Source organism: Tauraco erythrolophus, chromosome 7 (genome assembly GCF_009769465.1).
Source record: "Tauraco erythrolophus isolate bTauEry1 chromosome 7, bTauEry1.pri, whole genome shotgun sequence".
NCBI lineage: Eukaryota > Metazoa > Chordata > Aves > Musophagiformes > Musophagidae > Tauraco > Tauraco erythrolophus.
The window spans coordinates 64,207,028-64,328,923 of record NC_141471.1 but is presented as its reverse complement, the minus strand read 5'-3'; the positions used below and the strand labels follow the sequence as shown (position 1 = coordinate 64,328,923).

Genomic DNA, 121,896 nt, shown 5'->3' with positions numbered 1-121,896 from the left:
TTTTCCCTCGCACCGAAGCTGGGATTGATAGGTATACTTATTTTGTAAAGCTTTGTCTCAGTGCAATCGAAGCAACCAGGAAAAGCAACAATAATTATGTAGATTTTGGCTGTTATTCTCCCAGCTGAGCTTTTCATCTGCACAATTACAGGTGCAGAGAAAAATCACAAAATAGTTTCCGTGGAAGGAGGGGCAGCAGAGGCTTTTGGAGACGAGCAGCACTGTAGAAGCTGCAACACACCCTCGGTTTATTCCAGAGGTAAGAGTTCATGTATCAGGGTCGGCAAGGCGAGGTGAGCGCTTCTTACTTCATCCCTTACCTGTAACGTCACCACTATTAGCCCTGTGTGGCCACGCACTGTCAAGACTTCAGTTTGACCCCCTTTGAGGGGAGCGGGAAGCATGGCCATGGCACCCTTGGATGGGAGGGGGAAGCATAGCTACAGCCCCCTTGGATGGGAGCGGGAAGCATGGCCACAGCCCCCTTGGATGGGAGCAGGAAGCACGGCCACGGCCCCCTTGGATGGGAGCGGGAAGCATGGCCACAGCCCCCGTTGCTGGGAGCGGGAACCATGGCCACAGCCCCCGTTGCTGGGAGTGGGAAGCATGGCCATGGCCCCTGTTGATGGGAGCAGGAAGCATGGCCACGGCCCCCGTTGATGGGAGAAGGAAGCACGGCCACAGCCCCCGTTGCTGGGAGCGGGAAGCATGGCCACGGCCCCTTGGATAGGAGCGGGAAGCATGGCCACGGCCCCCTTGGATGGCGAGCGCGGATCTCCCCGATCCGAGGGCGGAGCGGAGCCGCGCAGCTGCCGGGATCCGCTCGGCGATGGCAGCGCCGATTCCCCCCCACCCCGCCCCGCGCCGCCGCCTTTCCCGCCCCGCGAACTACAGCTCCCGCCATGCCCCGCGCCTCCCGCCACGCGGGCGGGCGGCGGCGGCTCCCGCGCGGGCGCGCTGGCGCGCGGCGGCTCCGCCTCCTCCGCCGTTCCCCGCGGCGCGAGCCGGGTGCGCGGCGCCTTTAAGGCCGACCGGACGCGCGGCGGCGGCGCGTGCGCAGAGCGGCCGTGACCTCGCTGCCCGTCGTCGCTGCCGGTGCCTTTCGCCCCCTCCCCCCCTTCCCCCCCCCCCCCTTCCCCTCCCCCCCACCGGCGGCACCGCTCCGGTCCCGCGTCCGGGCGGCGGCGCGGGCGTTGCCATAGCGACCCGTCCCCCCCCTCCGCCGATGGAGGCACCGGCGGAGAGGGGCGGCGGCGGCGGGCGCGGCGCTGAGGGCCCGCCGGGGGCGATCACGGAGATCCGGGCGCCGGGCCCGCGGGCGCTGCGGCTGCTGGAGTGGAAGGTGTCGGTGGGGGCGGCGGTGCAGATCGGCTCGGTGCTGGCGCTGTGCGCCCCGGCGCCGCCCGCCCCGCGCCCCGCCGTCCCGCCGCCGCCGCTGCCCCCCCCGGCAGCCGGCAGCCGCCCGCAGCGGGCCGGCGCCGAGCGCAAGCTGAAGGCGGAGCGGCCCGGCGTGGTGCGGGAGCTGTGTGCGCGGCCCGGACAGGTCATCGCGCCCGGGTGAGTGCGGGGCCGGCGGCGGGCGGGCGGGCGGGCGGGCAGCGCTGCCCCGGGACGCGCGGGGCGCGGCGCGGCCACCGTTCCCCATCCCAGGTCGGGACGGACCTCGGGGATCATCTTCCAACCCCCCTGCCACGGGCGGGGACACCCTCCCCTGGAAACCGCGCTCACTTACTCGGAAATACTTTTTTTAATTTTTTTTAATTTTTTTTTTTGGTTTAGTAGTTCGCTGTTGGGTTGGCGCAAAACTCGGGCAGCGAAGGGATCGCTTCCCGCTCGCTAGGAGCGATTTTAACGGGAATCAGCGCTGCGGCGGGACACCTGGATGTTACCGCGTACCATACGCGTAATATTGGCAGCTTTTAATACTTTTTGGTGCTTTAATGCATAAAGCTTCACAAACGCAAACGAGAGGGCGCAATTCGAACTTTCAGAAGAGCAACGAAAACAAGAGGGTTTTTCCTGGTTTAACTTAGTTTAAATGGCTTTGGCGTGGGAAGACTGGATGTCCGTCAGCTTTTAGGTTCTTAAATGGCTCATAGTTACATGAGGCCTCTCAAATTTCTGGGTGAAATTGGGCGAGCAGCTTGCTACCCTGTACTTCAAGCAGACTTTTTTTTTTTCTCAACAGGAAACCATTGGAGCACTCCACTTCCTCTCTTTTATGACAGCAAGTTGTTGTCTTTTATTGCAGTTCTCTTGATTTTATTTTTTTTTGGGTGGGTGCAGCCAGGCCTAAACTTTCTTGATTGGAAATCACCAGGATATGCAAAACATCTGTGGGTGAAGGTGTTCTCTGAGGCTCAGGGAAAAAAAAAACCTATCCAATTCTTTTCTTATTGGTCAGTAAAAAACAGAAGCCATACAAGCTGTGTTTTTCTTGCTACAGAAAGCATTATTCTTTCTGAAATAAGACTGTGGCTTTCCTTTCGTGCCATGTCAGTGTTCTGCTGTTGCATCTGGTGCAACATGGACCATCTTTTAATATCTGATTTACATCAAAGGTGCTGGGCCAGACTAAAAACATCTTAAAAATACAGACTAAAATTTTAAAACACTGTCTACATGAAGAAATTCATCTTGATAGTGCCGAGTGGAAAGGGAGATAACTTTATCATGTCTTTTCATTATGTTAGTTATGCACTTGGGGGGAAAAACAATACAAAAAACCAAGACTTAAATGGTAAATGTAAGCGACTTAAAACGTGCTGGGTCTGATGTAGCAGTATTTTAGGTTTAGCTTTGCTCAAAGTAAACTTTAGAACTCGAATGCAGCAGTTTTTATACATCACTTTTACTGGGTTTGTTTAGTCTTGATTATAATTAGCAAGTCTTTGCTTTGAGACAATTAGATACTCTTCTTTATTACTGTTGTTCTTGGCTTCTAAAACATTATTATCTTGTACCACTAAAAGCTGGTTCTTGATATTGGTCATTGCTAGACGTCGCGCTCCTGGAATTCTGACTTTTCAGTGTGCGTTCTCTGTTGCGTGCCCTGATGGTATTTACTGGGTGAACGTGAAAGAAAAGCTCAAGAGAAGAGGTGGAAGCAGCATGAAGTAAGGGTGGTAGAGCTGGTCAGGAGGTGGAGGCATTTCTTCAGCCACTTAAAAGTTTCTTGTTTTTTTTTTTTGGTGAGCATTTAATCTCTTGCCTTTCGCTTCCCATTCTGTGGAATGGAAATAATAATATTTCCCTACCTATCAGCAATACTTAAATATATATTAAGATTATGCAGTGTTAAAGTACAGGTGTGATTAAGGTAGGTAACATCGCTGAAATTTATTTGTCATCTCCAGAAGATGCGCTTTTTTCAAACTGTCCAGGGTTTGGTGGTAGGTGGCATTTGCTGCCTTCAAAAAAAGGGGGTTTGGTCAGTTTAGCCCTGAAATCTCTATAAACCAAAGATGTGCAAATATTTGTCAGGCACTTAAACACTGTAGAAATACTGTTTCTATTCCAAATATTTTTTGTTTTCCTTAGAATGTAAGAACATAAGTTGATTAAACCTTTTTATTTGAGGATAAACAATGTGACGGGCCAAGTTTTTTCTACGTCAATTTGGTCATTGTTATTTCTGAAAATAATCACAGCTTTTAGCACAAGTCTCTCTGCCTTAAGAAGATGCATTTCTAACTTGTTTGGTTATTTTTCTTTTCTATCAGGCATGAGGTGAAATCTTTTGGTATGTGAAAGTAATTTTCTGTGTATATAGCACTTAATTTTCTTGTGGTTTGATTCACCACTTTTTGGCATTGATGGTGGTGTAAACAGTCTACAGAGGAGAGGATGGTATGGGGTGGGGGTGGCAGCCCCAGGCGGGCAGGAGGTGGCTTTTGCTCGAGCTAGGAGAGGTAAGCTTGCATCAAACGTCAGCCTAGGACTTGGGAGAGGAAGGAGTTTGACCTGTTAGGACTGTAAATAGCAGGGATGACAGCAAGCAGTTAATGAAAATCCTTTGGTGGTAATGAAGCATAATTTCGATGAGTAGCAGGAGCAACAAGTAAAACGTCAAAAATTGCTGCGCTGCTCTCCGTGTTATTAATGCCAGTTACCCATCGAGGTTAATGATTCTGAAGCTGTTACAGGTATGTCAGGATTCTGGGTTGGGTCAGTGTTTTGTTTTATGGGACTGTTGACGTAAGCGTTTCCGATTCATAGAATGGCATAGGCTGGAAGGGACCTCAGAGATCATCTAATCCAGCCTCCCTGTCATGGGCAGGGACGCCTCTCAACTAGACCAGGCTACTCAAGGCTCCATCCAACCTGGCCTTGAACACCCCCAGGGAGGGGGCCATCCACAACTTCTCTGGGCAATTTATTCCAAAGTCTCACCACCCTCGTACTGAAGAATTTCTTCCTAAGATCTAATCTAAATCTGTTCTCCTTCAACTTAAACCCATTTCCCCTTGTCCTGTCAGTGGACACTCTTGTAGAAAGTCCCCTCCCAGCCTTCCTGTAGGTTCCCTTCAGGAATTGGAAGGCAGCTCTTAGGTCCCCCCGAAGTCTTCTCTTTTCAAGGGTGAACAATCCCAGCTCCCGCAACCTGTCCTCGTAGCAGAGGTGCTCCAGCCCCTGGATCATCTTTGTGGCCCTCCTCTGAACATGCTCCAACAGATCTATGTCTCTCTTATGGTGGGGACACCAGAACTGGACGCGGTATTCGAGGTGGGGTCTCACAAGAGCAGTCCCCTCTCAAGCCCTACTGATGGGATGGACTGTTGAAGGTCTAGTGTTTGGTTCACGTTAGTAGAGTCTTCCAAAATATTTATTACCTATATGTTTAAACTGAGTGTCTTTGTGTCTAGGTAAAACTTGCCTTCTTCTACAGAACATAAAGCAGATGAGTTTTAATAAAAATCTTGTTTAAGCCTATCTGGATTCCAGTGATGCAGAACATGTGTTTTCTTTTTTTGGAGAAGACAGCAGGAAAGAGGTGGGAATTTGTTCTCTAAAACCGTAGATTTTCATATGCTGTTAGTTGGCATTTTTTTATGTCAAAAACTTGATATATATATATATTTTAAAATGTTTGTCTTCCTTTAGCTATCTAATGTCACAAAGCCCCAGGGCTTAGTGTACCACCCACAATGAGGAGGACACTTAACCCTGGACCCCAGTACCTTTCATCTTGCAGTCTTCAAGGGGAATAAAATGCTGATGAATTCCAGTTTGTTTACACAAAACTACAGGAAAACAACTTGCTGTTTCATGTAGACACAAATGTTTTCATGATATGTCAAGTATTTAATGAACTCATTAGAATCTACAAAAAACCCTCATTGCCAAACACTGAGGATTGGTGAATAACACTTAACAGTCCCAGCTTACTGCATCTCCCACCTGATTCCTTTTTCCCCTTGGATTCATTCCATTATTCTTTTTATAGTAATAATGTAATTATTATGTCAGTAATTCTTTCTGACCTCTTCCCCGTGTATCTTTTCATTTCCTCCTTCCTCCATCCCATCATACACTCTGATAGTAAGGCATCCTGCTTTTTAATGCCTCTGTCTTGTGTTTGGCTGAATTTGATATTGAAAAAGATCCAAGTTCAAAATAAGAGGTTTCCATCCCTTGTTGCCTTCTTTCTTCTCTTCCTAGTTCTCTGGCACCTATCAAGCTGGGAGCTCACGCTCATCTGTTTTCACAAAACTTGTAGGAACTTCCTTATCGAAGAGAATCGAGCTGCTCAGTCGGGTTTGGTTGGAAACAGGTGTCGGGCTCAGCAGTGAGCAGTGGTGTGGTTGTAGCAGCCTTGTGTCTGCGGTTCTTCCTGGGGTGGCTTCCTTAGGTCGTGGTTTCCTGATGGCTTCCAGCTGGTACCGGAGTTGACTGGAAGGGATGCTCACGCTTCAGGGTGCTTCCAGCTAGCTTTGAGTTGGGGGTTGGAGATCACGTGGTGAAACATGGCTTGGGCTCTTTTTCTCGCTTTCCATCCTTCCCACCCAACCTCCTGTGAAACGATCCATACTGCTCAATTCCTTCATTTTGCTCAGTTGCTGCAACAGGAGTGTAGTGTGGGGAAAGGGAGAGTGATTTATCCTTCCAGCAGTAGTCTGTCCTTAGGTCAGATCAAAGCAACTGTGTAAATGCCAGTAGAGTCACGAGGGTGATAAAGGAAGAAATTTTTCACTCTGAAGGTGGTGAGGCGCTGGAACAGGTTGCCCAGAGAAGCTGTGGCTGCCCCATCCCTGGAAGTGTTCAAGGCCAGGTTGGATGGGGCTTTGGGCAACCTGGTGTAGTGGAGGGTGTCCCTGCCCATGGCAGGGGGGTTGGAACGAGATGATCTTCGAGGTCCCTTCCAACCCTAACCATTCTGTGATTCTATAAATGACATATTGACACTGGGAAATAACACTATTGAGGCTGTGTATGTCCCATATGGCATTTCGTATGATAGTCTTTAGTAGCACGTTACTTTTCTCCTTAAAGGTTTCTCCCAAACCAGAGGATTTTCTTCTGAGTTTTTACTCCCAGTTGCTTGTCTTGCTGGAGCTCAAAGACTTTGCCGTCGTACGGGAGCATATGCAGAATCCGATGGGCCAGCAGACAGCGAGGTAGCTCATGGGACCGCTGTCTGCATCCCGTTGTAGAACTACAAGCTGGTGTTAGCTCTTCAAAAAGAGTGTGTTTGTAGATGTCTGTGCTGGAAATCGATTTGGCTTTTACCCACATCATAGTGGATTATTATTTATTTGCTGTCTAGTATTTCGTCTCTGAAACTGCTGCGTGCTTTTCCTTAATTGTACAGCACACAGTCTTCTGAAGAGAAAATGTATGGACAAAAAGTCTGACTGGAGGACTGGAATGATCCTTTTAATTTTTGGGCTGCACTAGCCCTTTGAACTGGAAGGGATTGGAAAAGTTTGAGGAAGGAAGAGAGAGACAAGACTTCCGCTTTGAATTGTCTTAAAAGTTTCTATCTTAACCCAAGAGGTTTTTTCCTTTGAGAAATCCTAACAGTACAACTTGTGTGCCTGCCTGCACCTTTCTGATTTGATATGGCACGTTTGGGGTTAACTTAAGGGCTCACCCTAGCAGAGATCCCAGCCTTCTGGATTTTCAAAGTTGGTCTCACCCAGCGGAAGACTCCCCTTAGATAATTTGATAAGCCAACATTTGAACTTGCTAAATAAAAATGAATGAGGTGATGATATTGCAAATTCTTAAACATTACCAAAAGCATATAAAAAAATATTTCCAGTTGAGAGTTTCTAGCCTGAAGATTGAGTAGAGAGCTACCAGCCTTTCGTTGTGGGATCTCTTTGAGAATAATAGACAATACGTTGCAAATTGTCACTTATAAAATATTCTTACGAATATCAGTTTTGTGTAGTGAAAAAATGCCAGTTAAAGAAATAATAATACATAGCACCATTTGTGAGAGCACACTGTATCTTTTCTGATGTTTTCTGAAACACTGATCCTACTGAAAAAAGAAAGAAAGAAAAAACAAAACACGAAAAAAAACCCAACCACAAAACCCACACTCAATATAAAAAAATTGGTTTTGAAACAAAGAGCAAAGGTTTTGTGCTCTTTCCAGTGCAATGGGAAGGGAATTTTTTTTTAGTAATCTGATGGGACTGAAATTGCTTAGATTTAGGGTGACCAGGCTGATGCTGGATGATTTGCACAAGATATCGTTCAGCAGAACCATCTCGATCTAGAACAAATTTTTTACTTTGTGTGTTACTGTATAAAAGGTGGCAGTATACCATGTAGATTACTCCTTACAAACACATCGATTTTTAGAGTATGTCCTTTTTTAAGGAAAGGAGGAGATATTGCCAGGCCACTATTTCACTAATAATTAAAAAAAAAAAAAAAATGCCTTTCTCCAAGTGTTTTGAGAAAAAATGTGGAATAAGGCCATGATTTAGACATTTAGAATAGAATTTCTTACATTTTCCCATGTAAGTGTTTTCATTGGGTTTAACAGCATGTCCCAGAGGATAACGTGGACAAAGTAAAAGTTTGCCATAGGATGCAAAAAGGGAGAGGAGGGGAGGAAGATGTGAGGATTCTGCATCCTGCACGAAGCCTCTTCCCATTTTATTTGTCATTTGGATGTAACAGTGCCTTTACCTGAAGGAGAGGTGGGGAATTTGAGAAGGTGCACACCTGGAAAAGAACAAAGAGGGGTCAGAGGTGGGATCAGTCCAAGACTGTTGTCACCTGGGTTTGTGGCAGTTCAGCTGCGACTGCCGTTCTTCAGTAACTGATGGGGAAGTTCAAGTGTGGTTGAAGAAAACGGCAGGTTTTGGTCAAATATTGTTCTGTCAGTTAGAAGGATGTACAATTACCACTCTGCCACTTCCAGCTTTCGGGATAAATGCAAATTAGGTTGGCAGTACTCATCATACATATGTATTTATGATTTGGGTGACTTAGATTTTTGATGCTGCTGCCAGGTGGGTGTTACTGAGCCAATGAACTTGACTCGAAGTGCATGTGCAAGAAAGCTACACTTGGAGCTTTAGAAAACGGATCCTGGGATAATCTGAGCTGTGTAAAAACATTTGCTTTGAAAGCTGCAAGTAGATTTTCTTAGGAGCTGCACCATGCCTCATTTTTCCCTTGCCAGCTTTTTTTGTGAATGAAGAGGTTTCTTTTTTTTTTACTTTAGACCCATATCACTTACTGCTTTTGCCTTGTGATTCTTACACAAGCATGTGCTGATGGCAGTGGCTTCGTGAAATGCTAAAACGGGGGAAAATCGTAAAAAACGAAACACCTTCTTTAGCGTATCGACGAAAACCCTGGGTATTCATATTAAAACCACAGGTACGGTTCGTTAAAAGTACAGGTACAGTTCACTGTTTTTAAATTTGGGCATGTTCTTAAAGCTACTGTGTCTTAAGTATTTCAGAACATATTTTCCTACCCTGCATAGTTCTTTCTTTTCCAAGATGTGTTATCTGGTAGAAGGAAACTGGCTGCAATATGTGTTGTTTCCAGCTGTAACCAGCAGTAATTAGGCTGTGATGCTCACATGTAGAATTTGCACAAACCTCTTTGAGATGCTGTCAGCGGTTTGAAGTCCTCCAGGGCTTTTCCAGTAACGTTTCTATAGCTGGTGTAAAGTTGGGATGTTAGGTGCAGCCAAGGAGTCAAAGGACACGTGTTTGCTTTGATTCTGCTGTTACTGCCTCAAGTGATGGTCATCTCTTCAGTCAGGAAAACGTAACCTGTGTGTGAACACCAAAGTGATTTTCCAGTCTTCCTGGCCCTGTGCTGTTAGATGCAGTTCCTCAACTCTCAACTGGAATTGTGCTGCGGGTGTTTGGGAAGTGCTGCGTGACCCCTGGCGCTGCAGTTGGAGAGAGGTGGCTGTAGGGTAGAAAGCTGGAGAGGGACTTTTTGCAAGGGTGTGTACTGATAGGACATGGGGCAATGGCTTTAAACTGGAAGATTGGAGATTTCCATTAGATCTAAGAAAGAAATGTTTTACACTGAGGGTGGTGAGGCACTGGCACAGGTTGCCCAGAGAAGCTGTGGCTGCCCCATCCCTGGAAGTGTTCACGGCCAGGTTGGATGAGGCTTTGGGCAACCTGGTGTAGTGGAGGGTGTCCCTGCCCATGGCAGGGGGGTTGGAACTAGATGATCTTTGAGGTCCCTTCCAATCCAAACCATTCTATGTTTCTATAACAAATGCAGATGCATAAACCAGTAATGTCAATGCTTGACAACTCGGGGGGGAGGGAGGAGATGGGGGTCAAACTGCAGAACCGTTTGCTGCTTCGGTGTATTACTGAGATGTTGACAGCCTGTTGTCTTCTGGTATTGTTAGCAGTAACACTGAAAGAAACAAGTTAGACATGAGATCTTAACTCCATACTTTTGAATTATTCTCCATGAACTTCATTGATTTGAAGATGCTTTATGTAGAAGTGTGGAGAACTGTATTTTTACTTTTACCATTTCTAAAAAAAGTAGTTTAGAATTCTCCCAAATAATAAGATTTTAGTTTAAAATGTTCTAAATAAAATAAAAAAACATTCTAAATCATCTTTGACTCTCAACTTTTCTATTCTAAAATGTTTCGGAGTTCACACACGTTTTAGCTCATAATTGTGAATAGTTTGTGCTTAACCAAAAAAAAAAAAAACCTCAATGCCCATGACTTCTCCATTAGCTTTGGAGTGTTGAGATGATGCTTCGAATTGTGAACTAAGCTTTCTATGAGCTACCACTTGTGGCAGTTATTATATATTTGTTGTAATTACAGATGTGTCTTTACCCTGCTGTCCGCCTCGTGCTGGATAGAGTGTGGGTTTTGGGAGGTTGACTTGGTTGGGTGAGGCTTTTGAGTTTCACACGTATTTGAAATACAGCCTTTCCTTGCTTGGCCTTGAGTGTAAGTCAAGGCTTCTGAAGAGAAGTGATGAGACAAGTTTCTTGCAACATCTGGAAGGTGCTGTAGCCCTTGGGTTGCCTGTAGCTGCAAGGGCCATGTGTGCTCATCATTCTTGGTATTTTTAATCAGTTATCCAAGGACTCTGCTTCTTCACAGGTATTGATGAAGGATAAATAAATCCAATGATTAAATATCTAAGGATTTACTTACTCCTCCATGGTGATTTCACGGTGGTTAAGACTTTGAAGAATCCTTGCTATGAAACTGGAGTCCTATGTAAGAGGCTGTGGCTTTGTGTACATAGCTGGTATTAATCACTGGTCTGAGACATACTCGTTTGGTAGTTTACCCCTTGTCAATTTGTTGGTAACACCTTCTTGAGCATGCTGCGTAGCTGGGGGAGGTTTGGGAGTCTCGTTTTGCTGTATTAGTACTGCTTTACATCATCTAATGCTAATTGCCAGGGCACGTGGCATCAGATTGAGGACAGCAGCTCTAAGTGAGCACAGTCACAACTGAGCTTATGTGACTCTTGTGGTATTTGATGGATGTCTTTATTCCAGATTGATCTGAGGAAGCCCAGCAATCGCTTGGCTTTTGATAGATCCCAGTGAGATACAAGGGAGTGCAGGGCAGTAGCTTCGTCCTGCGAATTCGGTCTATTTTCCCGTTCCCATGTTTGGAAAATTGTGCTGTATTTTCTGTGCCTTGGTTCCGTGAAGCAGGCTTGAAGATAGTGAAGAAAACTTCACGTCTCCGTGGCATGGAGATGTTCAGTTTAGTCTTGAACAGGTAGATCCTCCTCCCAAGGCACTGGAGCAGCCGTTTGTGGAAGTGGCAAAGCAGGGTGTGGGCTTTCAGAGGAAGCACGAGGGTGGGGGAAAAAAAAAGAAAATAAGGCATTGTCTGGTGTTGGCAGCAAGCCGTGAGAGCAGCTGCCTCTGGAAGTGGGACCGAGCCGTAACGGAATGCCGTGGCTTACGCACGCTCAAGGTGGACTCGTTCTGGATAACTAAGATAACCTGCCTGGTACCATAAGGTGCTGCTCTTTGTAGTTTTCTTCAGTAAGGCTGTGTTATGGCCATCGTACTGGTGTGCTGCAGCTGGCCCACCTCCCTGGCTACACTAAGTGTTCTCCATGATAAGCTCGCTCAAGGAGTTCTTGCTCGTGTCCTCCTGCAGCTTCCGCGCTTGCTGCCATCGTTCTTTGCTGCTGGAAATGTTAGAGCATTCTGGAAGCCCAGTTTTAAAAAATAATAAAACCTTTAGGGAGTTGCTTTTTGTTTGTAGTGGGCTTGCTTCTGTGCTCCAGTGAACTGGTTGCTACAACTGAGGAGCAGGAGATTGTAGCATAGATGTGAGATGTTTGTATGCCGGCGTTCCCGCCGTGATTAACCTGCCGGGAACCACAGCCATGGTTGTGCTGGATGCACAGTTGGTACATTTGCAATCAGCACTAACGACCAGACTGCAGAATTAGCAAAGGCATTGACTTCCTCTCTTAATAAAAGCAAAATGCTCATATTGGATTTCATGAAAGCTTTCTTTTGTTTTTTTCCCTTTCCCATGCTGCTGATTGAAAGCAGATATTGTTAAAATACTCATTTTAGAAACAGGCAAAATCTGTGAGTGGGAGTGCTGGGAGAACAGCGATGGGTTTATGGTCATCTGCATCCTGAGGCCATTAGTAAATGTCTATCCCTATCCATGATCTTTGCAACACAAATAACATTTTGCTCTAATGGCACGCTTAGTGTCCGTGTTTCTTATTTACAAGCACATCTGGAAAGAACGTGAAGAAGATCATTGAGTGTGTTTCCTTATTTACTCGTTCGAGTTTCACTTAAATCCCAGGGTACTTTCCTACTTAAAAGAAGCCGTGGCAGTTTGCTGTCGTACTGCGGTGCTGTGGCTCTCAGAGTGAGTGTTGGAGTCATCTCTCTACAGCCACCCCCCAAAACCCACGTGCCTTTCACAGCCCAATGACTCTTCCCCAGTTCCTGGCTCACTTGCACAGTTGTGACAGTTAGTAAAACTGGGAAAGGCTTTTGCATCTTTTCGTAGCAGTTTTCCTTGGACTGTTATTGTTGAAGTAGCTGATGAGCTCTGCTTATCACCAAGTGGGTCATGGAGAAGTTTGAGGAGAAGAGGAAGATGCTGTTAACGCTGCGAGCGGTGGAGTGTATTGTGATTCTTTGGATTTGGAGGGGGGATTTGTTTTTCTCTCCAGAAATGGAGCAGGCAGTGGCTCTGCTCTTTAAGCAGATTTCCCTCACGACCCAGAGACGAGAACGTGCAGAAACCTGAACCCCTCTTTGGTATATGCAGCCAGTTAAAAATAGACATGTGCGCTTTGATTCAGCTTGCTCTTGTCTGATAATTGTCTTGCATCTTGGCTGTTACATTTTAAAAGTCCCATTAAAGGAGTGTTTCCTGTTCTGAAATTCAAAGAAGTCATTTTACTTGAGTTCTATGCTTGTTCTTCCACAGGATATTCCTTTTTAGTAATTAAAGCATATGTGCTAAATTTAAATGAGTAGAATATTTAAGTATGCTTAAGCCTTAGTAGAGTTCAAGTGTTCTTTCTGCAGCATTATGTGTGTTCCTTGTTTTTTCTCCCTGGGAGAACTCTGCTTAAGGTTCTGGCAGTTGTACTTTCAAGTTGACCAGCTCGGTTGTACGGTGCTCAGAAGTTTGCCAGTGCTCTGGAGTTCTTCCTCTGCCTTTTGAGTTAAACACCATCTCAGAGGACAGTGTGGCAGTGCTTGGCATCACGTGCTTTTTATCTCCAGCAAGCATCGTAAAATTAGGTGTTCTGGTGACATTTAAATGCGCAGGGGCAGAACCGAGTGATGTTGTTTGATGTGTGACGAGGTGGAGAGGTGCTGTTCAGGAACAATATTGATGGATAACTTGGAACTCTACTTTTCTTGTAAGAATCTCTCCTTTTGTTCAAATCAAGAGGACAAGATGATGTGTACCTGTAGCGGAGGGTTTCCCTGCCCATGGCAGGGGGGTTGGAACTAGATGATCTTTGAGGTCTCTTCCAACTCTAACCATTCATAGAATCATGGAATGGTTTGGGTTGGAAGGGACCTCAAAGATCATCTAGTTCCAACCCCCCTGCCACGGGCAGGGAAACCCTCCGCTACACCAGGTTGCCCAAAGCCTCATCCAACCTGGCCTTGAACACTTGCTCTTGCATGTCTGAATTTGAATCTTACCTCGGTCTCCTGGAGCGTGACCTTACCTGGGATGCAAAGTTATGCCTGAAGATATTTTGGCTTCTAAGCTGGCATCAAAAGACTTTTCTTCCAAACTATTGAAAATCAATTACACTGGGATAAAACCTCAGTCATTGTCAACTGTTACACACATCTGTAGTGCGTATCTTGGGGTTGGTTTTGGCCGTTCAGGTGGTGGTGTCATTTCAGGTTCATCCACTGAACACAGTTTAACGATGAACAATTCTGACGTGGTCCTTAGTGTGAGTTGGTGGCCTAAAAGGAAGGAACTTGGCAATGAATCAAGGTAAAAGACAGTCAGCGGTGGGAGCGGGGAGAAGAAAAGGCAGGTGAAGTAATGCAAACATGGGAGCATGAGAGGAGAACTAAATAATCAAACCCTGAATTGCCAGTAGTGAAGGGCCACAAAAATAGCTTGTCTCTTTTCTGCAGTTGTTGTACAAACCCAGAGTGACAGTTTTTTATTTGTGTTCTGTGAAATACATACGGTGTTTAAAAAAAGGTGATCCAAGATGCTTACACAGGAAGAGGAGGTGTAACTTCCAAGCAGACGATGACTGCCAGTGAGACAGGAATAGGTCTGCACTTTTGTGACTGGGAGTACTGGTAGTGTGATGGGTTGTGAAGACTTTTCTTTAAATAAATCTGACCTGGATCTAGTTTTTAACTCTTTAAGAGGAAAAAATCCGCAGCATGAGCATCAACTGCAGATGTGTTAGTAGTCATCAGTCTTCTGGTCATTGAGAAGTGATCTGGAGTGGTCTTCTAGCAGCCTTCCAGTACTTAAAGGGCTCCTAAAAGAAAGCTGGAGAGGGGCTTTGGACATGGATGTGTAGTGACAGGACAAGGGGCAATGGATTTAAACTGGAAGAGGGGAGATTTTCATTAGATCTAAGGAAGAAATTTTTCACTCAGAGGGTGGTGAGGCACTGGCGCAGGTTGCCCAGAGAAGCTGTGGCTGCCCCATCCCTGGAAGTGTTCAAGGCCAGGTTGGATGAGGCTTTGAGCAACCTGGTGTAGTGGAGGGTGTCCCTGCCCATGGCAGGGGGGTTGGAACGAGATGATCTTTGAGGTCCCTTCCAACCCAAACCATTCTATGAGTCTATGTAGTGAGTGACGCACTGGAAGTAAGCAGTTGCAGGTGTCACTTGGAAAGTGGATTTCCTTCTGGAATTTCCAAATGCTTAATAGTCAAATATATGACTGAGGGATTTGAGAAGTTTTTCTCCTGGTGCTGCCCGCTTATTGCAACGCAAATTTGAAGCCGAAGAGAAGGCGCTACAACCAACTTCTGAAAGAGCTTGGATTTTGGGGTTTTTCCAGTTGCTTGGCATTTTATTTTTCTAAGATATTAAAGATGCTGCAGCTCACGGTCACAGACTTGACGAAACTTGGTAGTAGCTGAACTATATCTATTTACTAGAGTTTTTTTTTTTTAAAAAAAAGCTTAGTCTGAAAGATCAGTTCCTTCAACTGTATTGAAGAAAATGGGACAAGTCTCTTGTAATGACTGTTCAAGTAATTGAGAGGAAATAAATGACAGTATTTTCAAGACCCTGAATTTTGAGAACTGAATTTGAACAAAGGAGTACTTTAGCTGGATCATTCAACTGGAAAGCCGACTTTGCCTTCTAAGCAGTTTGGAATAGGAAATGTCACACTTCTCTGCGTTTCAAGATCTAATTTCTGGTTTGTTTTAAAATCTGGCAATCCAAGGCTTAAAGATGAAAAATTAAAATGTTTTTGTGAGAAGACTGAAGCAATATATGTTTCTGCCATGACACAAGAAAATAATAAATGAAGATGAAATCAGCATGGAACCGAAGTTTACATATTTGATTTTCATGATAATGTAGCTCAGTAGCACATGAATGGGGAGTTGTATTTATTTCAACGTGAACTGGTTCTGGATAAATGATGCTTGTTTTGTTGAACACCGAACTTCTTTGCTAGACTGAGGTTAGAAACTCACATTAATATATGTTTTGGTGACTTTTGAAGGTGTGAAATTGAGTAATTTGAATGCTTAGTTGGTGTCTCTTTCCTCATGTTGGGGCAAAAGTATATATCTTAGGGGGCTGGCACTCAAATGGTAACCAGAAATTATTCTTTGAACTCTTTTAGTCTGCAGTCATTAATCTCAGTGTCTGAAATCGACCTGCAATTAATAAACTGGCTCCATCTTTTTCAGGGGTGTCTTGGTGAGACTGGAAGGATGCAGCCATCCTGTTGTTATGAAAGGCTTGTGTGCAGAATGTGGCCAGGACCTGACACAGTAAGTATTCTCAACTCTTTTTTCCAGCTTCTCCTGGCTTGTCATTAGGGATCCAAGCTCTTCCTTCTCCCATTTACTTCCTTACTTCTCCGTTCTGAGCATTGGTAGTTGTGAATCATGCCTATAAGGGTAACTGTGAGGTTGTAGATACTAGTAGGGATGGAGAACAGTATTCATACTGCCTTAACTGAGTAGGTCTACTCAGAGTGCTCCTATAAGGACAGTTAAAAGGGAGTTTTCTCTGAAAGTTACATTTCAGCTTAAAACACTCTTTCCAATGTGCTATTTTAAAAAAAAAAAAAAAACCAAAACAAACCACTATCGAAATTAGCTCATGAAATTGTTGCTTAATGTTGAATGGTCTAATATTAATTCTCGATCACATTAATAATCATGTAATCATTTAATGAAGTGTATTTTGTTACTGCAAAATTGCTGCTTGTAGGCAGGAATCGATGTTCCCTGTGGATAAAACCAACACGTGAAGGGGAAATGAGCAAGATCCATGCCGCTGTTGGAAAGTGTCTTAATTTACTTCTGCTGTTTACACAAAGCACTTGTTTTGTCACTCTGAAATTTTTAAATATGTGCCCTCTTTCTTCTGATATGTCACGTAGCCACAGATACATTGTTTAGAACCAGATTTCCTTTTAGCCATTACAGGGGTTCATAACTAGGAACGTGGGTTATGAGTAGGACCATGTGGGTACTTGAGTTACAGGTCCCATTACAAATTTATGACTTACTAACTGTCCACGCTCTCTTTCTGCGGAGGTAAGCGTGGGGTGACTTACTACTTACTCAGGTTGCCCAGAGAAGCTGTGGCTGCTTCATCCCTGGAGGTGTTCAAGGCCAGGCTGGATGAGGCTTTGGGCAACCTGGTGTAGTAGAGGGTGTCCCTGCCCATGGCAGGGGGGCTGGAACTGGATGGTCTTTGAGGTCCCTTCCAACTCAAACCTTTCTATGATTCTACTACTTAGGTAGAAAAAAAAAAGAGCGTGCATACAGTCGTACCTTCTCATCACAGTGTATCCTACTTTGCTTTTTATGTGCTCATAACTGAGGCTGAGACTTATAAGGTGTGTCAACAGTGACTTAATACACCCGAGTGTTATCTGTGCAGGTGTAAATAGCTGTGAGGTAGTGCCAGTCTCATTCCTGTGACCTTGCTTCAGCTGCACTGTGTCTGAATGGGAGCTAGCTTGTCCCCAGTGCTTTCATTTAAGGCTTCAGAACTGTTATCAATTTTTTTTTTGTTAAATATTCTGCAATGGAGCTAGAGGAATTTAAGCCTTAGGCCAAAAAGAAAGCAAATTCTAAAGATGCTTGTACTTCTCTTTTGCTCTTGCTCGTTGCTGATACAGTTGGTAGAGAATGTTTCTTATGCATATCAAATTAATTCAACAACTGTTTTCCAAAATGGACTGTACAGTAGCCTGGATTTTAGAAATGAGTGTTGCACCTGTTTCATTTGAAAGGAAATACTTTGGTTTCATTTGAGTTCATACTCATTATTATTTTGTGAGCGTTATCCCATCAACCAGCACAGGTGGACTGAATTTTGAAAATGTTATGCAATATGTAGCCCAGTTAGTGGTTGGATTTAACGTTTCATGAAAAGTTGACTGTTAAGATCTTGTAAACAAGTATTATTTGGCAAAAAAACAAACCTAACAAAAAGTTGGGATAATAGTGAGTAGGGCTTGGCCTGCCCTGAATGAATACTTAATTTAGATGCTACTGTATTCAAACCTCAAATATTGCTATGCTGCTATTATTTCAGTAAAAATCTAGATATATTCAGGGTACGCAGTGAATTCAGTTTTCTCAATTAATGCTCCTTTACTTCAGATAACGTGTTCATTTTGTACAAAGTGGCTTATACATCTGGAAGAACGTGCTAAGCCTGTTGAGCCTACATCAGAAGGCAGTTTGAAAGCATCAATTCTTGCTTGAAGAAGAGAGAGTAAAGCCAGTTCACTCCCAGTTTGTTGGGTGTTAGTGGTGCGTCCTTTCTGTTAGGCAATCCTTATGCTCGTTCAACAAATAGTCTGAAAACAGCTTCTCTTTTTTGAGGGCTCATTTAAAACACCATTTTTGGTACAGAAAAAGCATACCTGTGGTTGTGTTCTGCCTCAGCACAGCTGGGTAACAGGTTTTTTTCCTCAGGCACTTGCTTGTCATGAAGTGAAAACTGGGAGAAGTTTAATTCTGGCTGTAGATCTGACACCAAATTTTGTCCTTGGTAGGACAGGTACTCGGGGGAATTAAAGGATGTGCATGTGTCACATAAGACAAAACTTGTACAGTAGTGTTTTTAGTGTTGGTGAACCATAAATAACGTTTTTAAAGTTAGATATCAGAATTCCCAACAAATTGATCTGGAAGCTAGTGATACTAGTGCTATGTGGGGTTCCTTGGGTCAGTTCTCAAGGAATTTCATGCTTGTGTGTGTGTGCACACGCACTTTTTCTCTCTTTATATATATATAAAATATATATATTCTATTTATTTTATATATTACTTATTTATTATACTGTTATATATTATTTATTAATTATTATATATAATATAGAATATATTATATATTTATTACATATTATTATATATTATTTTATATAATACATAAATATATTTATATATAATACATTTATATATATTTATATATAATATATTTATATATAATATATTTATATATAATATATTTATATATAATATATTTATATATAATATATTTATATATAATATTTTTATATATAATATTTTTATATATAATATATTATATATAATATATTATATATTTTATTTTATATATTTTATTTTATATATTTTATTTTATATATTTTATTTTATATATTTTATTTTATATATTTTATTTTATATATTTTATTTTATATAATATATTTTTATATAATATATTTTTATATAATATATTTTTATATAATATATTTTTATATAATATATAAATATATAATATATAAATATATAATATATAAATATATAATATATAAATATATAATATATAGATATATAATATATAGATATATAATATATAAATATATAATATATAAATATATAATGTATTATAAAATAAATAAATAAAAGATGGTATGTATTCTGTCTGAATAATGAATACTTATCTGTATATACATAAATCTATACATCATACAGACATGTGTATGAGTAAGACCTATATATGTGTATAAGATAAACATAAATAAAATACAGACACACACGTGTATAGTACCCCGTTCTGTTTGTGCTGAAGGGAAAAGCATGTATGGAGATTTTTTTTTTTTTTGGATGCTTTTCCTGAAGCAGCAGTCACATGTAAATCACTCTGCTATGCGTGGAGTAATTTGCCTATCTTCTGCTGAAATTTATTTCATAGTCTGGCTTGGGGAGAAGTAGATAATTGCATGCTGAGTGATTGCAAACAAAGGAAAGAACTAGTTTTAAATTGGAATGGTTTGGTTGTTACGCTTAGTTTGTAACTGTTTTCTAGTACCAGTCAATACACAGATGTCTGTTTTGTCTTAGTGTTGTTTTTCATGAAATAATTATATGGAAGCATGACTAATTGCAGTGACTTTTTGCTGTTTATGGTGAGCTGCTTTGGTCTCTGTATCCATTTCGTTCAGTAATTTGCATTAACAAGACTTTGAAGGAGTGCATTAGTCAAAATAGCTCTTTTTAATCATAGTTTTTTTGCTGGTGACTAGTTTGATGCTACAGCCTTTAGTGCATTCAACTTTTCACTAAATTATTGCTCTCTCTTTTGATGCTCGTTTTCCCTGTGCGATTAGGATACGAAGCAAGAACGGAAAGCAGAATGTGCCATTATCCACAGCAACTGTATCCATGGTTCACAGTGTCCCAGAACTGAAAGTTAGCTCTGAGGTAAGCACCATCATGCTTGCTTTGTTCATACCTTTCACTGCTGAGAAGCTTAATTATAGGAGCTTCTTCAATGTTCTATGTACTTAATACAGAAAGTTTGGCTTTCCTTTGAAGAGGAATTTGGTGTTGAACATCAGTAGCCCAGGGGTTTTGTGCATTTACCCTAATGCAGATTGATTGTTACCAGGTTTTATCGTTGTGTTTTTAGAGCTGTGCACTTGAAAAGATGGCACTTCTCTGACAGAAGGGGGAAAACTTACTGCTCTAATATTTTTGTCTCCAAGAACGAGCAGTTTGTGGAAAGTTCAGTTTCATAGAATCATAGAATGGTTAGGGCTGGAAGGGACCTTCAAAGGTCATCTAGTCCAACCCCCCTGCGACAAACAGGGATATCTCCAACTAGATCAGGTTGCTCAGGGCCTCATCCAACCTGGCCTTGAACGTCTCCAGGGATGGAGCATCCACCACCTCTCTGGGCAACCTGTTCCAGCGTTCTACAACTCTCATGGTAAAAAATTTTTTCCTAATATCCAACCTGAATCTACCTCCCTCTATTTTAAAACCATTACCCCTTGTCCTATCACAACAGGCCCTCCTGAACAGCCTCTCCCCATCTTTCTTGTAGGCCCCCTTGAGGTACTGGAAGACCGCTATAAGGTCACCCCGGAGCCTCCTCTTCTCCAGGCTGAACAGCCCCAACTCTTTCAGTCTGTCCTCATAGGAAAGGTGCTCCAGCCCTCTTATCATCCTCGTGGCCCTCCTCTGGACCCTCTCCAACTGGTCCATGTCCTTCTTATGTTGGGGACTCCAGAACTGGACGCAATTCTACTAGCTGAAATGTGTTCGGAGCGTGCAATGTCTTTTAAACTTAGCTTCGCCCTTCACCTTGAAATTTGCCCCACTAGATACAGTAAAAGCCAGTTTGTTTGCAGCTTACCTGTAAGTTAAATGTATTTCATTATTTTTCAAATATTCCATTTAGCTAAGTTGTCAAAATACCCTTGGTCATTCCTTAGTTTCTTTAGAGGAAGCAGCATGTTTATTTTGAAGATAAACATTCCATTTATCTTCTTTACCAACTTGATCTTTTTGACCTTTTTATGTTGCTGCTTGATCTCTTTTTTTTTTATTTTTGGTAACTTTTCATGTTTCTTCTCATTGGTGTTCTTTGGAGACAGAAGCAGCTAGAAGTGTCCCCATCATAGAGGAGCATTTCAAAGGGCAGTTTGCACTTGACTCCTGCTTCTTCATAATGCTCCACTTAGTGTTGCTTTTAAATTTACCTGTCTGGTGGGTAACACTGCAGCTTGCTGTCAGAAATGGTTAAAGTGAACACGGAGCTTAACGTGGTGCTTTGAAAGTCTGTGAACATGCACGAGAGGAGTAAACTTTAACTCAGGGTTACTGCAGTATAAGGTCTTTGATATAGTGCCCACCTAGAACTCCATAATAAAAGTATTTCTGTCTGAAGACATATGTTCTTTAAGCTCAGGTTGACAGTTATAATCATTTCTGTCATTAGCAGCTTCAGTGGAATACTCAGCCCAGTGGGGGCAGTGGTATCGTACCTAATTAATACAAAATTGCTCAACGTAGCAGCCCGTTCTCAGACCGACTGATGAACTTGTCCTGTGTGTTCCCCAAAGCTACTGCAATCTCTTTCAAGACTCTTGCACTTAAATTAATTTGGTGGTAACTTACTAAGTTTGGAAGTTGTCGTGTTGAGTTTATCAATTTTAAGAGTTACTGGTGTTACAAAGATCTGAGAGTAGACTTGGGGAATATTTTCTTTCTGTAGAAGAACTGCTGACATTGCTAAAGTTATGTTGAAGCATCATTTCTTATGCAGTTAGTTCGTAGCAGAACTTCTGCTCAAGCTTCCAGTACGCAAAAGGCAATAAGCCTAACTTATTTATTTTAAGCTAAGCTCAGTTGGGAATATTTTGTTACAGCAAGCGGAGCAGCTAGGAAGAGAAGATCAACAGCGACTACATCGAAATCGAAAACTGGTGCTCATGGTAGATTTGGACCAGACATTGATCCATACTACAGAACAGCACTGCCAACAGATGTCTAATAAGGTATTTGGTGTTAACTTTCAAGCCAAAGTAACAACAAGAATATTTATAGCTATTGAAATGACGGTTCTTTCAAGGAAATATTCTGTGGTGAGGTAGAACTGTAGTTGAAGAATAACAGAAAATGAGAAGCAAGTCTTTTGGAATATATTCCTTTTTTCTCTACATTTAAACTGACAGTTTTCTTTCTTCCATTTATGCTTTCCTGCACTTTTCCATTCCAGTCACTTCAAGTGTTTCAAGTAGCTATTTTTAATCTTTGCTTTTCTTCCTCTACAATTCAGAAGCTGACTACTCAGTGATGAGAATTTTTTCCCCTCCAAGTCTGAGACAGATATAGTGAATTATTATTTGAAGTCCCTTTTTGGATAATCCTGTGTGTTATTCATGGAATGGCAGATGTAGTATATCGTGAGAGTTTTTTTTCCTTCAGTTTCATTTTTTTGGGGGAAGAGTTTGGGTGTTGCTGTTCAATTTCTTCTTGAAACATTTGTTGTTGACCTGATAGGCACGATTGGCTTGTAATGTTTCCAGTTTGGAAGCTTTAAAACAAGAAGCACGTTGGAATGTGTCTACAGTTTCTTATACAGGAGGATGCAAATTCAAGCTCCAGCATCACGCAAGCTTCAGTGGCTTAGTTCCTTTTTCTTTCCTCTTGTAGTTCTCTCATGTCCAGGAGGTTCAGCATGTGTTCACACCTGCTAGCAAAAAACAAGCTGTAAATGCAGTTTGCAATTCAGAGGAAAGGAAACAGAGAATATTTAGCTTAAAGATTAAAAAAACCTTGTGTATTTGAAAGGCTGTGTCTTCATCTGTATAAATACATGGTTTGAAGACAAACATTCTTGAAAAGATCTTGAGATTTTTAACAGGGATCTTTATCTGCGAACTTCCTTCCTGGTTTGCTATCTGATGGCATGTTTCCACAGACATTATATATTTTCCTCCAACAAAGTCTTTCTCTGACCTCGATATAGATTCATAGATTCATAGATTTCTAGGTTGGAAAAGACCTTAGAGATCGAGTCCAACCATCCCTAATCCCCATTAAACCATATCCTCAAGTAGATCATCCACCCTATTCTTAAACACATCCAGGGATGGGGACTCAACCACCTCCCTGGGCAGCCTATTCCAGTGGCTGAGTAGTACCAGTTGGAGTGAGATCCTGAACTTTCTGAGAAAACTCTCAGGTTGCTTTTTTCAGAGTGGTTTGCCGTAAGCAAAGGTTTGAGTGAAAGTCACCTTGATCATAAACTTTCCAACAGTGCAAAGCTTCCTGCAGTTGAAAAATGTAGTGTTGGACCTCCTGGCACAGAGCAAAATGGGCTTGGGATTTTATTCATCCACATGATCTTTGTGGTCAAAATTTGCTTTAGCCTAGTCAGACTGAATAAAAGTAGTGGAAGTGATGGAAGAGGGCACTTCTGGAATGCTGGCGGTTTTGGTTTGTGTTTTGATAATGTGAAACATGCTTTTTCTTTTAGGGAATATTTCATTTCCAGTTAGGTCGAGGTGAGCCTATGTTGCATACTCGATTGCGTCCTCATTGTAAGGAATTCCTGGAAAAAATTGCCAAGCTGTATGAATTGCATGTTTTTACTTTTGGCAGCAGACTGTATGCACATACAATAGCAGGTGAGTAGCATGTTACATTTAACAATATTTACGTAATCAACCTTCCTACTCATATAACTAGTTTTTCCTTCTGTGGTTGTTTTTGTGCAGTAACACTTCTGTAAATAGTACTGTAAGCAGAATTCTTGGCTCATTTACAAGGCAGTGCCTGTATGGCCTGTAATTTTAAAAATAATCCCTTTTTTTCCCCTCCATCAGACGTGCGTTTTTGCTTTGCTGATGGTGAGAGAATCAGCTTGTGGCCTGACAACTAGTGTCTTCCTATTGAATTAAGTAAGAAATGATGCTGATGGGCTCTAAAAATGATCTGTGCCATCACTTGTCTTAGAAATCCAAAACAACAGTTCCATAAAAATCAACACCACGAAATTATCTGCTTCTGTGGGGAACCCTCCCTGCTGTTTCCTTTCACCAAAGGAAGTTTGGCTGCTATAAATCCATTTGCAGCAGTTCTGTTTGTGTCCTGGAGCTGAGATGTGCTTATTTGAGGAACAGCACAAATCTTGCAGTATTTTCACATATTCTTCTCAAGAACTTAGGAATATTTTCTCCTAGTAACTGAAAACTTGCATTTAAATTATAGCAATCATAGTCTACGGCATGGGTCACTGGCTGAAATGTTTTGTTTTTTTTCAACAAGCATAAAAGTTACACAAGCATATGGGTCACATTCCTGTTAGGAGTGTGACCATGTGTTTAAACTGCAAAATTGGCTTTCACTTTATCTTGAGTCTACCCTGACAGAATGGCATTTTCACATCAGACTTTCCTTTATTAAGTCTCTCAGGTAATATAAATAACAATGTTTTAGGTTATGACTCTCTGTGTCAAGCTGTCCTTGCTGCTGTTCCATGTCTCCTAGCTTTTTTTTTTAAGTTGTCTTCAACACCTGCTTTTTTTGTGGGGTGTTGCCACAAGTGCCTTGAGCAATGCTATCCCAATGATCCCACTTCTTGGCGAGAATGGAATATTCCAAAATAGTTAGAGAGCTAACTGTCCTCATTAGCTCTAGAGCAGTTTAGAGAAGAGTGTGTAATTAGAGAATTCTTCATATGTGTTAAATAAGCCACAGAAGATGCTTGTAATGACAAATATAAGAGACTTCTCCAATCTGAAATCTGCTTGTGGCCTAGAGGGTACCACATAAGGTCAGAAGACGTATAGTATATATGCTTCAGAGCCAAGGAGAGGAATAGTAATAGAGAGGAGTAGTTAACTCATGATGTGTAAGTGCTTTCCCAATGACTGATCTTCCCTCAGTGTGTGATTTGGTCTTCTGTTTGCTGATTTTTATCTCTGAGCTAAAATTTGGATTACCCTGCAGTCCCCGTGCTGGCACAGACTGTTAACAATGTGACGAGCCCGTTTGGACACCATACTCGAGCTGCTCCATCTGCTCCGTAGAGGAATTAGAATCACAGAATCATAGAACGGTTTGGGTTGGAAGGGACCTCAAAGATCATCCAGTTCCAACCCCCCTGCCATGGGCAGGGACACCCTCCACTACACCAGGTTGCCCAAAGCCCCATCCAGCCTGGCCTTGAACACTTCCAGGGATGGGGCATCTACAGCTTCTCTGGGCAACCTGAGATATATAGCCACCAAATGAGCAAAGTAGGGAATTGCTGCTTCCTGACATCCCCTGGCTTCTGGATGTTGGCGTGAAGCTGTCTCACCTCATCGAAAGCATTCAAACTACAAGTGGATTACTTGCACAGTGATGGTGATAGTTTCAGTTGAAATATGTTGGTGTGGAGAAACAGTTGGTAGAGCCTTTGGTCCACGTGCTCACCTGGGTAACCAAGATGCAGTGAGAGGATCATATAGCTAGTACGTATAGAGAACACTTGATGGCAGTGTTGGTTAAACCATTTCTCACAGAGAGCTGTCAGGTTAATATTTTACCAGTATCCTCGTGTTACGTAAAGGAAGGACTTGGAGTAAAATGCCCGGAATCTTTTTCGTAAGAAAAAGATTGTTTCCTTAGGTCCTCCATCTACATCCTGTATTTCTTGGTGAAATCTGAACTCTGAGCTGCTTCTTTCATGCCCTGGAAGGCACTGTCCTCATTTTGCAAACAGATGACATCTTGTTAGTCCTTTTCTCTCGTCCCAGCTGATTCTTACCAGCTGTTAAGTGGGATGAACTGATATTTGTAACCACCATTTATGTCTGCTGAAGTCATTTATCCTAAACCCTTTCTTAGTTTGACGTGTTTACAAAGTGGTATCTTGTAGTATGTTTATGAAGATGAGTTTTGGATTTTATAATCTAGTATTTCTCTTCTACATAATTATTTTGACCAAATGTTGCTTAACTTTTTTCCTGCTCTGCATAAGAGAAGTTGGGTATATTTAATGCTGAAGTCAGTTGAAATGTTGGTTGTAAAAGTCAATGCCAGTGCAAATTTTGAGTTCGGAGGCCGTTAACTCTTAAGATTTATAGTGGAATTTAGAAAGTGGAACTAAGTTGAGAGCATTGATAGGTGTGGTTTGTCACAGCAAATGTATTATAGGATGTCCTTCAATAAATGATTGATGGAATACGTGCATATATGTAATCACCAATGTCTGAAAGTCTCCAATGCTATTGAAAGATTGGGTCACCAGCTCTTTCCAGGTTGTAAAGTAGGACCTGAAGTAGAACTGAAGGTGACCTCATTCTTCAGAAATTCAATTTTAGATTTATTTTTAAAAGAACTTCTTCAAGTTCGTGTTGGATCCTACTGTTAAATCACTTCTACTAGGAATTGCTGTTTAACTCAATATGCCTCGAAGGTTTGAGACTTCCCCAATATGAGTTAGTTACTTTAGAACGTTGCATCTTGTGATGGTTTTTTAACTTAACTTCACAAGTCTTATTTACAAGTTTCCTTTTCTAAGAGAGAGTCTATATAAGATCAGATAACACAGTTTGATAACACTGTAGGTGCAAAGACCCAGTCTGAGATACTGGAAAACAAACAAGTGGGGGGAATAGTCTCTGCTAGCTAAGTCTATGGAATAGGACCTCGTGATGTGGCAGTCAAAGGGTAGTGCTAGTGTCTTCAGTTTGTTCAAGAAACTACTTAGAGGAATACTTGGCACACTATGTAATTTATGAGAATGAACGGAAGGTCAGTTTGGATTTGAAAGAGCAAGTCTTTATATCCAGTCATTATGACTTCTACATTTTTTTTAAACGTGCTTACAAAATGAGAAAATCATTAACCTTTATCCTTCTGCTGGAATGATTTCTGCAAACTGATACTTCTCCAATTAAAAAAAAAAAAAATCTGTTAAACAAAAAGTCATTGTGAACACTAAGACAGCAAAGTGTGACCATAGTAATTTTTCAGGATATGATGGTGGGAAATGGATAGGAATAAATAAATGAAGCAAAGTTAAGAGTACATCTCAAGAACACTTCCACTGTTTCTATATACTCGATGAGTTTATACATAGACCTTTTCGTTGCTCTGAAGTCTTAGAAACTTGCAAGAAATTGCCCCCACAGAAAAGTGACATTGTCTAAAAAGGTGCTTTTTTGGTGGTCTGCCTTGACTTTTCTTAAAGAAAAGGCCACCAGTACTTTGGAAGGTATCACCCATTTAAAACCTGCAGCTTCATTATTAAAGGTTAATATCCAAACAGCATACTATCATAAAATTCTAGATTTTTCAATATGTAGGTTGCGAAAAGATTTTTATTTTGGAGGTGGTAGAGTGTTTCATAATGAGTTTTCCATTTTTTTGTTACTGAAAGCATTATAACAATGGTTTTTTTATTTTTTTTTAGTAAAGAAGTTAAATCTTAGCCTTTAGTAGTTTTATCTTGGAGGGCATATCTGCATCTACTTCTTTTTAAAGTCAAGTTTTCGTTTCTTCAAATTTATGTTCTATTTGCAATCATAAACGGAACAAAAGTTAGTGTTTTAAGTAACAGAATGTCATCTGGCCACTTGGTGTCTGGTTTGCTCTTGCAGGGAGCAGAATCACTGAATAGGTTTTTCCTATAAATCTTTTTCCAAGATTTAAAGATGATACTAACATCCTGCTGAAGAAAAATTACGTATGACAAATGAAATATTACCTGCCGTTTCCCCGAAACGTGAAAACATCAGGATTGTGTCTGTTACGTTGATTCAATTGGCTGGGCAACATCTGAAAGAAACCAGTTTAAGATATGTAAAGAGCTTTTTTAGCTGTTTTCTGTATTTCTATTCAAGTAGCTTAGCTTTGAAAGACCCGACTCCCTTAAGATGGGCTCTTACCTTTGCAGGTATGTCTCTGTATCCTCAGTGTATTTGTAGTGGATTATCAAGGGAAAAAAATACTAAAATTGAGAAGTCTTTACCAAAGCGTTGTCGAAAAGCTCCAGAGCACTAGAATCATAGAATCATAGAATGGTTAGGGCTGGAAGGGACCTTCAAAGGTCATCTAGTCTAACCCCCCTGCAAGGAACAGGGATATCTCCAACTAGATCAGGTTGCTCAGGGCCTCGTCCAACCTGGCCTTGAACGTCTCCAGGGATGGAGCATCCACCACCTCTCTGGGCAACCTGTTCCAGTGTTCTACCACTCTCATGGTAAAAAATTTTTTTCCTAATATCCAACCTGAACCTACCTCCCTTTATTTTAAAACCGTTACCCCTTGTCCTATCACAACTGGCCCTCCTGAACAGCCTCTCCCCGTCTTTCTTGTAGGCCCCCTTGAGGTACTGGAAGACCGCTATAAGGTCACCCCGGAGCCTCCTCTTCTCCAGGCTGAACAGCCCCAACTCTTTCAGCCTGTACTGAAAGATGGCTGTACACTACCTCATCTCTAATCCCTGGCAGCCAGAGTTTGTGTTTGAGCTTTCTTCGTTCAACTTCCCTTTTCTTACAGTTTTAGGAAGCCAACGCTGCAACGGAGCGCCTCGTGGTTTTGCCTTTCCATCAGTGCACTCCTGTTCCATTTAGCGTAGAGAGTCCCTGTGTGTTCAGATAATTAGCAGAAGCTAATTTGGTTGGGGAGAGCAGCAACTTGTGTGACAGCTTATGTAGTTTGTCAGAGTCTCTGTGTGTGCAGCAATGAACCTTTGTAGCTAATTCTCTCAATTCGTTATGCCTAGGTACTGCAAGGGTCTCACTGCAGGGGATGATTCTACGAGTTTGCAGCAATTCTTAAGCATAGTCGGGTGAGTTAAGGTTGAACCTCTGTCCTTAACTCGGAATTTTCTTGCTTTTATGGGTTTTAAGTTATTCCAATGACACATCAGTATTAAATACAGGATCAGCTTTTCAGAAGGGCTGACTGATATTTTTTTATTTTTTTTTTTTTTTTTTTTTTTTAATTTATACCCTCCGTTTTCAGAACCCAACTTAACGCACTCCTAGGAGCTGGGCTTCTAAAAGGAGTTGAACGTGCCTTCTGTGCAAATCTCAAAGCTCCTTGAAAGAAAATGAAAGTTGGTCCTTAGAGTCTGCAGTCATTTTCAAGTCTCTTTCTGGCTATAAGATGGCCACCATTTAAAATAAAATAAAGTAGAACTTTAAAAAAATTATTCCTAGATAAATAGCGACTGACTTGTATTACGCACAAGAATAATGAGAAGTTGACGCTAACTTCAACGCAAATTTAGTAAAATAAAAAATTCAGATTAGCCTGTAAAACGCCAGTTTCTTACCAAACGATTACGTGGCTGTGATCTGTTCATGAAGATGAACTTCATTATTGGAGACCAGGTTCAGAAGCATGTGCATGCCTGTTTGTACACCCAAGTCACCGTTGCCCAAAATAATGGCATTTTGTCTCGCTTTCAGATCAGCTAGCACAGCTTCTCCTGTTTTCATTTTGTGTTGTCCTTTTTTTTTTTTTTTTTTTAAAGAGTGCACTCAGAATAAGTTACTGCAACTGGGCCTATATATTTCTAGGAATCCCAGGATACATTCATTGTATGTAAATGTGTTAAAGTATTTGTTAGAGGTACAACTTAAAACCTACAAATGCAAGAGCTCCGGCTGAAACCATCCCTGGACTTGCCCATTGTGCTTGAGTATTGCAGCACATTGCCGACTCTTGTGAGACTCCTCTGCAGTCCCTAGGCATCAGGAGCTAAGGAGAACATTTAGCTTTAAAGAACCACCTGTAGAGAGAGAAATGTAAGTTGCCAAAATCATCCGTATCTATCAATCACCTGCTGTTATCTCTTTCAGCCGCGTGTAGTCGGCTGTCGTAAATTTAGTTCTTTGGATTTCAGTTTTGTTGCTCCGTTGAAGGAAAACGAGATGGGATTTGAAAAATTCATCCCGCTGCGGTAGTTGCTCGGTCCACTGTGCTTACCCTTTGCCCAGTATAGTATCTCTTATCTTAAAATGGTCTGCTAGTTAAACTGCTGTTGGACAGATGAAAACAGCTTAATTCTCTAGAACATAAACAATGGACAAACGTCTCGAACATTAACTTTTTGATTTCTCCTTTCAAAAGGATTTTTGGACCCTGAAAAGAAGCTTTTTTCCCATCGGATATTGTCACGGGACGAATGTATCGATCCGTTTTCTAAAACTGGGAATCTTAGGTATGTACACGGATCTTACGCATTAAAGAAAACAGGACAACAAAGAGACAGAATATGCTAAATATAACAAAAATTACTCCCTCTGTACTTCACGTGTTTATAGTCCTTACTATTCCTCAATATCAACACTGTCCCAGTAAAGCTGAGATGTTGGGTGTTACAGCTTTTCATCTCTTTAATGGGTTCTGTGGTGCTAGCACAGTAAGAGTGGGAAGTAATGGCAAGTCTTTACTTACACTTTGATTCTTGCAATCGTAATATTTCAACTTTATGGTTTGTCATCTTGCATAAAGACTTGTATGTTGTGGGGTTTTTCATTAAACCAAAAGTCTCAGTTTGAGGCTAGTTCATATTTGAATGTCTATTCTTCTGGCTTTCAAACGTGCTGTACTTCTAGCAGCTTCTGTTTCGCAGTGGTTCTTGAAATTAGGTCATCCAGAGCCTTGACTTCATATCCTAGGCTAAATTCAGACTCTGATCTTTTTCAGAGTATAAAGTCAAGATTTTTCTAAAAAGACAGATATGTTTAGTATTCCATAAAACTAGATTAAAAATGGTTGCCCCCTCCCTATCTAACCATGAGAATCGAGAAGCTTTTTTCTTCTCTTGCTCTGTTTTCATTTGCATATGCATATCTTAAGTGCTCTACCTCCTCCTTCTAGGTGATGTGTTAATACTCTTTGCTTCCTTTCATAGAATCACAGAATGGTTTGGGTTGGAAGGGACATCAAAGATCATCTAGTTCCAACCCCCCTGCCACGGGCAGGGACACCCTCCACTACACCAGGTTGCCCAAAGCCTCATCCAACCTGGCCTTGAACACTGCCAGGGATGGGGCAGCCACAGCTTATCTGGGCAACCTGCTCCAGTGCCCCACCACCCTCTGAGTGAAAAATTTCTTTCTTATATCCAGTCTAAATCTCCCCTCTTTCAGTTTAAATCCATTGCCCTTTGTCCTGTCACTACACGCCCTTGTCCAAAGTCCCTCTCCAGCTTTCCTGTAGCCCCTTTAGGTACTGGAAGGCTGCTATAAGATCACCCCGGAGCCTTCTCTTCTCCAGGCTGAACAGCCCAACTCTCTCAGCCTGAGAGAGTTTCTCTTTCCCTTGGACCGAATAAGTCTACGCTTTAAAAACTGGTTTTATGTCTTTTTCCTAGTTACATATCGTGTATTGTCCGTGTGAGAGTTGACTTTGGGCTGTTTGTTGCCGTAAACTGTGAAAACTAGACTGAAATGTTGTAATGTTTTGTTCCTGCAAAGGCTTGTTGGTTCCTGCTTCTAGCCTTTGGGATAGAAATCTTAAAATAGCTGTTTCCTTTTCTAATTAACTTTAGTTCAAATATTGTATTTTGAATTCTGCAATTTTAATGTTGCTGATTTTGGGTTTTGTAAGCTCATATATAAGCATGTCCTGCAGACATGCTTGTAATAAACCAGAACATCAACAGAAACTACTTTCGTTGGTAGTATTAATTTCTTAAACAGAATTCATTTTATCAACTGTTTTGTCTCTTAGAGATCTCTTCCCATGTGGGGATTCCATGGTTTGCATCATTGATGATAGAGAGGATGTTTGGAAGTTCGCACCCAATTTGATAACTGTGAAGAAATATGTGTACTTCCAGGGGATAGGAGATATTAATGCACCTCCTGGATCAAGAGACATTCAGATGAAGAAGAAAGGTAATTACAGAGGTTTTTAAAACGCTTTTACAACTTTTTCCACTTTTTGGATGCGATTGATGTAATTAAGTCACTGTGGTGGTCTTACTGGTATTGCTGTTGTGCTCAGATGAGCAATCCCAGTCTGTTGCATTTGTGCTGCAGGAGCACTGTCAACTACAAGTAGCTTGGTAAAACTGGGCTGTTGATAGCTTTCCTTTCGGTGAATGGCCATAGCAAAAGTGGCTACTGGTAGTAGCATTTTGGCTGTTATGGCTGGAGAGCTGATGTGGCAATATACCAAATTGTTCAAGGACATGTAGAAGAGGACAGTTTCACTCTTTTTCCCCCACCACCATGTAAAACAAGGCAGTTTTTTCTTCTCCGTAGGTGGTCAGGGAACCAACTTCCTCTTCTTTTTCCTTTTCGATCCCTTTCCCTGCTCCACTTTGGACCAATAGTTAATGAAGTCTGGTCTCAACATACTGCTGAAAATGAATGTTTTGATCTCTGCTTACCTCCTTGCCTAAACCACGCTAATAAAATTAGTGTGGGATTTTTAGTGTCTACTGAATGTGACATTCTAGCATTTGAAGGAGAAACTTATATTCAGCAGGCTTGGCAGCATAACACAGATAATGGATTTAGAAGGTATACATCACTGTGTTAGTATTAATTTAGGGGCAAAACGTATGTGGAACACAATGGCTAAGAAAGAATTGCAGGTTTTTGCTGGTTTAGCCAAGGGATTTTTTTAAATTTAATATATATGTCATCACTCGTTTTCCCTTGTTGGATTAGAGATGTCCAATATGGAAACAATAATGTACTCAAACTGGAGCAGGCCACCATGACACGGGACCTCTGTGCTTGACTGGTGGTGTTACTTGCAGGGCAGGGACACGCACACGAAAAAGAGATGAAGTAGGGTGACTTCATCCAGTGTTCCTGATGGACTTCCGTGTGCAAATTTCTGGAAGTCTACAGTTCCTTTAATTGTCTCTGTCTTCTGCAGACATCTGAAGATACATCCTAAAACTATTTTTCTGCCTTTGAGTCTATTACCCTTTGCTTGCATTCCAGCAGAGTCTCAAATGAACCTCAAACAGCATCTTTATATTGCTAAAACGTGTATATCTTTTCAACTATTAAAAAGTGGTTATTTTAGTTAGGAAAAATAGGAAATATGTGAAAGCCATGGGAGCTTGTAGAGCAAGTTCTTGTAGTTGTAATCTTCTTCTGGATTGGGACCTTTTGAAGTGAATTCTGCCCTGTTTGTGTTTTTTTTTTTCTACTCTACAGTGGTTTCGTTGCCCTGAGTTGTAATTGGAAAACTCACGCTACAAGTCAAATCCTTTATAATGTTTGTTTAGTTAACTAATAATTACTTCTGACCTATGTGTTTGGTTTTTTTTTTAAAAAAAAGAAGCTACGTACACAGCTTTACAAAGGTAAAGTTTGTTAGGTTTGCCAGTTCTTTCTAGTAATTGTTGACACCTAAAGTATCTTAACAACTTTGAAAAACCTAGTTGTCACATCTAAACATAATGAAGTCTAACTGCATGTTTAAACTGTGTTTAAGGAAAAAGAAAATTAAATTTTCATCAAGCTTTGGGAAAAACAAAAACAGAACACCTTAGAAAATATGTGTGTGTTTTATTTCTTTCTTTCCTGTGTTTTAGTAAACCACTCTACAAAACCAGAGGCACTGGATTCAGCAGTGACATCAGCAAAAGATGTTGAAGAAATAAAGAATGTTACATGTGCAGAAGAGCAAAGCAACGGACTCAAGAAGGCTTCAAAGGACACTTGCACTGCGAATGGAAGTTCTTCTGTAAGCAGTGACATGTCTGACTGGGACATGAACTCTCGCGATAAAGTTAAGACCCAGGACTCCTTAAATGATAGCACTGGTCACAAAGCGGACGGTGAAGTCACTAATGATTTGACAAAGACAAAAGAATCTCCAGTTTTTTCAGAACAAGTTGATAGAACAGTGGTAGAGAAGCAGCAAACCCAAGGCAAGACAACAAATGACTTGGACTTTGAACTGTCTAGTGACAGTGAAAGTGATGGCGGAGTGGAGACCAGAAAGTCATCCACTTCTGTATCAGATAGTGAGAATGAGGAAAAGAGAAGCTGGAAGAAATCCAAACAGCCTCTGCAGGATGAAAATTTGCAGCAAGGGAGTTGCACTGACGCAAGTGAGAAAAAGGATGGTCTGGTGAACCATTCTGGGGACGCGCAATCTCTACCTAATGAAAATATTCATGACAAAACCGATCTTGAAGCACAAGAAGAGAGTGAACAGGAAAGCCTTTGTGATTTAGGAAATGGATGTGCAGACAAGAAAGAAGCTGAAACAGAGTCTCAGAATAGTGAACAGTCTGGAATTACAATGGGTGAGTCCTTAGACCAGAGTATGGAGGAGGAAGAGGAGGAGGATGATACGGATGATGACGACCACTTAATATACCTCGAAGAGATCCTTGTGCGGGTTCACACTGATTATTACACAAAGTATGATAAATACCTGAAAAAAGAGATTGAGGAAATTCCAGACATCAGAAAAATAGTACCAGAACTGAAAAGTAAAGTGTTGGCAGATGTAACCATAATATTTAGCGGACTCTACCCAACCAACTTCCCCATTGAGAAAACACGGGAACACTATCACGCCACAGCACTTGGAGCTAAAATCGTGAAGAATCTGGTACTGAGTGCTGATGATCCTGACAAAGCAACACATCTCATAGCAGCGAGGACAGGTAGGTAACTGGGACTGGAGTTTTCCATCAGCTTTTTTCCTGTTAGGGTCCGTTCATGCCTTGAGCTGTTTGATGTGTAACCTACAGCCTTTAACGTCACTGAGATTAGAATCGAAGTTAAAGGGAAGATTCTTCCAAAAACAACTTAGAAGCCTTTTTTCAAGGCTTTTTTGGTCAACTGTGGTGTTTAATTGTAAAAAGGAGAACCCACTACATAACCTCTGATGTAATGTGTCGTGTCTCACTTCTCGGTTAAGAGTTGGTGATACGGAGGCTTTGACTGTTAAAGATGTTGAGCAGAAACTTTAACATTTTGTGTCAACAGTGGTCTGGCTATAAAGTTATAGCAATATTTTCTTTCTTGGTTTCTCAGATGTCCCCTCTCATGGTTCAGTTTCACTTTGTATGGAATTCAGACACGTTATCCTAAGAGACTGGAATCTGACGATACCCTGTCGCTGCTCTGTGCGTAGCCTGGGTATATTTGTCATGGGAGATGTAGGAATGCTCAGCCTAACTTTTGATATGTATTTCCAAAAACTACCTGTTTTTCCATAGCTATAACGGACAGGAATGAACCATTGGGTGGCTGCCAGAGAGTAGCTAACAGGTCACCTCTAGCTTCTAGTACAATGTTTTTGTGGGTACCCTGACCCTTGGTTCCCTCACTGTTGGCCTTTTGAAGTTGCATGGAATCTAAATCTCTGATAAAATAGATTAGATTAGATCTAAGGAAGAAATTCTTCCCTCTGAGGGTGGTGAGGCACTGGGACAGGTTGCCCAGAGAAGCTGTGGCTGCCCCATCCCTGGAAGTGTTCCAGGCCAGGTTGGATGGGGCTTTGGGCTACCTGGTGTAGTGGAGAGTGTCCCTGCCCATGGCAGGGGGTTTGGAACTGGATGACCTTTGAGGTCCCTTCCAACCCAAACCATTCCATGATTCTGTAATCAAACCCATGCAATCTGACAGGAAAACTGCATGGTTTGGGTAATCTGAAACTTCTAGGTAGTTTTAGGACATCTTTTGATGTCATATGCAAAGAAATACACATCTGCCACCTCTTGGATTAGTTTTTTTTTTTCTTGACTGCTGTTTATATGAGCTTTCAATACATCAGAAGTATCTTTGTTTCATCGACTTGTATTATGAAAGAATGGAGTATATTTTCACTGGCTGACATATAGATGTGTGTGCTTCTCTCGGAGTGCGTGTGACTTAAGAAATATCTTGTCCCATTTCTTACACAGCTGACCAGGGATCATTTCTTCCTGTTGAGGAGGCAAAAACATTCCAGTATTTAGTGACTGAAAGGAGTTGTTGCAGTTCCTTAATTTCTACCCCTTTAAACATGTGTAGTGTTGAAAACCCGTGGGTTAAAACCAGCCAATCTATCAGTATATTGTGATATACTAATCAGGTTTTTTTTTTAATGTATTAGCCTAAATAATAAGGCTGTGTATTTGCTAAGTTAGTGGAAACTTCCCTCGCTTTCCAGTATCTCAGTGTACAGTTTTAGTAACAAAAAGTACAGGTTGCTTTGATGAAAAGGTTGGTAAGACCAACTGTTGGCAGAAAGGGCTGCAGTATTGACCTAGTTGAGTAGTATCGGAATAAAAACCATACTGATGGACCTGCAGCGAAGTAGCAAGTTTGTAGTACTTGTCCTGATGTAGATCTGCATTTGAGTAGTAAAAACAACCTAAAAAACCAGAAGAGGCTGAAATTAGTCTCGAGCTGAGCTAGGATTCCGATTAGTGAATGTGTGATAGTTAAAACAGCGAATGGGAAGTGTTGAAATCGGTGGATGCATCATTTCGGGTCTCTGTAGTTTACTCCAGTTGCTGAACTGGTCTTTTAAAACTGCAGGAATGGCAATACTCTTACCAGCAAAGAATTACACGATTTGTAATGCTTCATTGGAGAAGCTGTCCAGATCACGTCGAGGTTTTTCCAATTTCAGATCCTAAAATGCTTCGCTTCCAAGCTACCGTGTCCACCTTGCACTAGATGGCTTCTGCACCTAGTTGTACGTTGGATGCAACTCCTGTGTGGTGTGGTAAAACCAGTGGGAGAAATGGAAATGAGACCCCTCAAACGTTTGCATTTCACTAGAGGAAAAACATTAATAATAACGTTGATGTCATAATGAGAAGCAGTTGAGACTTTTTTTTTGCTTGTTTTTGGAATATACAGTTTGAGGGGGGTTATATGTTTATGTGGATACATCTACACATCCTCCTGTTCTACTTTTATAAGCAAATTATTCACTACCTGCACATTCCTAGTGAATCATCCACTAATCCGGATCTTCATACGAAAAACTACTTAAACTTTAGCTTTTGATTACATTAATCTGCTTTTACGGTGTCTGAATTAACACATTTAAAATGATTTTTCAGTGCTCTTTTGAAAAATAAATGAATTTCAGGGTGGCTCATGGTTTCTGGACTTTTTGGCAAGACCCAGACTCTCCTTCAAAATAGTCATGTGGTGGTGATGTTGCACTTGGTACTTAAAATACATTCAAATATTGGCTGCTAATTAAGAAACCACAGGAACAACATAATTCCTGAGTTGCTGGGTGAAAAACCTTGTCATCTTTCGTCGTCACTTGGGAGTTATTTCCCTAACAATGGCACTGAAATAAAGGAATTTAGAGTGGAAAAACTATATTCTCCAATAACCTTTTTTTTCTAAGGTTCTCATGAATTGCTGGTGGGTTTGGTTTTGTGACCGGGTTTTGTTTTTATTTTTTCAACTGAAGACTATTTTATTCAGAGGTCAATGAACTGAGACCAGACAATGTCATTCTACTTTTTTTCCCTCTTTATTATTCTTTTTTCCCCCCTCTTTATTATTCTTTTTTCCCCCCTCTTTATTATTCTTTTTTCCCCCCTCTTTATTATTCTTTTTTCCCCCCTCTTTATTATTCTTTTTTCCCCCCTCTTTATTATTCTTTTTTCCCCCCTCTTTATTATTCTTTTTTCCCCCCTCTTTATTATTCTTTTTTCCCCCCTCTTTATTATTCTTTTTTCCCCCCTCTTTATTATTCTTTTTTCCCCCCTCTTATTATTCTTTTTTCCCCCCTCTTTATTATTCTTTTTCCCCCCCTCTTTATTATTCTTTTTCCCCCCCTCTTTATTATTCTTTTTCCCCCCCTCTTTATTATTCTTTTTCCCCCCCTCTTTATTATTCTTTTTCCCCCCCTCTTTATTATTCTTTTCCCCCCTCTTTATTATTCTTTTTCCCCCCTCTTTATTATTCTTTTTCCCCCCTCTTTATTATTCTTTTTCCCCCCTCTTTATTATTCTTTTTTCCCCCCTCTTTATTATTCTTTTCCCCCCCTCTTTATTATTGCCTTTTCCCCCCCTCTTTATTATTGCCTTTTCCCCCCCTCTTTATTATTGCCTTTTCCCCCCCTCTTTATTATTGCCTTTTCCCCCCCTCTTTATTATTGCCTTTTTCCCCCCCTCTTTATTATTGCCTTTTTCCCCCCCTCTTTATTATTGCCTTTTTTCCCCCCCCTCTTTATTATTGCCTTTTTCCCTCCTGCCCTCCCTTTCTTTCTGCTCACCCTGGTTACACACTGATCTTCACATCACCACCTTGAATTTTTGTGTTAATGGCTGAGACCTTTTGGAGCTGTTCTTTCAGAAGCACAAGAATTTCATACGGAATAGGACTGTTTTGGCTTCCACGTTTAAGGCTTTTGTTGCAATCCTGTTGACTTTGCTCCTCAGCGTAGATCCGGAATGAAACGGTGGGATGTGCGTGAAGGCAGGATGTGTGTGTATGTAGAACGGATGAAGATGAAGCACCTGACAGATTTAATGTGAGAGAAAGGGGCAGTTTTATGGTTTTGTCCAGGTTTCCCCAGAAAAACCACTTTTCCAGGTTTTCCCATCTACTACCAGGCACAAGTACCCAAACTTCTGCTGGACTTCTCGCTCTTGTTGGTTTTTTCCCCGAAACTCCTATGCTTATCAACCTGATTTCAGCATCCTCCTTATGACAGCTGCTGTCTTACCCCTTTGTCCTTGTTGTGTTGTCGTTACTTTTATCCTTTTTCACAAAAGGAAGTGTTTCCAAGCCATGTCTTTCACTCTTTTTAATCTTTTCCCGCGGTCGCCCTTTTCCCGTGGTGGCCCTCTTACCCTGCGGGCTGCAGAAATTCACTCTTTATAATACCTATATAATATTACCTATATATAATGCCTATTATATAGATATATATAAAATATATAATATATAATTATATTTATTTGTATATAAATATATATAAATAATATAGTATATATAGGTATATATATTATATATATTATATACCTATTATATACCTTTATAATATCTATAATACCCCCTAGATCTCTTAATCTGATTCTCTTTTGGAATATCTGCCCTTTTTCCTCCAAAACATACCCTGTCTACTAATTAAATACACTTACCTATTTCTAACTGCCAGTATTTCTACGATTCCTACTGAGGTTATATAAATAACACCACCACCTCCCCTGGAAGCTCCTGCTGGCGCCGTAAACTGGCCCATTTCCAGCCACCGTTGGATGAAGGTGCTGTGGGTCACTGATTACTTTTGTAACGGATGATTAATTGGAAATCAGATTTCTTATGTCAGAGGATGAATGATCCGGGTGCACTGACCTCCCTGCTTAAAGAGTTTTTGATTTTTAGCCAGTTAAAATCTCTTGAACAGGAAAGGCGTGCTGGGATTAACGTGGTTGGTGTGCTAAAATTGTTTTCTTTGAGTCTTTAGACAGTGGTTTTATTTAATTTAAGATACAGCATTTCTAAATCATTTGTGATTTGGGAAGAGCTTTGTCTTTAAATACTCATTTTTGTGTCTGTGTTTATCTTGGATTCTTAAATTAACACTATTTTATTGCAAAAATACTAGTGTGGAGAGAAGCTTTACATTTACTGTACAGCTGTTAAGTCCTGACCTGTGGAATTGCTTGTATTTGCTGCTGAAAATAGAAGTATATTTGTGCACAAAACTTCCTTTTATTTCTCGGATTTAAATTTAAAAAAAAAATGTATCTAAAGATGGAGGAAGAGGAAGCCCTAGTCCTTCAAATGATGTGGAGAAGTATGGGTACTTCAAGACTTCCATCTTATATTGAAACAAGTCAGTCATTCTGTTAAATGACATTCATGTAGATAAAACTCCAGGGAGCTATGTTAAAACAGCCAAATTAATTTATTTTTCTTGCTTCCTTGTCAGAAATGTTCTGAAATTTGATTTTTTTTTTTTTTTTTTTTTTTTCTGGAGGCTTCATTCCTCAAGCCAAATGTGTGAAAACAGACAAGAGCTCGTAAATTCTAATGTTAAATAATTTTTTTAAAAATTAAAAGCTTTACTTAGAACGTTGTTTTTTTTTTTTAATAAGGTAAACTAGACTGGAGTATTGTGTTTTTATATAAGCACCTGCAGGAAGGTGCGGAGGGTCTATGTGCAGAATCGATGGGCTTCAACATGGGTAGGGTTTGAAGTGATGCGTTCTCCACCTTCAGTTCTGAGAGCCCTGCTCTGAACCGAGAGGAGAGGGCTCAAATTGAGCTCCTGCCTTTGATTCTTGATGGTCTCCTTTGATTTCACATTTCTAAACAAAAAATGTAGTGCAAGATTTAGTGTATTTAAATGGTTTTTGCACCAAGACAGAATGTGGATGGATGACTGGGTTTGATAAGCGTTTTAAATAACGTGTAAATAAAATGAAATGCTATAAATTATAGGGATATAAGAAGAGACAAGTGATGGCTTTCAGGAATGAGATGGATGAGTTACTTTATCACGTCCCAGCTATACCAGTATTTGTGCAGAGTAAAAATACCATGTGTAAGTGCCAAGCATAGACATATCAGGTCAGAATCCTTGGGGGTTTTCTCTATTGTGCATATATTTAATCATTTATTGACAGATTATACAGTTTTGTGTTGTCTCCAAGTGTTCGGTCCCTCCATATTGACATATCAAAGAGATCAATTTGATCCATGCTGAAACAAGTACTGTGATTGGTAAAATTAATTTTTCCAATCAAATAGAAGAAATACATTCTTGAAACATCTGGACAGTCAGTTGTCCCAACAGTCAGCTGAGGAAGGAACACTTCAAGGTTCCTTTCAGCCTTTATTTTGTTCATTTCCTTTTGTATACTGGTTTTGATGCTTCTTGGCAAAGATTTATAGCAACTTCACTGAGTTTCTCTCTTCTTCTGGCTTCTCCAGAGGGTGGAAGTGGAGATCACCTGTTACTTGCATGCAGCATTGTTGATGGTTTCATGTGGACTTTGTTGTAGCCTGCTGCGTTTAACGTCACATTCGTTGTCCCCTTTGGCATGAGATGATGCGTTTGTCTGCTTTGCCCCTGCCTGGCAGAGGGAGGTTGAGTTTGTGGGTGGCTGTTGGAAGGTGGCACATGGTGTAAGAAAGTTGGTATGATGAGTTAGTGTGAGGCTGTAACGGCGTTGAAGAGTCACTGCTGCTTAGACTCTGACAAATGGATGCCCCATCCCTGGCAGTGTTCAAGGCCAGGTTGGATGGGGCTTTGGGCAACCTGGTGTAGTGGAGGGTGTCCCTGCCCATGGCAGGGGGGCTGGAACTAGATGATCTTTGAGGTCCCTTCCAACCCAAGCCATTCCATGATTCTATGAAATAGGAAGGAAGGAGGTGAAATACAGAACTGCGTTTATTGTTTGTTTAGTTAACGTGGAGATGTAGAAGTTTTCAGTATAGATGGGTTTTAGTGGACTATTTCTACAGTGCCAATGCTTCGGGAAGTTACAGATACCTCCATCCAACTTGAGACTGAGGTCATCGTGTCTTATTTAGAGTCTCACTTTTATCAGTTGTGATCATTTTGTTGGATTGGGGAGGGGAATCTTGTTTTTTTTTCTGTCAGATTGATCACAAAATGTTGTTCTTCTGTGCACTTAAGACTGGGAACAGTGTAATGTTATGTTTGACTTCGCAATAGGCACAGAAAAAGTACGGCAAGCTCAGGACTGCAAGGACCTCCATGTCGTAAACCCCGACTGGCTGTGGAGCTGTCTGGAGCGCTGGGACAAGGTTGAGGAGCAGCTCTTTCCTTTGAAGGATGACTACATCAAAACACACAGGTAAGGGAGAACTTGGAGGAGTAGGGGCCATGAGAACAGGTTATTCATACGATCACGCTAATTTGTTAATGTAGCTATAAAGTCGTTCAGGGACAAATTCAGAAGGGTGTGCAATGCTTACAGGTTTTAGGAAAGAACTCTCCATTTTTGGCCATTTCTGTGCTGCATAAACTGAAGGCTCTTAAGGGATGGGGAGGCAGTTCAGCAGCTGGCAGAATCAGGAGAAACCTGCAGTACCAGTAGTTTCTTCAGCAGTTGTCATTGTTGGCCATCTTCAGCTGGAGCAGTTGACCTTGTCAGTTCATCCGTAAATTAACACGGGGGATGCCACCAAGGCACAGGATTCTTCATCATGCCAAATGAATTAAGACATACACAGTCCCACAACATGAAAAGTTGGCACAGTATGGCTTTTTCTTCTGACAATTAGTAGTGAGGAGGAGGAGCGAAACAGAAAAATACGGCAGAAAAATCTAAGAGGGGTTGGAAGGCATGAAGGTGGTGGATGCTCCATCCCTGGAGACGTTCAAGGCCAGGTTGGACGAGGCCAACCTGATCTAGTTGGAGATATCCCTGTTCCTTGCAGGGGGGTTGGACTAGATGACTTTTGAAGGTCCCTTCCAGCCCTAACGATTCTATGATTCTATGATTCTAAGGTAGAAGCAAAAACTGGAAGCAAGGAAGTAGCAAGAGAACAGGAGATTTTGGCATGGTAAGAAAAAGTGTTGAAGGAGAAAGAGTTAAAAATAATCAGTGCATTAGGATGACAGCAAATAGAAGGGACAGCCCAAAACTTTATGAACACAGAGGACATCAGGGGGCTATTAAGAGCAGTCCCTTTTAGGAGGGTGCTGTGGCTAAAATAATTCATGACAAGATACCGTAGAGCCAGCTTCTGCTTCGTGATTTGTTCTCTCTTTGGATAGACTCACATCCATAGCATCTTGCAAGCTGGATGGAGCACCTTCTCTTCTGCGTTTAGCATGTTGGCTTTTCTGTATGAAGCTGGTAGTGGTGTGACTGATGGAGCAGGCTGGAGATTTACTCTGTGCTCAGAAGATGCTAGCCCTTTGAGGGCAGAACGTGTGTCTGTAAAGTCCTGCTACACCCTGAAGACACCAAAAGTAGAAATGTCTGGAAGTGAGATCACTTACCAAATCAGAGACTTGGTAGAAACCCAGGATCTGTAAAACGTAGAGAAGAGATGTCACCTCCTAATGGCTTGACTAGAACACTTTAGAATCATAGAATCACAGAATGGTTTGGATTGGAAGGGACCTCAAGGTTCATCTAGTTCCAACCCCCCTGCCATTTTTACTTTGTTTGTAAAAAGTGCTATCAGATATTTTTAATTAAACTTTGGAATATTTATATGGGATGTTTAACTTGTCTCAGGCCTGACATTGCCAAATTCTCAGTAGATGTCTGGCCAGTGACTTGTAAGCTTAATTTTTTGATGTCTGGATGAATGTTGGGCTTTCGACCTATCTTAATTTACTCTTCCATTTTATTGAAACACAATGATAATTTTTTAAAAAACTCCTGTGTTTCAAACACAGTATACCATAACTTCAGACTTTCCCTTCCTCCCCCTCACCCCCAACTTCAGTCAGTAAAACATTTGTCCTAATGCAAATTCTTTTACTTCATTAACCTTGTGCAACTTCCTTGGAAAAGATTTTTCTCCTTAATGAAGCTGCTTGAGAGAGTGATTACCGGTCCAAAGCACGTATGAACTAGGTGAGGGATGAACTCTGAGAAAATATTTGCATATAAAATGAGCTTAAGAATAGCAGAAAAGAATAAGTAAACTTGGTTGACTTCAATTCTTGATGCTACAAGATTACTTCAGAAATGTCCATGGAAGTACGTGGTGGTAACTCCAGTTTCGTGGCACTTCTAATACTTGTTATGGAATAGTTGTTTTTTCTATAGCATCAGTTTCCTGATGCATAATGTGCTGGTTTATTTGATTATTTTTTTAAAATGATTCCATTTGCTGCTTTTTTTTTTTGTGGCACTTCATCGTAGTTGGATAGTATGTCATAATGGTTTTGCCTGCAGGCTGATCTCTGAACGTTTCTGCTGACACTTCTAAAGTTGTGTTTTAAAATGCAGCGAGATGCTCATAGGAGGCTTAATACTTTTAACAAATTAGTTTGGATGACTTGAAAATTAATACTATGTGTTTATTTTCTCTCAGAGCCAAGTTGGAGAGCAGATATTAAGATCATGGGCAGGTGTCCCTGCCCGTGGCAGGGGAGTTGGAATGAGATGACCTTTAAGATCCCTTCCAACCCAAACCATTCCATGATTCTATACAATAGCATGCTTTTCTCTTTGCTGCATATATGCAGATTATCATGATTCTTTACTTGTGCAGTTGTTACTGCCTGGAAGCAATTTCGGTGACTTTATATGTTAAGACGTTTTTAAGACACATTTAATAATTTTTTAATAATGTAAATATGACATTTTCTGCGTCTTTGCGTTTTTCTGTTTTAAATTCAGTGAGACTTTAATGGGGGTGGGAGAGAAGTGTTTCTTCAGGCATCTTCCAAAACAATTTTTTCCCCTTGCTTTCTCCTTCAGTAAAAAGGAATGCTCTTTTCTTTTTTTACATTCTGGTTAGATAGCTGATTTAAATTTCTAAAGGACTTTTTTCCTGAACCTCTTCCAACAGAGAGAACAGCCCCGCCGCGTTTCCTGATACCCACAGCACGTTTCAGACAGCTCTGTTTCACCCAACACCCATCCATCCGAAGTCTCAACCTGGTCCTGAAGTACGACTTTATGATCCTAACACTGGAAAGCTAATCAGGAAAGGCACTCAGACCTCTGGCCAGTCAATGTACATCCAGTCTCCAGCTCCTCCCATCACCTTACCAGTCCACGGCGAACACTCATCCTTCAGGTACCTAAAGCATAGCTAAGAGTCACTTCAATGGTATTTTCAAATGCTGCAGTAAATTTAACTCTTGTTATCTTTGCGTTTGATCAAATTGTCATCTTTGCTTCAGTTCTTTTGTTTGCTTTCTAAAAATCCAAGGAGATCAGTGAAAGCAGAGAGTCAGCTGAAGTGAAACCAGGATGCTAGAATTCCAGATGCTTTTTGTGCCTCGGCTAAGTGTGGCTAGAAACCTCGAAACAAATAAATGCAGCGTGTAGTTTATGCACTCTGAAGAATATTAGAATAACTCATCTCTGAAGCGAGGCAGCCGAAGGTTTTTTTCATGAGTCTTAAGAATACTGGGTTGGTTTTTTGTCTATAAAAATATATCTGCTGGCATAAGGCTCTTGTTTATAAAGTTTTCCTCTTCACCTGATTCCTTCAGATAAGCCATCAGCTTTGTTTTAAGGAATATCAGAAGTGGTGGAAGAGGGAGGTGTAGGTAACTGAGTATTATTAAATAAGGCCATGTGACTGAGTGCTAGATACTCATCTTTAGATCACTAAATGAAGACATGAAAGCAGCAGGAGGAGGAGGTGGTCTGCTTTTTTGACTACAAAGGCTAGCATCTAGGCTTTGCCAAAATTTGTGGATTTAGTTAAACTACAAGGACAACACTTGTCCCTTGAGGATGCATAAAACTTAAAATTCATCCCTAAGTATCTAGGTAAAAGATAGAAAACTTTCTGGGCTGCTAACAAGTTTAGCAAGGCTTGTTGACTCCGGTGGTAAAGAAGTATCCAGTTGAAGGGGAAGCTTTTTTCTTTGTGAAAAGTGATCAAAATTCCTTTGTACAATGTGATCAGAGTACAGCAGTTGTTACAAAGCAATTCAGTTTTCCAAGCAACTGCAAAAATACAAAGCACAGTTATAAATGCAGAGTTTTCTACCTTTCTTCTCCCTCCCCTGCCACTTCTGCAGTGCATCACTGGTAAAGGTTTTGTGTATTAGTGTAACTTGTTATGCTTCCACTCTATCTTCCTGTTGCTAAATTATTTCAACGTATGTTTTTTTCAGTTGTCATCTTTTTATAGGCTTTTTCTTATTTCAGCTTCCTTGTTTCTGTCAACACCAGATTTTTTTGAGTCTCTCTTGTTTGTGAAGCCATCTTGTTTTCAGTTCCTTTTTAACAGTGTCTTTAAAGTCAGTATTTTCCTTTACTATGACATGTTAAATGAACAGGAAAAACTTTAAATAAAGGCACAGCATGTATCCAGACAGGAGCTGAAAAGCTTTTGGTTTTATTTGTCAGTTATTGTGGAAAGGAATTTTTCTAGAAATATTGCTGGGAAAGTTATATGTGTGTATAATTGTCGTGACACTTCTAAGATGCTGCAGTGTGATGGTTTATGTTGATATTAATGCATCATTCAATGCTTTAAAAAGAAGAGGTTTTGATGTTTGTTCTACCTTTGTCAACAACTCAACGAAGAGTTATGTCCACACCTAAGCCTGTTTAATGCAGAGGTGCTTCTTCACTTGAACATCTTATGGAAAAGGAGAGAAATATACTTCAGCTGCCCTCTTAGCTGGATTTCTCAGAGCCCCAGATAGGTTTTGAGGGTGGAGCAAGACCCTATCTCCTTTCTACTTTATTTTATTTCACTTAAGTATTTTTTTTTACTATCAGTGCTCAGGGTTGAGATGCTTTAATCGAAGAAAGCGAATCCGATTACTCAGTGCTGCAACTTTACCCCATAACTAAGCAGCTTTAAGAACAGAGATTAGCATAAGAGATGTGCTGGGAAGCAGTCAGTATTTTCGTCATCGTTTCCTGTTGATATGGTTCTAGTGGTAAAATCAGTGGCCTGTAAACCCTGATCTCTTAACTGGGACATGTTTATCCTCCTCAGAGCGGTTCCGCTATCTCCAGTTAAGATGGTGAGGAGTGTCTTGGAAAAGTCTAGGAGGGAAGCAGTGCAGTGATCAAATATTGCTTGAAGTATTCTTAATGGATAGGAAATACAGAGCAGGCAGAGCACGAGGGCTGTTAGGAGGTAACAAAAACCAGGATAGGAACAGCTTTGCTGTGTTTTGACTGAGCAAGAGCTGAGGGAGATGTACTGTGTCGTCATCGTGCTTGATTTTAATGCATACATCACTGATGGCTTTTTAAAAAAAAGCTTCACATCCCATTGAAAAATTGATGTGATACTTGACTTTAGAGAAAATGACCTCAGTGCAACAACTTCTTGGTAGAGGGCAATGTATTTTGTGTCCTGACAGGCATCGTGTGCTCATACGTTCACCTCCTGCAGAAAGGTGGGAGTATTTGTAACTAAGCCGTTGAATTTAAGCAGAGTTAAAGCTGTTAACTCTCACAACTGCTCCTCTTGTTGGGTGGATGTAGTCAAAGCCTCCAGTAATCTTCTTTGATAGGTTCTAAAAACTTCATCTGATTCTGAATTTCAGACAGTGGGCAACAAAACTGCCCTGCTGCGAGAGGAAACCCTTGGGGAGATGGTAGCCACGTGGCATAGCAGCTGTACTCACTCTCTTACTGTGAGAATAGACCTTAGAAGAGGACTTCTTGCAAGGCTGGTTACTGAAAAGGGCTTCAAGTTGTCTGGGTACTGTTTTCAGGTCTCACTTTTTTTATTTTGGCTTCAACATCTTTAGTTTCTTTCTAGGATTCAACTTGAAACCTAATTTAGAATAGGATCCGATTAGCTTAAATATCTACACGCAGTTTGCAGTGGAGCTGTCACCAGTGAACTACAGATGGTTCAGGTAACTGGGTCGCCGTTTCGGGTGGCAGGTGTAGATCTTGCCCTTGTGCTCAGCTCCAAGACGTCAACACGTGGGTTTTGTGGTGGCTGCCACAGCCGGAGCAGAAGGGTGGCAAAGAATTCGCGGCTTTGCCGGAAGGGAAGGGAAAAGGGAAGGGAAGGCGGTGCTGCTTGGTGGCTGGCAGGAGCTCTTGTCTGTCTGAGAAGAGAAAAGATCACTCTAAAAATAACCTGCATGTCAGAGCTTTGACACTTCATGTGCATCTCAACGATTTGTGTTTTCAGATGGAACCAGTATTCTACAAACATTACAGTAAACACCAAAGTTGTAGCAGGTCATGAGATGTGTTGTCCAAATAACTGCAAATGCTAATGGCATCTTGGACTAGAATAAAGGAAAAATAATATTCCAAGTTAAATTCTAGGGAATGCTAATCATACACTAACAGATGAAGCAAGGCTTAAAATATGGATGTGATTTACATGTGAGAAGTTAAAAGCGGCACTCGGGTTTTAAATAATGCTGAGATGCACCAAATCTTTGGTTTGAAAAGATGTGTCAAGCAGATGTTGGTGGCAGATTCATATAAACTAATATCACTTATAAAATTTTTGTCTTAATTTACGTGCTCATTGTTACAGTTTTTCCCATCTAATGTTGCCGGTCTTGTTATGACAGCAAAAATACAAAGTACCAAATCAAAATCGTCAATGGAATTCAATATTTTTGACTTTTTCTTGATGATAGTGCTGGTTTAGCTTTTGCCCTGATGCCATATCAATGAAAGTGTTAAGATGCTTGTTCCTTCCACAGCTGTCAAATCCACCCGGCGCGCCAACCAACCTGCACAAGGTTGAGTATGTTGGTGGTTTTGGAAAAACTACTCATGAGTTTCATCTGATTAGAAATAAATGTCAATTCCTGCATTTGTACATCTTTGAAATTTCGGTCAACGTAACAAGCAGTTGAAAATGTAAAGCCTGGAAAATGTCTTTGATAAAATAAAAGTGTTTCTTACAAACCTTAAAAAAAGTCTTTGTTTTATATTGCTTTTTTGGGATGCTTTGGTGAGAAGTCCCAGTATTTCTTAGCTAATAACAGTTGGAAAATACTCAGGGGAAAAAATCTGGCAAAAGCCTTTAGGAGCTGTTAATACAGTTATTTTACAGTTAATACTTGTGTATAATAATGTAGTCAAGGATGATCTCACGTCTTATTTTTGGAGGATGGTGGGTATTTTATTCTTGTTAACAGTGGTGGAGTCTTCAGGACTAACGTGAGGCTTGGAATGTTGCTGCATATTATTGCTTCAGAGTAAAGAAGTTCATAGCTATGCCTAGTCTTGGAGGCAGTATCTCCAGAATTAAACTGTCAATACAGTTTTTATTTAATAATGATGCAAAATAATTCCCGCCTTTGCCACCCGTCGAGGTGAGGGTGACGTTCTCTCAAACATTCAAATAAAGAATATAAATAAGAATACAGTGATACAGAAACTGCAAAAGGAGGCGGTTTTGCTGTCATGAGTATGATAATGTATTCTTAAAAAAAAAAAAATAAATTAGATGTATTTCTAGTTTGAGAAAAATCTGCTCGACTGCCTGCTGCATATAGTTCTTGGCATGGTCAAGCTCGTCATGGTTTTTGATGCAGTTGTGTAAGATGCTTATACATTTTGTTTTGTCACTCTTTTTTCCTTGGAATGTAAATAGCATCACCACCTTTCTCTTGGCTAGGGCACCTATTAAAAGAAGTGGAAATCATATTTTAAAAGATACTTTTGGAAAATGCAGTGGAATGCTGTATTTATTTCCTCTTCTACCTATGAATATTATTGTCTGAGAGCAGTCTCAGAGCAAAGGAAAACTGTAGTCTTATAAAATAGGAAACATTTAGTAGAGGAAAAAACTTAAAAAAAAAAAAATTGTTAAGCTGCAATGAAAATCTGTAATAGAAAAAAGTTTGGATAGTTCACTTCCACGACATCTAAATGATTGGTTTGGCTTCGAAGTAAATTCCAGTGTATGGAAATAACAAACTGGGAGGGGAACACTTCTGTGTTGCTGAGCACTGCTGAGCTGGTGGGGTCTTCTGCAGCAGCTAGCATGGTTCTGGGTAGCCCAGCATTGGCTGTCTTCCCCGCCATTCCCAATTCAAAACATGAATTCCCATCTGCACATGGGATTGGAGAGGAGAGAGATGTGTATTTTAGGAACTGTGAGCCCTCAGTGAGCTCCAGACAGCTTTGTGTGGCTTTCAGATTTCATACGTTTTAGGATCGAAGTATTGATGTAGAAAAAAATCTGGATACTTAGGTGGTTTTTCTTAAGAAGCTGTCAAGTTCACGAGAGGAGAAGTGATTTTGTAGAATCTTACCTGTGACTGGATTTGCATCATTTAATAATGGCTTTTTTGGATGGGGCTGCTGATGTAAAGCTGTTTCTTGAAAATCCAGGCTTGATGAGAAGCAGCCACCCTGCGCTGAAACTCTCGTTAGCAGAGACCACGCTGTACCCTTTCTTAATCCCCACCACCCTCAGAAACAGCTTGATGGTGTCTCATCTGGCAGTTGCAACTGGAAATAGTGTGTTATTTCAAATACTTTCGTCTTCTGTGTGGTAATCGTTCTCCACAAACATCTTGTGGCTAACGTGAGTAACTTGTGATCCATGAGCTTTGTGACCTGAGATCTTGGAATAGTGTTCTGGTGTAGGTGCTGAGCTCCTGTAACGTGTTCCAGGAGGTTAGTGTGACAGCCCAGTATTAATAGTTAAACTGTATTGTGTAGCAGTTTTAACTTCTCCAAGACTTTAATAGCTAAGTAATATTCACAGAAAAAAGTTACCCAAGAAAGGTGGAAGTCTCCTGCTGTTGTTCTAGATGTGGTCTATCTCTTTATTACTATTATAAAGCATTTTCCATGAATCTATTATTATTTTATCTATTTTTATGAATGTCTTGATGTTCCTTTTTGTATCTGCATGTTCTGATTAAAACCAGTAGCTAATGAGGTAGTAAAATACAAATTAAGAGAAAATGCTACCATATTTGAATACACCAGCCAACATGAAATACAGTGTGTTTTGCATCTCACCCAGGCTTAGGATCTGGGAAATGTCTGAAGATTGAGGCTGGAGAACTGAGCTTTCTACTTGCAGACCTCTTGTCTGTAAGGTTGAGAAACAGAAAAATATACTTTGAGACTCATGAATACGAGCATAACCTAGATGAGGAAAAACATATTAGAATGTAAGAGTGGTTTTGTGAATGATAAACATGTCAAGTGGCGGATGAACTCCACTTGAGCACAAACCTTGAAGTTCTTCAGAGGCAGCGCATCTCCAGCTACTGAAGGTCTTGGCTTCAAGAAAGGGTTGATGGTTACTTACAAGAGCAATGGGAAGGCAGGAGAGCAAGTACCTTGTCAAAGGTAGAGTAAGAACTTAAGCCGTCAGACTGAAAATAAAAGCTGTCATTGGGAGACTTGATCTTTCTTCTGTTGATGAACACAGAACCCTATTAAGCAATGTCGTAGATATTCACCAGGCGTAAGTTGTTTATAGGATTTTATTTCTAGACAAGCTGTAAATCAAGTCAAACTTTCTTATGTGGGACCCCTGAAATTTTTCAGAGTTGTTCAGCCACATCAGCAGCAGATGTTTGAAGAAGAAGACCTACCAGCGAGTGAAAATGAAGAGCAGCCTGGTCCATCAAAGCGGAAACGCCAGCCAAGCATGTCTGAGACGATGCCTCTGTACACCCTGTGTAAAGAAGATTTAGAGAGTATGGATAAAGAGGTGAGCTGAACTAATTCGAGCAGGTTTCTGCCATAATGATTGTTAGTTATGTGTATGTCATGGTTTGATGAACACAGATTGACTGGGATGGGAATCAGGAGCATATCACTTGCCAGCTTCTGGCAGTAAGTCCTGTACAAGGTTGTAGTCATAACAGACCTCAAGAGTTATCTTCAGAATATATAATAAAAGTGTAAGAAACCTCGTACTTCACCAAGCAAAGAAAGTTAATGTATACAGCATAGCATAATTTTGAGATGTGCTCTTGCTAGAGAGGTCCTGGAGGAACTTTGAGCTGGTATTGTAGGGAAAGGTCCAATAACTTTCAACCGCTGTGATGATCTAATCTGAATTAGATTAGATCTGGGAACAGGTTGCCCAGAGAAGCTGTGGCTGCCCCATCCCTGGAAGGGTTCAAGGCCAGGTTGGATGAGGCTTTGGGCAACCTGGTGTAGTGGAGGGTGTCCCTGCCCATGGCGGGGGGGTTGGAACCAGATGATCTTTGAGGTCCCTTCCAACCCAAACCATTCTATGACTCTCTGAATTTCAGATGAGTGAAAGCTTGTAACCTTTACCCGGTAACTCTCGGAGGCTTTTTTGTTGTTCCAAAGTATTTTTCCCATTAGATTGCAGACTTTCACAAGAAATAGTATTTATTCTTGTCTTGATGCCAGTCCCTGAATCCATCTGTCTCTTCCTTCAGTGTTGTCAGTGGTACTTAAAGCAAATTGTTATTATGTGTTGGTTTCGTGTTTTCTGTGTACTAACATTTTTCTAATGATGAGGCTTTTGGAAAACATTAAGGAATTGCTATTGCAATGTGTGCACTGAGCCAAAAGAAAGCATGCATGTTTTCCAGAATTACTGCAGAAATTATTTATTGTTCTGTTTTTAAAGATACTATTTAGAGACCTTGTTAAAAATCTGAATCTTCTGGTACTATTCGTTTTATGATTGATTGCACTCTACACTGCTATGGTTAGACCAAAGAAATTAAAGTTTTTCTACCTGTCCTACAAATATGAACATCTTAATTTGCAGTGATTTGTTTTTAAATTATGCTTTGACTTAAGCTGCATATTATGTTGGAAACTAGACTGCTTGAACTTCGGGACAAATGAGGCCCAAATTTCGGTATGATTTTTTTTTTTCCATAGTTGACTTAGCTTTGGTTCCAGTAGTATGATTTGAGGTTTCAGTTGCTGCCAAAATGTTTCCCTTCCACCAGACTCCGTTAGAAATTTGTGTTGCTTTCTTCACACGCTTCACTTTGTCTTTTTTTGGTGGGGAGTGTAAGTTTTGGGTTTGTTTGGTGGGAAAGGAGGGGTGGGAGTTTCTGGTATTTCTGTTCCCCAAGATGGTTTCATCAAGGATCAAACATTAGCACTGACTTGAGAAGAGGACACAGAGGACATATATTGAGGAGGTTGATGTGGACGTGGTAGTGCCATGGTTGGTTGTTTCCTGGGAGCTGACTATAGAGACAGCCAAGGGAGACTTGCCTTTGTGGACTAGCCTTGGGACTACTGGCATCACCTTGGTAAAGATAATATATTCATGTACCAGGAATGTAGTGTAAGTAATAAAGCAGAATTTTATGGGATTGCGTGGGAGTACGCTTATGAAACGGGGAGGACGTGTGGTAATATAGTTTGTAAAAATACAAAAATTTTAGTGGAGCATACACAGGAGGTTCTGCTGTCAGGAACATCATCAAATAAAGTGAAAGTAAGTTCCATAATCACTCTGGTGACACTGGGACTAGTTCAGCTTCCGCAGAAGGGTGTTTGCCTGCGTCTCGTTCTTCATGAAAACACCATAAAGGGGAAGAACCCTTCTGCAATCATGTCACTAAAAGGTGTGAAATTTCTGCTTTCTGCCACAAAAATGCTTTTGCTTCATTTGTGTCCGTTCCAGTGGCTGTGCCAGGCGCGAGTTCTGCAGCTGGTCGTGGTGGGGCGAGGGGGTCCGTTGCAGGTACAACGGTGATGTCTTACTCCCCAGCTACAAGTGCTCGTGCTGGGACGTGGGGTTAGGAGTAGGTGGTCCAAGAAGAGGGAGAGCAAGTCACAGCGTGACTTTGCTGCGGTGTGAGCCAACCCAAGCCTCAACTGCTCTGCTCCTGCCCCGGAGCACTGCTGGTAAGCATGGGACCATAGGGCAAGCCAGTTCAGGGAGCTGGTTTGGTCAGAAAAGATCACTTTCCAGATTAATCTTCATCGTTGCCAGCTTCCTGAAGTACCTGATGGTGGCCACTGCCTGAGTGGCAGCGTCAGGAGCAGGCAGAAGGTGGGAAGAGCTGGGAACGAGCAGTGAAGGCAGAACTGCACCCACTAGCTTTAAAACTGCATCTTCAGTGCTTCTGCTGAATTCCCTGGCAAGTTCAGATAAGGATTTTGACTAGATCAAAAGGAGTCTCGTGGCTTTAGGCACTGAGGGTTGGGGTTTTTTTCCAATGAAATGAAGTAGGGAATGCAAGCGTTTATATATACTGTTTCTGTGGACGTAGAACAGGCAATAGCTAACTCCTATGTGCTTAACATCAAAAGGAAATCTTGCTTTTTTCCTTGCAAAAATCTCTGAAAAGGCCACACAGCCCCACGCAATACAGAATTTGCATGTAGTTTATAAATGGGAGAGTTTTTGTTACGAGAATCAAGATGGAAGCCAATAAAGAGAGTTATGATTTATTCCCAAATTAAATCGCTTTCCATCCTTAACCTATTTAAACATCTGTTTGTCACTTTTCCTGGTAAAAAAAAGTAGTATCTGTTCCAATATTCCGTGGGGAGCAACTGCCATGGATAGGCATCTCTACTAAAATCTGATCTTACATGGATTTTTATCTTCTCTTATGATTTTTAGCTCTAGTTGTGCTATGGATCCCAACTAAGTCAAAGGAAATGAATAGCATCCCAGCTATTGGGTTGCAATTTAAGGTCACTTAGCCTTTTGTATCTTTTTTTCAGTGCCAAACATTTGGGAGACGAGATCCAATGGTAGCTTCTTTTCCCTCTGACGTGAGGAACTGTTTGAACTTTAGGAAAGTCCAAGAACAAGAGCATTCAGCGTAACAGGGCTGCTGTTCCCAGGGCAGTTGCCAGGGTTGCTGCTGTTTGTCTCTGCTATAGAATAGGGAGGAGAAGCAGAATGAAATGCTGCCAGTTGAATTAGTGTGGGGGGGTTATGGCTGTTTTTAAAGGCCTGGATACATTTTTATTTCTAAAAAACTGGCTATCTGATATCTAACCTCCAAAAGATGACTCCCATAAACATACTGTCTGTATCAGATTGCATCTAGTGTAGAATCATGGAATGGTTTGGGTTGGAAGGGACATCAAAGATCATCCAGTTCCAACCCCCCTGCCATGGGCAGGGACACCCTCCACTACACCAGGTTGCCCAAAGCCCCATCCAACCTGGCCTTGAACACTTCCAGGGATGGGGCAGCCACAGCTTCTCTGGGCAACCTGTGCCAGTGCCTCACCACCCCCAGAGTGAAAAATTTCTTCCTTATATCCAATCTAAATCTCCCCTCTTTCAGTTTAAAGCCACTGCCCCTTGTCCTATCACTACATGCCCTTGTTCAGAGTCCCTCTCCAGCTTTCCTGTAGGCCCCCTTTAAGTACTGGAAGGCTGCTATAAGATCACCCCGAAGCCTTCTCTTCTCCAGGCTGAACAGCTGTATGCTGTGATCTTCATGGTATGTTACTGGTTTCACCAAAGGGCAAGGACTGAAAACCACCTCGAAAGGGGAGATTTCCAAACAGTTAAATGCAGTCAATAATAACGAACTAAAAATAGCTCTTGTCCACAATACCTGCTCCAGGATGACTTTTGCTTGCTGCTTTTGAGAAATCTCACTTACAGGGAAGGTATCTACTTTTCCTTTCATTGACTGAAATTTAAACTGAAGGAGGGGAGATTTCAATTAGATACAAGGAAGAAATTTTTTACATTGAGGGTGGTGAGGCACTGGCACAGGTTGCCCAGAGAAGTTGTGGATGCCCCGTCCCTGGAAGTGTTCCAGGCCAGGTTGGATGAGGCTTTGGGCAACCTGGTGTAGTGGAGGGTGTCCCTGCCCATGGCAGGGGGGCTGGAATGAGATGATCTTTAAGGTCCCTTCCAACCCAAACCATTCTGTGATTCTATGACTGTGTTGGCAAGTGACTGTTGCAGAAGCCTGTCGTGTAGGCAAAGGAAGCTGGGCTCTGTGCAGGTCTTCCCAGCCCCATTACAGCAGGAGTCCACTCGCCCACCCACCTACCAGAGAGGTACAGGATGGTTCAGTACGTGGATTTGGTGGGATTGTGTATTGGCATCATCCTCCCCCTGGGCTGGGTGGAAGCTGCCAGTCTACCAGTCACTACAACACTGTGCAGATGTGCTGTGAGTTTACTGGCAAAAACCAGAAGGTGGAATCCAGGCTTCGAGTGGCTCCGTTCGTTTCCAGAAATATCATTTATTAGCGAAAGCAAGTTGCCCCAAGGAAGGTAGTGGCATACAAATCATGTGAAGGCATACATGTGTCTGTCCATTCCTAACTCATCATGGCCCTCCAGGGTGACGTGCAGTTCCCCTTCGCAGAGGTTACTCATGGATCATCTTGTGAGCATGTTTCTTCAGCACTCCTTGAGAACTGCTCCTGTGAACTTCCAGCACGTTGATTCCTTTCTGCACTCATACAATTACTTATATGCTTAAAGAAGGCCAGCAAATGTGATCTATGATCAGTGTTTAATAAATTCTGTTAGTCTTGCTGATTTTAGAAATTAGTTTTATTTCCTTTAAGCTGTTGTTAATTCCTTTTTATTAAGGATGCTTTTCTTCTGGATTTGTATTTCTAAATGATATTTGGAGAGAACCTTCTGAAACTGGGCTGGTATTATGTACAGTTACCTAGTCAAGTTGCTCTAATCTTAACACCTTCATGTCCTATGTGCTGTTAATAAGCTGTGTTTGGTTTTACATACTAATTGCTTCTGGATAGACCTTGACTTTGCTTTTCTGTAAAATTTATTCTTTCTTCTTTAGTATCTGTTGCAGACCCAAAAGGTGATTTATTTTTTTAGCCCTGTGCATTGCACTAGCTTGGTTTTTAAAATGTTTAATTGAATCAGCATTATATAATGGTAAAGAAATTCCCTTTCGTAATCAGTGTCCCTTTCATTATTAGGTTGACGTTCTTGTGTATAATAAATCACTTGAGCTTGTCAGGGTGTTGGAGAGCAGCATCTGTGTCTTGTCCGGTGTCGTAATCTCTGACATCTAAGGTAAAATATTTTGCTGGTTTCCATCCTTCTCAGTCTGGGACTTGGGAGAGGGGATTGGAGTGAATGTGATACCAGTCAGACCTCCAGCTTGCCCATCCAGCTTCAGTTAGTGGAGCTGCAGTGATGCCCCCCATCCAGCTGGATATGTCCGTAGCAGCTGCGGAGTGACCGCACTGCGAAGGCATGTTCCGTGCATCGGTGCCTTTAAGTGTACACATTTTTCCGGAGTGGGAATTGCCTAATGAACTACTTCTGCATCAAAACGATTCCGTTGGTTTGGTACTTATTCTGCACGTTCTTTACCCTTTGACTGAGTTGGAATTTGTGCCGGTTTTTGGCCGAAATGACAACATTCTGCTCTTACGTAAGGTCGTTGTCGCTCTGCGTTTTGCTTTTCTCCAAGCAGATTTATCCCTTAATTTCTGGTTTGTGTTTTAAGTTAGTGGCTATCCCATGCAGTGAATTAAGAGGCAGTATTTTCCTCCTTCCATGTGGTGAAAGCTGTTATCTCAGTACGCAGTTGGGCTCTTGGTTGGTTTAAAAATACTGATTTAATGCGGAGGATGCGGTCTCCAGCACAAAATAATTCTGCCTGGGGCTGGCTTGGGCACCGCTTTGCGCATGAACAGCTCTCTGAATTTCCACAACTGCATCGCTCAGATGAAATTTCTCGTGTGACACCTGAACGTGTAGCATAGAATCATCTGGTTGGAAGAGACCCTCAAGATCATCGAGTCCAACCATTCGCCCTGCACTGTCAGGGTCCCTAAACCATGTTGCTCAACACCAAATCCACATGGTTTCTAAACACCTCCAGGGATGGGGACTCCACCACCTCCCTGGGCAGCCTGTTCCAATACTTCCCAACCCTCTCTGAAAAGAAATTCTTCCTGATATCCAACCTAAATTTCCCCTGGTGTAACTTGAGGCCATTCCCTCTCATTCCATCATTCCTAACGTGGGAGAAGAGACCGACCCCCATCTCCCTACAACTTTCTTTCAGGTGATTGTAGAGAGCGAGAAGGTCTCCCCTGAACCTCTTCTTCTTCAGACTGACCAGTCCCAGCTCCCTCAGCCGCTCCTCACAGGACAAGTTCTCTAAACTCTTCACTAGTTTTGTTGCCCTTCTCTGAACCCGCTCCAGCACCTCAACGTCCTTCTTGAAGTGAGGGGCCCAAAACTGGACACAGTACTCCAGGTGTGGCCTCACCAGTGCTGAGTACAGGGGACAATCACTTCCCTGCTCCTGCTGGCCACACTGTTTCTGACCCATGCCAGGATTCCGTTGGCTTTCTTGGCTGCTTGGGCACACTGCTGGCTCAGTTCAGTCAGCTGTCGACCAGCACCCCCAGGTCCTTCTCTGCCGTGCAGCTTTCCAGCCACACTTCCCCGAGCCTGGAACGCTGCAGGGGGTTGTTGTGGCCCAAGTGCAGGACCCAGCACTTGGGCTTGTTGAATTTCATACAGTTGGCCTCGGCCCATCCATCCAGTCTGTCCAGGTCCCTCTGTAGAGCCTCCCGACCCTCAGGCAGATCAACACCACCTCCCAATTTAGTGTCATCTGCCAACTTGCTGAGGGTGTTGTAAACCATACAGATGTCAAATTTATTAACAGGCTATTCTTGTAAATTGGAGCCCCTTATGAAGTGAAAAGAGGGATCCTCTGTGCACACTTGCTGCTGTTAGTGAGTGTCATCCAGACACCTTGGCCCTTGGAAGTTGAGATCTGCTTTACAGGTATTAGACTGCTTCCTCTCTAACTAAACTGCTAAAAAAAATTTTGGAGGTAGTTATGGGTGGAAGTACACATGTGGAGAAGTATTACAGGTAAATGTGCTGCTACTCTCAAAAATTTATGAGACAACAAGAGCACGTATGAAAACAATTTGCCAAAACATCTTGTGGCATGAGTAGACCTGAGGGCCCTCGAACTGGCTGGCCCTCTTCCCACCTTCCTGCACACCAAGAAATGTTTCTTTGTTTTGTAATGAACGTAGCCTAAAGCTGTTGTAAACCAAGGAAAGTATTTTTACTGCTTTTTCCTTGATTAAGATTTTGACATTCACCTCTGTCTAATATGATTAAATAACACAGAAGTAATAGAACATTAAAATATGATAATGTTAAAGCACTTATTTCACCCATAACTCATCTGATTAGTAGAGAAAACTGAGTAAAGTTGTCTAGTACTATTTTTTAATAGTTTGGCAATGAGAATCAGCAGTGTAGAATTAAGAGATCAGTACAGTGGGATGGAGAGAGGAAACAAGCACTTCAAGGCAGCTGGGTATCAGTCATTTGTTTCTGCCTTTCTTTGCTTTGCTTTGAAGAATTCATTTTCCACTGGGGGAAAAAAAAAAAAATGGAAACAATTCTTAAAAGTAGCATTGCATTTCTGTTGATTTTTAATTACAGAAGATATGAACATATTAAAAATATAAATTAGTATTGGTCATGTTGAAGTGGTAGGTAAATCATCCTGACCAGAAACGTTGACACCCTGACTGTTACTCAGCTAATTGAAAGAACTCCAAAAGAAATGCAGCGTGGATAAAGGTGGGGAAATCAGAATGGATTATCAGCATGAGGCATATATTTTCCTTTTTTTAGTCTGATATTTATCTGCAGACTGTTAGTTTATGCACTAATTGCATAGAGCTGGTTATCTGCTAGTTCTTGTTTATTACGAGGGCATCATGGTCCAAGCTTGCCCTAGCAGCTTTAAGTGTTTATAAAGAGGGTTTTTTTTATGTAATATCATGTTTTAAAAGGAGATAAATAATTACAAAAATAGGAAAAGGATTTTTATCTGATTTGATGTTGTCTCAAGTAAACGATTAATTTGGGGCAGCTTCTGTTTTTCTGCACAAGTTGCTTAGAAAACATTATTTAAGCACAGTTTCTGGTGTACTTGTACATCTTATTTTCATTTTTGAGTTATTTTTATGTATTTATATGCCAGGAGGGAATATGGGGAACATATTGGAACCTTTTGGCATTCAGATGGCACACTGTATAAATATCTGCGTTTTGTAGATAAAAATGGAAACTACCTATATATGTAAGGATTAGTCTGATGACAAGCTGTTAATTAAAAGGTGATATTATTATATAGAATCTTGTGCAAAATGAACACTTACAATGTTGCATTGTAAGTGATCTTGGGTTTTTAGAGGGTTTTCTCATAAGTTACTGAGGAAAGTAGTTACTCTTTATATGTTCCAATCATTCTCCTAAGCACAGAGTAAAAAATTATTATGCAAATAGGATTAAATCTAAGCTCTATGTGTTCATTTCTGCAGATATGAACAATTTCTTTGGCTTTTAAACTATGCCTGGTTATATAGCAAATGAGTTATTCTAATGTTATTCTAGATCAAATGGAAAATAGGTCTATAAAGCTTCCACCTCTAGCATTTATGTACAAGTTGTGAAAAAAGTGAAGGTTGACTAGTCTATAGGGAAGAATTTTCCATACGTTCTGTTTGGTTTTTCTACCAAAGCTGATAGTACACTATGTATCTACAGCCTTCTCTGCTTGACCTTAGTAAAAAGAAGCTGTAAGCCTTTTTCAGCTGTTTGCTTGCTCACTGAAAAGGGGGCAAAACTTTAAATAGAGTTCAATAACCTCACCTTCACATAGGTGTCTACCTCCATATTCTAAATTAAATGTAGCTAGGCTGTCAAGACTCATTGGCCATGGTTAAGAATGAGTTGTCTGAGCCACATTAAACAATTTGCAAGCTGGTCTCTAACGTGATTCTGAGCACCTGATTGAGCTTCATCCAAAGCCTAATATGCTTTTACATTTACATTTGAGCTGTTGTTCTTGGTGAGTGATATTTAAAAGTGTCTGCTGGAGTCCTGGTCAAAGTCTGAACTGTTTCTTCGTAACTATTTCTTTTGTTTTGTTTTATCAAGATGCCCTGATACTTGTATTTCAACATAAGAATAAATATGACTATGCAATATAGCATAATATATGCTAAATGCTGTGCAGAATCTTTATGAATACTTGCATAATGCTAGTCTGCTATAATTATTTACAGATTTAATTTGTGTTTGGAATTGTGGGGTTATATAAATGCAAGTTCATTTTGGTGACCTAAAGGGCAGGTCGTCTGTAACTGCAGCATTGAATGACACTTTGTACCATTACTCTTTAATCAGCTGTTCTGGATCAGTTACCATAAGGTGACTTATTTTGAAATTGAAATTATGCATCGTTGCAGTTGCTCTCTTCTAAGATGTCTTTGAGATAAAACATCATTCCTTTGCCTTAGTAGTCCTCGTTCTTGCCAGGCACCAGCTTTGGAGAGCACTGAATGCAGCCGCTCAGCTCTGACTGTGGGATAGTCCTGCAGCTGCGAGTGCTCTAGCTCCTGTGTTGGCACCACCAGGAATATTTCTGTTCCATGGGCAGCTCTAACAGAGATTATGAAAGCTGCAGAAGTAGAGCCACCTACTGATAAAGAAAAAAAAAAAAAAAAATCCCTGCTGCAATGCAGTCACAAAAGGGATCTTACCTGGATGGCCATGCTACTAGAAGTTTTTCATGTCTATAGTAGTGACATTAATTTAGATTTTGAGAGAATGTCGTTGTTGCTCTGTATTGTTACGGGGTTTGTATATGAGCGTCTGCTTCCTCTTTGCCAGTTGTCACAGTCAGCTACAGACAATGTTCTCTCTTGCTCCTCGTAGCAAATATGATGACACCACTTTCTGGAATGAACAGAGACAGCTGCCTAGTGCAGATATTTTAGTGCTCCAACATACACAGAGGTATTGAGGACTGGATATAGCTGGCATACTGCCACACAGAGATCATAGCAGAACCTGCATAGTTTTCATCTCCTTGATATTGAGCTTCTTCTAGAAACTGATCCCTCTTCAGCTCCTGGGCTTATCTTTCACTGTGGTTTGGATTGGTTTTGCTTTATTCTCCCTTAACTTACTCCATGCCTAATTCTGGCTATCGAGTGGGCTAGCTATGCAGGGCACTTGCACGCACACAGTGCTCACGTATTTTCACTACTTCACTTAAAAGCTGCATGTTACAGAGTCTGTTTGCAGTCCCATTGCCCAGTTCAGCAGAAACCCTTTCAAACCCGACCTGTCTTCACTGTCATCTGTAAGTTTCTAGTAAAGTCAGTTCAGAAATAGTTTTCCCCAGTGCTGATTATTTATTTGAGGTGGCTTTGTTAGCTTGAGCACATTGATAAATGGCTCTTGGCTCTTGTGATAATGAGACCAAGCTAACCAGGCTTACTGGAGAGGGATGTTCGTTGACCACCAAGCAATGCTTCACGAAGCCAGCTGATGTCTGGCTATGCTAATGCCAAATTTAGGTTAAAATCAGTAAGTAGTGGCAGATTCAAGCTGACTCTACCTATAGCTAGCTGGGATCAGGGTGGGTTTGCTAGCTTCTTCACAGTATGCCGGAATAAATCTATACAAGATTTATTTTGTATAAGATATATATATATAAGATCTATACAAAATCTTATCTTTATTCCCCAACACAAGAAGGACATGGAGCTACTGGAACGAGTCCAGAGAAGGGCCACGAAGATGATCAGAGGGCTGGAGCACCTCTGCTATGGAGACAGGCTGAGAGAGTTGGGGCTGTTCAGCCTGGAGAAGAGAAGGCTCCAGGGTGATCTTATAGCAGCCTTCCAGTACCTAAAGGGGCTACAGGAAAGCTGGAGAGGGACTTTTTACAAGGGCGTGTAGTGACAGGACAAGGGGCAATGGATTTAAACTGAAAGAGGGGAGATTTAGGTTAGATATAAGAAAGAAATTCTTTACATTGAGGGTGGTGAGGCACTGGCAGAGGTTGCCCAGAGAAGCTGTGGCTGCCCCATCCCTGGAAGTGTTCAAGGCCAGGTTGGATGAGGCTTTGGGCAACCTGGTGTAGTGGAGGGTGTCCCTGCCCATGGCAGGGGGGTTTGAAGTAGATGATCTTTGAGGTCCCTTCCAACCCAAACCATTCTATGATTCTGTGATTCTATACTGACCACTGCATGTCTGTGTCTATATAGCAGTGGTTTTGAGCTAGTAAGCTCTCCTGTATCCCAGTTGCTCTACACAGTGGTAGTTTAAGTTCCTTTGCAGCTGTAATAACCTGTAGAAAACATGCACTTACGGGTAAATGAAAGCAGATTTTTGCCTGTCTTTTATTCTCACCACAGTATTTTCAATTTCATTTAGTAGACTGTGACTTCTGAACGGCTTTATATGATGTTGAACAAGAAGTTTGGGAGTCCAACCTTTGAAATGGTCAAAACCCCTCTTTTTTCTCTGAAATATGTATGTGGAATGAATATTTATTCAGTCTCTCTAAATGAAACATATGCTTTCATTTAACCTTGGGATGGTAAAACCTAGCACGTGCTAAGAGAGTTGTTAAAACATCTGGTAACAAGGATTCATTGTGAGAAAGTTGTGAAACAGTCGAGATGCAAAAAATATGGGGTTTGTCTCCATGTTGTGCATACCTGAAACTCTTTGTTACAGCCTTCAGTATATCTTCTTTGCAGGGTGAGGATTGTTTGAGTTCTCTTCTACTGGAGTAAAGTCCATAGTTGTGACTCGTTCTGCAAAGACAATGTTTTCTCATCATGACACTGCTCAGTAAGACTGCGTTTTCCATCGCAGCATTTCAGAAGTTTGGTGTTTGAGCTGAAGCACATTAGAGCCTTAAATGTAATCTAAATGATCTGGAATTCAGGTTGAAGTGATGAGAAATTAGTTAAAATCAAGCTCCCTCCCACTCTTATTTCAATGGAAAAAACAAATGGGCGAACCCTTAAATGGTTCTCAGAAGTTTTCAGGGATAATGTGCTAAATATAATTATTTTACAGGTTGGCTACAGCATTAATGCCTTTGGGGATGACTTGAAAGAGAATATGTAGATAAGTATCCTGGTGCTTTTTTTCAGAAAAAGCTGAGGTTTTTCTGTTTAGAAGTGTGGGCTGCAAAACCAGTATCACTCTTCATATTTTTTAAAAAAATAAAATTATTTTAAACCTTTTTCACCAATTCAGCAGATGTTGCCAGATAAAATAGTGAGGAGAGAGAGAGAGAGAACTGTCCCATTCTCTTTTTAAAACCAGTCAAGCTAGATTGAGGGAGGAGACCTGCCCACAACTGTTCAAAGCTGCCTCTGTGTGTCAAGAAATACGGTATCAACTGGGCCAAACTGGGAGTGAGTTTTAGCAGTAGATTACACTTTATCCTAGTCTTTGTTATCTAGGAATCCCGTTGCTTTTTAGGTTTGGGCAATCAATATGTTATCCTCTACAAAAGACTCATGAAGGTAAACACCATAATGGATGTGTTCAGCGTTTATGGATTTATTTTTTTTTAATTTTTGTTTTGTATTTTGAAGTGCAACTTCAAGAGAGCAGATGCTGTCACTTGAACATATTCTGATAATCAAAAAGTTGTTGTAAAATGAAGCTTAGGTCCAAAGAAGACTTGCTCTGAGGGAATAATTGGAAGCAGTACGAGTAGACTAAATATTTTTTTTTATGCTAAGTGATTTGTACCCAAATTTCTATTACTTTTTTATAACATAAATAATATAAAACCAGATTAGGAGCTCAGAAACTGTCCAATCCCTTGATACTAACATACTGATACTGTACTGCCCTCAGCACTTTGTTAGCATCTCACTACAGATGCCTCCCCTTGGCAGTGCAATGTGTCAGAGAAGATGGCTCGGAGTCTGGGCACTGCGCCCTCTCCAATTGCCATGTGCCATTTTTAATAGTGCATTAAGATTTCTGACTTAATGTGTCAGTGGTATTTTGTGATAGTATTTAAACACCTTTTGCGTTAGCAAATTAGATTAATTTATGTTGCTAAAAATACCTTGATCACTAGGCTGTGCGTGCCTCTTGCTGAACCTCGAGGAATGGGAAGAATGTCATGACTTCTGCTGGCAAAACTGAGCCTCAGGCAGTAGCCAGCTCTTAGGAGAGACTTGCAAAATTGTAAAGTGAAGCTGCTTTTTGCTGCAGCAAAATACACCTTCTTTAAAGTAGAAAGGGTGGCTTTGAGAACAAAAAGTATCACGATACTGCCCTGTTTCAAACCAAGGGTGAGCAGCGCTACCGTAAACTGTTAGTAGCAGGCTGAAATCCCTGAAGTGTCCACCTGTGTTACCTTTTTTTAACAAGCATGGATATTTCTAGTCTTTACCAGGCCTTTTTTTTTGGCTAGGAAAAGATTGTGTTCGTTTGGTGCACCTGAAAGGTAATTTCTATTGATTAAAGATCATCGAAGGTCTGTTTGTGTAGGAATTTTCTCCTTCACCCTAATGAGTTAGTGTGCATTAGTGTTCTGTTTGTATAGCACCAGCAGACTCTCTAGGTTCTCCAGTCTCTGGTTATTTAAATAGTGCTTATTTCCACAAAAATAGTCTAACAGAATTTGGCTAAACCAGACGATTATACTCTGCCCTCGTGAGACCTCACCTGGAGTACTGCGTCCAGTTCTGGAGCCCCCAACATAAGAAGGACATGGACCAGTTGGAGAGGGTCCAGAGGAGGGCCATGAAGATGATAAGAGGGCTGGAGCACCTTTCCTATGAGGAAAGGCTGAGAGAGTTGGGGCTGTTCAGCCTGGAGAAGAGGAGGCTCCGGGGTGACCTTATAGCAGTCTTCCAGTACCTCAAGGGGGCCTACAGGAAAGATGGGGAGAGACTGTTCAGGAGGGCCTGTTGTGATAGGACAAGGGGTAATGGTTTTAAAATAGAGGGAGGTAGATTCAGGTTGGATATTACCATGAGAGTTGTAGAAGACTGGAACAGGTTGCCCAGAGAGGTGGTGGATGCTCCATCCCTGGAGACGTTCAAGGCCAGGTTGGACGAGGCCCTGAGCAACCTGATCTAGTTGGAGATATCCCTGTTCCTTGCAGGGGGGTTGGACTAGATGACCTTTGAAGGTCCCTTCCAGCCCTAACCATTCTATGATTATCTGTGGAATCGCTCACTCCTTGAAGACAAAGGTTTGCCTAAGGTGAAATCAGGACACTGAGTCAAGTGTGGCACTTCTTCAGCTTGGGTTTTTGTTCCCTTGCAGGTGTTTTGGTTTTGTTTTTTAAGATTTGTAAGTATGGAAAGGATTGCCCAGTGACACAAATTTTACTGTCCGTAAGAGAATCTGCTGATAGTGCCAGTAAGCTGCAAATAGTAGGGGATGATTCGGTTTGAATTCCATAAACTAAATCATCTGCGACTATTGCAGCTTACTGGAATCTGTGTTGACCACAAAAGAGCACAGGATAATAATTCTAGCATATCTTTTCAAAGTCATTGATCTGCTTGCTGTTGCAGACTTCCACTCTTCAGGCTGGGGCTACGCATTTAATAGAGATGCTTATCCAAAGTTTGTTCCCAGTGGTTTTTTCCTGCTGTTGTGGTGTGGGCATTGGTGTAGACATCAAATGAAGTGGGACACGGTGTAGCTAAGCAAATAAAAAAAGCCTAAAAAGGTAGTCGGAGGCAATTAAGCTGTTACTCTTGCTGAGATGTTGCTTATCAAGCAATGATAGGACAAGGGGCAATGGCTTTAAACTGAAAGAGGACAGATTTGGATTAGATCTAAGGAAGAAATTTTTCATTCAGAGGGTGGTGAGGCACTGGAACAGGTTGCCCAGAGAAATTGTAGATGCCCCATCCCTGGAAGTGTTCAAGGTCAGGTTGGATGAGACTTTGGGCAACCTGGTGTAGTGGAGGGTGTCCCTGCCCATGGCAGGGGGGTTGGAACTGGATGATCTTTGAGGTCCCTTCCAACCCAAACCATTCTGTGATTCTATGAGATAGTTGTGTTGCATGTTGCCAAACTTAGCAGGAGGATGGTGAAAGTGGTGGCCCTCCTTCCTCCTGCCCTCTGCTCATCTGGCAAGACCAGGATACCCTGTATTTAAATGTACACCTCCCACTTATTTGTTGACGTTGTACTCAAGCATGTTTCTGCTTACCACATAGTAGCGTTGTGCAGGGGGGCGAAAAAAATTTGGGGTAAATCTAACTAAATTCCTCTTCCCTTTTGATGCTCAGTTTTTGTCCTGTAATTTCAATGTTTTCAACCTGACTCTCTGAGAAAAAGCAAATCCAAAGTTTTGGATTTGTGAAAATAAAGCCAAACTCCAGCATACTACTTTCTCCTATATTTTTTTTTTGTTTAAATTTATAGTCTTGATATTTTTATTTCAATTCTTATTAAATTACTATCTCCTCAGAGATCAGAATATTTTATTAATTTTAAGGGTTGATTGTCTGTCCTAACAGGAAAAGCCATGCAGTGTTAAAACAAACACATGGCAACTCGTTAAATGATGATGATGAGTTCAGTAGCTGTCAACAACTGCCGAAGAGTTTAGAGAAAGAAGACCAGGGCACACAGTGACAGGGCAGGAGGCAATAGACACAAATTGCAACATGGTTTGCTCTGACTGTTGTCCTGGTTTCAACTGGGACAGAATTAATTTATTAATGTGTATTATTATAAATTAATTATTTATTAATATATTTTTTTTAGCAGCTAGAATAGCTCTGTCTTTGAGATCTAGTCTGAGATTTGTTACCTGAAGAATGTCAGTAGCGCACTGATGTTCATAGTTGGCACTGAGACCTCCAGGACCTTTCATCTTCCCATGTTTTGCCAGTGTACAGGAGCACAACAGGCTGGGGGGGAGCACGGCCGGGACAGAGGGTCCGCAACTCCCCTTAGGATTTCAACTTAGGATTGAGGGCCAGGTTGGCCAACAGAGTATTCCATATCATGCAAGGCCAGGTTGGATAGGGCTTTGGGCAACCTGGTGTAGTGGAGGGTGTCCCTGCCCATGGCAGGGGGATTGGAACTGGATGATCTTTGAGGTCCCTTCCAACCCAAACCATTCCATGATTCTATGCCCAGTATATGGATGAGGGTTGACCGGGAAGTTTAGAATGTTCTCTTCTGTGGGCCTCTCTTGATCTCTGAGTTCTGTCTCACTCTCATTTTTGGGCCTCTCACTCATCCGAGGTTGTGGTGTTGGGATTTACCTGTTTCGGGATCACTTGCCGAGACAGGATGGGCGTTGGTTGCTGGGTGGTGAGCAATTATCCTATGCATCACTTGTTTGTATATATCATATCTATATATATATATAATGATAATATTATTGTTTTATCATTACTACTTTTGGTTTTATATCATTATTATTGTTCTTATCTCAACCCATAAATCTTCACTTTTCGCCTTTAATTCTCTTCTCCTTTCACCAAGGGGTGGAGAAGGGTGAGGGAGAGGCTGCGAGACATTTAGTTGCCTGCTGGGTTAAACCACCACAACTGTATATAAGGCAAAAAGTTTTTATCTTGAGGGTGTTCAAACTTTGGAACAGATTTCTCAGAGTGGTTGTGGATCTCCATATTTAGAGATACTCAAAACTCTCTTGGATAAAGCCCTGAGTAACTCGATACAACTGGACCAACTTCAAGCAAGGAGCTGGACCCAGTGACCTTCAGAGGTCCCTTCCAACCTAAATTACTCTGTGATGCTAAGTTTTTACAGACTTAACAAATTCTTGGATGTGTTTTTTTTTTTTTTTAAATAGGTAGAGTAAGTGAAATAGAAAAAGCAAAATTAATAATCTGCTTAATGGAAATGCTGAACACTTAAATGGTTTCCATTTCCTTCCAGCTTGCAAGTATTGATCATATTTAGTAGTCAAATCCTATGATTTTCAGTAGGGAAACAAATACTGAAGAACACGTGATTCATGACTGAGTATACAAATGTACACTCTTTTTTTTTTTTTGGACCAGTTTTGGTTTCACCAACTGTTTTGGCAAAATGTGTTTTAATTTAAATGTAGTGATTCAAGACGTGAAGGTCAACCTCTAAATGAATTGCATGTGAAACAAATCTCATAAAAGCTTTTTCCCTAAGGTTTCATAATATTCCTTAAACTGTTTACAGCATTTTTTTTTTTCTAATCTTTCAAAGTGGCTATAATAGCACTGCCAGACTTGATATTCTCATCTGAAGCATGCCTTTATCAAAAACAGGAGAGTGCAAAGACAGTTTTCAGTGTATGGAGATTTAAATAGAGGAAAAAATACTTTTTCTTTTTTGAATGATGAGCAAGACTAGTTTTTGTTACACTTCTGATTTTACTCATTCACCTCCTGCTCAGATGAGCCAGTGGTAATTGTGCTAGAGAACAGTAAAATCTGCATTTGAAGTGCTTGAGACAAAGAGATGTTGAAAAAATAATCAATGTGTTATGTGACTCTCAAAATTGAGTCAGAAAGGAAAGGAAAAAAATGCTCTAATGCCAAAGAAAGAAAATAGATGAAACGTGAAGGGCAAGTTCTTCTGAGATTACTTGGAAGAAACAGGAATGAGTTACATCACACATTCTCCATTAGATTTCACGTTCGAGGGACAACTTAACCTACTTCAGACAGTTTATCCTTCCAGTGACCTCTTTTAAAAAGAAAATAGTTTGTTTCAAAGTGGTTTAAATTCAGCCCAAACCTCTTGAATACAGACTTTGGGTATTGTAGGAAAGTTGAATTATTCACATGCATCGTGTCATATCATCACCTCTGAAAGGATGTTAAAACACTTGCTAGATTTTTTGGAGACGTGGGTGAGAATGTCTTGCTCCTCAGATAAGTGTTCCTCAACATTCAAGTGGTAAGAAAATACATAAAAAGCTATTCAATTCATTGAGACAAAAGCTAAAAGTTTTCATGTATAGAGGAAAAAATAAAGATCAAAGAGAAGTCAAAGATTATTAGATTAGCTACCATATTTGGAAAAAGAAATCCCGATGTCAAATTAAGTGACTTCTTTCCTGTCCAGTAAGAAACGGTCTCTTGCTGCATCCCATAGCTGCTTATAGCTATGAAAGTTAAGAGAAATTAGTATTGTTAGCTCATTTCAGCCAAACTCAATCATGACTTGGAGATACTGGGAAGAGGCACCAAGTAGTGCAGGAATCCAGACCCAAAATGGGGGTTTTCTTCTATTTAGGGTCTTGCAGCTGAGCTATCCGAGTGCTGCAGAGAACATCAAAGGTTTCAGCTGCTGGCTCCTAGCATCCTTTTTGTGGTCACACAGCCAAGCTTGGAGAGGAGGAAAAGGGTCTTGCTCAACTCTACCGTGCCACATCTGCATTCATTTCATGGATCACTTCCCTGCAGAGAACCCCAGGGCAGCCCTCTTCGTCTGGCTCTTCCTCTTACCAAAAGCCAGAACTTTTTGTAGGGAACAGTCAGGAACAGAGTAAAACCACATTCCTTCTTTGAAGAGCAGCTGTAGATCATCCTCTTTCTCGCTGGCCTGTGACTTGTGTTGTTGGAGCATTTTCTGGAATTTTGGCGTGGATGTTTTCGGCAGTCGAAATTGAAGAATTGTTGCATTTAGCAGCCAGGGAGCTCTCCTTTCTGTTAGAGTAGTGTTGTTTTGGAAACGCTGCAGCCAAAGAACCAGAGAGCTCTACCCTTGCTGCTGCCAGTAGGCTCCAGTGATCCTTCCTTGCAGCACAAGTACAGGCTGGGCGAAGAATGGATTGAGAGCAGCCCTGAGGAGAAGGACTTGGGAGTGCTGGTGGATGAGAAGCTCAACATGAGCCGGCACCGTGCGCTGGCAGCCCAGAAAGCCAACCGTGTCCTGGGCTGCATCCAAAGCAGCGTGGGCAGCAGGTCCAGGGACGGGGTTCTGCCCCTCTGCTCTGCTCTCCTGAGACCCCACCTGGAATACTGCGTTCAGCTCTGGAATCTCCAACACAAGAGGGACATGGAGCTGTTGGAGCGGGTCCGGAGGAGGGCCACGAAGATGATCCGAGGGCTGGAGCACCTCTGCTATGGAGACAGGCTGAGAGAGTTGGGGCTGTTCAGCCTGGAGAAGAGAAGGCTCCAGGGTGATCTTATAGCAGCCTTCCAGTACCTAAAGGGGCTACAGGAAAGCTGGAGAGGGGCTTTGGACAGGGGTGTGTAGTGATAAAACAAGGGGCAATGGCTTTGAACTGAAAGAGAGGAGATTTAGATTAGATCTAAGGAAGAAGTTCTTCCCTCAGAGGGTGGTGAGGCACTGGCAGAGGTTGCCCAGAGAAGCTGTGGCTGCCCCATCCCTGGAATTGTTCAAGGCCAGGCTGGATGAGGCTTTGGGCAACCTGGTGTAGTGGAGGGTGTCCCTGTCCATGGCAGGGGGGTTGAAACTAGATGATCTTTGAGGCCCCTTCCAACCCAAACCATTCCATGATTCCTCTCAATCCCAATCATAAGGTAAGGTACAGTCAGGGCAGCGTTGGAATGCCATTCTTATTTTTCAGTGATTCCCATCAAGTCTGTCCTGCTGGATAGGTGACTGGCTGTATTCTGGCCCTAGGGATTGTGGTAATTTTGATTTTATTCCCAGACTTCACCATTTAAAAAAAAAAAAAAAAAACAAAACAAAACTACAATGTAGATTTACAGGCCTATTATGATTTGAGAAGTTTTTGGCAGAGGATTTCTTTTGCAAGCAGAATAAAGGAAGGGAAGATTAGAGGTATGGATGGCTTTTTAATCGGATAAAGCTGTGGCTTCCAGGCTGCAGTGATGTCACTGACTCAGGAAGGCTTTGGAGAAGTTGTTGTATTATCTCCCTTGAGACATTTTCACTTTGAATTAAAAAAAAAAAATCATTGTGAAGTTTAAAATTGGTAACTTTTAGTGCACGCGAATTTATTTTATATTTCAGGAATTAGTAGTTAGGAGTGTGCTTTTATCCCTTTCCAACATATTACTGATTTCACCAAAGAAAGCCATTTTCATTATGCTGATGATGATGTTTTAGAGGGATTGCCTAGAATCCCTGAGTCAGCACTTCAGACACCCTAATTACCAAGACTTGACCTCCTGTTTCTTTTAGCAGTTTCTAAGTATTTGTGCCAAATATCTCAAGAATATTTATGAAGTTTCTACTCCTATCTAGGCATTGCTTTTTAGACAGAGAAATTCAAAGATACTCAACTTCTAAATGGCATTCTTTGAAGGATGAGCAGGATGAAGGATCCTCACTTGATCATAACGAGGATACAGGATTGTCATTAGTGTTGTGTTTTAATAACATGTCATCTCTAAGTGACATTTTATTTCTTTTTCCATCGATGTATTAACTGCAGGAGTAAAACCCAAACGTAGGGAATTGTACGGGTGTAGTCACTGTTACCTTTTCATCTGCAGAAGTTAAGTGGTCAAATTAACAAATTTTATTTTTTTTTTCCCCCCTCACATAATTGCTTTTCATCCTAAAACTGATAGGTCTTTGCCAGAGGGGTTTTTGTGAGGGTCTTTTTTCTGAAAGGTGGAGAGAAACAAACAGGAAAAATGTGTTTATGAATATAACAACAAATAACAAGAGTATTTCAATAGAGTAGGTGGTAAAAATTATGAAGAAAAATAAGTTCCCTGATTTTGAAACTAATTGGATGTTCTAAAAGCTTGTCATGAAACCGTTTTTAAACTATTAAAAACATGATTCTACTTTGAATTTTTTTGCAGTGTGAATAGCTATGGTTGTCTGATAAATTCACTTAAGGTATCTTTTTTTTCTCTTTCTATAAAAGGTTTGTTTGCTTTTGGAATTTCAGTGGAACTCTGAAATTTTCTTTACACTTTGGTGTCGATATTGCTTCTCTTGAGCTATTTGGCTTCGTGAGAAATGAAAAAGAAGTTATAGATATATTGCTGAGCTCATCCCCTTTTATCATAGAATCATAGAATGGTTTGGGTTGGAAGGGACCTCAAAGATCATCTAGGGATAAAGATAATAGCATCAAATTGAGATCAGTGTAGATCAGTCCTAAAATATGTCGAAGGGCTTAAATCTCACTGCCTCAATGAAAACAGAGTTTGTTTTCCATTTCTTTTGAGAATTCTGGAAGATGAAGATGGTCATCTTTATATTTTTCAGCACAACTTGCAATTTAGTCATGAGTCAGGCCAGAATCCACATTTTGGGAGTCTTTCCAGTTAAATTGGCTTGTAAGGATCTTCCATCATTAATTGTTCCCATATGCAATGACTTTCAAAATTTGCTATATTTCTGATTTATTCATGCGGTTTAAATGCCCTTCTACAGAAATGGGGCATGTTTGTGTCCAACTAACTTGATAATTCTAATATTAAATGGCATTCTAGACTTGAAAAGAATGATGTCATCTTTGTGCAGAATGGAAGAAAAAACGCCCTGGCAATAACTAGATGGCGACTCTGTCAAAACCATTCACACAAAGTAGATTTTTTTTTTATTTTTTTTTAAAGTTCAGTGTGTGAGAGGCAGTTGTAATGGTGAAGGTCTATCAGCCTAACTTTGTCCTTTGAAGACCTGAACGTAGGTTTAAATACATGACTTTCTGGCAAAGCATTGCTTTTTGGAAGGAAGAAATGGAATTTGAAACGTGAGGCTTGCTGGAAAGGAGGAGGTTCTGCTGTTTGACTGTCACTTGCTGACCATGTTGGCTACAGTGAGGATCTTGCTTTCCCTTATGCTGGCAATTCTCCTCAAAATTATTTTTTTAGGATGCTTCGAAGTACTTCTTACCTTTTTTTCCATTATTATTGTTATTCCTACACCATTTCTCTTTGCAACAATATAGATGTGCTACTTTCCACTGAAGATTCTGCCCAAGATAAGGAAGAAACATGATTTGCTACTACCCTACAACAGGAATAGCTGAGTAAGGCTTATAGAAAGAGAATAAATCCTCCAAATCCATCTGTTTAACAGAGGATTGAAGATAAATGTCATGTTTTCATCTTTCTGAAGTCACCAGCAATTCACGTGCCTCCTATTCGCATAGGAGGCATCTATGTGCTTGGTGGAATTGCCTTATGGAGCAACTTCATCATGGTGGGTCATACACCTTTTTTTTTGATTAGGACATCAGAAAAAGCAACTGAATAGGTCTGTGACTGTTACCAAACATCCATGTTTTCTATTTCCTCTCCCTCCTTGCTTGCAAGCTCTCCCTTGAGTTCCCTTCCTCTGAAGAATGTATTTCATTTACTTGTATTTCCAGTAGAGTACTGGTGAGGTGCAGATCTTCTGCACTGAGTTGGGTAAGCAGAGGGCAGCTTTGACTTTCCTTCCATGCATGTCAAGGTAAACAAAGAAATTAGAGGTGCCTTTAGGATGGACCAGATGCAAGTGACTTTCTTACAGCTTTCTTCTGACTTTTGAGATCATCAGTGTAAAAGCAGTGGACAAATCTTTTGGTCCATGTTCATATACAGAATTTTTCTTCTTGATGAAGCAAGCGTGGGGTTGGTGAGAACAGAGAGTAGCTGTGAAGCATGTTTTAACTTAGGCTGAGATAAACTGCTTTTAGGAAAAATTCTGAAATATCAGTAGAGAAATACTCACACGTAGCTTCTTGCCATGTCCTCTGCCATTTGCAAAAATAGAGACTGTGGTGTCTTCGCCCATGTTTTCTCATGTTTTCATCTCTTTCTGAAGGTTGAATGCTGACTCAAAAGAGAATATAACCTTTTGAAGCTCCACAGGGTAGCTCATGAGTATGATTTGCTTTTAATGATGGTTTCAGCAGTTCCAGACCTGTCAGAGCAAATTAGCGTGTTCGTAGAGGAGTGTCAAATCCCATGCTAACTTTTCAGAAGCAAAGGCCAAACAAGTGTTTAATGAAATGTGTAAATGTTTTGATAGATTTGCCTTTATTAATTAGCATAAGCAGACAACCTGGTTGGAATGGGGTTCTGTGCTTTCCGTTCCATTCATGCTGTATTATTTAGGAATATACTTCTTCAAAGTTATATATCTATCAAGGAATACATGTAAATATAAGAATCCTAATTAGCTAGAGATTTTGCTATGCCTTGCCTAAGTGATTCTATATAATAGCATAAAATATGTATGCTATAAAGTAAATGTTATTTTAGAATAGTATAAAACATCTATCCTGTTAATTTCATAAAACAGCACTTGTTTCATTAAATAGTTTCTTGTTTACAACTGTTCATGTTACAATAAAATGCAAACACCTTTAGGTGTGACTGTATAATGTATGTGAGTATGTATTTATCTCAAGTTAAACATAGACTTAATATATTTAATTTGAATAGAATGTTGCTAGAGCTGTTACAGAAACTGCATTGAAGACGTTGGGGTTTAATTTGAATTTTCAAGGAGAAGGTCAAGCAAGGTCGAAGCATATTCTTAATGATTATTTCAGAGGAATCCAGTAATTATGCAAGATTGACATAGAATAGTCTGTTAGCAGATACACTGACTCTCCACTCTTTGGCAGGTGGATGACATCTTAGGAGAAGGCAGTGATGAAAGTGATAGTGAAAAAAAAAAGCCAGAAAAGGAAGGTGAAAAACCTGAGATTAGTGCAACAGAGACTCTGGGAACAAAAACAGATCAGAGACCTGGATCATCATCATCGTCGTCGTCATCATCATCGTCAAGTGAAAGAAGCTTAACAGGCAGTGTTCCCAGGTATGAGTTTTTCCAACGTAAAAAGAGGCGTTGAGTGATGTTTCCTTGTGCTGGTGCACTATTCAGCATGCTTTGTGGCAATGGAATCTTTTTGTTGTTGTTAACCTCTGTATGTAGGTAACTATTTTTTTATTTTTTTTTTTTTGGTAACTGTGAAATTGTCGTGCTTACCTCTGTGATGTTTTGGGATTGATGTAAGGAAATGTCTGTTGAGAACCAAGATACTGCCTGATTTGAAAGAATTGAAGAACAGTGAACTGCACTTATTTTAAAGTTGTCTTGATCCTGAATCAGATATGGGACAATGTCCTCTGCAGTGTTAATTTAATTAAAATAAAGCACTGTTTTGGAAAGCTTTTTTTTTTTTCTCATCCTGAACTCTTGAGACTTTTTTGGGGGGAAAGTCATAAAAATAAAGTTCTTGAGATGGTTTTCTGCTTTAGTCTCTTAGAAAGAACTTTAAACTTGCTAGTCTCTTCTGTAAAAACAATTTTAATGTCCCACTATTGACTGCTGAATGATGACTATCAACTAATTTACTAGTAAACTAGAACTAGATAAAACAAGTGCATATTTCAAGTATGTTAAGGAATGGTTCTCAATCTTCAGCCCCTTAATAATTTTTAAGCCTAACAACAAATAGAGAACAATATAAGATGAAGATTATAGCAGTTTTAATTCAGAATTGCTGTACCACAAAGTGCTAAAAGTGCAAACATGACTCAGATGTGCATTGTAGTTTCTTTCTGCTCTCATAACCAGACTCTATTCTCACTCATAAGAATTTAAACTCTAATAGTTTTTTCTTTAATGGGGGATAATATAAGTAGCAGTAGGGCTTAAACGACTTCACATTATTTTAACTTTTGTGAGCTTTGTTGTAGTGCACAAAGAACATACGAGATAAATTGTGAAACTACCACAGAATGTCGTAGGTAAATATTCATAAGGAGATTTTTGTTTGGGATAGCAAGGTTGCTCTGTGTCAGGAGTCTGTTGGAGAAAGAGCTACATGGGAAGTTTGCACAGGCCTTTTAGTTTATGGTGAGTATGTCTAATCATTGACCGCCTTCAGAAAAAGGTCAGTCTAAAAGGTGTAAGAATTCCCTACTAAATCCATTTTGGAAGAGGAAAGGCAGTGAATATTTTTGGATGACCATTGGAAGCAGCAAGGATGGCGATGGCACATCACTGTTCATTCATCCCAATACTGTCATGTTTTGTTGTGTAGAAAGTGCACCAAATTCTGAAAAACAAGAGGCAAAAAGAGCCATGTTAAGGAATATTGCTCAGAGTTATTGCTAAATACTATTCCACATGTTTGGTTTACCAGGATAGAGCGAGTACATTTGTAATTAACTTTTGCTCTATGTGGGAAAGCTCCAAAGCAAGTTGGCAGTGCTGCACTCAGAAGCCGTAATTCAAGAACTCAAGAAGCCAGTGGTGTTGCTTGAATAAAGTCTTGGAGGGCTTCTTAAGTAACTTTTCTTGACCTTTCTACCTCTTAAGAGTTTCCTTGTCAGTTTGTTAAATTGCATCCAGGATTGAACCTGAACGGAATGCTGGAAAACCTGTTCCCAAAGTGCTGGTTCAGGTGCTGACCCCATGTCTGCTGGGCAGGAAGTTCTGCGTGATAGAAAGGAGCTCCACCCGTCATCCTAATTCCTTTCTGAGTTGGAAGTTTTAACTTGACATTTGCATGGTCAGTCAGTGCTGGGTGTGCTGAAGAGGTACCGTAGCAGAGGGGTAATGTAAAAAAATGGAAATTAATAAATTAAAAAAAGTAGTTGTTTGTAGTCTTCAGATTTGATCAGCCTCTTGTGAGTATGACCTGCATAACAATAAATTTGCAGCTTGCTTTTCTTTAGAAAAATCTAAACGAGGTAGACAAGTTTTTATTCTTAAATAGTCTTGATCTTTGTGCAGATAGTACTTTTCTGAGCTGCTTCTTACCTAATTTTTTGAAATAAACACTGCTGTTAGAGTGCTGATCCAGCTTTTGTTGAAGCAAAGAGGAGCCTCGCTTCAGCGGGAGCTGCACTTGACCCCCCCCTTATGGTTCTACTAAAATTTTCTGCTTAAAATGAAATTCCACTTAACGTAGCCGAAACGCATCACACATGGAATTTATTGCTCTAAGTTATGAATAAGGACTTAAAAATAGTGAAAGTGCACAAATTTTTTGTTTTAATAAATCGTGAAGTGCACAGGTGTGTTTTAATAAGTGTTAATAACCATTAATGGTATATAATTAATTAAATGGATTTTTTAATACATCATGAAAGTGCACAGGTGTGTTTTAATAAGTGTTAATAACCATTAATGGTATATAATTAATTAAATGGATTTTTTTAATAAATCATGAAAGTGCACAGGTGTGTTTTAATAAGTGTTAATAACCATTAATGGTACATAATATGAAAAAGCTTTTGAGACTAGTACAAATAACATTTATTCATAAGAGAAGACTGAATGTTTAGCTTCCATAGTACAGTATATACGTAGCAATGAGGTGTCTAATTAATTGGGATATTTCAAGCTTTAAGTTGTCGGTGCAGTTTGCTTCATTTTTCAAGCGCGTTTTGATTTCTTAGCTGTCTCCAGTGAGACCTGAGTGGTGGTTGAACACATCTGCAGGTCTCAGATTTCCCCTTATCATCTTAAACTTGCGTGTTGTGAAGTGGTTGCCGTAATAATATGTACTGAACAAAGATATTCCATGGTAGGATGCTGCAAAACTGGTTTGTAGGAAGAGGAAAAAGGAGGTGGAAGGCTGTGGCAGTCTCAGAAGAATGTATTTGGTAGAAGGATGGACATGTGCGTGAAACGAATAACGCTGCTGAGAAAATGAGCTGAGCAGTATGTCAAAGGCTGGGTTTTAGCCTCTTTCCATTTGTAGTTCCTGGAGAATTCCAGTGGAGATGTGAAGCCCTGCACAGCAAATATAAGTGTGCTTTGTGTCTGTTGACTTGCCCGTTTCCTGAGGCACCGCAGACTTTGAAAACAGTTAATGAAACGCTTCGGTTGTGTTACTGAAGCACTTCGTTTAATGAGATGCACTTCATTTAATAAATTGAAATGTTAAAGGAATTGGGGCAACAAAACAGGAATTTGAGATGTGCCGTCTCCAACAGCGTGGCATTTCACTATGGCATGTGGTTTTCTAGAATACCTCTAAAATTTCTCTGAAGATGTTGGAAGTATTTAGTGGTGAGTGGGAGGTAGCAGGAAAAAAAAAAATCACAGAATACTAATTTAGTTTCTGAGTAGTTTTTTTCATGTGAGATGGTTGATAATCCAGATGAACCCTTCCATTTCTGCGTTCATACGCTCTAGTGCAGGCTCCGCAGTCCCGTTTTGATCCTGGAGGGTAAGGACATGATGGGAACCTTTTGGATTTTTGAAGGATAGCTCGTGCTGCAGACACCCTGGTATCATAGAATCATAGAATGGTTAGGGCTGGAAGGGACCTTCAAAGGTCTTCTAGTCCAACCCCCCTGCAAGGAACAGGGACATCTCCAACTAGATCAGGTTGCTCAGGGCCTTGTCCAACCTGGCCTTGAACGTCTCCAGGGATGGAGCATCCACCACATCTCTGGGCAACCTGTTCCAGTGTTCTACAACTCTCATGGTAAAAAATTTTTTCCTAATATCCAACCTGAATCTACCTCCCTCTATTTTAAAACCATTACCCCTCGTCCTATCACAACAGGCCCTCCTGAACAGCCTCTCCCCATCTTTCCTGTAGGCCCCCTTGAGGTACTGGAAGACCGCTATAAGGTCACCCCGGAGCCTCCTCTTCTCCAGGCTGAACAGCCCCAACTCTTTCAGCCTATCCTCATAGGAAAGGTGCTCCAGCCCTCTTATCATCTTCGTGGCCCTTCTCTGGACCCTCTCCAACCGGTCCATGTCCTTCTTTTGTTGGGGGCTCCAGAACTGGATGCAGTACTCCAGGTGAGGTCTCACGAGGGCAGAGTAGAGGGGGAGAATCACCTCTCTTGACCTGCTGGCCATGCTCCTCTTGATGCAGCCAGTATCCAGCACCTCTTTATGATGCCCCATCCCTGGAAGTGTCCAAGGCCAGGTTGGATGAGACTTTGAGCAACCTGGTGTAGTGGAGGGTGTCCCTGCCCATGGCAGGGGGGTTGGAACTGGATAGTCTTTGAGATCCCTTCCAACCTAAACCATTCCATGATGCTATGTGCCTCAGTAGTACCTGAGGAATTACTGTCCAAGCAGAGAGAACTTATAACAATGGGAAACGAGCCCCACAGTGACACTGAAGTAAAAAAAATAATGCAGTTCATTGACCTGGGCCATAATAGTAGTTTTCATGGAATCACGAAGTTGTAATTTTTAATAACTCTCAAGTAGGAAACCAAACTGTTGTAGCAGTATTTTCCTTGCTGTTAATAGTCACTGTGATATGGAGAGTCTTCCTCAGAGGTCTCCAGTTTCTCGTAAGCTTAAGGGCTCGTTACGCTGCAGGACGTTGCGGAGAAGTGAAGTCAGTGGCGGCTGCTCCTTCACGGGAGAGACTCTTTGGGTGTTGGGACTACGGAAAGCTTCCAGGTCTCACGCGGAACACCTCCCAGAGCACGGAGAGGTTGGAGGCAGCTTGGTGGTTTAGCATCCCCCACAGCACGTCCATGGGCTTTGGGAGCTTGGTGGTTGGGAAGGGGCAGTTTTCTGGTGGGAGAAGGTGGGTTGGTTTTTTGTTCTGAGATTTTTTGGGGGGTTTGTGGGGTTTTTTTCTTGCACAGGTTGGCCACCAACAGGAGAAACCTTCCCCTGAGGGTGGGTTTTCATTTTATTTTCATAGGTTTTTTTCGTGTTCCTAGTGCACTCTGTTTTGTTTAATAAACTTCTTTCTGAATGCTCTGATCTATTCACAACAAAATTTTCCTTGCAGGATTTAAACTTCCTTTACAAAAGTACAGCTCATTGAAATGTTTTCTTTAGCAAAATTTCTTACTGATAATTTTTGCATCAGTCCCCAATAGATTATATGAAATGCTACTTTATTCTTGGACTTTATTTTCGAAATGTCTGAAATGCCTTCTGCTTTTGTACATCCACATTGTGAGTTTCTAATACATGTTTCTTACTAAATTCAAGAAAGAAGCATTTTAAGTTACTATGCTACAGAGTGTATTGATCTGAAGTCTTTTCAGGGAGCCTCCAATCTTTGAAACTCTACATAGAATAAATCTTTGAACTCTGGTTGAACTAAAGCAAATTATTGTGCTCATTTTTGGCTATCTGATCAGAAAGAGCCTCCATATTAAGGCTGTCCTTTGAGTTGTTCCAAAACAGGTTTTGTCAGTCTATCTACTCTTTGTTGTCTTAACAGATAGGAATAGTGGATTAATTTAAAGTACAGCTGCATTAATGATTCACAATGTAAAGTAAAACTTCAGCTATTTATAGAAAGGGCTTGCTAGTTCATAATCGAGGAAAACTGAGCTCAATCTCAGAAATCTCTCCAGTTTCTTTTCTGCACCCATTTACTAGACTTTTAAAAGGAACAGTGATATTTTATATCCTACCTTAATAATGTCTGCAATTTTTTTAAGTGTTTTCTTTCAAAGTTAATAGCACTTCTTTTCAACAGCCACTCTGCTAGAAGACAAATTACAGCTTTGCTTTTCTTCTTGTTGCCAAAAAGACTGCTGCAAACTCCTGTGGATAATTTTTTTGATGACACCTTTCATCCTAATTGAACAAGTATATTCACTGTCACTATAACTTTCTTCCAGTTCCCAGTCTTGGACACTTGGCTTTGAGAATCTTGGGATCTAAGTTTTTACAGCTCGTTGCTTCCCAGGCTGTCAGCCTGGCGTTTGTTACTCGTAGTCATCTGAAATTTTTTCAAAAACAATTTCAGTGACAATCTCTTCAAAACATATTAAGGAATTAACTGGTATACGGTCAAAGTCTTGTTGAAAGCACCCTTAGCAGCCAACAGCACGTCTCAAATACAACTGACAAAATAGTTGTAGCAATCCAAGCATTTTGCCAAAGAAACAAGCAACTCATTGCATTGTTCCATGAGTAAAGTCTTAGTGGTGTTACTCTGTATAGTCTTCCAGAATTCCTCTCTAAATGGTGCTGAGGATACTCTTGAGTTGATCTTTACAATATAGAAAAGCTGAAGATCTGAATTTAGAAATATTATAGAATTATAGAATGGTTTGGGTTGGAAGGGACATCAAAGATCATCTAGTTCCAACCCCCCTGCCATGGGCAGGGAAACCCTCCACTACACCAGGTTGCCCAAAGCCTCATCCAACCTGGCCTTGGACACCTCCAGGGATGGGGCATCCACAACTTCTCTCTCTGGTGATTTAAAGTCATCCTTTCCTGCCTCCTGGTTCATTTGCTTCATGAGCACAGCTCACTTAATTGTCGAGCAGTCTTTCTGGGGAAGACTCTCTCTCTAAGGTCACTGTAGGCAGAACACATTGTGGGAAGTTAATTTGAAGTTAATTAAATCTTTCATTAGCTCCTTTCCCGTGAAGTAGATTTTATTCAGAGGGATACTCAGGTATGGCTAACTGCAAATGAGAAGGAGATGACTATTTCTGTATTTGGTCACCACTTGGGTATTCAAGAAAACATTATGCTTAATTCTGGAGAGAACAAATCCTAAAGTAAACAAGTACTCCCTATTGTAGGTAATTGGAAAAATTTGTTTTGAAGAAAAATTTAACTTTATTTCGCTCTCATTGATATATCTTTTTCCAAGTAATTGCTTCAGATGTTTAATCTGAATCTCTGTGGTGTGTGGTCATTCTGATCTACTGAAGTTTCTGGAGCAGTAGGGTTTAGTCATGCATAATACTGAGGTCCTTCTGTAAGTCTCCTGTTAGCTTTCCCCCTATAAAAACTGGATTTAGTTCTTGCAATTGGCCGGAACTGCAGCGTAAGCTCATTTCTAAAACTGCCCTGGGATTTTGGCTGTGGGATTCCGGAGGAAAACATCTCATCTTAAAGACTGTGTTCCCTCAAAACTCGTTACGTTTATCTTTGTATTGCACAAGCAGCATCCCAGTTAAGCCTTGGTGAATTGGATTGAATCTTGCAGCTTGTTCGGGTGGTTTAAGATCTCTGCATGGAATTAAGATTGCTGGAAAATTTCAGGAAGCAAGTACAACCCATTTATTGATATTGACAACGAGATAACAAATCCAAAGTCGAGCAAAATATGTTTGATAGGAGCAGCAGCTCATTATTGTTCCTCCATGTAGTTTGGTAAATAAATGTGATTTTCCTACTTGAATGCTGCATGTTAATGAGCATCTCACTCCATTTTAGTGAGAATCCAGTAAATCTCCTTGCTAAAGGAGGAAACCCACTCAGCCTTTGAAGACAATAAATAATCCCTGAGTAGGGGAAGAACAGGCTGAAACTCTGCAAAATTAAAGATCTGACAGGCAGCCACCTCCTCTGCCAGTCGTGGGAAAAGCTGATGTGCTTTAAGAACTCGCAGGGATGAGTGGCATTTGTCAGCTTGAAGGTACTTCCCTGGAAATTCCTGTTCTGAAGATGGAGCAAGTCAAGGAAGCTGGGGACTCCAACTTGATAGGTTGTTACACTGCTGAGGTTTCAGGTTGTTGGGAAAAGTTTTGAGTTTGCTTCACAGAGTACAAGCCAAATTTGTCTCTAATTATTACGGCGATTAGTCTAATTTCTTAGAAATTCAGTCTAATTGAACGTTCTAAATTCAACACCTGGGAGAAGAAAACATGCTTCAGATAATAAGAGAACGAGATTCATATGGCTTTGATGGAACAGGAAATTCTGATGAAAAATTTTGCAGTGTTTACCACAAGTACTTTTTTTTATTTATTTTAAATCTGAAGTGATATGGGTAGCACAACAACTGAACTAGCCAGAGTGTGGCTGGAATCCTCTGCCTTTCTAACAGTTTGGAAGCAAACAGGTTCTTTGTATGGAATACACCTAAGCAATTTAAAAAATTACTGCAGTTAGGTGGGGATTTTTTTCCAAAAACAGTGGTGAAACCCTCCAGACTGGAATCCAGGATCAGCTTCTAAAGACAAACACTCCCGTTGGCAGCACATCTTTCTGTTTTCACATGAGCCTGTGAAAGTTCTGTGAAGTTCTGCAGAACTTTAATGTCACTTCTGTTTGGAAGTGATTTTTGGTGAAGTCTCTGAGAAGGAAGAGGGCTCTGGGTCTGCAAAGTGTAATTTGTTTTCTGGACTTAACTATTATTTTTGAATGAGTGTCCGCTGCAAACATTAGAGTTTCCATTTAGGAATGTTTTGGCTTGAAAGCTCTCGTGTTACCCAAAATTTCTACAAAACAAAATCTATACTGGGGCAATAACAGCTTTTTGAAGTCATTTGAATGAAATTTCTTTCCTCCAAAGGTGATTTTTCTTTTTTGGGTTTTTTTTTGGGGGGTTGTTGTGGGGGTTTTTTTTTGGGGGGGGGTGGTGGTTTTTGTTATGGGGGGGGGGGGGGGTTTGTTTGTTGGTTTTCTTGTTTTTTGTTTTTTTAAATGCTTCTAGTCCCAAATGCTGAACCCTCTGTACTACATTGATGCAACAACTCATTTTCTCTCTTTGCCGGTTAGGAAATTGTAGATTCTGGTTCCAGAGAGTTGAATAAATGGAAACAAGTAATCCAAAAAAAAAAAAAAAAAGGCAGAAGGCATTGATAGATCCTTAAATTAAACAATAAATACAAAAGCATACAGGAAATGAGGGTTAGATTGTTGATTCTATGGGGTTTTTTCTTAGCACAGAATTTTTTTTTTGAGTTTATATACATTTTCTCATAAAGAAAACTTGATAATGCAGTGTCTATACTGTATCTATCTCCTTCTCCACCCCACTTATTCATACTGCTTGACTAATAGGTTAGAATATATTCTCAGAATATTCCTAATTGCCTTTATTTTGAGTTGTAATGAAATACTTATGGATATAAAACTAACTGCTGGTGTTCACACAGCTGTCTGGTTAAAATGTATTCTAGTGGTGTGAGGAGGCAGGTAGCAAAGATTTACTACATAATTATTAATCTGCAGCCTGATAAAGATATATTTCTTTTTATATGGGGCAAATATCTAAAGTACTTATGCAACTTGAACTTTTTGCTGTTACACCAACTAGAAATCACACTGCTGTCATGCCTACAAGCCTGTGACATTCCAGGTTCTTCTGGACTTGGCTTAAGAGGGCTAAAAAGCAAACTGGGCAGAACGGAGGCTTTGGCAGGTGATAAGCTGTTCTGATGGAGGCATTTGTCTTTGCAGAAATTCAGGTGAATGTTTTAATACATGGGTTCAGCAGCATCGGGTTGCCTTTGATATTTCCTTCTTGCATGACTCTCTTTTTCTGGTTTGTAACTTTGCTGGACGAACTGCTAGAGCTAAATTGCTCTGAGTTGCTCTGTGCTTCACAATTCATTGCTTTTGGAAAAAATAAGTAAAAAAAAAAAAAAAAAAAAAAAAGGCAAACCAAAACAACTCACTACTTTTCCAGTATTGAAAAAACTGTTTGTGCCTTGGTAACCCTTGATTTAGGAGGGCTGGATCTCAGGTGACGGGTTGTGTATGGATGGAGCATGTGCCTTTTTCTGGCCCTCTGGAAAATGATCCAAACAGGGCAAAGTTCCAAACCCAGATGTTTTTCCCAGCAGTTTTAGGCACATGTTAGCCCATCCTTATTCACGTTTTATGCGATTAGTGAAGTATTTTATACCAAGGATTTCCTGCTGGAGAAACTAAAAGTACTGTAATCAAGAGTGCTTGGGCTTCTAAAGGTGAAGACATACCCTAGAAAACAGGAGTCCTTCAACTTTGATAAAGATCTGATTAGTGACCACCTTCAGAGGTTCGTTAGGGTGGCTTTAGGCAACTGGAGGACTTCTCATCAAGGTTTAAGCATATTCTTCTGTTGTAAGAATGTTATTTCCTTTGATAGTTAATACTTTTGTTTCAAATATGCTGTTAAGGTTGATTCTTATTAAGAATCTTAATGAGAATCTTATTAAGAATCTTAATCTTGGTCTCACAGTCCAGGTAAAATTGACCTTTTGAAATGGAAAATCATTGAAAATGATAAGGGGGGAAAAAAAAAGAAAATTATGAAAAAGTGAGGATTGAAAAAACATTCTTGTGCTGTGGCCTCACAAATAATATATATAATGGTTATATATTCGAATGGCATGTAAGTCTGTGAGTTTACGTGCGTATTTTCACCAAAGTGCTGTCTCTAAAATTTCATTTTGATGCTAGAGGGTTACACAGGTACGGTGTAAAACAGAAAAGCAATCATCTTAAACATCTGCCTGAAAACTTCATGTTTCAATTCCGCCGTACGTTGCTCAGTAGACTTGAATCATCGTAGAAGCAAACCTGTAGGGGCAATGGCTTTAAACTGCAAGAGGGGAGATTTAGATGAGATCCAAGGAAGAAATTTTTCACTCTGAAGGTGGTGAGGCACTGGCACAGGTTGCCCGGAGAAGTTGTGGCTGCCCCATCCCTGGCAGTGTTCAAGGCCAGGTTGGATGAGGCTTTGGGCAACCTGGTGTAGTGGAGGGTGTCCCTGCCCATGGCAGGGGGGTTGGAACTGGATGATCTTTGAGGTCCTTTCCAACCCAAACCATTCCATGATTCTATAAGCTTCTTAACAAATCAGGAGGGATTTCCACTGTATTTTTACTGTTTAAAGCTTTCCTTTGGTTTTAGTTGTCATTTTAGGTGGCTGCTAGTTTTTCAACGGTGCAAGAACAGCCCAACCAGCAGGATGGGGAGCTCTGTCTCCTCCTTAATGAGGTTAAGCATCGTTGGTTTTTCTTGTAAAACGCTGAGTTATTCTGGAGCTCATGTAAAGCTATTGCAGAATATAGTTTTTAAGGATCCAGTGCCGTGCCTGCATCTGGGGCTTTTCTCGGAGGCGAAGGGCAGGACAGAGGGGTTTGTTGTTTGGGTTTTTCCCCACCGTGGGATATCATTTTGTTTCAGAGCAAAACTACTTCTCTCGTCTGCAGAAACCAGAAGAACAGCAGAAATCGCTTCTCTTTTTCACCATAATATTTTTCCCCTGGGAAATAGTGTTCCGATGGTTTTTTTTCCACTTTCTGAAAAAGCTACTGAAATTTATCTAGAATTTAACTTTTTGCTCTCCAACAAGGTTTGTCAGGCTCAGTGTAAAGGGTTAATGTGAAGGATCCCACTAACTCCTTAGATCCCTGTGCTGTCCTTCCCACCTCAGCAGGCACTATTCCGCCTTCAGCTATTTTTGGAGTGTTGTTCACTCCTGTTTAAAGTCTGCTTTTGTTCTGGAGGGTTTTTTCTTCATCTGGGCAGAAATGCTGCTTTCTTTTAAAGGAGTACCAGGAACACACAGATTTGGTAAAAGACAGGGAAGGATTCTCTCTTTTAGCTCTACGTTTAAGTGACTTAAGGAGTTAAATACATATTTCCACGTCCAGTTTATAGAGGCACACGCACCTCCGTGAAAACATTGAAGGATCTTACAGCTCTTTAGATTCCTTTTATTTTTCTATTTGAAAAATATATATATAGGCTGAGAAATTCAGAAGTTTTCTGAAATTGCCCAAAATAGATGCATAGAGAAATTGGTTTGAAAATAGTTTTTTGTTGAAGGTTTAAGGCTTTAACGCTACGCGCTCTTTCAAAGCTACTCTACTGATTGAGTTGTCTTAAAATGTAGAGAAATCCTTTTGACTTTCAGATTGAATCATGCAGTTTTTATACACAATGTTGGAAATCATGGTATTTGAAAAACAGTAAAAACATGCTACGTGTTTGCTGAGCCTGAATTATGTCTTTTAGCTGACTCATTCACTTGTATTTTCTTTGTTGGACACACAAGAGGAGTTGTAATGTTTCAGAGATTGCTTTTCGCAGAGGATGCAAAATTCCATTGCTGTGAAAGGATTATACTAAAATTGCTCTGCTTTGTTCTGTATGATCTCCCTAGAAAGTTTTTACTAACAGAAAGGTCTCTGTAGGTCCTTCTGTGCCAAAAATTTGATTTTTAGGTTTTTCTCGCTATTAAGTTGGGTCTCCAATCTGCTATAATGAGTGCCCTATAAAACTGGAGGGGGTTTTTTGTCTCCTTCTCCAAAGCTATGAGGTGTAGCTGTGGTATGTCATGCCTGGGGGACTAACTTCAAATCATATGGAAATGTTGGGTTGAAAAAATGAGTAGGTGTTAGTTTTATCAGGGTTTTGTAGCATTGGTGTGCCAGTAGCAGGAGAAAGGTGCAGAGGAGTGGATTTTCTAAACCCCTGTAAACCCACAGGATGGAAAGATGCTGAAAGTTATTGGTAAGTAGATATGTTCTAAGGAGCATAAATGTGTGATGCCATTTTCAATGTTCTATTATATTTGATAGCATTAAAAGAAAAAAAAAAAAGCCAGGCATGCCTAAATTGATTGTTTAAGGAATATTACATTTCTATTTATAAAAGAAAGGGGGAAAAAACCCACTAAAATAATTACTTTCCACCAATGAAAGTGTGTTTGGGAGATCTGCTGCAAAATAGGACAACAGTGTTAGAAAGGGAGGTTGCCACTGAGCATGTCTTTTTAGGAAGACTGAACAAAGTGCTCCAATACAAGTAAAAAACCTTCAAAATTATCATCTCAGTGAAAAATATTTTTCCTCTTCATTTGCTATTGTGTGTTATCTGATTGAGGGGACTGTTTCCCAGGGGCATTTTTGAAAGCTATACCATTCTGCTTGGGTTTTGAAGAGAAGTTCTCTTTCTATTAATATCTTCAACCTTCAGAGTGGGTCGGTGTGTCCTTCACTTTTAGCTTTTGTGTTCAGTTTTATTCTGCTGCTGTGGTAAAGAAGTTTTTAATTCCTAATTTAAAGGCATTAGACTTTATGAGCTTATATGGCAAAATTTATGTGGACAAGGCAAAAAAACCTCATAAATCATAAAGCATAGTTTGAGCTACTCTGGCTGTTTAGGAAACAAAATTAGCAAAAACATAAAATAAAATTGTCAGTAATTGGGGTGTAATTTATTTCTCCGTTGGTTTTGAAGAATCTTCTGGGTTTATTTCTGTATGTCATTTAGCTACAGAAAGGAAAAAAAAAAATTGTTTGATAGGCTGTCACTTGAGCTATGCAGGATTTGGCTCTTTTTGCTATCAAATCACCTTTTCACTGTCATTTTTTTACTTTATGTAGCAAGCCATACTCCAAATACCCTAACATCAGGACCAGCAAGCCTTATAGTAATGTATAATAGAAAAATATTGCTTTGTTCAGAAAATTCTAATACCCTCCTGTTTACAAGAGACTTTACAAAACAAAGGTTGTTTTCTCTGTGGAGCTATTTGACGTTTTTTGTTTTGCACTTGGCTGATCTCAGAGCTAATGATTTCCCAGTGGTCACACTTCCAAAGCTGGTGTAAGCCAGACAAGCATTAGTGGTGGCAGTGTGATTGGGTGAGGAGTAGACATTCCTGGTGGATCCAACCAAGAGTACCGGCGCTGTGCAGGTGTGTGATTTCTTCCAAATTTCTTCCGAAATAAATCAGAGAAGAAACTATAGCACACGTGGTGGTGAGTGTTTGAAAGATGTTGTGAGAAGTGAAGAGGCAGTCTCTGTGTATGTAGTAGTAGAAGAGCAAACGGTGGTAGTAAATCACCTGGAATATGTTTCTGTTGAATTTTCTGTATGCTTTCAGGGTTGGATTCCTTTTCTGTTGCTTTTGATAGTCTTATATCTGGACAGTGACCACAATTTTGTATTATTTCTTATAATGCTGGGGCAATTGCAGTACCCTGCTTTATTTTAAAATTTTCAAGTGGTAAATTACTTAAATTACAAGAGTGACACTGATGAATGGCAAAATCAGCTATATAACCAAATGAATGCACGGCTTAGTTTTATATAAAAGCACTCAATTAAGTAGATGAGACATTCATATCTTCAAGCTTGTTAATGAATTTAATGGCGTAAATTTTCAAGCTGTTGCTAAAAATATACCTACTACAACTTCAGTTAAGTTGCAGATTAAATTACAGTTGTGTTTCCAGCTGCTGATTAGTCTTGTTGGTACACAGAGTGCATGTGGATGTCAAAAAAAAAAAAAAGTAAGAAAAGTGCTTGAGAAAAAGAATCTGAATATTCAGTAAGTTGAGGACAGAAGTGGTTGCAGTTCACCTCAGGTTTTTATTCAGAGGAGTCTTCTCTGCAATTGTGTAGTTGGCTTTACTCCTATATTATGCTGTCTGTAAGAATCTGCTGTCATCCAATTACACTGAAAAATTATAAATGACATTAGAAAGTCTTCTCTTGGCTCTGTGGGTGAATCGTACAGCCTGCAGGAAGACTTGAAGGTGAAAAGCTGCAATAATGAAAAGCCAGTCTCCCATGAACTCTTTTAGTGGTTTTGTTCCTGTTTAGGGTGCTTACCCAAGAAAGCAAGCAGCCCTCCAGAGTCTTGACATACCTAACAGAAACTAGAACTCAAATTCACATTGTACGTAGAGGAGCTGCTAAGCAGATGACAGCATTGCTCTAGAAGAGGAATATCTGACCCCACCTGGAATACTGCGTTCAGCTCTGGAGTCCCCAGCACAAGAAGGAACAAGTCCAGAGGAGGCCACGGAGATGATCCGAGGGCTGGAACACCTCTGCTATGGAGACAGGCTGAGAGAGTTGGGGCTGTTCAGCCTGGAGAAGAGAAGGCTCTGGGGAGACCTTCCAGCAGCCTTCCAGTACTTAAAAAGGGGGCCTACAGGGAAGCTGGAGAGGGGCTTTTTACGAGGGTGTGTAGTGATAGGACAAGGGGCAATGGCTTTAAACTGAAAGAGGGGAGATTTTGATGAGATCTAAGGAAGAAATTCTTCCCTCTGAGGGTGATGAGACACTGGCACAGGTTGCCCAGAGAAGTTGTGGCTGCCCCATCCCTGGAAGTGTTCCAGGCCAGGTTGGATGAGGCTTTGGGCAACCTGGTGTAGTGGAGGGTGTCCCTGCCCATGGCAGGGGGGTTGGAACTGGATGATCTTTGAGGTCCCTTCCAACCCTAACCATTCCATGATTCTATGAAAACGGAGCTGCATAAGTGATTCTTGTACTTGGAACGTGTAGAAGATACTGGAATTTGAGTAAGGCATGAAAACCAGACCGGAGTCTGAGATGGTGAAGAAGTTCAGAATCAGTATTTTGCTCATTTGTTCAAATAAATGTCTTGCACTCTTCCTGTTAGCAGACATCTTCTGTGTCAGTAACCAGCTGGGCTGGGTCTTGCGATGAGAAAAGGGAGTGCTATAAGAAGGCACACTTCTGTAGTTATGCTTTTATTTTGAAATCTACTTTTGGACAAAGCTTAATTATCTGTCATGAGTGCAAATATTTTCTTGTACTGGAATATCGTTTTATGAAGGCAAATCAAGTGTTGACTTCATTTCATGCATATTAGACTTGATTCCAATGTCATCTGAAAAATCTGACAGTGGCAAATCTGCATTTTGTTGCTAGCCCTGGAGCTAGACTTGAGATCTTTCTGAAAAATGTTAGATTTGGTTTTCATAGGGCCAGTACTTCTTGCTGGAGATGAACTTGCAATGACGACCCTTTTTTCTGACCCCACACCTCTCTGGTGACTTTCTCCCTGTGGTTTATGATTTCCACAGGCAGCACGAACACTGTGGGAGCAAACACAGGGAAGAACCTAACAGGTAGCTTGTACTATCTTCAGTTCCCAATATGGCAGCAGCTCACATATCTAGGAAATCAGAAAGCTGAATCATTTGTTCACTCGGTTCTCTGTAGTGTCTTAGTCATGAATTCCCATAATCTCAGTGTTTTCAGTGCTATTGTTGTGTGTTCTTGCTTGAAATTGTGTTTTATCCACGTACAAAAACGTAGGCACAAACCCAGGTGTTTGCTGGAGAAGTCCAGATGATCAAAGGGAATGTTTGAGCAAGCTAGTGAAAGTTTGTGCTCCTTGGATTCTGTAGGATTTTGTTCCAGCAATGTTGAGTAGTCCCTGAGAAAATTTTCTCCTTTCCAGAACTTTGCAAGGAACTCCCCTCCTAAATTCAGAATGAGGACAGATAAGACTCTGGAAACTTCTCTAGCCACAGGAAGCCATTCCCATTTTCTGTTTTTGCCGTGGTCTTCAGGTATCACGAGTTGTTGGGGGAGAAGGGATCCCAATTTTCCTTTGGTTTTCAAAGATGGCTCTGTTAATATCTTGTATTTATAATGCATAGCCCAGGTTTGTTCAGCTGCGGTCCTTTTTTCTCCGTGGGAGCTGATACATCAGTCTGTGGAACACTGGAAACTATGCAATGATTGGTTATGATTGGATATCCATTGGATATCCACATCTGGGAAGTACATAATGGATGGGTTTGAGTGGTCTTTGAGACAATGAAGGATGAGAACAATGGGAAAAGTAGATACCATTGTAGCAAGTCACCTAGTTGTCTGCCCATCTCTCTGCTCTAGTGCTGTTGTGGAGGTGGGACCAGCATGCTGCTGGTTTTTTGTTTGTGGTTTTTTTTTTTTTTTTCCAGAAGGTTTGGAATGTGTTTGAGTGGAGGGCAGGGAGAAGAGGCAAGGGCAAGGAAGCACCAAAGCTGAATACTGTCTCCTGCGAGTTTGCTAACCCTTAGATGGGTGCCAAGGTGCCCAGCACTGAGAGCATCTCCAGTAACAGGGGAGGTGAACAATTTCATATTTCTGCAGGTCTAATCTAGTGTGGATCTCTGTGAGGGTTTGGTTTTTGTGGTGGTTTTTTTTTTTTCCCTGTATTCCACTGATTTTTCCCGTCTGAGAACATCCTCTGGAGTTGCAGTACAGCGATCTGGGGTCTTGCCCAGATTATCTTGCCTATATTACACTGGTATTAGCTGAGCTTCCTGTGGTCAGGGATAACCCAGCACAGAGTCTGGCAGCCCCTGTTCTGTACAGCCTAAAACACCACGACAGTCAGTTGTCCTTCCAGAGGACGTATTTTTCTTTAAAAATATGTGGTCAATAGCAGCCAGTTATTGAAAGCTGTTCCCATTAAAACCAGCTTTCTCTAGATGCTATTGACATACCGCATCAAAGTATGGAAGAAAGGAGTGGAAATCATGTGTTTTCCTCCATAGAAAGGTTCATTTTCCAAAAGAGGTCAACAACAGTGACACCAAGCCTTGGAAGTTTCCTTCAATCTACCAATTAAAATTTCTTTGGCATTTTGCTGTCACCGTCTGCAGAGTTTTAGCGTTGCTAAATCTTTAATACTAAAAATAACCCCTGAAACCCCATCTCCTGTATTCATTAAGTTCTCCTTCCAGCTCCTCATATGGATTTAACCTCCTTCACTGTTCATAAAGGCAGATGGATGAGCTTTAAGCTGATGCTCTATTTCCAGAAGCTGAGGGCAGGAGTATAATTTATAAGGTGAATATTGGAGTGCAATGCCTGTGACATCCATACTGCTTGTCAAGGAGTGTCTTTTTCTTTCCAGCAACTGAAAAATAAATGTGTTTTTCTGAGCTTGAGCTCCCTTCTCCATTACACCACTTTTTAAAATTTTTACCTGGCTGGATGTCTTGGCAAAAAGGCAAGTTCCTCTTGTGAGGATGAGGGAGAATTTGAATTAGAGAAGAAAAGAAGGTACAAGAAGAAGAAAGGAAGTTCCAAGTTTTAGGGAAACTAATAGAAAAGATGTGAAGTGCCAGGGATAGTAGCTTGATGTGAGGACCAAGGGTAGTTCTGGAGGAGGCAGAGGGGAGAGAACAGAGCAAAATCACATCCCAAAGACAACGGAGAGGGAAAAATATGCTCTTGTAAATGAAAACCATGTACTTGGGGTGTGAAGCACCCCAGTCTGTGCTGCTCTTGACCTGGGCAGTTTTGCCCTGAAGACTCATCAGTAAATTTTTTTAGGAAACTGACTGTGTGTTCTTATTAAAATAAATTTCATATGCCTGTCTGGAATATAATCTTATACATTCCTGTGTTTAAAAAGAAATTGATGCATAGTATGAAAATCAGAGGATTAAGATTAAGCAAACCTTGTGCTTGCAGCTTCGTTTGGGAAGCATGCACTACTTCAGCTTTCTTCTAGTTTGATTCTTGACGGTGACATTTTTCTTATTTATGTGGTAAATTAAGAGATTAAACAACAATGTTGACAGCCATTAACTTTAGGTTTCTTTATAGCTTGTGTTATAAATTTATGGTAGGATTCTGTGGGGGAAGAAAAGCTATAAGAAATTCTTCATGGATTCCTTACACAATACTTAGGGGAGATTACCTTTCCCTAGGGCACATTTGTGCCTGCTGAAGTATTACTTCATATACATGTTAAATACCTTCATTTAAAATATGACAAATAGGAGAAATGTGTAGATTTCACTAATCTTCAAAAGTGAAGTAGCAAAAAAAAGAATACTGGTCGCTAGAGAGGAACAAATTCAAAATATACTTTTTTTTTTTCCCCCCTTAAGATATCTCAGGTTTTCCCAACCGTTGTTGAAGGAAGAAATAGAAATGAAATTTATGTAATTTATATATATGAGATTTATATAATGGAATAGAAATGAATTTTTAGATGAAAACAGGAAGACAGCATTGCAGATGCAAAGCTACAATTCCTGCCGAGATAGGTGCTACTCATATTTGTACTTTTCTTTTCTCCTTCACGTAAAGCTTGCCTTAATCCCATGGGAAGCAGGGAACTCTTGACGTGTGGATTTGTATTTACCCAGGAGGTGCAGAAGCAGTGGAGTGATGGAAATGATGCGTGTGTGTGACCAGCCCTCTGGCGTGTCACTGTCCACGCTGCGGTGGGACGGATGTAAGCACGGAGTAAACCAGTTTTCAGAGAGTGATACAACTCTTAGAATGACATGGTCATTTTTTTTCTCAAGTCTCCTTGTGTTTGGGGAAAAAAAAAAAAAACAACCAACCAACCAAAAACCAACCCGCACCTTTTTATCCGTGCTGTTACATAACATGCATAATAGTAATTCCAGAATAAAGGCATGGAAAACCTGCAGGATTTCAAGTACTAGCCTAGATTTGAAAGTACTTTAATCTGATGAACAGACAAAAAACGGCTGCTTTTGCCATCTGGGGTTTGCAGTAACAAACTCAGTTTTGCAAGAGACTGAGGATTCTGACAAATGGGTTGTTGTAGGTAGAAATTTAAGGGAAGTAACGTCTTCATCCTATTCTTTTGGCGTAAGTTATTGCTCCACAATGAAAGTGGTGGCATGAAATACAGATTCCTCCGGGGCTGATCTTTGATGCCTGGCCTTCAAACTTTTGGTTTTGAAGTTTCGAGTTCAACAAAGAGGTGTTTGAATGGGACTTCGGTATCAGAGGACGTGGAAAATTATTCAGTAAAGCTTTTCAAACACGATATAATTCTCTGAAATTCCAGTTTTCCAGTTACTGCACTAGGCTTACAGTTCCTGTCAAAATGGAGAAACAATATATCCCTCTTTTCTTGATGTATTATTGGATGAAATTCTACAGTTCTCTTTTTCTTCTTTCTATTTATCAGAAATGTATGCTGAATTTTTTCTCTCTCCTTGATGAAATAGCTTTCCTGTGTTGAAATTACTAATGTGCAAAGAAAGGAGAATGGGATTTCACTGTGCAGGGGGATGTTGAGATACTCAAACTGGTTCCATCCCCATTTACAGCAAAATCAACTCTTAAATAAATTACTGAAAGATTTGAGGAAAAAAGGTCCATCTAGGTCTGTAGTATGTTCAGAGATGCAGAAATCAGTAGGAAAACTCAGGTATGCTTATTCAACCGTTGAAAAGGAAGGTCCATGTTCTAAGAATCCAAGTACCTGAACATCACGTAGCACGAGAGAGGTGCAAAATCTGCTTCAGAAGATATCACAAGTTGTCGTTCACTTCATAGCTGCTGCTTATAGATTTGGAAATGCTTTGAGCTGCTAACTGGTGAGTTATTGCAAAGGTCTAATACAGTATCTGTTAATTAAAGAGGAACATGTGTTTTGGAAAGCCTCAGATCATTAACTGAGTAAGAAAAAAAAAAGTCACAGGAGAGAACAGTGAGAGTGTAAACTTTCACACATTTAGACTATTAACTAGAGCTAAAATTAACCAAGGTGCTGGTTCCCATTTACACCATGAGACTGAAGTGGTCTCCTATTTCTCGGTGTTTCCTACAAGGAGCAAGTGCACAGCTTGTGCCAAGCCGCCAAGTTTCTGTGGCAGCATTTTTGTCTCCTCCAAAACGGAGATGCTCGTCCTCCTGGAGGCTTTCAGAAAATGAACCGTGCAATCTCCAAGTTCTCTGACTCAACCAAGCAAACCTTGGCGCAGGATTAATGCAGAAAGCAACCAGCTTCGTGATGCCATGGGCTGCCTTAGAGCCTGGGTTGACCTCAAGGCAGCTCTTTAAGGTGCAGCTGGACCATTCCCAACTCCAGCTGTTGTAGTCACATGTATTATGACCGTGGCACCTGTCCTATGAGCGCTGGCTGCGCGTGGAGGGTCAACGCTTATGTGCTCTGAGGTCTTGCTTGTGACCTGCTCATGGAGTGTGTTGCTGACTCTCCATATGGAGAGACTCTCTCCATATGGATATGATGTTGCTTTTTTTACCAAGTTTCTTTAGCATTTGGTGATATAAGTGAGGTGATTTCCACTTCACCTACCACCTGAATCTAATAAATTTTGCATGAAGAATACTGTAAGTTGTTATAGTTCTATAAATATTTTTTTTTCATTGTTGGCTAAATAGCTGAACAGTGGTACTTCAAGCTTGTGTGAGACATTTTTAACATGATTCTGCGGTATCTTCACATTTCCCTCCACAATATGGAGGATCCAAACAATTGCAAATCGCTAAAAGGTGTGAAAACTGCACAAGACGTTTTTCTCACAAAGTGGTGGTTTATAATACCTGTGTTTGTGTTAAATCATGTCAGATGGGAAGTTTGAAAATGCATGGAAGTACAGCCTGATTAGACTGGCCTTCAGGTTCTTGTACTGCCTGCTGCGAAAATACCCAGAAGTTGTTTGATAATATAATATTATCTAGTCCAGGTGTGTCTGTGTGTGCAGTTAACATGACTTGAATTGCACAGGATCATAGAATCATGGAATGGCTTGGGTTGGAAGGGACCTCAAAGGTCATCTCGTTCCAACCCCCCTGCCATGGGCAGGGACACCCTCCACTACACCAGGTTGCTTAACCAGGATACTGAGTTTATAGCTATTAATGACATCAAGATCAGGAAGAGAAGTGTCTTTGGAAAAGGGAAAAATAGCCTAAACTTCTCTTATACTAAGTGTTTTCAGTAACAGATTTGAAAGCCAGTGTGTCTTAGTTTTTAAGGAATTCTCTATATACTAAGTCGTCAATACCTTTTTTTTTTAATAGGTTTTCTTACTTCCATACTATGTGGCTGAACTGTTTAAGTCTACATGACACAAGTTCTAACAGTTCCAGTACTTTGGGGGAAGGATAGACAGGCAATTAAAAGTCTGTATGTTATTAGAATTAAGAAAGTGCTGTTAAAAATACAGCTTTATTGATTTACTTTAACACTAACTTCACGTGCACTGTCCGTTAGAAGCGCGCCGGTGTCTGCAAAATGAACTGAGAATCCAAGATGCTACTTTTCTCTACTTTACACAAGAGCAAAAGTTTGGAACCATAACGTAGGCATAAGAGTATTTACCTTGTTTTTGTCTCCTTAAACATGCTAGTAAATGCCAAAGCATGTACAGGAATTGCTGTTGTTCCTACGTTTCTCTTTTCTCTAACTCTTACCGTCCGTAATGATTTAGTGAATCTGTGTATCACTTCGAGTTCTGGGTGAATTCTCACTGATGTCTCCATGTATTTGAAGTGGAAGTCTTTCTGTAGTCGTTGCCTTTTGTTACTGCAGAGCCATTAACTAATAGCCTTCATCCCGGGACAACGGAGTGACTAGAGCCTGGGGGGAAATAAATAACTTTCTATACTAGATCTGCAAGAAGCACCAGTCTGCAACAACTGGATTTTGTAGAAGCGGGCTGCAGAAATCGAGTGCTATCACTTCAGAAAAAGGGAGAGCTGAGAAGTGATGAGAGGCGTTCACGGAATCGGAGAGAAAGAAGAGGAGAGACGTGGTTTCTAGCAGAGGATTCTTGTTTAACAGGGAGACCAGCTGAAGAAGAAAGTGCAAAGCGTTGGGAAACAACACTTCAGCTCGGAGAAGAGTCCACGTGCAGCAGGGAGGATCCTGGCACCCTTCAAGGACCTCGACCTTAAGCCTAAGGAGTGATCTAGCGAGAGGAATAAATTAGATGAACATGTTTGTCTTTTTATCTACCTCTGTTTTTCTTGTGCTTCTGCAGTAAGGATGAGTTTGTCTCAGAGGCAAGAATAAGTGTTTTGTTTGCTTTAATTAGCGTATCACTGTTAAGTGAACTGTAAAATCAGCGTTGCTGAGGTCAGAGTTGGAGGAAAGAGTATGTGTAAGCTACCTGGGAATCAGAAGAGCCTTGGGCAAGTCCCAGGAGCCTACAGCAGAGGTGCATGAGTGAAAGAGGAGGAGAACCTGTGCTGATGAGATCCCAGCCTAACCTCAACCCAGGGAAATGTGAGCTGATCATCTGAGGAGCTCCCAGATAGGAAGAGCTCTTGGAATCTAATGCTGCCCCTTGAGATTGTTGGCTGTGGGACCATTCAAAACAATCTCATAGGTAGGAGTGAAGAGTTTGTAGAACAACGCACAAAGGGCAGTTATCTGATGCCCAGCTAGGAGAGGTGCAATTGTGTGCAACATTTTATTTAGGTGTTAGCTAGATCCAAAAAAACGCCAAGAGCACAACTGAAGTTTGAAGAAATGAAGGTTGAATATTGAAGCACTCGTTATTGCCACCACCACCACCCCATTTCAGCAGTCCATAGATGTTAATGTTGTCTTCCATCTGTGGCATTGAAGGCCTGGAGAGGGATAAGGAAGACGTAAAGTAGAAGTTCAGGGTGAGGAAAACTAGTAACGTACTGCTTCAGTTTACCTGTTGGTGAGGAAGCTGGCGTGAAGACTCTGAAGAACATCCTAGCGTTGGCCCTAAGGTAATTTAAGCAACATTTTTTCCTTTAGCCAGGCTGAAGACTTCAGTGCAATTTATAAGCTATTGAACAATTTAGGTTTTTCCTGAGTAAGATGTATGGACATCTACATATCTCTTGAGAATAAGGAAACCCAGTAGTACATTAACATCTGTTGGTGAAGGTTTTTAATCCTTCATCCTATGCCATTGTTGAGACCTAGGAGATTAGCAGGAATGCTGTAAGGCAACATTGTTTTTAGAAGAAACAGCTGATGTATTACAACCCTCTAGTTTCCCTAATGAATTCTAAAAGTACTTTAAATTTCACATAATAACTGATGCACATTAATCTTGACCCCTGCAAGCCTGTAGTGGCTGCTAAACAGCAGTGTCCATCAACAATTAAAATGCCTGTGAAGCATGTCCTAAAAATTTTGGTAGAAGAGCAGCAGTGCTGCTTCTTAATGCAGGGGAGGAAAAAAAAAAACCAGGAATTAAAATGGGTTGATGTTCCCATTTGTGAGCAGTTTATTAATCATTTGAACTCCTATTAAGTTCTTCCATTGAAAAACCAAAGCCAGATTTTGTAGAAAACTGGAATTTATTTCAGAAGTCTGTTGTGTCAGGCTGATGGTGAAGAATTGTCCCTCTGTTGTTATCAGCCAAGCGTGTGAAAAGCAGAATATGGATATTTGAATTTCCCACCCCGCAGTAGATGTCACAGCAGCAAAAGCCTCCTTTGCCGTGTGGCTCGAGCATGTGGCCACCACGTTGCACAGAAGGAAGTTCCAGAAGTCCTGGAACAGAAAGGTGAGACCTCGGTGAGACCAGGCTCGGCAGCAACATGGATTGATAATAGGTGCAAACCATCTTCTTCAGATGTTTTCTTCATTAGAGGTATGGATATCCAGTTAATCTGGTTTTTGGAGAGCACCATCAAACCAAATTTGCAACTGCACAACAGCAAGTACAGCTCAAGTATAAACTGCCTTTGCTACTTCAAATTCGTTCCAGAAATATGGATGGAAAAAACAATTGTAGAGCAGACTGTAGATGGGATCAAGTGTTGCTGGTCAGCAGAGCTGCGATCTGCTGGTGTGAACACAACAGGTTCGGTGGATTCTCCGTGGTGTGATTCTGTGATTCGGCAGAGAGGCTGGCGTGTGCCAGTTGGATCCAGATTGAATTTGTGGTGCTGGGTGACCCAGTATTGTAGAGATCCAGATGGAATGAGCGTAGACCCAATTCTTAGGGAGTTTGTTAGTATGGCACAGTGAAAGAAGGATGGAGAGCGTTCTGTTCAGAACGTATCGCGTGTATTGGTACGCCGTATGTAGCATTCAAATTTTTTCTTACTTGTAAATCAAGCCTTGACACCACTTTCCTCTGTTCCTCATGGAAACCTAGCAATTTCTAGCCCAAATTTCTAACAAATTTGAGTTCAATGTTTCTTCTACCAAGAGGTGTCCTCCTGCCTTGATGTCTTCATCTTGTAATTCACTGTTCTAAACCATCTTGAAGCACATGGGAATGCCGGAAGCAAAATGTTGATTTATAATCCAACTTTTTCATGCTGATAAATTATTTTCTAGGTACTTTGTAGCTTTGTATTTTACTGCTTTTGTGTCTCCAAAACCAAATCTTTCCAAACCTCTTTTACTGAATGGAAAAAAAGATTTCTTGTATAAAATTTCTACCAATAAGTAAAGAAAAATCTAAGCTGGCAGGACTGGGAATTTGGGGAAGGAGAAAGTGGCAGGATGGGGAGTGCCAAGATAACATTGGCATTGGGAGTGCTGAAGTCTTCTGGTAAGGAAAAAGGAATACTAGAGGAATTAATATTCCAGAAAAACATTCTGGAATATACATACATATGTTCTGGAACATACAGAGGAGCAAATCTCGCAGCCGATTGCCGGACGGGGCGATCTCGCTCCCACGTTCCCAGCAGCACCACGGTGTCACCCACACTCTCACACCACCTCCAGTGCCCCAGCACCTGCACAGTAAGGTGATGCTCATGGAAAGCTAGAATGACAGCGGACAACTTGCTACGATAGAGGGTTTAACTGGTTTACTGCACCATTAGGCAGGCAGCAGAGCGAATAAACTGAGGGACTATCCAGTTAAATCATCTGGGAATGTGAGGAGGATGAAGGGCTTCCCTTTTTTCAGCAGGAGTGAACTAGTGCATTTCATACGTGCGTATTTTACCCCCTTGGAGTGCAACATTTTAAAGGAATTTTAAGTGTTCTTTGTGCTGCAGTGGAGATGGCAGTGTTACCTGTATCCATAGAATCATGGAATGGTTTGGGTTGGAAGGGACCTCAAAGATCATCCAGTTCCAACCTCCCTGCCATGGGCAGGGACACCCTTCACTACACCAAGTTGCCCAAAGCCTCATCCAACCTGGCCTTGAACACTTCCAGGGATGGGGCATCTACAACTTCTCTGGGCAACCTGTGTCAGTGCCTCACCACCCTCTGAGTGAAAAATTTCTTCCTTAGATCTCATCTAAATCTCCCCTCTTTCAGTTTAAATCCATTGCCCCGTGTCCTATCACTACATATGGAGCCGGTGACGTGTTTTGTGTTATTTTTTGTATTTTATGAGGAAAGAGAGATGTTCTTGGTTAACACTCTTGCGAGCAAAGCCATGATTCGATGAATGAACATCCTGGAAAGACGTTGGTTTTAACTGTTTGCAATTTAATCTCAATAATTTATGGAAAGCAATGACAAAGTAGTTAGAAGAGTTAGTAAAAATCAGAGTTAAAAGCTTTGACAGGATCATCTTTGCTTTCAATATAACTCAGCGTAGCCCAGAACATATGTATGAACACACATATTAAAACCATCTGTGAATACCTAACTTGAAGAGCCACCACCTAAATCAGAGAATACCAAATTCTGCTTCCAGCCTCCTTGGTTAAAACTGTGTTACGAGCAAAATTATATCTTTACTTGTTAAGATGCCCAATGATGCACCTTGAAGAATGTTCTTGGTGTTTGGGTGATGCTGGCAAATGTGACCAGGATGGCTGGACAAGTGAATTCCAGACGTTATTTTGCAGTGCTGGGTCTTAAAACTGTAGTTGTACTCCGCTGTATCGGCACAGGGACACGGCCGTGCGCACAATATGATGAGAAAAATGAAGGCACTTTGACTTTTCTCAGAGGTATCAGTTGCCTTTTCTTTTCCAACTCCTTCTTTTGATGTACAGTTTTGCATTTTCTAAATTGCCCATACATCTTAGATTTTTTTTCCCATTTTTCATCTTAATTTTTTTCCTTGCGCGCTCCCGTTTTTTCGAAAGGATAGCTCACATTTAGATCTCTAGTGATTGAATGTAGAACGTTATTCTTCATCACTGTCTGAGATGTCTCCTGCAGTGCTTCCTGTAACAGAAATTAATGTGGGTGACTCCGTTTTCAAAGGACTTTTTTCAGACCAAATCCAGGTAGAGATGCCATGCTGTACCCATAAGGCACTGGTGAAGGAAGGCTTGAAGCTTCCTTTGCTCACCGCTGATCCTCGGTATAGAATCATGGAATGGTTTGGGTTGGAAGGGACCTCCAAGATCATCCCCAGAGCTATAAATCTGACATTTCTTGTCTGAATGGGTCATATTTTTAAACCAGAAGGCACATCTGGTGAAGAAATAGTCAATGTTGTATGTTGTAAACGTCGTAACAACGACTTGAATTATTGTTAAACATCTGGAAGTTAATAAAATAACAAGTAATACTGTAGAGGCGCAGTTTGCTTAGCTGTGATTTAGGTCTATAAGCAAAATTGTAGAGTCAACTTTTCAGTTTTGCGTTATCCAATTTAATTACGATCTGTATCAAATTAGTTCAGCGCAGAGAAAATTAGTTCAGTGCAGAGTCCCTCATTTGAAAGCTTTATTGCTACGCCGTTTGTTTGGAAATATCCCAGGCAAATGTTTAATGGTGAAGAAATAACTGTTTTCAGTGAGTTGGGGTGATTTTTGGTTATTAAACTTTCCCATTGCTCTCGAAAACACAGCATTGCCAAATGGATGATTTTAGCAAAATCTACGAAACATCCTTGTTGACACATTGTGGTGATTTCTGAATTGATTTTAAATTTTCTATGACTTGACAGCTTTAAAAACCTTCTTTCCATTTAGATGTACATTCAGTGTTTACTTCAGAGAACTATAAAGCTGCTGTTGAAATAGTTTTAATAGTACCTCAAGGTACTATTAATTAAATTAATTAAAACTAATTAATTAATTAAAACTAATTAATAGTTTTAATAGTACCTCAAGGGGGCCTACAAGAAAGATGGGGAGAGGCTGTTCAGGAGGGCCAGTTGTGATAGGACAAGGGGTAATGGTTTTAAAATAGAGGGAGGTAGATTCAGGTTGGATATTAGGAAAAAATTTTTTACCATGAGAGTTGTAGAACACTGGAACAGGTTGCCCAGAGAGGTGGTGGATGCTCCATCTCTGGAGACGTTCAAGGCCCGGTTGGATGAGGCCCTGAGCAACCTGATCTAGTTGGAGATATCCCTGTTCCTTGCAGGGGGGTTGGACTAGATGACCTTTGAAGGTCCCTTCCAGCCCTAACGATTCTATGATTCTATGATTCTATGATTCTAAATATTGTCCTGTTTGTCGTAGCGTGAGCGTAAAGCAAAAAAAAACACACTCCAGCGTTGCCAGTATGGGGCTGGTGCTGTTTGTTGCTGTCAAGGCTGTGTGCTGGGCAGCGTGCCGTGCCAGTGCCGGGGAGGAGCAAGGGCACAGAACATCCAACATCCAACATTCCTGCGCAGATGGATGAGCAAAATTGCGTTTTACAGGGCTGCTGTGGACAATCGCTCAGTATCGCATCCAGCGTGCGTAAAAGATGTTGCCCATCTATATCCTATGTGGAGAACATATAACTGCAAAACTTGGAACGTCTCCCTGAAAATGGAGTCATCCAGTCTGTCCAGTGTAATGTGTTCATGCCCACAACGTTGATTTTCCATCTGTGTGTTCTCACATCTCACACCCCTTAACCTTGTGAGCCAAGTACTGGGCCGGCGTCTCCAAAATCGGTGGAAGAACAGTTTTCCTGCTTTACCAGCTCGAATTCATAACAACTGAAGGACATTGCCACGGAGCTAGTTTATCTAAATAAATTGTTCTCATAGTCAAATTCCTATGGAAGGGAGTCAAATTCCTATTGTGTTCCCAAACTCAGCATCACCCTTCTCTCCGTTATGGAAGTTTATAGAAAGCTGTGGGCTGGTTGTGCATGGAAACTGGGACAGACCTTCCATGCCAGACCCCAGAGGGGTGCCTGGGGCAGCGTGGGTGGTCTCACAGGGTGGTGATGCTGTTGGAAGGCTGCAGGCTGGTTCGAAATGCCCTTTTCAAACCATTGAAAAAAAAAAAAATCAGGTCCATTTACAATCATTTAGAAGTTTACTTCTTGTCGGAGCAGGGATGAGGGTTGTGGCTATTTGAAGTTTAACGTGGATGTTTATTTAAATTCGTGCTGTAGTTTTCTTTTGCAAGTTTAAAACAAAGTTTGGAAAAGGTTGAGGTTTGCCTTGTTTGAAACGAAGGTTATGCTGCCCTTTGAGTTCCTCTGCTTATCAGATGTTTCTATTTTAATGCAGCACTGGATTTCTTAAACCAGTGCCGATGGGATGCCGACCGGAGACAATCTGCTTTTCAGTTAATAGAAAAAAATAGGGTTTCCAACATGAATTTATAGTTAGCTGAAAATAAATAAGGCCTTAAGATGATAGAAGCAACAAATACTGGACTTTTTTCCCCTGCTTTGTTCCCTATGGCTCTTTCAATGAACTATATTTAAATAGAAATTATAAGAATGAAGTTTTCATTCAGCCTGTAGTTAGTGATCGTTTTAACAGATCAAGAGCTGAATAAATCTTTATTTTCAGTAATTTTTCCTGTGCTATTTTTCACACGCATGCACCACGCTCTATTGCAGCTTTGTAATGTCTTCTCTTCCTGGGTCTTCGTTTGGAATACCACTAAGTGTATTTCACATTAGCATTTTGTAGATTAAATTTTCCTTAAAATAACCTTTATACATTTATAATTACCAGTGGTGCGTTTTTTATTTTAATATCATTGTGAATTACACTTGTAGTTTGTTTAAATATCTTGATAATTCATTTAAATACATGGGATTTTTTTAAAGGTAGTTCTCTTTTTGAAAGATTTCTCCATCTCGTGAACTGGTGGGCCTCCTAGTCCTGGATATTACAAAGGGAAAATGTTTAAGGCAAAGAAAATATGATTTGTACAAGTTTTTTCACAGAGTTGTCAGATATTTAAAGTTCTACATTCAGTCTTTTGGAAAGCTTAATTGCTCATTTAGGAGATTAAAGATATTCAGTTATTATCCATGTGTTTGGTTTTCAATAGCAGTCAAGCAAAATTTGTTTTAAAAATGCAAATCAGGCTAATGGCAGCCTGAAACATTCTGCTGAGTCATTTTCTTTAAATATTAAGGAGGAATCCTGTATGGGCTTAACTCTTCCACTCAAAAGTGTTAATGCACTGTGGCTCTGAAACTGGAAATGACAAGGAGTGGGCACAAAATAATGAGGAAAATATAGATTTTTCAATTGTTTGTTACATTAATAGATGTGCTGCCATGGGAATGGGCTGCTTTTGTCTGAAGATAGAAATGATTAATGGGATGTTCTCTCTCTCTCTTCTGAATTTGCAAATAAAAAATGCAGCACTGTGTTACTGATGTTCTCCCTCCAAGCTTCTATCAGAGTTGGCTTTGCATTTGATTTCATGATACTCATTGAAATATTTTTGGACTAGCTGTGAAGCTGCAGTTCACAGTACACAGATAGCAAAAGGGGTTTATATCTTAATACAAGCAATACTCACATTCTGAAGAAATTCTTTGTTTCTTCTAGCAGAGGACTAACACTTAGCTGTGTCTTCTTTTTTTGATTTTGTTGATTTTTTTCCTCCCTGTGAGCAAGAAAGTTTTCATATCTAGACTGAATGGAGCTGTCATTCCAGCCTTCCCAAAAGAGCAAGAACTGACAAAATAGATCACGCTCGGTCTTTTGCATTTCCAAAGGTACTGTTTAGTACAACAGAATGAGAGATGAAAATATGCCAGGGCTGTCCCTGAAAGTTTTCTGGAAATTTCGTCTTTTTGTTCTTTAATTAACTAGTTACGCTGAGTATTTCAGGTCCCTGTGTTTTGTCAGTTGTCCTCACTGAAATCCAGTTGTTGGAGTAGATTTAAATAAAAAGCTGGCTCGTCCTGCCACGTTCTTTAATGCATCATCTGCAGTTGTGTGTACGTGTTTCACGTGTAAAGTACAGCTGTCAGACTGTTAATTTTATTTGTCAGTGGGTACATACCATCAGTTTCCATTAATTCAGTGTTATAAACAGGTGAATAAAAATGTTTTCAGCTGTGAACACTGTGCTATAGATTCCCTCCACGTCTTTATTTGTCTTTATTTCTCAGTTAGAAATATCCTACGTGTGGATGGGATACTTATCTCCTACTTGTTAAATACACACAACTTTTTTCTTCGTTTGCTGAGGAAGGCTCTTTCAGCTTTCTTTAATTGCCAATTAGCTTTTCTCTAGCTCATAGTGTCATTAATGCCTAAAATAGTGCTGTATCTCTGAAGGCTGAAATCATCACAAAGTGAGCAAGAGAAACTCAAGCTCCATACATTTGTGTAGCTTTTCATGGAAACGTCCTAAGATTTTTTCCAACTGGGCATTTTCAGTCCGAGTGCTTCCTCGTCCGAGCTGCGTGCTTGTGTCGGCTGCATGGAAATCAGTGCTACGCCCGAGAATCACAGAATCCCAGAATGTCAGGGATTGGAAGGGACCTCAAAGGATCATCTAGTCCATCATCACCTGCCGGAGCAGGACCACCTAGATCAGATCACACAAGAACGCTGCTTTTTATTGTGTATTAGGCTGCATTTGGTGCCCTGGAACTCCCTCAGCACACCACGCTGGAGTTTCAACAGCACAATTTTCAGGAAATGCTTTCACCTCATCCCATTTTTCCTTGTTGGGAAGTTAGACCCTAGACTGAACCCCAAGGCTTCAGCCTTACCTACCCAGAGTATCACTCCTACCACCCACACTGGACAGAAGAACATCCCTGGGAGGAAGCACTCAGCAGTGGGTCTTTTGGTCCCGCTGGTGCAGCAGAAAGGAAAAGCAGAGTAACACGGTTCTGTCCACTTCTGATTTGGATTCGGAGTCCCCTCCGGACTTCACACCCCGTCTTGTCCATCTCCATGAAGAGCTGAGAAAGGAGAGGTCAGCGGTCACTCCACCCACCTGCGAGGCAAGCAGCCTGGGCTCCTGAGAATTCATGTTTCTGGGAAAACGGCAATATCTGTAAAAATAAAAATTGCATTTCAGTGTTGCTCACAAGTTTGACTGTTCATCTTTGTGTTTATTTCTTTTGGATACACATAGTTCAAGCCAGTATTTATCAAAGGTCTTTCTTGCTACATGCTGCTTCTCTCTACGCTCAGAAGTAAGGAGACCATCGTTAAATTACTGGGTTTTGCTAAAAGATGAAATATAGCCCAAAAAAGATGAATTAAAAAATAAAATGATTTATTAATTGTTCGTGATTACAGGTGGATGCTTTCTCTTCTTAATGAACCCCCACCTAGCAATGAAAAGGAGAGTTATTTAAGAGATACCCCTTTGCATTTATTTCTCTGCTCGAAATTTGATCAAATGATCAAGGAAGGATTTTGGAGGTGTTTCTGCAGCTCCTTATGAATTCTATGCAATGCAAAGTCTCGACTTTTTTTTTTTTTTGTCTCAGAAGTACGTGTCTGATACAAAATTCCCTTTTGGCTGGGAAAAGAGATTTTTAGGCTTCCACAGATCCCAATTCTTTTGTTTATGGCTATGTCCAAGTTGAAGCGTTAGAATTTCCTTGGAGATCTTTCACGACCATGAACAGGGTTCTTGTGGCAGGGTATGGTGCACATCAGTTCCGATTTAAACGGGTGAATTCTCTGGAGATGCTAAGAAATGCGTTGTTCAGCCTGGCAGCACTAATCCGAAGAGACGTCAAAGGGAAGAACAAGACCCCAGGTTTGGAAGCATGGAAGTGTAGAAGCTGGTGCAGTGAGATTTGGTTAATCAGTTAAGGTTTTATTTTTATAAAAAAGCAGAAACCTGAATATTTCAAAATCATATAACAGCATATAATGTGTTTTGGTAATCTCTCGTGCACTCAATGGGTTTCTTCTTTCTTTTAGGATGTGAGAGGAAAGTAAATCAGCTCATTATTTTCAAACAATCCTATCCTTTGTTTTCATTCCTTGTTCAGAAGAGAAATAAAATTAACAGTACTTTACTCTTTGCACCTACAGCTGACAGCGAATAACAGCAATTTAAAAATAAATTGTGTGAAATAACTACTGTTTGTTCATTTAAAAGCAAGTGCTGTACTTTTTGTCTAGACCTGAAAAGAGTTGAGTCCTTTAGCCCATTTTTTTTTTCCTGCTCAATAGTGGTCTGTGTTAATAAGCAATGGGACACCTCGGTTGATGGACATCATCTCTGTCTACTCTTCCAGGGGCCACAAGCGCAAACTGGATGAAGATGATGCTGCCAGTGAATCCAGTAAAGAATCCAGCAATGAAGATGAGGAAGGAAGCAGTTCTGAAGCGGACGAAATGGCAGCAGCGCTTGAAGCGGAGTTGAACGACTTCATGTGACGCTCATTCAGAAGGAGGAATTTGTAATTATATTTTACTTCTCATAAACAGATCGGACTTCAGATGAGTCCCTTATGTCAGTACTCAAATGTTTTTCCAAAATGCGTGTGTATATTTTGCAAAGCAACACAAGAGGCGACACGATTATTTTACAAAATCGGAAATAGATGTTTTTAAGGTGTTTTACTAAAGGAAAATATACTTTTTTAAACAAAAAAAAGTATTAAGTGGGACTTGGTGTGCTATGCCAAAGACATGTTAGGAGCTCTGCAGAACCTTCGTATACAGGACAGTGATACAAAGGTTTATGGTTAAACACACAGCAACTTGTTAAAAATATTGCAGTCTGTGGTTTATGGGTAACAGTCTTGGAAAAAAAGGAGATAAAGGAGATGGAATTGTCTGGGTAGAACAGCAGGAACCTGATGAACTGGTCATCGTTTTCCACAAATAAATACTATCAAATATAAAAAGATTTTTAAAAGTAAAAAAGAAGGATTTATATTTGTATAGCAACAGAGAACGTCATATGCAAGCTTTGTGAACTCCGCACTTGACCCACCTGTCATTTGCTTCTAAGAGAACACATAATGATCAAAACTCATGTTTTTAAGTTACTTTGTGGAATAGTTGGGTTCTTTAGAGACATCATTTAGATTTTTAACTTTCCTTCTCTGTAACCAGAAACTTAGCACAGCATACTGTGTGATCCTGTACTGCCATAAGAAGCATATTCACCCATTCGTGTTGTCTTGGAAAGAACGAGTGCTACTTCGGTCTAGATAGGATTTAATTTCTTTGACAAGAGATCCGATGTAAAGTTTTTGTATATTCTATTTCATATTTGACCCACAAAACAGATTTTCTTTCATTTAATAAAAGTTCATTTTGTACACTTCGTTTCCCTTTCTTATTCGTTTGCTTCCATCAAGCACAAGGCACCTTTCCACGTTGTCTTGCCTTTACTCTGCAGGAAAATAATGCCAAAATTTGAATAATGCATAATCTAAACTCTGACATTCTGGCATTTTCTCGGGTCTCTGACTGACCTCTGAAGATACCCAAAGATCTGTTGCTCTGGTGTTGAAGTTCTGAGGCTTCAACCGTGGTTTATTCTCAATTGTTGGCAACTGGAGAGACAAATCCTTTTAAAACATGTTAGCGAAAGAAGACTCGTTAATTCAGATGTCACCGTTAAAAGGAAGTACTTTCTGGTGCAGACATACTTAATTTTGCCACTCAGCAGTAAAACAGAATATTTCAATAGTATCTCAGCTGGTTTATGAAGAGCAGCCTAGTTTTCAAAGCTTTGTAATGGCACCAAAAGGAAGACTGAGAAAATAGGAGAATCTTTGCAGATCAATAGTGCTTTTCCACTTCAGAATGCAACGTCAGCATCCACACGACAAAACCAGTGTTTTCTGTAGGAAGATGTTAAACTTCCTGGACATTACACAAGTACCACGTAGCCAAAGTCTACCGTGACCTGCTTGCTCTCCATGAACACAAGCAGGGTGTCTCCAAGTAAGTTGCATTGTATAACAGGAAAAAAAAAAAAAAAAAAAACCAAAAACCAAAAAAAGACTAGTGCTTGTAAAATGGGAAGCCAAAACACATTTTGTCAGCAACTTCCACGCAGCCTCCTCAGCTACCAGAGGATGACTCCTTGCAATTAAATATTCAAACGTCAGGGGTTGTGGGGTATTATTTTATGTTTTCTTAAATTAAACTCAGTTGAAATAATTTGAAATAATAGCAACTTCTCGGGTCGCTGCGACGCTGCAAAATGACTCGACAGCCCAGATTTCTGCAGAGGCTGGTTCTGGCTGACAACCTCTGCCAGTCCCACAGCTCCGGGACAGCATTCAGGCTCTCAGTGTAAACCCTGGGAGCTCAGCAGTGTTCTGCCTCGCTTCGAGCTGCTCCTTGGATGCCACGTTCCCAGCGCGGCAGCTGTCTGGTGGAGCGATTCCGGACGGATAAAGTTGGAGAAGCTTTTCGGTGCGAAAAGCTGTAGCCTCTTCCCAGTTCTATTTTCCAACTGCTGCTTTCGGTTCAGCTGGTGGGGGGGGTGGAGTCTGGGCAGGAGTCCTAAAAGCCATCAGCACTCCACTAGACCCAATATCATCTGGAGCACTGTGCAAACACGGAGCTGCAGCTACGGAGGGGTCCGGTGCCAGCAAAGGCTCCTCGGGAGCTGCGGAAGCCTGAGGTGCGTGCTGTGCAGTTCTCTTAACGACTGTCACTGCACAAATAATTCTCATTTTGACATGAATTATTCTGGTCGTTCTCATAAGCCCTGCTCTCTGCTGCTTGGTGGGGGGGACAACCGAGTAGAGGGGTTTCCGAGAGGCACCAACCCATTGCTCGCTGCTGGAGCAGCCCAGAGGCATTTGAGCCATTGACCCAGACTCCTTGTTCAGGTGCCTGTATCCAGTAAACTGGTCACCAGCCTCTCTCTGTCCACGGGCAGGAGAGAGAAATGGAAACTGAAAATTTAATAGATGGGAAGTTAAATGCCCTGGTTAACCTGCCAGCAAGAAGGCTTTTGATGTAGATGAAGTTGTCACTCACTCTGGCTAACTTTGTTTTTTTTGCAGGAGCTTCCTAGCAAAGGCAACAAATGCGCTTTGTAAGATGGCTTTTAACTCTTTGAGTGACCCACATCTCTTGATTAGTTGTTTTATCCTGTCTTCTTGTGCTGCTTCTGCACACGAGGTAGCTAGCAAGGGCCCACTGCCTGGAAGGGCTCAGAGCAGAAACAAAGACCAGACTCCCACTGGAGTCAAACTTAGAATCGTAAAATCATGGAATGGTTTGGGTTGGAAGGGGCCTCAAAGATCATCCAGTTCCAACCCCCCTGCCATGGGCAGGGACACCCTCCACTACACCAGGTTGCCCAAAGCCTCATCCAACCTGGCCTTGAACACTTCCAGGGATGGGGCAGCCACAGCTTCTCTGGGCCACCTGTGCCAGTGCCTCACCACCCTCAGAGGGAAGAATTTCTTAAATCTGCTCGAAATCTCCCCTCTTTTATTTTAAAGCCATCACCCCTTGTCTTATCACTATATATTCTTGCAAAAAGTCCCTCTCCAGCTTCCCTGTAGGCACTTCCTGGGCAGTGCTGGTTTCTGAAGGGGTACCAGGCGTGGAGGTGAGCACCAGAGGGGCACACAGCACATCCCACTTCATTAAGCTTTCTGAGCATGTGCTGTCACCGCTGTCCGGGGAAGAGCTCCAGGAGTCTGACTGTTGCTTAAGAACAGGTAAGAGCCATCGTTTCCATTTAAAGACCAGTGGGTTTACATGTTCCTTCTCTTCTTGGCTCTTAAGAGAATGGGAGGAAGACGAGGGAATGGTGTCGTGTAGCAAAAAACTCCAAGCGTGCAAATCCTTCCTGTCGGGTTTCGTGCATCCGTGGGTGCGCCCTCGAGTCTTCTCAGGGTGAGATGGTGACATCCTCTGCGGAGGGTGGAAAGTCTCAAGTTTCCTTCGTCGCGGTGCTGCTCGCGGAGCAGGTGACTGTCTTACAAGTGTGAAAATCCACGCACACAAACCTGGAGCTGTTCCTAAAGATCTCCCAGCTCTGCCTATTTTTGCTACAGTGAGCGTTGCCGTGGATGACAAGTTGGAGAATGAAAATATCGTGGTCCTGTTAAGGAAGCGGATCTCTTCGTGTAGCTGGAAATTCAGCACGAGAAGTCTCCCATCGATTCTTAAATCAGGCTTGGCCAAAAGGAAAATATTTAATCATTTTTAATTAAAAATCAAAACTGCACATGGAAGTTCTGAAAAAACAGGTGTTTTTTTAAAGGAGAAATGTTCCCTGGGAGCGAAGCCTTCAAGCCAAACTGGTGTCACAAAGCAAATAGGTGTGTTTAGGTGATGCAAAAGTTAAAACAGGAGGGAGGTGGTGCCTTGTTTCTTCTGCTTCTCTCCTCAGAACAGCCTCCAAATCTTCTTTCTTTTCCTTGTCCAGTTCGAGTTTGCGTGCACCGTGCGGGCCACTCCACACCTCGTCTTGGCTTGTCTCCTTTCCTTCTTCACTGAACCCTGGCCATCGTGTGCTCAATTCCATCACTGAAGTGACATCTTCCCGTCACTGTCTCTATCCAGTAGATCCCAGTTCTTGCTACCTGCACATGAGCTTTTTATATATTTGTTTTTCCTATCCAATACCACCTATCCAATACCAGAAATGTTTGGATCTCAGCACAGCCTCTTCTCCCTCCCTCTCTGAGGAAGCGGAGGCAGCAGCATCTCATCCCCCAAGCAGCAGCACCTCCAGCAGGCTGGTTTGCTGCAGCTGCATACCCTACGTTCTTCCTGGTGACTTGGCTGTTTTTTTTCTGCACTTTCTTTCTAATGAGATCCTCCTTCCTACTCACACATCATTGACGGTTGTTATTTTATCATATTGTTCTGATTACACCGGGCTTTCCCCTCCCCATCTAAACTGTGCCAAAAGAACGTGCAGTTTATGCAGTGCCTCTTCTTGCAATCACAGTACCTATCTGATCTCCCCATCAAAATTCCAAAACCAGCACTACATGTAAGGTTTCCGCTCCCAGCACAGCTCCATCAACATGGTCCTCCTTGTCCTGGCGTACTGCTGCTCTCCCAGCTACTGGTCCAGCAAAAGCCTTGTGTTCCCCAATCACAAAACCAGCAGATACAGAGGCAGCTCTCAAGCATGGCCACTCAGGTAAGGTATGGAATCATAGGCTCATAGAATGGTTGGGGTAGGTAGGGACCTTGAAAGGTCATCTGCTCCAACCACCTTGCAATAAGCAGGGACATGTTCAATTAGATCAGGTTGCTGAGAGCCCCTGAGGTGGGAAGGGACCTCTGGAGGTCATCTAGTCCAGCCCCCTGTTCAAGCATGGAGTGCTACCTACACCTGGTTGCCCAGGACCATGTCCGTTCAGATTCTGGATATCTCCAAGGATGAAGACTCCACATCTGTGCTCAGTCACCCTAACAGTAAAAAGATTTTTTTTTTTTTGAGGGAATGTGCAAGGGCAAAAAGAATAAGCACGAGGAGCATGATTGCTGTTGTGTATGTTATACAAGCTCCTTAACTATTCCATGCTGGCTAAGACAGAGGGGGCATAAGGCAAGTGTGGTCCTCACTCTTGGGTTCCTCCAAGAGTTGAAACTTCTGGATGAATGACTGCCAGAATCCTGTTGTCTTCCAAGTCCAATACCAGCCACTATACTGGAGAATTCCCTACCACGTGTTAAGGAGAGTGTGGATTTTAATATATACGTGACAGGGTTTTTTGAGCTACTTGAGATTTCATATGAGAACAAGGTTTGAGAAAGATGCCAAGCACTTGGAATGCAGGATTGCGACAGCTACGGAGAAACGGATGAGCTAAAAGCCAGCAGCCTGTTTTACACAACCTCTGTGTCTGGTACAGCCAATTATCCCTTTTGCACTTCTCGTTCTTCGTCACTCTTTCGTTTTGCTGGCGGAGCAGAGACCACCTGTGGTCTGGTCCCAGGGCACGATGGGATCATAGAATCATAGAATCATAGAATGGTCAGGGCTGGAAGGGACCTTCAAAGGTCATCTAGTCCAACCCCCCTGCAAGGAACAGGGATATCTCCAACTAGATCAGGTTGCTCAGGGCCTCGTCCAACCTGGCCTTGAACGTCTCCAGGGATGGAGCATCCACCACCTCTCTGGGCAACCTGTTCCAGTGTTCTACAGCTCTCATGGTAAAAAATTTTTTCCTAATATCCAACCTGAATCTACCTCCATTTTAAAACCATTACCCCTTGTCCTATCACAACTGGCCCTCCTGAACAGCCTCTCCCCATCTTTCTTGTAGGCCCCCTTGAGGTACTGGAAGACCGCTATAAGGTCACCCCGGAGCCTCCTCTTCTCCAGGCTGAACAACCCCAACTCTCTCAGCCTGTCCTCATAGGAAAGGTGCTCCAGCCCTCTTATCATCTTCCTGGCCCTCCTCTGGACCCTCTCCAACTGGTCCATGTCCTTCTTATGTTGGGGACTCCAGAACTGGACGCAATACTCCAAGTGAGGTCTCACGAGGGCAGAGTAGAGGGGGAGAATCACCTCCCTCGACCTGCTGGCCACGCTCCTCTTGATGCAGCCCAGGACGCGGTTGGCCTTCTGGGCCGCAAGAGCACATTGCCAGCTCATATTGAGCTTCTCGTCCACCAGTACTCCCAAGTCCTTCTCCTCAGGGCTGCTCTCGATCCATTCTCCGCCCAGTCTGTATTTGTGCCTGGGATTGCCACGACCCAGATGTAGGACCTTGCACTTGGCCTGGTTGAACTTCATGAGGTTGGCATGGGCCCACCTCTCCAGCCTGTCGCGGTCCCTCTGGATGGCATCCCTCCCTTCCAGCGTGTCGACAGCACCACACAGCTTGGTGTCATCAGCAAACTTGCTGAGGGTGCATTCCATGCCACTGTCCACGTCACCAACAAAGATGTTGAAGAGGGCCGGGCCCAACACAGACCCCTGAGGGACGCCACTTGTGACCGGTCTCCACTTGGACATCAAGCCGTTGACCACTACTCTCTGAGTGCGGCCATTGAGCCAATTCCTTATCCACCGAGTGGTCCATCCATCAAACCCATGCCTCTCTAGTTTAGAGAGAAGAATGTCATGCGGATCTTCATATACACCAACCCCAGAGCATTAAGATCATTTACTTGGTAAGATGGGGGCTGATTTTGACACAGTGTGTGCTGAGCAAAGGACGGGTTGGATGTGTTCACATTGCTCTACATCGCTGACACGCACTGGCACTTTATTGAAACTCCCTGGAGTTCTCTCACCTCTGTGGTCTCATACCCGCAGAGCCTGCGCTACGACGTTAATGAGGCCAAGCCACCCACAGAGCTCCCTTGGCAAAGGATGTTTCCCCTGTGATGAATTCTTTTTTCTTCCCACCCTCCATCCTAATTCCATTTCCTGACAAGACAGGGAGCCTCACCCCGTAGATATAAGCATGTCTGGCACTCCCAAATATCACCACCCCAAGAAGAAGCTAGACTGATGTAGCCATTGGGTAGGTTTGGAGGCACTTTAAAGGTTGAGCAGATGCTAACCTGCAACACCAGGGGTAAGAAAAGCGCATTTTCCTGCCGTAGCTGTGGGATGCACCACGGTGTGCTCCACGCTGCCGTTTTCTGCTGAGCTGTCCTCGGCGAGTCAATGTGTCTGACCTAAGAACGTCCTTAAGAAGGTTTGCCCACCTCGTCTGTCAGATTTCAGACGTTGCCACTCTTTCACGACAGGCGAACGCACAACCTACCGTTGCTGTTGATCAACCGTCAGCAGCAAAGCCCGGAGGCATCTCCAGTCCCTATGTAAACCATTCCAAACCAGCCTCCCCCTCACCGTGCTGCCGTCGGACCGAGCGCCGGGGCTTTTTGGCAGGGAGTACCGTGAGAAGTCGGGAAAGCTTGAAATCTTTTTGGATCTACCGCTCTGGATAGGTATGACCCTTTCAGGACACAAGTATTAAATGTGTCACTTAGTGCCAGTATAAAATGGTCCTTGGGAAGTTCTCAGTTTTAATTAAGTGGATGCGTTTGGTCCTCGGAGAGCTCAGTATGTACTCGGGTGAATAAATGTTTTAATAATTCAGCTTCGTCTCTTAATCTTAGAGCTGCGACTCACAGAAAAGCCTTCTTGATGCTAAATTCCAAATGAAGAACGCTCTGTTTTATTTCTCCATTTTTTTTTTCCTTTCTGTCCTTGGATCCAGGTTCCCAGCCAGCCTCTGAGAGCACAGGGAGCCCCGCCGTGGGACCCACGCCACCAGCAGCCCTGTGCCGACGCCATGGGACACGGCCATCCGCCGGCATCCTCCTCGGCTCTCCCTCCGGAGCCTGCCTGAGCAAGCTGTGCCACTCTGGGCACATCTCAGCACGACAGCTGTGTGTCTTCCAGCATCCCTCTGCTCCAGTGCCCATCACCTTTCCCTCGGCGTTGGAAAAGCCCTTGCAGCTGGCTTGCGTGGAACGCTCATGGCTTCTCCTGCAGCTGGCTCCTCGGTGAAAACAGGGACTCCAGAGGCAGTGTAAATCAGAAGATAGAGTGGCTTCAAGGCTGCAACCATCAACAGCAGCTGCAATTAGACAAGAAAACGACCTGCCTGAAAGACAGTGGAGGAATCCAATGAGGAAGAAGGCCCCAGACCCAAAGCTTGCTGCTGAGTGGAGGCATCGTGTGAGGGGTGGGGCAATGGTCTGTAAGGGTGTGATTGCCCAGGGGTTGCTTTGCTCATGTTGGCTCGTTCTCTGGGGACACCCAGCTCCAGCTGACTCTGCTGTTGTACCACTCAATTATTAAGTTTTTTTTTTTCCTGGAATCTGACATCTGAAAGGCCGCTTTGGGAGACCCAGGGCTTGAACTTTGGGGTGAACTAACACTGGATGGCCAGATGGAAGGTAAGTGAATTGAGAATAACCATGATGAAACTTTGAAATCTCAGCTAAATGACATAGAGAATATAACCCTTACCTGTAAACACATGCAATCCCTTAGCCATAAACTGTTGACCAAGTCTGGGACTAGGAGTGGATCCAGCTGCACCTAGACCCCTCTCTGAGGAGTTTAGAAAGCAAGGGGGTTCATCCTAAACCTCGTGACTCAACAGGAGGGTCTCCCTTACCCTTTTGCATCTCCAGTCCCTATGCAAATCATTCCAAGCCAATTATAGCCTGATTTTCCCTCAATATATTTCCTCCATGTAGTAATGGAGAGAACCTTGCCATCAAACTCTGTTAGGTCACGCTTTTTTCTATGCACTCATCTGACAGCGACAGGCTAATTAGGTGTACCTTTGATTGGAACGTACCCATCAGGCAAGGAAAGGTATTGGTCAGTCATTTTTCCAGCTCAAGGTACAATCTATAGCTATTCCTGGTGTCCCCAAGATGTGCATTGGATTGAGCACCGCAATTTTGTAAGGCTGATGTTACTCTCTGAGGTTGTACCATTGCCATCTACAATAGCCTGTCCACAAAACACAAATTTTCTCGGGAAATATGGAACACACGCTCCGCTCCTTCACACCACATCCACCCATGTTGTAAGAAACCACAACACAGATGTCTGCATGGTACAAACCTGGCATGCTTTTAAGGACAGGACGAGGAGGGGAAAGCTGGCACTGTAACTGAAGCCTGGGCACTAATTCCTTACGTGAGAGGGTCATTGGTCTACAAGGGGGAGGAGGAGGATGGCCAAACAGCTGTTCATCGGACTAGAAATCGGTCTCTACAGCATGTTGGCCTACAAGGGGGAGGAGGAGGATGGCAAAACTGCAGTTCGTCAGACTAGAAATCAGTCTCCACAGCATGTGCCCAGGGCTGTTTGCAGCTCGGTGAGTTTGTGTTGGCACAGCTCCTATTCCTGCCCTTGGAGCTCGACCCGAAGCCAGGGCAGAGGCCCCTCATTTGCCTCGTTACAGGAGGGTGGCTGTGCCCATCTGCCTGCCCGCCAGCGGGTGAAAACTGCGCAGCCAGGGTTCATTTCAGCTGCCACCTTACGTAACTCTCCCTTTAATTGCTTGGCTTTGACATCTGCGAGGCTACGGCACTAACAGCTGCAGTGGAAGTGCTGAGGAATAACTCCGTGAGTAATTCCTGGTTTCTCCCCAGCTTATAGCATTTCCCTCATTACAGGACTGCCTGCAGCCTTCAGCTGCTCTTTGCTGACTCCTCGGATTTAACAGATCTCACGTGCCTCTGTGCCACGTCCCTCTGGGCCAAACTCTCCGTGTAGGCACACGGAATAACTTTGCTCTGTGTCCACGCTGGTGGGTTAGCGTGAAGACAACCCAAGGGCTCCATACAGGAACCCAAGTCTTGGGATTAGGGACACAAAATGTGTTGCCTTTTTAGATCCCACATCACTTGTTGTCTTTGCGTCTGCCCCTGGTGCTGTGAAGGGCTGCAGGACACCACGGGGCTTCCAAAGGGGCAGCTCCTGCCTGGTAGAAACTTCTCTGCTCCCTTGATGTGAACCCTGAAAGCCCTCCAACGGGCTCACGCTGGCTGACGGGGTGCTCCCTGACATCTCTGGAAGCTGTTACAGACCATTTCTGGATGAGAAGTAAGAACTCAGAACTAATTCAGGATCCTCTTCCGGATCGTTGTGGAAGCACAGTGAGCACAACGGAGAAAACACCTTCATTGCTCAGTTTCCTGATGTGACATTGAAGGTTCGATGCTTGTAGCTCTTCATAGATTTCATAGATTTCATAGATTTCATAGATTTCATAGATTTCTAGGTTGGAAAAGACCGTAGAGATCATCCAGTCCAACCGTCCCTAATCCCCATTAAACCATATCCCTAAGTAGTTCATCCACCCTATTCTTAAACACATCCAGGGATGGGGACTCAACCACTTCCCTGGGCAGCCTATTCCAGTGGCTGACAACCTTTTCAGAGAAGACAGTTATGTTATGATGTTCACTTGGCTTTCTTGGAAGATATTTAGCTAATCAGTATAATTTAATACATTTGTAGCTGTAAATATAGCCACAAAACTCTTGTGACACACTTTTGCTACAAAGCTCGCTGTTACCGACCCTCTTTTCTTTCAAAACTGTGGGGTTTGGAATCCGCTAACTACAAGAATTTCAGTTTGCCCTTGAAGAAAGTATAAATTTTTTTCTGTCCTCCTTCAGATTGTGGAGCAAAGTTTGAAAGTATGTCTCAGCTGCACTGAAAAAGCACAGAACCAACAGGTATACCTGGTGATTTTTAAGCTCATGGCTTTGTGAGGGTTTATGTGCTGTTTTGGATGTGAGGAGCTATGAACAATAATGATGGTCTTGAGGCAACGAGGTGTAAAGGTGTAAACAACGTGAGATTTCCCCACTGGGTTGAAATGAGACTCCTTCAAGTCTTGTGAAATTTCGACACAGTTCAAAGAAACCATCTCTGAGCAGCATGTGGGCTGCAATGTTGGGAACAGGTTCCTCCAGTGTTAATGAACAAGTATCCTGCTTCAGAAATTACATCCAAGCACTTTCAGAGCAGAGGATCTTATAAATATATTCTTTATGTTCTGATACGTGTGATCAGGCACTGGAGGATGCATCCGTTTTCCAGCAGAGAGGATCTGAACGACGTAGTTCGAAAAGTAGAGTTAGAGCTCAAAAATAAAGTCTCACTTTGAAGTATCCTACAAAACAGGAAAGCTAGACCAAGACTCAGAGATATCTGGAGTGAGAGGAATGCAAACCACCCCAGATACTGAAGACTTCATTGTAATAGCATGAATATGGGTACCTCAAAAAATTCATGAGCATCCTTTGTGTTTTGGTCAGATTTCCCTTTATAAAAACTACCTGAGATACAGGCTCCGAGCAAAATTTGTCTAGGACAACTAGCCAAATTTCCACTCAGTGTTTTGGGCCAAATTTTTTGAAATATGTTTAATGTCCTGTCTTGAAATTGTCAATAGGCAATTCTTCATCAGTGCTTTCAAGAGGTCCGAGTTGAGCTGGCTAGCTGTTGTGCACACAAACCAACTAATTAAAGCAACGGGAGAGGGGCTTTGGACAAGGTCGTGCAGTGACAGGACAAGGGGCAATGGATTTAAACTGAAAGAGGGGAGATTTAGGTTAGATCTAAGGAAGAAATTTTTCACTCTGAGGGTGGTGAGGCACTGGAACAGGTTGCCCAGAGAAGCTGCGCCATCCCTGGAAGTGTTCAAGGCCAGGTTGGATGAGGCTTTGGGCAACCTGGTGTAGTGGAGGGTGTCCCTGCCCATGGCAGAGGGGGGTTGGAACTGGATGATCTTTGAGGTCCCTTCCAACCCAAACCATTCTATGATTCTATACGCTTATTTGCACCTGCCCCACCTCGGTCTTTTCAGGATGTCCACTGGAAGTCCAACGTGGCCAATTGCGTTAAAAACATCACCGCCCTGAAGCCGAGCTACTGCAGCAAGTTGGTTTGAAGTCTGAATTTTGCAAACACAAAAATAGGCTTTCAGCAGGCTGCCTGACAGAGGCAGAGAGATCGTGTGGGCAAGCTGTTCCCGCAGACGGCTGCGCAACGGTTATTAGGAGCTGTGCTTCCATAAGAACAACGCGGGGAGGTTTCCTTCGGGAAGAATGATACGCAACTTTTCAGCGTCTTCCTCCCCGAGACCTGGAGGCAGCATTGTGTTTGGTGAGCTCTGGTGCATTACCCTTGAATAGCTGAGCAGTCTACTTCACTTGAAGGATGAATAATGGAGTGTTTTCTCTCCCCTCCGTCCCCCGCCACTTTACTTTCAGAATAGCATCTTCCATTGTTGGTTTTTGTCATTATCAACTAATTTCCCCACCCGCTGCTCTAACAATCGTTTCCTAGCTTCTAGGCATTAAGCAAAGATTGCTGCAGCGTAATTGGATTAATTTAGAGACTGACTTGGAACTGCATTATTGATTTGAATTTTATTCCGTTTCCTCCAGCCACTTCTTTCACTAAAAATCACACCGTGGCAAGGCCTGGGCTCAAGTTTTCCTTTGGTAAACCCCTCGTAGGTACCTCCACTCATGCTCCATGCACCCCACCTCCGGGGAGGGGACCCCAGTAGGCTTCACACTCCTTCCTCCTGCCATTCTTTGCGAGGCTTCGGGTGCCAGAGAAATCCCAAACCATCTCGCTTCTCGAACATCACTGCAGGGTTTGGGTTTCTTGTTGCTTGTAGAGGATGACATGAACCGCAGAGGCAGAGAGAGCCAGCTCCAGGGTGGCCATGGTGTGACTCCAGTTGCCTTGTTACAGTAAGGACTGCGGGTCCCTGGCTCCTGGAGCATGAGGCAGGGACCTCTCAGGCACGAGAAGGAGCAGCTCCGTTAGTGTGGGCGTTTCAAAGGCTCCTGTGCCAGCACTGCCCTCGCCGTGCCCATCCGAGCACTGCCCTTCCCAGCACTGGCTTTGATGCCACGCTTCCCGGTTCGCTCCCAAAGCTTTCCTTCTCTGCATGTCTTGTTTTGGCAAAAAGGAGTGCTGCTGCCCAACATAAAGCTTTAAAATCCAGTCCCCTGAAAGCCATCAGCTTGTGACCCTGCTGGCAACCCTTTGTCCTGTTCCAAATACATCATGGACAGCAGGGATGGAGACAGGTTGCCTCCCCATCGCCCAGTGATGCAGGGCATTCTCTTGGGAAGTCGGCCATCCCTCAGCTGTCAGTAGCTCCAGCTGCTGGTGTCAGCCTCGGGAATGGGTTGGGTTGGAAGGGACCTCAAAGATCATCCAGTTCCAACCCCCCCTGCCATGGGCAGGGACACCCTTCACTACACCAGGTTGCTCAAAGCCTCATCCAACTTGGCCTTGAACAAGACAGAAAAACGCCTGCCCTGGTGTTTTTCCATCCCAAACTGCGTGTGTGCAATTGTAGGTGGAGTTCATGTCCTTCAGCACACAAAGGCCAGGATCGTTGCAGAAAGGTTCATAAATGCATAGCTGCTCCAAGGCATGTAATAGTTTTTACACACTTCTCCTGCTCAGTATTCTCTTGTAATAAATTTCTTAATGGTTTGTTGAGTTAGTGGAAAGAATCCAAAATAATGACATTAGCCATTTTCTTGGAGTAACGTTTTGCTGGAGCGGCCTCCAGCAAACTGATGTCCAGGAAACTTTTCCTCCCAATATCTGAATGATAGTTTTTAGGGGTCAGCTTTGCCAGCTTTTTCTAACCTCGATGCTTGCACTCCTCAAATGCCAAAAATGTCACAGCCACACACACTTCAATCTTTTGTGGCTCTTCAGCTCTCAGGCTTTGGTAGGAGACATGCCCCCGTGATCACCTTTAATTGTTTGCCTTTTGGGTTTTGCTCTCAGCTTTCCAGCTTCCCCCTGGTAGCATAAAACCAAGAAGAGAAAAGTGGAGTCCAGAAGTGATACTGCTTGGCTCATGCAGCACCTCTACCGTAACTCCTTTTCCAAGCAGTTCACATGGCTCAGCCTCACTCATGCCACCCATGTGCCAAGGCAGAACTGGAAAGGGGTTGGTGTGAATCACTGAGATGATGCTTCTCTTTCCCTTGCTGAATAAGTTGACGTTTCAAGCATCCAACCCAACCTTGGCTGTTGCTTTTCAGCACGTCACTACGCAGCAAACCTTCTCCAGCAGCTGCCCCCCCAGGTTGCCCCGCTGACATGCAGGCCCTGCATGAAGTCAGGTCAC

General features: G+C 41.6%; 1 protein-coding gene across 1 annotated transcript; it reads left to right on the top strand.

Moving 5' to 3' along the window:
* Positions 1-1,225: 1,225 nt before the first annotated feature.
* CTDP1 (CTD phosphatase 1) lies at positions 1,226-108,564 on the top strand. The gene is made up of 13 exons (XM_086614229.1): positions 1,226-1,557; positions 15,857-15,940; positions 19,747-19,840; positions 21,793-21,921; positions 23,406-23,556; positions 30,002-30,092; positions 31,610-31,776; positions 33,438-34,523; positions 41,513-41,654; positions 44,338-44,568; positions 50,967-51,132; positions 74,719-74,912; positions 107,575-108,564. The coding sequence occupies exons 1-13, from the start codon at positions 1,226-1,228 to the stop codon at positions 107,714-107,716; spliced, it is 3,009 nt and encodes a 1,002-aa protein (XP_086470355.1). The 3' UTR covers positions 107,717-108,564.
* The last annotated feature ends 13,332 nt before the right edge of the window (positions 108,565-121,896 follow it).

Bases quoted from the DNA above. Each gene is read 5' to 3' on its own strand.
- CTDP1 (XM_086614229.1), top strand. From the start codon at position 1,226: ATGGAGGCACCGGCGGAGAGGGGCGGCGGCGGCGGGCGCGGCGCTGAG. The intron at 31,777-33,437 runs GTAATTACAGAG...CCTGTGTTTTAG, and splicing joins CATTCAGATGAAGAAGAAAG to TAAACCACTCTACAAAACCA. The intron at 51,133-74,718 runs GTGAGCTGAACT...ACTCTTTGGCAG, and splicing joins TAGAGAGTATGGATAAAGAG to GTGGATGACATCTTAGGAGA.